The 121074-nt window shown below is 36.3% G+C and overlaps 4 protein-coding genes across 4 annotated transcripts; 3 read left to right on the top strand and 1 right to left on the bottom strand.

Moving 5' to 3' along the window:
- Positions 1–3537: 3537 nt before the first annotated feature.
- LOC132561701 (tumor necrosis factor receptor superfamily member 16-like) lies at positions 3538–27763 on the top strand. Its single transcript, XM_060226400.1, has 4 exons — positions 3538–4039; positions 25701–26015; positions 27206–27334; positions 27558–27763. The coding sequence occupies exons 1-4, from the start codon at positions 3538–3540 to the stop codon at positions 27761–27763; spliced, it is 1152 nt and encodes a 383-aa protein (XP_060082383.1).
- Positions 27764–33475: 5712 nt separating this feature from the next.
- Positions 33476–35941, top strand: LOC132561700 (mucin-2-like). Its single transcript, XM_060226399.1, has one exon. The coding sequence runs from the start codon at positions 33476–33478 to the stop codon at positions 35939–35941; it is 2466 nt and encodes an 821-aa protein (XP_060082382.1).
- Positions 35942–47997: 12056 nt separating this feature from the next.
- Positions 47998–73211, bottom strand: LOC132561699 (cytochrome P450 3A24-like). Its single transcript, XM_060226398.1, has 14 exons — positions 73141–73211; positions 68168–68264; positions 61576–61628; positions 60725–60821; positions 57262–57378; positions 56899–56987; positions 55688–55836; positions 54594–54721; positions 53970–54054; positions 52872–53029; positions 51645–51733; positions 48906–49043; positions 48441–48600; positions 47998–48087 (listed from the first exon to the last, which is right to left on the bottom strand). Exons 1-14 carry the CDS (start codon positions 73209–73211, stop codon positions 47998–48000), a joined length of 1521 nt encoding a protein of 506 aa, XP_060082381.1.
- A 15440-nt stretch (positions 73212–88651) lies between these two features.
- Positions 88652–98284, top strand: LOC132561716 (uncharacterized). Its single transcript, XM_060226417.1, has 3 exons — positions 88652–88673; positions 95331–95528; positions 98133–98284. The coding sequence occupies exons 2-3, from the start codon at positions 95333–95335 to the stop codon at positions 98282–98284; spliced, it is 348 nt and encodes a 115-aa protein (XP_060082400.1). The 5' UTR covers positions 88652–88673; positions 95331–95332.
- Positions 98285–121074: the final 22790 nt, after the last annotated feature.

Genomic DNA, 121074 nt, shown 5'->3' with positions numbered 1-121074 from the left:
AGATGTCTCAACTTTGAGAGAGGGAGAGGGACAAACATACATGTAAAGTAGATGTCTCAACTTTGAGAGAGGGAGAGGGACAAACATACATGTAAAGTAGATGTCTCAACTTTGAGAGGGGGAGAGGGACAAAAACAACCAAACATGTAAAGTAGATGTCTCAACTTTGAGAGAGGGAGGGAGACAAATAAACAGACATGTAAAGTAGATGTCTCAACTTTGAGAGGGGGAGAGAGACAAACAGACATGTAAAGTAGGTGTCTCAACTTTGAGAGGGGGAGAGAGACAAACAGACATGTAAAGTAGATGTCTCAACTTTGAGAGGGGGAAATAGACACTTGTACAAGGGACACTTTATCTACACAGGGACATGAGGGTCTACCCCTGGTTTTTACAGAGTTTTAAATGTTTATGACTTGAAGATTACACTAAAGAGAGAACGCACAGGAATCATGTGTTTCCATCATATCAGACGTATTGTAGATACAACTATAGGCGTACTATTTACCGGTCCCTGTGTGTTTTACCTTGGTGTAGACAAACCTGCGTGCGTGTCACCACGGAATCAACACACGGGAGATACGGCAGACTGACTCTCGCGACCACTTAATTATTAATACTTTAGTTGAGGTTATCTCTTTTTGAAATTCTCTTTGATCCAACGTTAATGAAATTATCGTAAACCCTGTTTAAGTGCTCTCGCTGAGAGTAGACTTTTATACAGGCCTTGTGGGACTTTTTTTATATACCCTATCGTAGTCGGTCAATACGAACTTAACGACAGTTGTCAATCAACCCAGAAAATACAAAGGAAAATTGATTTTGAATATTCAGTTTTCTTTTGGGTTATAAATAATTTAAGCTGAAGCAGAGAGGTATTTTGTAAATGTTTGCATAATTTCACGATAAACATGCTAGGAATAAATACATCCTAGTTGGTGGTGTGAGATCACTCTCTCCGCCCCCTCCCCACTCCCAGACCTCAGGACTTGAGGGGTAAGATACGGAGTAAATAGTCTCATGTACTTTACACTCAGATATTCCGTAGAAACAGTTTATCGTTGTCATGGATATAAGAGTGCTAAGGTGTTCAATAAAAAAATTATCATTTTTTCTGTGTTAGGTCTCTTATTTTCCCTAGAACGGGAAAATTGTTGTGTATCGATTGATGATTTTTTTTTTGATGACAGGAAATGAACTTGGTTGTTTCATTAAGATAACTGATGATATTGAAAACTACCCAATAGAATAAACAACAGGAATATATAAACAACCCTTTATCCGGAATATATAAACAACCCTTTACCCGGAATATGTAAACAACCCTTTATCCGGAATATGTAAACAACCCTTTATCCGGAATATGTAAACAACCCTTTACCCGGAATATGTAAACAACCCTTTATCCGGAATATGTAAACAACCCTTTACCCGGAATATGTAAACAACCCTTTATCAGGAATATGTAAACAACCCTTTACCCGGAATATGTAAACAACCCTTTACCCGGAATATGTAAACAACCCTTTATCAGGAATATGTAAACAACCCTTTACCCGGAATATGTAAACAACCCTTTATCCGGAATATGTAAACAAACCTCTACCCGGAATATGTAAACAACCCTTTATCAGGAATATGTAAACAACCCTTTTTCAGGAATATGTAAACAACCCTTTATCCGTAATATATAAACAACCCTTTACCCGGAATATGTAAACAACCTTTTATCCGGAATATGTAAACAACCCTTTATCCGGAATATGTAAACAACCCTTTATCAGGAATATGTAAACAACCCTTTATCCGGAATATGTAAACAACCCTTTACCCGGAATATGTAAACAACCCTTTATCAGGAATATGTAAACAACCCTTTATCCGGAATATGTAAACAACCCTTAATCAGGAATATGTAAACAACCCTTTACCCGGAATATGTAAACAACCCTTTATCAGGAATATGTAAACAACCCTTTATCAGGAATATGTAAAAACCCTTTATCCGTAATATATAAACAACCCTTTACCCGGAATATGTAAACAACCTTTTATCCGGAATATGTAAACAACCCTTTATCAGGAATATGTAAACAACCCTTTACCCGGAATATGTAAACAACCCTTTAACCGTAATATATAAACAATCCTTTATCCGGAATATTTAGATTTCGGTTATTATCAACTTTCTTGATTTAATCATTTTACAAGTTAATATACAAGACAGTGGGTTTTTTCCAGACAAAGTGATTAAAAAACGAAGAGTGTTGACCTTACAATATTATTTAGTCTTTAGACAAAATGTGTGACCACTATCGTCGCCAAGTCTCCCAAGTGGTCACTTCACTTTCCTATCAATATTTTGATAAACGTGTAGCAGTTTTCATCCAGATTAAAAATCATGACCAGAGCCCTTTAATCCCACTAGGAACGAAACTCTCATACCATGCTCCCTTACAGAAAATATTTTCTTGTGTTACTTCTCTGGTCAGAGGTAAAGTTATAAATAGAAAATATGTTTGGTACCGTACATCGAGTTCGTGAAATAGAAACCTCATTATTTTCTCTCTTTGTTTTCTTATTCAAAAGTCAAATAAGTAAGTAGGCCACACCTACTTCAAATATGAAATAAATTTCTATAAGATAATCTTCGTTAGGTCCGGTTAAGTTATCATAACAAATTTCCTGACAAAGAGTTTTTAATGGAAAGCAGAAGTAAGTATAATGCCACAGAGATGTTACATCTCTTTGGTCATTCAAGTTTTACATCGCACCTTTTCTGGCAGATGTGGCGAATTCGGAATTCGATATGTTTGTCGGGGAGTGTGTTAGAGTTTTCAGTCTGTTCACTGTACATTTCTCTGAAAGAGATGCTTTAAAATTCACGGAAACTTCTTCTGATTTAATTGAGATTTTTAGAAAGTTCTGAAATCCACCATCTTAATGAATACACTCTTTGTAGTCTCTGTTCTGATTTGTTGTACTTACACAGCTGTCATTTCAGGATATATATCAACGGCTATTAAATGTTTGTATTGATGACGTTATAGTTGACATAACATCATTATATAAACCATTAAGCCGACGTCGTTTAGACGCTTAGATTTATGTAACACCACAGCATCAAGGACAGCTCCATCACAACGTCAGATTTATGCATATCCCTTTAAAAGCAAGATGAATAATCTCGGAGACCTTCCTGATGGGATATTTTAAAATCTTACCCAAAAGATCGAGGTTTATACATGTGCATCTTGACGTGGAAGTAAAAAATTACCTTGTAATCAAACTCTCTGTTGTGATCTTCAGAAGAAATTCAGCTCTTGAAGCAAGATTTCTTGAAAATTGCGCAAAGCGAAGTCTACAGTTGAACGTGAAAATATTTCTAAAAGAGCGATCTTCTTTTAGTTCATGTTATTCTTAATGCCATCTTATATGCCTGGAAAGTTAGTTCACGTGCAAATTTTAGAACTTTATCATTTGCTATAAAGATGCATTTTCATTATTTTTTTTAAAATTTCTTTTCAGATTAGCCCCATGGTGACTAGTTTGAACTGTTCTTCAGAGGAGTTTGAATCAAATTCCACAGATCTATGTTGCAGTAAATGTGACCCAGGATTTGGATTAATTAATCATTGTACATTAGAAAACGCAACCCAATGCGTACCTTGTGTTCATGGCAAAACGTTTTCGTCACCATCTGCGCATGCGCAGACATGTGTTCCTTGCACTTCCTGTCAAATGAACGAACATGTGGTGACGGAGTGTAATCGAACTCACGACACAATTTGTGAATGTAATATAGACTTTTATTATGACGAGAGTAAGAAAGGATGTGAGATATGTGATTCGTGTAAAAAGGGATTCGGAGCATTGCGACCTTGTACTGGAACCCATAATTCTGTGTGTATGCGATGCGGAAATCGAACATTTTCGGATAAAACCAGTGCAATATCTATATGTAAACCATGTTCAAAATGTGTCGGCAAACAGGTGGAAACACAAGCTTGTACTCCAGAACAGGATACAGAATGTACAGGTATGTATGTTCGTGTCTAAATAGTGTACTGTAGTGAAGATGCATCTCTGTGCCTTCATATGATTATTCAGGAAACACATATCTTCACAGATTCATGATAAAGTGACAAACTCGTTCAGGAATGTATGCAATATTCATGAATTATCATCGGAAAATCAATAAGCTATTCTGATAAACGTTTTCTTATCAATAAGTCAGACACTCTCACTGACACTGATCTCATCGTTAAGGGGCTACTTAATTAAGAATCATAATTTTCTCTCCTTTCTATAAATAACCACGTTTCACACTGCTATTTTTCTCCTATCAGATAGGGTCATTTAAGGACGCCCCTTCCCCCCACCCCCCCCACCCCCCCCCCCCTCCTACCCTCTTTGTGTGTATAGGGCAGGCTGCGATATGTGAAGACATTTGGTTCTGACCGAGACGCACCACAGTCTGTACAAATAGTTACTAGTCTCCCTATATAACATAGTGCAGCGACTTGTTTGCCTATATCAGTATATGGCCTGATCTAATGCTCAGTTTGGAGCCCTCGTTACATCGGTACATGTCAGTGTATTTCAGCGTGTTAGCACTATAAAGTCGGCAGAAACCTCGTTCTATCACACGGAGACTAACATAAGCACACTTTTCTTGCTTCAATAGGGAAGATGTCCCAACATGTAACTGTTGATAAAGTTGGAAAGCAATACGTATACATATAAAAAACATTCCGTTGCTACCTTCATTCTTATGATTTTCTTTATCTCGAATTCAGTGACGGTAATTTATCCCCAAGCAACTTTTCGTTTACCCTTCTTTAGTATACCAAGTGACTGCGAAGGAGCAGGTCACGTGTACTGATATGTGTTGTATCACGAGACATCCCTAGGGTGGAGAGAAGGTCATTTTACTGAGAACGTAACTCGTATATTTTGGCAAAAAATATTCCTTAAAATAATAAAACAGCACGCGATGCAAACATGGATAAGCACGAAATCTACTGTTATGTGTGGTTATGTGGACCGCACGGGTGAGAATCTGCGTCTTATCCAAGCACCTGAGTATGTTTACATTAAAAAAACTCGAGGTTACACGAAGTTCATATATTCATTAGAGAAAAGTTAATTAAAAATATGACATCACACGTTATGTCCGAACTTTTAGGTTAAGAGTCGACGAGAAGGAAGGGAAGAACGCACGATAAAACTTACATGTTTTATTAAACGAATCGTTTGCTTTGGTGAAGAGCATATCTTTTTAATCAAAGTTTGGCAGCCATATTTTATAGCCGTTAGCAAGGTCCTAACTTAAATTAATCTTCGACTAATTCCTTCATGTTACTCCGACACAAGACTATGACAGGGACACCCTGGCTTTGATCGAGAGGTTTCGGGAATCATTACAACGCGGGCTTGTTCAACACAAAGTGTTTCATCTTTTGGTGCTCCTTGCCAACGATTTCAAATGCTGTTTATAACGGCTGGCCTCGTGATCGTATCTGCTCGCAGGCTTAATAAAAACAAAGTCAGCTTGGCGTTTGAATCACAAGTAGTATTCCGTTTTGATGAGAGTTCGACAAAGAGATTCAGTACTCCACACGCTTACATCTACGCCTTTAGTGGTGTTTGTACGTGAAATATATATATATAACACTAGGAAAGCTTTTCATGTGAACTTGAATTCACGTGTCAAGTTTTCTGATGGTTCATAGTTACTATGGCAATATATTCTTGGCACCACGTGCGCTGCTCGTTCCTGTTCTAGACGAGTATTTCAAAGAACCGACCCTTCCCTTCATTCCCGGCTCCCCTCCCCCTTTCATGCCCCCCTCCCCCATGCCCCCTCCCCCTTTCATGCCCCCCTCCCCCATGCCCCCCTCCCCCTTGCCTGGGTTAGGTGTTTTTTCGTACGTACGATCTAACACAATCACTGGCAACATAATGGTTCTCCACTTCCGACCGATGTAACATCGTTTGTAATTCTGCTTTATATTTTGTTATTGTAAGAATCCAGGAAACTTATTGAAATTAGCTTTTAATGCAATGTCGCAATGAATTCCGTCATAATTTTACTCCATATTTAGCAAAAGGTAATTCAAACAAAGTTACAATGATATGTAGAATGAAAAAAGACAAAATCCTGATGATATTTTGACTCATGCCCTTAACACACTGAAAAGATATAAATTTAGCAGACATACAGGATCTTAAAAATTTCATGATGTCGAATTAATTGTTTGTGTCATAATGGATTGATAAAAATTTAAATCGTTAATGGGAAAATGTGGATGTGTTATGAGATTTAGCGAGACATTAATGTGGAACTCTGGAACTGTCCTAATTATCTAAATATAGTATTGAAGTAGGAATCTACCAGTAAATTTTGGATTCATGTTGTGAATGAATAATTTCAAATTGACAGGAAAGATATAATGGTTCGATAAAAATGTCACATTGTCGATCATATAATTTAAACACACAAAGCCAAGGTATTATTTGGATGCAAGTATAACGCCGTACCCAGCTGCGATAAAAGACACGTGAATTACACGTGTATTTGCACTAATGTAAACCTATAATTCCTCTTTTGTGTACGGAGATTGTGACATGCTTGTTATGAAATGAAATTTCAAAATTACCATATGTTACAGTTAGTCGTAACGGCGAACATCAAAGGCTCCCGCCGAGGGTTTACTATAAAGACTTATACAAGTCGATCCTTCAAACATTAACACAGCCATATAATGCTATTTACGACATCTAAAGGAACATTTGATTAACTTAGTGACGAATGCTCTGTATTGATCAGGTCAGGGAAAAATCTAATTAATGAATTATCTCCCTTTTGTTCGAGTTCCAGAATCGTGACTGTAAGAGTGATACTCTCTCCGTTTCCTTGACTTCCGCGTCTATAACGTGTCAATGATTTATCGGCCCCTTTATCAAGCTTGTAGAATGATATCGGAACCAAGATGAAAGAAAACAGGAACTACTTCGGTGAAGAGAAACATATATATATATATATATATATAATAGGATATATAAACAATAAAACAATAAGATTAATAGTAACCCTCTTTGTGATGTTCCAAGTCATTTCTCCTTAAAGTACGCTCATATCAGTGCCGCATTCGAAATACAGTAAGGACACGGTTGGTTTCATATTTATTTTATAAAACTGAACCGTTACAGAATTTTCACAGGGCAGATTTCTATCAATTAATTAAACAAACGATTGTGTTAAATCAGTCTTTTTTTCAAATGTCCACTTTTCTGTTACATAAAAATAATTCAAACCAAAGTGACCATAGAGAAAAACTCGAAAAATATCACCAACGAAACAAAGGTATACTATGATGTTCGGATTAATATTTGAGTTTAACATGATTGTGATGTGAATGAGTTTAACGTGATATTGTTGTGAATGAGTTTAACATGATTGTGTTGTGAATGAGTTTAACGTGATCGTGTTGTGAATGAGTTTAACATGATTGTGTTGTGAATGAGTTTAACGTGATCGTGTTGTGAATGAGTTTAACATGATTGTGTTGTGAATGAGTTTAACGTGATTGTGTTGTGAATGAGTTTAACATGATTGTGTTGTGAATGAGTTTAACATGATTGTGTTGTGAATGAGTTTAACATGATTGTGATGTGAATGAGTTTAACATGATTGTGTTGTGAATGAGTTTAACATGATTGTGATGTGAATGAGTTTAACATGATTGTGTTGTGAATGAGTTTAACGTGATTGTGTTGTGAATGAGTTTAACATGATTGTGTTGTGAATGAGTTTAACATGATTGTGTTGTGAATGAGTTTAACGTGATCGTGTTGTGAATGAGTTTAACATGATTGTGATGTGAATGAGTTTAACGTGATTGTGATGTGAATGAGTTTAACGTGATTGTGTTGTGAATGAGTTTAACGTGATTGTGTTGTGAATGAGTTTAACATGATTGTGTTGTGAATGAGTTTAACGTGATCGTGTTGTGAATGAGTTTAACATGATTGTGATGTGAATGAGTTTAACGTGATTGTGATGTGAATGAGTTTAACGTGATTGTGTTGTGAATGAGTTTAACGTGATTGTGTTGTGAATGAGTTTAACATGATTGTGATGTGAATGAGTTTAACATGATTGTGATGTGAATGAGTTTAACGTGATTGTGTTGTGAATGAGTTTAACATGATTGTGATGTGAATGAGTTTAACATGATTGTGATGTGAATGAGTTTAACATGATTGTGATGTGAATGAGTTTAACGTGATTGTGTTGTGAATGAGTTTAACATCATTGTGTTGTGAATGAGTTTAACGTGATTGTGATGTGAATGAGTTTAACGTGATTGTGTTGTGAATGAGTTTAACGTGATTGTGTTGTGAATGAGTTTAACGTGATATTGTTGTGAATGAGTTTAACGTGATTGTGTTGTGAATGAGTTTAACGTGATTGTGTTGTGAATGAGTTTAACATGATTGTGATGTGAATGAGTTTAACATGATTGTGTTGTGAATGAGTTTAACATGATTGTGATGTGAATGAGTTTAACGTGATTGTGATGTGAATGAGTTTAACGTGATTGTGATGTGAATGAGTTTAACGTGATTGTGACGTGAATGAGTTTAACGTGATTGTGATGTGAATGAGTTTAACGTGATCGTGTTGTGAATGAATTTAACGTGATCGTGTTGTGAATGAGTTTAACATGATTGTGATGTGAATGAGATTAACGTGATATTGTTGTGAATGAGTTTAACGTGATATTGTTGTGAATGAGTTTAACGTGATCGTGTTGTGAATGAGTTTAACGTGATATTGTTGGTAAAGAGTTTAACGTGATATTGTTGTGAATGAGTTTAACGTGATCGTGTTGTGAATGAGTTTAACGTGATCGTGTTGTGAATTAGTTTAACGTGATCGATTTGTGATTGAGTTTAACGTGATCGATTTGGGAATGAGTTTAACGTGATCGTGTTGTGAATGAGTTTAACGTGATCGATTTGTGAATGAGTTTAACGTGATCGATTTGTGAATGAGTTTAACGTGATCGTGTTGTGAATGAGTTTAACGTGATCGTGTTGTGAATGAGTTTAACGTGATCGTGTTGTGAATGAGTTCAACGTGATCGATTTGTGAATTTATACATTCTGAAAAATTGAAGTGTAGCTATATCACCGTTATCTGACTGTAATATATAAATATCAGGTATAACGTACATATATAGCTCGTGATTTTTGGTGGTTGTTCACCGCTATCAGAAACAAAAGAGCTTTCCAAAGGGAAGTAATCGGTACGGCACTTCGGTTCTTGTGTTACAGTGATTATATATATATATATATATATATACTGTAAAGTGTCCGTCATTGATGAAACTGGGTTTGTGATCTGTTACAACCTTAACACTGAAGTACAAACTTTGACATACCAACAGGTCAGGATTTATTATATAATAATTCCTCACTGACAACTTAACTTGACCACAGAATATAAAACTCAACACGCTCGTGACAATACGCAATACCAAGGTTGTCAGAAGGTCAAAAGATGGATAGTTTGAAAAAAACTTTCCGTTCTAAGTTTTGTATTGTGTGCCGAATATTGATCAAAATAGGTTTGCTTTTCTCTTCGGCTTTCCGCGAAGGGCACAAAACCACGCCCACTACTCTAGAGATGGTACCTCGTTGTTGACCTTACACCGCCTTTTTCATTCTAAAAATAAATTCTGTCTATTACGTGAAACAAAAGTGCATATTCAATTGAATGACCTGCACGATAGGTCATTTAGTGCATATTATATTTCCATGTCGCTTTTTAAAACGGGACTAATCTCTTACCAAGGACATCTCGTACATAATACCTGAAAAACCAATTTCAACTTCAAAAGTCTTAGGAAGTCGGAACGACACTTCGCATGTTCTGACGTCCCTCGAGGGCCGGTTCAGGAGCACTTTCTACATAATACTCTTATGCGTGACCCTGGCTCAACCTCCACTCGGCTTGAAACATCAACGGAGATTTTAAAGATTTTGTTTAAAAATGATCTTCAATGATGGTTCGTTTTTGATGTTCTAATCAACGGTTAAGTATTCTATATGGGGTCCATTCATTTTTTCTGGTAATTTTTCATTTGATATATTGAAACAAAATATTTTTAACGACAAAAATGCACTGACACCTGAATATGATATTCTTACGACTCAAAGCCTACATATGATTTTTTTTATTTACATAGATAATGGTGTACAAGTATGTTTACTATTGAACTGAAGAATTCATACATACTACATTGAACAGTATAGATAAGCAGGAATAGTAGACAAATTCATCAATATTGTCATTTATGACTCATGATGTCGCGTGAGACACACAAATCGTTCAATATCGAATTATACGTGGAACATTATATGTTTGATACTTAGCCTAATTACGTATACAATTTGTGCACGTGCTTTCCACGTGTGGAGTACTCTCAAACACCTATAATACAATGTTCACGTATTTATCACTAACAAAACTTATGTCTGAGTAAACAACACATATCAACGCGTGTTACATACTTGACTGAAATAGACACATCTGAGGGAAATATTGATTTTCAGTCTCTCTAGTCACTATAAAGATTTAAGAATAATACACGTCTGTCTTGTCACATCCGTGTATATATACAACTATAGGTATACTGTCTTAAGTCATAGCCAGGAAACCAATGATACTTTCAACATTTAGTGAAAAAAAACCGCTGTAAAGTCTGCTTTTTTTGTTCTTACTAGTTTTCAATATTTAACTTTATGTTTCGGAGTGAAAAACTGATGTAGACATATACATATTGTGTCAGACGTCGAAAAGACAGAGTAGGTTAAAGAAGTTAGTTAAAATAAATAAATAAACAAAAATAACCAGGATACCAGGTACAAACTAGATAAGGCTGTAATACTGTTCCAGTCTGTAAGATAGATAAATAAAGGTACACATTTCATTGCCCTTTTGATCATAGCCGAATCAATATTCAAATTGGGGGGCATGCGTACTAATGGTTTAGTTTATGAAAGGAGTGGATGAGCTGGTTGCGTGAGTTGTATTGAGTGGTTGTGATAATTTCGTGTGAACTTTTAGTAGAGCGGAAGTGATGACGACATAATAGTGTTATCACACTGAAATATACATATACTATGGAAGACACCCACAATCATGTGATATATGTACCTATATCCGGCGAATCAGTCATTAAAGTAACACATAACAGAAGGCATATACAACCGATCGTCCATGGCTATTTTACTGTCCACCCAGCAAACAATACCCAATGATGTAAGTAATCGTCCAAGAGGAACGAAACGGACCATGACACAAGAAATAGTCCCAAAGATGTCACCTTTTTGGAAGGTACAGTCTTGAAATCCCCTAAATGTGGTAAGAGTGTGTAAAACACGCCACGTCGCATATTTAACAAACATAACCCGGGGAATTGTTTTGGTTTGACACAGCGACTCATCAACGTCTATAAAGGCTTCTTTTGAAGTGAAGAATGCTCTTTGTCTAAGTCTCTTGAACACTTATGATGTTTCGTTAGTTCTTTTGTGAATTCAAACATTCACGAGACCCAGATACAGACAGCAAATGGCAGGCATATGTTGAGAACTTAGCGCACGCTCTTCACACTACAAGTACTAGTACACGTACTTGTGAGACAGAAAGATGTTTTTTCCTCTTTGATCATGCGCAGTGCTATCAGATGGCAACCTCAACACCTGTGCAAAACGGAAACTTCGCGGGATTTCATCGATACCATATTTGTATCTGAGGAACATTGTAGTATCTGGGTAGACACTCCATGAAAGTGTACATTAAAGCACTGTTCTGCATAACCTTCTCGTTCGCATTGTTGCCGTCAAATTTATCCTATTGAAGCCCGTGTTTGTACACAATTGAGATCTGAACATGTCGTGTGCACGCTTTTGAATGATTTAGAATTGCGGATTTTTATATTCCATGATGGTAGCCGCCTGCGGCACATGTGTGCATTTTAGAGCACTCAGTATATTTGAACACGCATTGATCGATTTGCATTCAGGCAATTCCGTACACCGGCTGTGAAATGTCGGTCAGACAGATTTTGTCCAGAAGGCAGGTAGCGTATAAAAAATAATAAAGAGGAAACGAAAAAAAATAGATATTGTTGTTTGGGATTGAGATATGATACAAGATAAATTGTTATATTGTTGGAGTTTTTGGTATAAATGCAGTAATTGGATCGAGTTGAAAGTGGCTCCATGTATACCTCGTGTATAAAAAATGGCAGTTATATGTAATAAAGTGCGCAATGCATAGATACTGGCGCGATTTGTGGGCCTGCGTGTGGAGGGCGTGGCTATCTGGTGACGGGATAAACACTATTACGTACTTGGAATGTCCATTTCACTGTGTAACGTTCTTGTGGATGTGAATTATTTGAAAGACATAACAACTACAATTATCGCTCACTGTGAATAAAGACTGACTGTTGAAAACGTTGTTGGTAAAATTGTTTTATATTCGCAATCTTCATTGAGGCGTTTGCTGGTGGACGAAATTACACATTCGTGGTGGAAATAAGCAAAGAGAAATATTTATTATGTAATGATGTGATACGGCGTCAAGGGTAATTAAATCCACCGTGATGTCGAGCACGGTTTGATCCTGGATCTTCAAAGAGAATCGGTAATGTCGGCGGAAAGCCCTCACAAAGAATGATTACAGACCGAGCGAAAGAGCTCTCAATTCAAGGGAGATAATTAGAAATTCCCTCATTGTACTGCCCGTTTAGACAGATGTTATATTAAATGAAATCTCATCGTAATTGCAGTACGGCCTTTCATATACATAACTATTGCACTAAAATTCTACTTCTCGCTTCAGGAGTTGTATGTGTATATGAAGTCTAGATGAACCCATATTGTAATAAATCTTTGTTTAAAAATGGCTATTTGTGGATTTTTTTCTTTTTAAGAAATAAAATAGTTCAAACTAGTCAAATGGCCTGTCTGCAATTATTGGGTTGTGGGAAAATTTCGTATGCACATTGTATTGTATAGCTATGTGAAAATACGTGCATTTGAGGTTGTTAGTATATTTTTAACGACTATTCAAATCCCTTGAAATATAGACTTGAACAAAGCTATCCGTTTTCACACATCGACCTAAACAACGATAACCTAGGGTAAAAGGTCAGCAATACAAATGGCTAATTATATCTTAAGATGAGTGTATAATGTTCTTTATTGCAAAATAACAATTTGCTGGATTTTTTTGAAAAGATGAAATAGTGTCACTGGAATTTTGTGGAGTTTTGGGAAATGTTATTAATTTACTTTTTAAAGGGTAGAACTGAATTGCACCTGTTTATTAGTTTTGCAGGTAAGGAAACTTAAGTCGACATCAAACGCTCGAGACGTAACGAGCTGTTTCTGTCAGGTCCGTTCGGGTATGCCTGTCACGCAACGTTAGATGTACTTGTGTATTTAGTGAATATAAAAGCATCTCTGACTACAGAGAAATGTGTTTCTGTCTTCCTGCCCGACTTTTGGTTAATAATTCACGATGATACTAGTACACTTAACTCAGACATACTAAATAGCTTTCATGAGTTTGATCTTGTGGACTTCAAAACAATACTATCCTCCGTTCTCTACGAGTAAATCGAAACTGAATTGAGAAAAATACATTTTCCGAAACTCATTTAATTGATGTTTTAGTACACTGGACATTTTTGTTATTTGTGTCATTTAAAAGTGAAATAGTGTTCTCTGTTTACTATGAATTTTTGACAACGTCATCCGGATCAACATATTTATAGGTCTGTTAACGAGGCCAGGCAATCTATTGAAAGTGAATGATATTTTTTTCTTTTATGTGTTCGCGTGTCTTTTAACTGATCACACCTGAATTATCATATAAAATAAAAATAAAAACATGAATTATAATCATCCCACCACCAAATGGTTGTTCTTTATTGTTATCATTGTCCTCATGTATTTTGATTCAAATAATCCTGTTTCCGATTTCCATTTGAAAGAGCTTGACTATTCACAATAGTTAAAGGATTGGATGAGTCTGGGAAACAGCTTGTGTTAGACGCACTTACAATACCAGATCGCTTTAGTGTCTAAATATTATCTACATATGTACATACTCTAGCGAAGTAATTTGACTGAACAACGAGTCTGTAAAGACTTAAACAACTCGTCCAAAACAACACCCCTCTAAAGAATATAATAAATATTGCACACAGCTACAAAAACAGCATCCTTCCTTAAAGTTCACATTACATCTGTGGAATCACCTTCGGTGTCACGTGATGTTTCTGTAATATAATACATGTGTAATATTTAGGAATCTGTCGCCCATCCTCGGCGACTTTTTTCCATTCCTCTCTCAATTATCATAAACGTTTGACGAATTGTTTATAGTCGGTGATATCCTAATTACTTCTGGTTACGACATGTAGATTAGAAAAACCTGTCTGGGTTCAAGGTGAGGAGGGCAAACATACAGATATGAATAACAAAGACAAGTTTGGGTTGCATACTGTCAACTCATACTTTCATTGGACTCAGATTTCGTGGTTTTACAAAAGTATACGTTTTTGTTGGCAAACAGTTTTCGTGGATATGTATTAATAAATACATTTGTACTAAAGTGGATGTCAGTTTTTATCTGTTTATCATTTGATGGGCAGGTAAATTCGTGGATAAACAGTGATCAAGAATTCACCCAAATTAAAACCACCGCGAATAAATAATTTTACGGTAGATGACTGATTCCGTTCTAAATTAAAACAGGTACAACGTTGTATTTCTGTTCGACACCTGAAAATGTTTATCACGCAGTAAAAATAAAATCTATTTTGTCATCCTTCTTCTAGGAATCAGACAATTAGGTGAGCATGTTGCTGGTTCCCCTCCTCTCCTATTTAGGAACGTCTCTGACGTACATAAATGTGTCCTATTGGAAGTACAGAGCGCGAAGGGAAGGATGCCGTTATAGTCAACATTGTGAACATTTTGACTAGAAATGGTCAACATTGTGAATATTTTAACTAGAAATGGTCAACATTGTGAACATTTTAACTAGAAACAATATGAATCAGTACTCTAAGGTTAAAGAAGGAATATTTAGATCAGCAATCTTGCACGTGAAAAAAAATGAATTTTTGAAATTCCCTTATATCCCCTTCAAGGAGAGAAATTTTGAAATCACTTATCTACCCTTAACGAATGAAAGACAGAGGTCCGCATAGGATGAGATAGAATGTGACTGATCCTATCTCCTGATTCTGTGTTATCCTACTATATCTGTTTAATATATACGGAGTACCTGTGAAGGATCGTCAGCGATATGTCTCATCTGTTTGTCATGTTTAGACATTAAGTTGTTTTGAAGTATTTTTCCTGGGTGTATGTAAATAAATCATTTGACATATCATTTAGCAAATCGCAATAAAATATAGATACTATTAAAAATGTTTCTCTCTGTCTAATTGCACCGTAAACACTTTACTGCGTCAAGTAAACCATAAATATGAATTATGTAATTTTAGAAATTTTAAGATGTATTTAAAAGGCAATATAACTAGCAATATTTGAATTTAAAACCAGGTGTGATATTTACATTTAATATGCCGATACAGATGTGACACCTTTCAATTTTTCTTATCGTGACTGAAAATCTTGTCTGAATTTTCGTTATTGGAAGATAAATACAAGAAAATATGTATTGCAGTGAAATTATAATTGTGACTTGCGTCTTAAGAATGTTTTGCCGTGACGCGTCCCAGCCGCTAGAGTAGAACTACATGTATCACAATGCGACTGACGCACTGATGTTGCTATATACACGAACAGCTTTGATCTTGTTTAACAAAGCGTACAAATTGATTTTCTCCTAGCTTTCGACGGATTTCATTTAATTTGTCTCTTTTTTATGGCAACCGACTTCTATTTGATATGGACGATAGCGAATGAGAACCCGAACAGACGGTACAGTTATTGTGCAGAAGTTCGAGCATCCTCTGGTCTTTGTGTCCCGCCCCCAAATTCGTAACTGACATGTACACGCGTCTTATGATTATTAAAACAGATAACTAGTAGGTGTGTTATTAAAAAGTTTAAAAAAACCCAGTTAATTTGATTGATTTTGTCTGGCTATCAATTAGTAAATATTTATTTATTTTGTAATGGGGCCCCTGAGCAATAAATTGGCTTCTCGTGGAGAGCTGGCATGCGGCACTCACGTCTATTCCACAGTATACATCACATTTTTATATGTATATGTTCATAATGCATTATCTAGAAATATATTAATACAAAAATCGACAAATATATATATATATTTTTGATAGGTCTACTGGTTCCGAAATTACTGTCTATCGTGTTTTGTGTTTTTTTCCCATGCTCGCATTGAGCATTCCGTGTTGGAACTGATGATCTTATAAATGTTTATACTTTATTTTTACCTCATTTATAATGTCTTTATCCATCATTTGTACGTTAGTAATACATGATACTATCGATCATTTGTACGCTTGTAGCACATGCTATTAACCATCATTTGTACGTCAGTACTACATGACATTATCAATCATTTGAACGCTTGTAGCACATGCTATTAACCATCATTTGTACGTCAGTAATACATGACATTATCAATCATTTGAACGCTTGTAGCACATGCTATTAACCATCATTTGTACGTCAATAATACATGACATTATCAATCATTTAAACGCTTGTAGCACATGCTATTAACCATCATTTGTACGTCAATAATACATGACATTATCTATCATTTAAACGCTTGTAGCACATGCTATTAACCATCATTTGTACGTCAATAATACATGACATTATCAATCATTTAAACGCTTGTAGCACATGATATTAACCATCATTTGTACGTCAGTAATACATGATATTATCAATCATTTGTACGTCAGTGAAACATCATATTATCCATCAAATGTCCAAAATGTGGTAAAGTAATACATGCACGACATTATCAATCGTTGGCCGTTACACAATATATTGTTATCTTGTAATCGATATCAGTATGTCTCATCCTTACTACTTAAACACATGCCATTTTCTACCAATCGTGTTCTGATGCGGTGGCCGAGTGGCTTGCCCTCCACTTCCTGGTAGCGGGTTCGAGGCCTACGTGGGGCAGTCGTTAGGTACTGACCGCAGGTGGGTTTTTTCTCTGCAGGAGCTTTGTTTTTTCTCCACCACCTAAACCTGGCAAGTCCTTGAATATTCCTGGCTGTAAAGAGGACGTAGATCATTAACAAGACGGTTGGTTCTATTGTATGATTGTATGAGGCGACACTTTTCTCTACTGTCTTCTATCCGTGATATCGCTGACATTACCATACTTTTTAACTTTAGTTGAGTGGTCACCCAATGAGGAAGGTTTTATGTTCTGTTTCCTCGCTGAAATATTTACGTCTTTAAAACGGAGGTAATACTGCCTGTTTAATGACTGGTTTGTCAGTATATTGTGACCGGACGGGATGTGTTGCAGTGTGTCCTCGGCATAATACCTTAGTGTAGTACGACTACAAGTTATATATAGTTTTATAAAGAAGGCTTCAGTTCTTTCACCCAGCTTTATGATAGCTGTTGATAGGACGTTAAACAATTTAAATCCAAATAAAATCCTTATGTATGCCCGCATGTGTGTCGTATGATGCGGCTGCGATTTTGATCTTGAACACCTCTTTGTTATAGTGCGGAACTAATGCCGGCATTATAGTGTTATCAGACTGAAGTGTATGACCCAAGGATGATATCCCCCCATTAATATTTTACAGATTATCGTCAGTCAACATCTTATACTACTTCTCCGGGTAATATGGCGTTTGCTATTGTTACTATACCAGTTGTAAAAGTGTCATTTTTATACCGCGGTTGTGTTTTGTGAACGTGGCATTATTTCGATTAGAGAGGAGTGGGGTGTTCACCATTACTCTACTAATTTACAAAGAAACTTATAGTCCTTAATTTAAGTAAATTACTTTGCCAAGTCAACATTTCTTCGTTGTTGACAAAGTGTATGGCAGACTACAGAAATCGGAAATCATGCTACATATTTAACTGTAGATAAAAAATGTTAAGCACGAAAACATGTAAACGTAAGTTATAAAACAGGCATCGTTAGTGTAGATCATCATTACAACAAGACGTTATCAAAGTTTATAAAAATGGCCCCGGTTCTCAGATTTACAAAGAGTATCACAACCAACCCCCAACCACCACCCTAAAAAACACACACAAAAAATGAAGACAAAACAAAAAGGCGTTATCAAAGTTAAAATAACAAGATCTGTTATCGATTTTTCATATGTTTTATATCGTGTTTCGTTAGTAACAATGCTGTTACGAATTCCAGTTACCAACATTGCTCGTGAATGTTGGGTGATAATTTCAAATCGGCCAAAGTTATCATTATTGTCTATCATCAGAGTTCTTAGAGGTGAATGTTATCAAAGGCAGAATTTTTGTTTATCAAAGTGCTGCCCGAGAAATTTGTCATAAAATCCAACAGAAAACTAGGAATCTGATTTATCAGTAAGATCTGTTGTGAATGTTATAATGATGAAACGCTGTTATTCACGTTGTGTGCTGTAGGAGCGCCATTTTAACACGGAGTTTGTACCATCCGATTGCTCGTTGCCTTGGGAAGTCAGTTTCGGTACGTGGTGAATTCCACACAGTCTAACCTCTTTGACAGCTGTAGCTCGAACTGCCTGTCTCGAATATGAAAAGAACACCGCATGAGTGATATCAATAATTTCCTATTGCTTGTGGAAGTATCGTTAGAAATATTGTTCGTGGTTGTGTTATTTACAAACGTAAACCTGACTGTACCAGCAGTTTATTACCGTAACGAATATCTGGATCTAGCTTGCATCGGGTTTATACACAAGGAAAAAGGATGAAAAATATCACCATAGAAAAATGTAGGTCGGATGATAATATCACATGACAGCAGTCATCACTGGATCAATTTACTGGAATGAGAAACAGTACGTGTACAGCAAAAACGTAAACGATCTTTTGTTAAAAATGAATAGGTCCCAGGATTTACTTTTTTATATTTGTCATCTCGATTAGATAAAATATGTCAACCGGTACGTACCGGTAGCAAACACAACCGGTAGGTGGTGATTGTACCGGGGAAAGTTCGATAAAGTAGCAAACACAACCGGTAGGTAGTGATTGTACCGGGGAGAGGTTCGGTAAAGTAGCAAACACAACCGGCAGGTGGTGATTGTACCGGGAGAGGTTCGATAAAGTAGCAAACACAACCGGTAGGTGGTGATCGTACCGGGAGAGGTTCGATAAAGTAGCAAACACAACCGGTACGTGGTGATTGTACCGGGGAGAGGTTCGATTAAGTAGCAAACACAACCGGTACGTAGTGATCGTACCGGGAGAGGTTCGATTAAGTAGCAAACAACCGGTAGGTGGTGATTGTACCGGGAGAGGTTCGATTAAACAGCAAACACAACCGGTAGGTGGTGATTGTACCGGGAGAGGTTCGATTAAGTAGCAAACACAACCCCTCACCCCCACCCTCCCCCATCCCCGGATTTACGATCTATTAATCACTCGGTACATTTCGTCTTGGGTCAGAGTTCTGTTATCGGACTACGAAAGAACGAAGCCCATGAACTAGTACTGTTCTTTGCTGTTCTCTGTGGCAATGAATTTATAGTATTAACCAGGTGGAGTTTCAAACTGGTGAAGATATTTCAGGCTGATAACACTTTAGAAACGTTTTTCAGTTACCTGACAACCCGAGAACGTCGTCTTTATGACCATGGCAGGCTCCCTTATAAAAAAAAACCCTTTATAATGTCTTATTAGGTTTTGCTTATTACAAATTACTATAACTTGCCTGCCGCACACAGTCGACATCGGCCCACTATGCAAACGTTCCTCGTCGTTTCTGTATGCAAGAGTATATTGGAGTATGTTGTAAATGCCGATTTGTCTGACACAATGTATAGTCCCTCGTCCTGTGGTTTTTCTTTGATGAATTAAACTCTATGTTATAACATACTCTGTGTTAAGTGTTAATGCACCCCGCTCTTGATTTGCCTGTGTATAACGGTATTATTGCTACAAAGACTCCGCGAAAGATCCCGGACGTACGACCGTGACACACGGTCTGTATACACGCAGTAGTGTTCTAATGGTCTCACAGAAAACCACACGGTCCCGCCGATAAAAGCTAACACAGGCAAATGTTTGTATTAATCATGTATTTCAGAGAGAATATGAAGCTTTACTCACCGTTTGATTTGGGTTCATCAAACACCCACCACACGATGTGACGAGCTTTTATCAATTTTTTACATTACATTATAAGATTGTTTAATCAAAGCGCGCGAACCTGTGCGAGCGTTTACTGGCTGTGGGTTGGGTGTTTGTACATCAACTTTGATCTCCCACCAGAAACATTTTATATAGCTTTTGCGTAATTTTCGTGCGCAGTGAAGAAAACACAATTATTCCTATTATCCTCTTGTTACAAGTATTTCTCATTACATGTCACGTGATCTCAGGACCAGATCAAACATTTTGATGACTTTGAGGTGGTGTCTGCGCGCGTCGTTGAATCTCTGATGTCGTCTGCTATCTATGCAAATTAAAGCGCTTTTATGACTATGTGTATTGTATTTTAAAGCGTTTGCATGACTTTGTATCCGGTCAAATCATTTTGATAATTGCCGATCTTGCAGCGCGGCTGCTGCCTAATGTATCTATACGTGTATACTATACATATCTACAGGGTCGCTTTGATGTCGTGTATTCTATTAATATATTTTATTGGATTTTATCAATACATCGTTATGTACGGCGAGTGTATGGCAGTCATGAGTCAGTCGAGACTACTTCAAGCAATTACAGCACAAATCAAAGTCCAGTCCTGTTGAAATGATCAAAGAATGGACGCGCTGTTAATATAAACGGTGATAGCAGATAGCAGCGATCTGTCGTCAGACATGTTTACCAAACATAGGCAGACAGCTCGTGATCACGTGCCACATGATAGTAATGACCTAGTTAGCTGTTGTATTTTATTTTGTTTCGTAGATAGTCCTCATAGCATACTGTAAATCACTTCAATTTCGAGAGTACCTAATTTTGCGAACCTATCTGTTCAGACATATCCGCGAATACATAATTTTGCGACCTCTTCAAGACTCTCATATCGGTAACTGAGTCAAAATGGGTGCCATCCAGAATTATTTCCGTACAAATAATTACGACAGGTAGTCAAGTCTATGGAAAAGGTTTTATGGTCGTCACCAAGATCACATTTCTGTTTCCGTGTGTAATATGAATTAGTGTTGTCATCAGTTACCTGGTGGTTTCGTTGTTATTAACACTGTTCTCTTTTGAGAACGTTGCATTACTAACTTTGATTGACCAAGATTTACATGACAGATGCCGTTTATGAAGCATTTCCCCAATGTTTGCTGTTAGAACCTATCTCTTGTTTTAAGTTTAGATATTATTTCTTAAGTGTTACTATAAAGCATTTTTTCAATTGTTTTCTATTTTCACGTTTGTACCTAGCAATTAAAGGGGGTAGTTTTCACGGAATTTACAATACGCATTATGGTTTGTTTCTTTTTATTGTAAACTGTCGGTCTCTGTATTTATTATTTTCTTTATTTCACTGAAACCTTACCGTTAACAATGTACCACAAACAAACATACATGTCAGTGATTGATCATATCGTTATTTGAACATCAAATAGATTTAACGAGAGGATAAAACTATTTTTATTTACAACTGTGTACAGTAGAAGTGAGGTCGTCCTGTAGAATGTTTTCTATTGTAACGTATAATATATTGATGTGTGAGATATTGCACTCGACAACAATCTAGTATTTTTATATACTTGATTTTGCACGTGCATATTTTGTCGTAGTTTTAATATTTTTGCATGTACATGTATTATAGTAATGTATAACGCAGGACATTATGTACCAGCAAATCTTTCAATTCAAACGTACCAGTGAATCAGATCACAAAAGGCAGTCAGGCGTGTATTTATAGCAATATAAACTTTCTTCATCTCTCCTCTCTATACAATAAGATTCGACATAATGTATGTATCTAGGTTGAATGTTATCGTGTTATTTCAAACATTATCTTTTAACTCGTATTTAGAGGTTCAGATATAAGGAGATATGAATACTGCAGTCCTATGTTTAACCAACAGAGACCAGACATTTGGACTTCAGCTTTACCTATGATAGCTAAACAAATATTCATATCGTTGTTAGAGCTACTGATTTTCAGAAAATGATGTACAAGATTAAAAACGCTCGTTATTGTTAAGGCGACACAATTCCATACATTAATAGTGGTTTTAATATGGACCTCTCTTCTGTACCAGGGACTAGTCTTACCAGGGACTAGTTACCAGGGAGTAGTCTTACCAGGGACTAGTTACCAGGGAGTAGTCTTACCAGGGACTAGTTACCAGGGATTTGTCTTACCCGGGACTAGTTACCAGGGACTAGTCTTACCAGGGACTTGTCTTACCAGGGACTAGTTAACAGGGACTAGTCTTACCAGGCACTAGTTACCAGGGAGTAGTCTTACCAGGGACTAGTTACCAGGGACTTGTCTTACCTGGGACTAGTTAACAGGGACTTGTCTTACCAGGGACTAGTTACCAGGGATTTGTCTTACCCGGGACTAGTTAACATCGACTTGTCTTACCTGGGACTAGTTACCAGGGATTTGTCTTACCCGGGACTAGTTAACAGGGACTAGTCTTACCTGGGACTAGTTACCAGGGAGTAGTCTTACCAGGGACTAGTTAACAGGGACTTGTCTTACCTGGGACTAGTTACCAGGGAGTAGTCTTACCAGGGACTAGTTAACAGGGACTTGTCTTACCTGGGACTAGTTACCAGGGATTTGTCTTACCAGGGACTAGTTAACAGGGACTAGTTTTACCAGGGATTAGTTAACAGGGACTTGTCTTACCAGGGACTAGTTACCAGGGATTTGTCTTACCAGGGACTAGTTACCAGGGACTTGTCTTACCCGGTACTAGTTAACATCGACTTGTCTTACCTGGGACTAGTTACCAGGGATTTGTCTTACCAGGGACTAGTTACCAGGGAGTAGTCTTACCAGGGACTAGTTAACAGGGACTTGTCTTACCCGGTACTAGTTAACAGGGACTAGTCTTACCAGGGACTAGTTACCAGGGAGTAGTCTTACCAGGGACTAGTTAACAGAGCCTAGTCTTACCAGGGACTAGTCTTACCAGGGACTTGTCTTACCAGGGACTAGTTAACAGGGACTAGTCTTACCAGGGACTAGTTAACAGGGACTTGTCTTACCAGGGACTAGTTAACAGGGACTAGTCTTACCAGGGACTAGTTAACAGGGACTAGTCTTACCAGGGACTAGTTACCAGGGACTTGTCTTACCAGGGACTAGTTAACAGGGACTATTCTTACCAGGGACTAGTCTTAGCAATCGGGTGTAGATGACAAACCGTGATCAGAATCCAGCTTTTATTTATTTAAAATGTTCAAGTTTAGCTGTACATACAAATGACTCTTAAAATTTGTCATCATCATACTAGATCGTAGAAAATCACGAACGATCACTCATCAATATTCAATGCAGAGATTTACTTTCATTGTGGGTAATCATAATCCACGAACTGTTCAAATACGTGTAAATAGATTTATTGAGCTACATATGTTTTCATGAAATTAAGTACCAACGAAAACCTGTTTATGTTGATCCCCATCAAAAGAAAAAAAACAAGAAAATTTAGTCCCACACACAAAATATTGTTGTAACGAGTAATCTTAGAGGTGACAGAGCTAATAATTGATTATATCGATTTATCAGGACAGTTTTAGGAATGTTGTCTTTAGATCAGATTAAAAAGGTGCCACGTGTCACTAAAACTGGAAATGATTGAATAGGGGAGGGGGTAGGGTGGGGTGGGGTTAGTCTGGTGACTTTAAAGAGTATCCGTCTTTTGAGTGATATTCATTTTTATGGTATTTTTTCTAACATCAAGTGAAATTAATCGAACTTGATAATTTGTCTTCTGAAGTGAATTACTACACCATCGAATATCATTAACATGGCTATAATGTTTTTTATCAGAACTAAAAGTTGATCGACTTCTTTTTTTTTTTCTTAAATAGATTTAAAACCAATTCGTGATTTTCTTCGTTTTGTTTGTGGTGTTTATCGCTCCGTGAGCATTTTTAGTCAAATTCTCCTAACACATTTAGTTGCTTATTCGCTGAACAGCAAATGGGGTTGCGTCACATTTCATGCAGATAAATTAGGATAAACTATCTTGCGTAAAGACAAAACTAGGTTAGACAGGCCAGCGTCTCAGCTGTAGCCTGGTTGTGTTCTTGTGTAAACTAGGCAAGAGAGGCAAGCTGCTCAGCTTTAGCCTGGTTGTGTCCTTGTGTAAACTAGGCTAGAGAGGCCAGCTGCTCAGCTTTAGCCTGGTTGTGTCCTTGTGTAAACTAGGTTAGACAGACCAGCATCTCAGCTGCGGCCTTATTGTCCTCGTGTAAACTAGGTTATAGAGGCCAGCTTCTCAGCTGTAGCCTGGTTGTGTCCATGTGTAAGACACTCTAACATACCCATTTAAGATATTAGCATTAGTCTTTTACCTTTTTGTGTTTTACCGTTTGATGGCCCTAAGGACCTTTTATGTGTTGACGGGCCGTTAAGAATGTCATAATAATAATAATGATAACAGTAAGACATTTTATCCCAACGAATTGCGACGGGTCTCCCGTCTGTTGTTCAGTTTCTCACCTCGTATGAGACGCACAAGATACCACGATTAGGGAAGGTCGAACCACGCACCTCAGGTCTTCACCCGTGACTACGTAGACTAACACTCTAACCGACCGAGCTAACGCAGGCTCCTACATAATGGTTCTCGCTTGAGGATAACGAGAATACAAACGAGGCCAAACTCTTCCAAGACGAAATTGAATGTGTCGCTTTAAACTTTGTGATTTAATACTTATAATATTCTGCCTCTTGTCACGGTAAATGAAACACGAGGTATTCCGAATCGCCCATAAATACAATTACCTTTGGAGTGTTTCGGCTTGCTTGATTCGCTAGTCATGGTTTACAACTTAACGTAGAGGCTGGATCGATTTAGCACACGAGTTAAAAGTCATTTCTATAAATCACTAATACAGACAAAAACAGTGGGGATTATAAAGCAAGGCAACACTTAGCTGTTCTCTTAACCCTAACATGATGTGTTCATATGTGGAGCGCATTCTGCTTCAGACACGTTCACCTTTCACTATAAACCTCCTTTAGAATACTGTTAATTACTAAGGTAAATACCGGTGACCTCTAACCCCTGTAGATTCATGTGTGATAAAGTGTTCCACTTCAATCAGAATCAATTCTATTTTTGTATGAGACATTGTGTTGTAGGTTTATATATTACAAGAAAATCATATTTTTTTATTACACCATTGAGACCGAGTACATGATATTATCAAAATTAAGAAAACAAAGTAGGAAGTATGATTTTGTTTTGCATCACACGAGTTTGTATGGATGTTTTAATATATTTTCTTTGTTTCAGATGTTGTATTTGATTTATATACGACAAGACCACAATCAAATCGACGAGGCCACGAATATCCAACCAAAACAGAACAAGAATCATTTGACGTCATTCCGGTTTATTGCACAATACTTGCCTCCGTAATTGTGGGACTTCTGTTCTATGTTATGTATAAACACTACTCACGCATTCGAGACAAGAAACGACACAAAGGTCATGACCTTCACGATGACGTAGAATATTCTAAGACTTCCGGTGCAGACAGTGGGGTGTTTGAGGACACTGACCATCACGGATATAGACCGTGCAAGGAAATAGGTCATCACTGCAAATGTAAGTGTTTTATCAGACGGTTAAATAACAGTAAATAACAATCAATTGATACATTATATATCATCACTCGATATACGCCACGCGGTTATATTCTAACTTTTATAGGATGTGTCAGTTACTATATGTTTCCGAAACTAAATTATGATGTTATTTGTAGTATTGAACAATTATCTCCCTCCATCGTTGATGAGAAAACGGTCAGACTGTGAACTATAAATCTTAATGGTTTTTTACCTATTTTATATATCCACAAGTTGTTATCATTTTTGTCACTGATAGCGACTGAGTAATGAAATAATAAACATTCATTTTTCCGTTTAAAAACATATATATTACCCATAATAGTTCCTTTTTCTTTGTCATCCTGGGAGGGGTCGCGGTGGTCGAGTGGTTATGGCGTCTGACCGTCTTTATCGCGAGCCCTACACTTCAGGTCGCGGGGTAAAGACCTACATGGGGCAGTCGCCATGTACCATTTTGATATCCCAGAGTTATTGCCCTTCGTTATACGCTGTCAGTACACGTCATCAAACATCTGTCTCTGGTGATTGAAATGTTGACCGTTATCATGGACTCCGATATAGATCTATAGCACTGTGTTGCTATTTTGTTCTTCCAATGCGAATTCGAGATTTCCTCTGTCGAGAACGTAGATACTTCTATCCCAATATTTCGACTGTCTTCCTGTCAATATCTCAGCTACATAGAAGCATTGTAAATTGCACGTGCTTTTCCTTGGAAAATGTAATTTATAAAGAAATTTACTGCTAGAGAAATAATCTCTGCAAATCATTTTTGATAATATATTACAGCATTTAAAGTCGAAACTTTATTACAATAAAACAGAAGTTTGGCGGACTTTTCTGTGTCTACAGTTCTGATTGGTCAGTGCGGAAAGGATCACTGCGCATGTAATCCGGAAATTATCACATGATAACCCAGAGTATGGTATAACGATAAGCTTAACGGCCGATTGGGGCCAAGAATGCCGGGTACTGGCCACAGGTCGGTGTTTTTCTCTCCGGGAACTCCGGCTTTCCTTCATCACCCGGCACGTTCTTAAATGATGACTTTTAAAATGATGTTAACCAATTATAAAGCTGTCTCCCAGAAAGTGATGCTATTTTTAACCAAGAGTAGAAGGATAGAATTTACGATCTTGGTATAATTATTACTGTTTAACTTCGCAGACAATCAACTCACAAGAATACGGGATTTACCACAGTCAAAGAAAAAAGAAATAGAAAAACACTTATCAGTCAAACGGGCTGGAGCCGAGCGTTTGGTTGATGATTGGACAATTTTAGCTCGTGAATTAGGTAATGTATAATATGGTTTTCTTAATTTTTAATATGTATAAAGATAGGGACAGAGGGTGTTGTTGTGAAAGTAATTTCCAATGAAATTAAGAAGTGAACAAAATAAAAGAGATGAAAATCTCACATAGAATACACAAAAATATTCCAGAAAATGAAGATGTTTTAGAAGCCATGTAACACCGCTGTTACCAATTCATCAGCATTCTTGTTTTTGTTTTTCAAGGTTACACCAATAAGAAGATGGACAAAATGGCCAGTAAAAATAAAGACACTTTGTCCATCGTGCAATATCTACTAAATGATTGGTCCAAGAGTCGGACAGCCACTGTGGGCGTGTTTATAAAGGCACTTATTGACATCGGCAGACCGGATGTTGTCAAACTATTACAGAACGACGGGAAATCGGAACCTCTTGTCCAGATGGTGTGACACCGAACGTTTGTGACGTCATGTTTTATATTAATTTAAAATAGAGATTGTATTGATGTTATATATAAACGATTTACGTTAAAACGTACTCAAAATGTTAACAAATTGACTACTGTTGAGGAATACAACACTGAACTGAAGGTTTCTGTTACACATACTTCTATAAACACTTCTTTATATTGATCATACAAACCATTCGCTATCGACATAGTGTTGTTTGTGGTATTGAACACCGTCGTTTAATGCAAATGAAATATTTCTCTTCAAATCTGAGGCCTATGGTTGGTGATGTTGTTAAAGCCTACATTTTTATAAATTATTTACATTAGTTTAGACTTATTGGTCTTCAGTCATGTTACAGTATATATAATCTTCTGATGACTAATCTTTCATTTTGAAGACCATTGGTAAATCTGATTAAACGTTTCTTTTCCTTTCTTTGTTAGATACAGTTATACTGTACTCTATAGCCTAATATTGGATTGTACTGATGATATTTCGTTATTTAAGTTTCAAGGACAACATTGTCTATATTGTTGTAGTCAGTCCCACAATGTTACGGTGTAGCATTCATAGTCCCATAAAAATCTGTCTACGCTGCAAATAGTCCCAAAATAATGCGCCATTCTAAATATAGATCCAATCACATTAAACATTCTAAAAATAGGTCCAATTACATACACTATTCTAAATATAGGTCCTATACCATACACCATTCTAAATATGGATCCAATTACATACACCATTCTAAATATAGGAACTATAACATACACAATTCTAAATATAGATCCAATCACATTAACCATTCTAAAAATAGGTCCAATTACATACACCATTCTAAATATAGGTCCTATAACATACACCATTCTAAATATAGATCCAATTACATACACCATTCTAAATATAGGAACTATAACATACACAATTCTATATATAGATCCAATTACATACACCATTCTAGATATAGATCCTATAGCATACACCATTCTAAATATAGATCCAGTTACATACACCATTCTAAGTATAGGTCCTATAAGATACACTATTCTAAATATAGGTCACGATGAAGAATGGTAAAGTATCTGTATTCCTTGTGGTAAAAAATATTTGTAATCGCAAGGACAACTCCCCTACCACTGTTTTAGTCCAACGATAAATGAATATTGTAGTTAAATCTGTATGTAAATGTGTTGACCTGTTATAGAAATACTGATGTTTACAACAGTCCCACAAATCATCCCCATATTACCACTGTTAACTGACAATATTTTATCCGGTTATTAGAGGTGATACGATGTAGTCATTGGTACCAGGTATTAATTACATGTTTGGGTACCTAATGACTGTTAAATAGTCCCGTTCTCGTGAACGATTGAACACATGCAGTCATGTGACGTTGAAGAAACTGTTATATCCGATACGGTGTTGTATGATAAAATTATGTCCCTTTGATGTTTACTTATCAGTGTGAAACGTGTAACTACCGTCCGTCTCTGTATTACTGTCCAACAGAGAAAATCTCCTATTTTTGTATGCCGATAAAAGCTTTTTACTTTTTTTATTTTCTTCCCTCCTGTATATTTCTAAGGCTACAGCCTTTCCCCCTGAGTAGTGGCACAACCCCTTCATCATTAACCAAATTAAAAATTAACTTTTCGATTAAAAGTCAGTATGGATTAATGAATTGCACTATAATCGATTTCTTTTATTTGTAAAATTGTATTGATAATACCATTTTTATAGATAGATCGATCACGCTTAATGAGTTATCGGGCTAATTAAATCACTTAAACCTACTACATGTTTATATCTAAGTATGATACTGTAATGTTCGCTAAATTATGATTGAACACGATGAACTTTTAAAATAACGTACATTATTGCTGGCCTATTCATTAGAGATCTATAGAAATCTAATAATAAACACAACTTCTGTGAGTTACAGGGATAATGATAGTTCCTTATTGTAACCAGAATCTCAGTCTTGTATGAGGTTTTAATAACTGATTATAAAGTATAAATGTAGGTTATATTGACAAAATATTGAGGAGAAAAAAAACCAAAACTAGTACAAACATATATTCCGAAATTACATAGTAATAAAAAAATTAATGATAAGGACTCAGAAATCAATTAAAGTTTTGACACGAGAAGCGTTTTAATGACGATGGAAGTTCTGACACAAGAAACATTTTAATGACAATGAAAGTTTTGACACGAGAGGCTTTTTAATAATAATGAAAGTTCTGACACAAGAAGCGTTTTCATGACAATGGATCCTTTGTTTTTGTGTTACACGATAGAAAGATGTTTGTTAAATTGTTTCATAGCTTTTTTATTCATTTTATGATTGTCATGCTTGAATTGTTTTTTACGATTTAAGATGTTTGTATTTTTCTGTTTTAGTATTTGTACTATCTGAAAACTCTTTTAATCATTCCATTAAAATTTTATTCTTCAGACCAAGAGCAATGCAGAGGTTAGATAATCATATTATAATTAGTTGTCCCAAAGTTGCTCTTTAACAGTTGGTGATTTCCGAAAATAATTCAAAATGAAATCAAAGTATGGATAACTAGACAAGGAATCGGGCGAGACTAGATTCTTTACAAACAGAAATACCTTGGTAATCACGCCAATTAACAAAAGTTCCTAAAGGTATTGTATAAATATTTATCTGAGTGTTACAGTATTTGACGCACGTGCTGGAGGGTTTTACGAATACGATGTTGGGGGTGTGGTAACACTTGACTTTATTGTATTTATTATCGTGACATCAGTGTGAGTTGTACACAACATACCTATATAAGGAAATTATATAGAAGAAACCTTTTCGTGTTTTTATGATTCGAAAAATTAAATCTAATAACAGGTGTCACATATTGAACTATAAACATTCTAGAGTTATCATTTATACTATTCTCAAATTTTCAAAACGTCAGATAAAAAATCCTTGCCGTGAATGATAGATAACAAATGAAGGATTCAGAGAGTTACTAAGTCCACGTAACAGCTTTGTATTAGATGATGTGTAATGACTTGATACACACTTTATGATAAAACAAAAATACCACTTTTCAGTTTTATGAATATCCTTTTCACGTTTTATCCCGATATAAACTATTACAATTGATCTAGGTCTATCGGCGGATTTCGGTCTAAGTATCACATCCTGGGATTTCCATTATCGTCTCCTACCATTTTCCTACAGGAAGTCGCTATCTTCCTGTCTCCCTCGCTCTCTACATCCCTGTATCCCTCGCTCTCTACGTCCCTGTTTCCCTATCCCTCTACGTCCCTCTCATACCTCCCTCCCCCCACCCTCCCCCTCGTTCTCTCCCTCCTTTGCTCTCGCACTCCTTCGCTCTCTCCCTTCCCTCCCTACCTCCCTCTCCCCTCGTTCTCTCCCTCCTTCGCTCTCTCCCACCTTCCACGATTTGTTGTTTACTTTGTGAACACTCTTTCCTTAGGACATTTTTTTACCTCACAACAAGTACTTGGGGAACTCATATGTTTTGATAAGTTTACAAATGAATGATCAAATATGAGGTAAGTTTTGTGAACTGCAACAAAAACGAACTTTATTTTTTTTACTCCACATCTAAATTTTGATGAACAGATATTAATTATCTTACAAGTCTGAATAATTATGCCGACGTGTAAAAATCATACAGCAAACGGACAACTGAGAAAATAGCACGTATCTCCATGTTCAGGAATAGGAGATGCACAATAATGATAACTTTGTATGGAACGTGATAATACTTTACAATGACGATGTTACTGCTGTCTTGGTGTGATAACATCTCGGATGATCTAGTATGTTAACTCTGTATGACGTCATTTATTTATGACGTCATAATTTGAAGGTTGTTTATATGGTTTCAATTTTCGAGCGTTATCAAAACGTCGAAAGCAAAAAACGAATATTAAGTTATTGAATACAACAGATTTCTTTTTTTGGTCAATATTATAGTTTTTCTGGAAAATTGCGAAAGTAAGGACCCTTAAAATAACCTTTACGCTAGTTATAGTATCTGAACACGTGATCTCTGTAAGTGATGAATGTTCCTGGTATACATAAGTCGTTCTTATATTACCGATCACGTGATCTCTGTAAGTCTGTCCTGTTTCAGTGTGGTTGACTGAAGAACGTGAGTAAAATTAAGTCGTTAGTATTTTACCAAACTCGTGATGTATGTATGTGGTTTTTTCTGAGTGTGTGCTTGGCTCCATTATGTATCTGATACAAAGGTATATGTATATCACTGATCACGTGATCTATGTTTGTATTACCTGTGAGATGTGTTCCTCTTATTGTACTCTGTATTAAGTACAGGTAAATTATTACATCAGTCTTAATACACGATTTGTATATGATGAGATCGTTCATACATGTTTAATATTTTACTAGAACACGACAACTTGAAAAACCAACACAGTTGTCAAGAATTTATTTTATTAGAACATGTTTCATGCTGAAAACGTCGGAAATATTGGCAATCTTTATCAGGCTTAAATAATTAAAACGACCGAGCCGAAAGTTTATAAATATCGACCTATCTTTTGATGAGCGAACAGTTTGGTATAATTTTGTGATCTCTGACCAGTAAGGTTATGTACTGTGTTAATTGTATAGAAAAATGTGAAGCACGATACAAAAGTTATGTTGACAAGGACCAATATTTCGATAATGTATGGAACTTTGGTAAGAACTAAATAAGTAAGTTGAAGTCGTACACATAAATCATATTTCATTGTATGAGTTAGAGGATGTAAGGTAATTGTGTGAAGATCTTGTTTGAAGCTTTGACAAATGTGTGTGCATGTGATGCACGATGTTAAAATGTTTTATGTATAAAAGAGTTCGCCTGAGATAATCTCAATCGTCTATAACATCTTACCTTTGTTTGTTTCTTTCCATATTTCACTTTCTTTCTTGTTTTAATAAAAAAAATTAATGATAGTTATGGCTGTTGTTGTATATCATCATCATCATCAACATCATCATCATCATCATTGCAACATGCTAACAGAAACTTTATTCAAACTCAATAATTTAATGGAAAAATTTGAATAAAAGAGAGGTTTTACACGGAGACACGAAATAACACCGGGAACTTAAGACCGGGTGTTCCGGAAGAGTATTTGTTTTCTGCTTCATTGACAAAACTCGCCATGTAAACCTTTGTCAATCTAAATAGGTAATGTCACGTTCTCAAATGAGAACAAGGTGACATACAACACCACCACAATGACACCAGCAGACAAACTAACAAGCATCAAACACGTCCAGCTTCGTATCGTACAACGGAACCAGCAGGCAAACTAACGAGTATCACACACGTCCAGCTTTATATCGTACAACGGAACCAGCAGGCAAACTAACGAGCATCAAACACGTCCAGCTTCATATCGTACATCGGAACCAGCAGGCAAACTAACGAGCATCAAACACGTCCAGCTTTATATCGTTTAACGGAACCAGCAGGCATACTAACGAGCATCAAACACGTCCAGCTTCATATCGTACAATATAACGTGTTCCAATGAGTCTACAATGACGACACGATGTCTACATCATCATCTTCAGCATCTACATCGTATCGTTTTTATAATGACAATAGCAAGCTCGACGAAGCTACACAGATCATCGTATGTTGTCATGGTGATGTCCCTTTCAGCTGAGATCACAGATCATCATGTGTTGTCATGGTGATATCCATTTTTCTGGGCTGCATTTTGTTAGAAGACTCCATCAGGATAATCATTGAGGTAGTCACCAGCCAAAACAAGGAAGTTCCGCGTACAAATGTCCAGTACACACAGTCACCAGCCACACCAAGGAAGTTCCGCGTACAAATGTCTAGTACACAGTCACCAGCCACACCAAGGAAGTTCGGGGTACAAATGTCCAGTACACACAGTCACCAGCCACACCAAGGAAGTTCGGGGTACAAATGTCCAGTACACACAGTAACCAGCTACACCAAGGACATTCCGCATACAGATGTTCAGTACACACAGTCACCAGCTACACCAAGGAAGTTCCGCATACAGATGTCCAGTACACACAGTCACCAGCTACATCAAGGACATTCCGGGTACAGATGTCCAGTACACACAGTCACCAGCCACACCGAGGACATTCCGGGTACAAATGTACAGTACACACAGTCACCAGCCACACCAAGGGCATTCAGGGTACAAATGTCCAGTACACAGTCACCAGCTACATCAAGGACATTCCGGGTACAGATGTCCAGTACACACAGTCACCAGCCACACCGAGGACATTCCGGGTACAAATGTACAGTACACACAGTCACCAGCCACACCAAGGACATTTCGGGTACAAATGTCCAGAACGCAGTCACCAGCTACACCAAGGAAGTTCCGTGTACAGATGTCCAGTACACACAGTCACCAGCTACACCAAGGAAGTTCCGTGTACAAATGTCCAGTACACAGTCACCAGCTACAACAAGGACATTCCGGGTACAAATGTCCAGTACACACAGTCACCAGCTACACCAAGGAAGTTCCGCGTACAAATGTCCAGTACACACAGTCACCAGCTACACCAAGGAAGTTCCGGGTACAAATGTCCAGTACACAGTCACAAGTTACACCAAGGAAGTTCCGTGTACAAATGTCCAGAACGCAGTCACCAGCTACACCAAGGAAGTTCCGTGTACAGATGTCCAGTACACACAGTCACCAGCTACACCAAGGAAGTTCCGTGTACAAATGTCCAGTACACAGTCACCAGCTACACCAAGGACATTCCGGGTACAAATATCCAGTACACACAGTCACCAGCTACACCAAGGAAGTTCCGCGTACAAATGTCCAGTACACACAGTCACCAGCTACACCAAGGAAGGTCCGGGTACAAATGTCCAGTACACACAGTCATCAGCTACACCAAGGAAGTTCCGTGTACAGATGTCCAGTACACACAGTCACCAGCTACACCAAGGAAGTTCCGTGTACAAATGTCCAGTACACACAGTCACCAGCCACACCAAGGAAGTTCGGGGTACAAATGTCCAGTACACACAGTCACCAGCTACACCAAGGAAGTTCCGCGTACAAATGTCCAGTACACACAGTCACCAGCTACACCAAACAAGTTCCGGGTACAAATGTCCAGTACACAGTCACAAGTTACACCAAGGAAGTTCCGTGTACAAATGTCCAGTACACACAGTCATCAGCTACACCAAGGAAGTTCCGTGTACAGATGTCCAGTACACACAGTCACCAGCTACACCAAGGAAGTTCCGTGTACAAATGTCCAGTACACACAGTCACCAGCCACACCAAGGAAGTTCGGGGTACAAATGTCCAGTACACACAGTCACCAGCCACACCAGGGAAGTTCGGGGTACAAATGTCCAGTACACAGTCACCAGCTACACCAAGGACATTCCGGGTACAAATGTCCAGTACACACAGTCACCAGCTACACCAAGGAAGTTCCGCGTACAAATGTCCAGTACACACAGTCACCAGCTACACCAAGGAAGTTCCGGGTACAAATTTCCAGTACACAGTCACCAGCTACACCAAGGAAGTTCTGTGTACAGATGTCCAGTACACACAGTCATCAGCTACACCAAGGACATTCCGGGTACAAATGTCCAGTACACACAGTCACCAGCTACACCAAGGAAGTTCCGTGTACAGATGTCCAGTACACACAGTCACCAGCTACACCAAGGAAGTTCCGGGTACAGATGTCCAGTACACACAGTCACCAGCTTCACCAAGGAAGTTCCGGGTACAAATGTCCAGTACACAGTCACCAGCTACACCAAGGAAGTTTCGTGTACAGATGTCCAGTACGCACAGTCATCAGCTACACCAAGGAAGTTCCGTGTACAGATGTCCAGTACACACAGTCACCAGCTACACCAAGGAAGTTCCGGGTACAGATGTCCAGTACACACAGTCACCAGCTACACCAAGGACATTCCGGGTACAGATGTCCAGTACACACAGTCACCAGCTACACCAAGGAAGTTCCGCGTACAAATGTCCAGTACACACAGTCACCAGCTACACCAAAGAAGTTCGGGGTACAAATGTCCAGTATTAAATATACACGTAGAGAAGTTGGCTATTGTTGATATAATCACAAATTGTTTGCTAAATCATTCTAACAACCAATAACAATGTTGACCGGAAAAAAATGTTAAATGTGTTTGAAGGCATAACAGTACAAAAAGCTATGTCATACTGAGAGTATTTTATTATCTGTTTGATACAGTTGTATAAATATCACTTTACATACACACGTTGTCCTTATATGGATATTTAATTAGTTTATCAATTTGTCACGTATACAGATCTATAGATTAGGTACGTTACACTATTTATACTAAAACTTAATATTCGAGACTCTCGTTACTGTTAAGTATAGCGGAGTTAGCTACATCACAGTTAAAAGGTTTAGTTAATTAAAGAATTTAACACTGAGGCGCTGGTGTGATGACATTTACATCCATGTGCAACAGTTCTAGTGTTGAGTTTATTGAGTTTGAGATTCAACACCTCACCTCCTCACCTATCTTATTCGTAACCATAGGAACATAAGGCCCTATATCATTTACGTACCAAATATATATTATGCATCCAGAAACAGTATATAGTTGAATTAACACAAGTAAAACGCACTATTTCCCTCGTATTTGATAATCTGGTAGCTTAAAGTCTACAACAATGGTCCTGTATTATATGTTTAATGTTCAGAATTTTCTCAAGAAACGTTGATTCTCCGTCGAGAAAGCTTCACATAATTTACTGAAACTTCCTTTGTGTAATTTTTATTTATAATAAAAGTTTGATTATTTATAATAACTGTACGGCACGATAACGTAAGTAGGGAAGCGTATTTCGACATACGCACTCAAAATTTCGGATTACTAACTTGAAATATCGACTAACTAACTCAAAATTTCGGATTACTAACTTGAAATTTCGGATTACTAACTTGAAATTTCGGATTACTAACTTGAAATTTCTACTAACTAACTCAAAATTTCGGATTACTAACTTGAAATTTCGGATTACTAACTTGAAATTTCTACTAACTAACTCAAAATTTCGGATTACTAACTTGAAATTTCGGATTACTAACTTGAAATTTCGACTTACTATCTCGAAATTTCGGATTACTAACTTGAAATTTCTACTAACTAACTCAAAATTTCGGATTACTAACTTGAAATTTCGGATTACTAACTTGAAATTTCGACTTACTATCTCGAAATTTCGGATTACTAACTTGAAATTTCGGATTACTAACTTGAAATTTCGACTTACTATCTCGAAATTTCGAGTAAAAGTAAAACAAAACGTGGCCGAAATACGTACGTAAGTGATGAAATGTTACATATCAAGTAACATACAGTGTGACCGATACATGTATCACAACAGTGAATTACGTTATGTAGGTATAATATACATTGTGACCGATACATGTATCACAACAGTGAATTACGTTATGTAGGTATAACATACAGTGTGACCGATACATGTATCACAACAGTGAATTACGTTATGTAGGTATAATATACATTGTGACTGATACATGTATCACAACAGTGAATTACGTTATGTAGGTATAATATACAGTGTGACCGATACATGTATCACAACAGTGAATTACGTTATGTAGGTATACTATACATTGTGACCGACACATGTATCACAACAGTGAATTACGTTATGTAGGTATAATATACATTGTGACCGATACATGTATCACAACAGTGAATTACGTTATGTAGGTATAATATACATTGTGACCGATACATGTATCACAACAGTGAATTACGTTATGTAGGTATAATATACATTGTGACCGATACATGTATCACAACAGTGAATTACGTTATGTAGGTATAATATACATTGTGACTGATACATGTATCACAACAGTGAATTACGTTATGTAGGTATAATATACATTGTGACTGATACGTGTATCACAACAGTGAATTACGATCGTTATGTAGGTATAATATACATATGAGATATACATTTAGCACGTGAAGTCACTTGTTGAAGACTGGTTTTATTAGTAGACACACTCTTTGATGACTACCCAAGCACACACGTGGTAGCAATTTACTCTGAGGGAGCCCCACCATGTGTCTACACGCCCATTTGCCTTACTCGGCCGCGACACAAACTACACTTTGTCTGTTACATTGTGTATATAGGTCTGTAGGTAGTAATTACGGTATGGTACTTACTGTATGTGCAGTTCATCCGGACTAAGGCGTTGTCATCTTTAAACAGTATAACATGCATACAAACATATCATATGTCATGAAATGACTGCGAGATGACCGAAGAAAATCTCAAATTTCTGATTTGTACTAAAAACACTATTTTTACAAATATGACCCAAACATTAAGAGCAAAACAGCTGATCTGTAAGGTTGTCCTATAAAGGTTGTGTGCAGAACGTTAAAATTTTCGCTGTTTTGATAAAAATCTTATACAAACATGATGTAACTTAACCAGTTTATTCTTTTCACTGTTCATTTTATTTTCACAATATTTATTACTATAACCATGTCTATTTTCAGCGATTGAAATTTATCATAGAAAATGTCGAAAAATGAATTTCTATCAAGCAGCCTCTACAAAGTAACAGTTCATCATACTGGACCTCTATCCGACCAACAGCTCCTATTTACAATCTGTCGACCCTTTGTCATCCCAACCGCCCTTCTATCCAACCAACCGCCCCTCTATACACTCTGTCGACCCTTAGTCCTCACAACCGCCCCTCTATACACTCTGTCGACCCTTAGTCCTCACAACCGCCCCTCTGTACACTCTGTCGACCTTTGTCCTCACAACCGCCCCTCTATACACTCTGTCGACCCTTAGTCCTCACAACCGCCCCTCTATACACTCTGTCGACCCTTAGTCCTCACAACCGCCCCTCTATACACTCTGTCGACCCTTAGTCCTCACAACCGCCCCTCTATACACTCTGCCAACCCTTAGTCCTCACAACCGCCCCTCTGTACACTCTGTCGACCTTTGTCCTCACAACCGCCCCTCTATACACTCTGTCGACCCTTAGTCCTCACAACCGCCCCTCTATACACTCTGTCGACCCTTAGTCCTCACAACCGCCTATCTATACACTCTGCCGACCCTTAGTCCTCACAACCGCCCCTCTATACACTCTGTCGACCCTTAGTCCTCACAACCGCCCCTCTATACACTCTGTCGACCCTTAGTCCTCACAACCGCCCCTCTATACACTCTGTCGACCCTTAGTCCTCACAACCGCCCCTCTATACACTCTGTCGACCCTTAGTCCTCACAACCGCCCCTCTATACACTCTGTCGACCCTTAGTCCTCACAACCGCCAATCTATACACTCTGACGACCCTTAGTCCTCACAACCCCCCTCTATACACTCTGTCGACCCTTAGTCCTCACAACCGCCCCTCTATACACTCTGTCGACCCTTAGTCCTCACAACCGCCCCTCTATACACTCTGTCGACCCTTAGTCCTCACAACCGCCCCTCTATACACTCTGCCAACCCTTAGTCCTCACAACCGCCCCTCTGTACACTCTGTCGACCCTTAGTCCTCACAACCGCCCCTCTATACAATCTGTCGACCCTTAGTCCTCACAACCGCCCCTCTATACACTCTGTCGACCCTTAGTCCTCACAACCGCCCCTCTATACACTCTGTCGACCCTTAGTCCTCACAACCGCCCCTCTATACACTCTGTCGACCCTTAGTCCTCACAACCGCCCCTCTATACAATCTGTCGACCCTTAGTCCTCACAACCGCCCCTCTATACACTCTGTCGACCCTTAGTCCTCACAACCGCCTATCTATACACTCTGCCGACCCTTAGTCCTCACAACCGCCCCTCTATACACTCTGTCCCTTAGACCCTTATACACTCTGTCCTCACAACCGCCCCTCTATACACTCTGTCGATCTGTCGACCCTTAGTCCTCACAACCGCCCCTCTATACACTCTGTCGACCCTTAGTCCTCACAACCACCCATCTATACACTCTGCCAACCCTTAGTCCTCACAACCGCCCCTCTGTACACTCTGTCGACCTTTGTCCTCACAACCGCCTCTATATACACTATGTCGACCCTTTGTCCTCCCAACCGCCCTCTATCCTTCCAACCGCCCCTCTATACACTCTGTCGAACCTATGCCCTCCCAACCACCCCTTTATACACGCTGTTGACCTTTGTCCTCACAACCGCCTCTATATACACTCTGTCGAACCTATGTCCTCACAACCGCCCCTCTATAGACTCTGTCGACCCTTTGTCCTCACAACCGCCCCTCTATACACTCTGTCGAACCTATGTCCTCCCAACCACCCCTTTATACACGCTGTTGACCTTTGTCCTCACCACCACCTCTATATACATTCTGTCGACCCATTGTCCTCACAACCGCCCCTCTATACACTTTGTCGACCCATTGTCCTCACAACCGCCCTCTATCCTTCCACAACCGCCTCTATATACACTCTGTCGAACCTATGTCCTCACAACCGCCCCTCTATACACTTTGTCGACCCTTTGTCCCCACAACCGCCCCTCCTCTATAGACTCTGTCGACCCTTTGTCCTCACAACCGCCTCTATATACACTCTGTCGAATCTATGTCCTCCCAACCACCCCTCTATAGACTCTGTCGACCCTTTGTCCTCACAACCGCCCCTCTATACACTTGTCAACCGCCCTCTATACACTCTGTCGAACCTCTATCCTCCCAACCGCCTGTATACACTCTGTCGACCCTTAGTCCTCACAACCGCCCCTCTATACACTCTGTCGAACCTATTTCCTCACAACCGCCCCTCTATACAGTCTGTCGACCCTTTGTCCCACAACTACCCTCTTTATACACTCTGTCGATCCTTTGTCCTTTCATCAGCCCTCTATCCTTCCAATCGCCCCTCTATACACTCTGTCGACCCTTAGTCCTCACAACCGCGCCTCTATACACTCTGTCGACCCTTTGTCCTCTCATCAGACCTCTATCCTTCCAACCGCCCCTGTATACACTCTGTCGACCCTTTGTCCTCCCAACCGCCCTCTATCCTTCCAACCGCCCCTCTATACACTCTGTCGAACCTATGTTCTCCCAACTACCCCTCTATACACTCTGTTGACCCTTTGTCCTCACAACCGCACCTCTATACACTCTGTCGACCCTTTGTCCTCTATCCTTCCAACCGCCCCTCTATACACTCTGTCGAACCTATATTCTCCCAACTATCCCTCTATACACTCTGTCGACCCTTTGTCCTCACAATCGCCCCTCTATACACTCTTTTGACCCTTTGTCCTCACAACCGCCCCTCTATACACTGTGTCGACCCTTAGTCCTCACAACCACCCCTCTATACACTCTGTCGACCCTTTGTCCTCACAATCGCGCCTCTATACATTCTGTCGAACCTTCCAATCGCCCCTGTATACTCTCTGTCAACCCTTTGTCCTCACAACCGCCTCACTCTGTCTCCCCTATACACTCTGTCAACCCTTTGTCCCCACAACCGCCCCTTTACCTCACAACCGCCCCTCTATACACTCTGTCGAACCTATGTCCTCCCAACCACCCCTCTATAGACTCTCTCGACCCTTTGTCATCAAAACCGCCCCTCTATACAATCTGTCCTCACAACCGCCCCTCTATACACTTTGTCGACCCATTGTCCTCACAACCGCCTATCTATACACTCTGTCGACCCTTTGTCCTCACAATCGCCCCTCTATACACTCTGTCGACCCTTTGTCCTCACAACCGCCCCTCTATACACTCTGTCGAATTATCCATCCACACCGCCCCTCTATACACTCTCACCGTCGACCCTTTATCCTCACACCGCCCTCTATACACTCTGTCCCTTCTCAACCGCCCCTCTATCCTCTCACAACCCTTAGCCCACAACCGCCCCTCTATACACTCTGTCGACCCTTATCCTCTAACCGCCCCTCTATACACTCTCTCCATCTCAACCGCCCCCCTACACTCTGTCGACCCTCCTCTCAACCGCCCCTCTATACATTCTGTCGACCCTTAGTCCTCACAACCGCCCCTCTATACACTCTGTCGACCCTTTGTCCATCACAACCGCCCCTCTATACACTCTGTCCCCTTAGTCCTCACAACCGCCCCTCTATACACTCTCACCGACCCTTATCCATCTCACCGCCCCTCTATACACTCTGTCGACCCTTAGTCCTCTCCGCCCCTCTATACACTCTGCCGCCCTTATCCTCTCAACCGCCCCTCTATACCTCTCACCGCCCCTTATCCATCTCAACCGCCCCTCCCACCGCTCTATCTCATACACTCTGTCACCCTCTATGTCCCCCCAACCACCCCTCTATCCATCTCACCGCCCCTCTTGTCCCCCATCGCCCCTCTATCTCACCGTCCTCACCCGCCCCTCTATGCCATCTCACCGCCCCTCTATCCATCTCACCGTCCCCCGCCCATCTCACCGTCCCCCTATCCATCTCACCGTCCTCTATCCTCTCACCCCCCTCTATCCTCTATACACCTGCCCCTCACCCCCCTATCCATCTCACCGCCCCTCTATCCTCTCACCGCCCTCTATCCATCTCACCGCCCCTCTATCCATCTCACCGCCCCTCTTTTTATATCAGTGGCCCTCTATCCATCTCACCGCCCCTCTATCTATCACCTCACCGTCCCCTATCCATCTCACCGCCCCTCTATACACTCACCGCCCTTATGTCATCTCACCGCCCCTCTATCCATCTCACGCCCCCTATCCATCTCACCGTCCCTATCTATCCATCTCACCGTCCCTCTATGCCTTCTATCGCCCCCTATCCATCTCACCGCTCCCCTCTATCCATCCATCTCACCGTCCCCTCTATCCATCTCACCGCCCCTCTATCAGTGGCCCTCTATCTCTCACCGCCCCTCTATCCATCTCACCGTCCCCTATCCGTCTCACCGCCCCTCTCATGCCCCCTATCGCCCCCTATCCATCTCACCGTCCCTCTATCCATCTCACCGCCCCTCTATCCATCTTACCGCCCCCTATCCATCTCACCGCCCCTCTATCCATCTCACCGCCCCTTATCTATCTCACCGCCCCTCTATCCATCTCACCGTCCCTCTATGCCTTCTATCGCCCCCTATCCATCTCACCGTCCCCCTATCCATCTCACCGCCCCTCTATGCCTTCTATCGCCCCCTATCCATCTCACCGTCCCCCTATCCATCTCACCGCCCTCTATCTATCTCACCGCCCCTCTATGCCCTCCCATCTCACCGTCCCCCTATCCATCTCACCGCCCCTCTATGCCTCTCACCGCCCCCTATCCATCGCTCTATCCGCCCCGCTATCCATCTCACCGTCCCCTATCTCTCACCGTCCCCTCTATCCATCTCACCGCCCCTCTATGCCCCTCTATCCCCTCACCGTCCCTATCCATCTCACCGTCCCCTATATCCATCTCTCACCGTCCCTCTATCCATCTCACCGCCCCTCTATCTATATCACCGTCCCTCTATCCATCTCACCGTCCCTCTATCCATCTCAACGCCCCTCTATGCCCTCTATCGCCCTCTATCCATCTCACCGCCCCTCTATCCATCTCACCGCCCCCTATCCATCTCACCGTCCCCCTATCTATCTCACCGCCCCTCTATGCTCTCTATCGCCCCCTATCCATCTCACCGTCCCCCTATCTATCTCACCGCCCCTCTATGCTCTCTATCGCCCCCTATCCATCTCACCGTCCCCCTATCCATCTCACCGCTTCTCTATCCATCTCACCGCTCCTTTATCCATCTCACCGTCTCCATCTCACCGTCCCTCTATCCATCTCACCGTCCCCCTATACATCTCACCGCCCCTCTATGCCCTCTATCGCCCCCTATCCATCTCACCGCTCCTTTATCCATCTCACCGTCCCTCTATCCATCTCACCGTCCCCCTATCCATCTCTCCCATCTCACCGCCCCCTATCCATCTCACCGCTCCCTCCCCCTATCCATCTCACCGTCCCCTCTATCCCCTCTCTCACCGTCCCTCTATCTATCCATCTCACCGTCCCCCTATCCATCTCACCGCCCCTCTATGCCCTCTATCGCCCCCTATCCATCTCACCGTCCCCCTATCTATCTCACCGCCCCTCTATGCTCTCTATCGCCCCCTATCCATCTCACCGCTTCTCTATCCATCTCACCGCTCCTTTATCCATCTCACCGTCCCCCTATCCATCTCACCGCCCCTCTATGCCTTCTATCTCACCGCCCTCTATCTATCTCACGGCCCCTCTATCTATTTCACCGCCCCTCTATGCCCTCTATCGCCCCTTATCCATCTCACCGTCCCCCTATCCACCTCACCGTCCCTCTATCCATCTCACCGTCCCCCTATCAATCTCACCGTACCTCTATCCTTCTCACCGCCCCTCTATGCCTTCTATCGCCCCCTATCCATCTCACCGTCCCCCTATCCATCTCACCGCCCTCTATCTATCTCACCGCCCCTCTATCTATTTCACCGCCCCTCTATCGCCCCCTATCCATCTCACCGTCCCCCTATCCATCTCACCGCCCCTCTATCTATTTCACCGCCCCTCTATGCCCTATCACCGTCCCCCTATCCATCTCACCGTCCCTCTATCCATCTCACCGTCCCTCTATCTATCCATCTCACCGTCCCCCTATCCATCTCACCGTCCCTCTATCCATCTCACCGCCCCTCTATCCATCTCACCGTCCCTCTATCCATCTCACCGCCCCTCTATCTATATCACCGCCCCTCTATCCATCTCACCGCCCCTCTATCATCTCACCGTCCCTCTATCCATCTCAACGCCCCTCTATGCCCTCTATCGCCCTCTATCCATCTCACCGTCCCTCTATCCATCTCACCGTCCCTCTATCCATCTCACCGTCCCTCTATCCATCTCACCGCCCCTCTATCCATCTCTCCGTCCCCCTATCCATCTCACCGTCCCTCTATCCATCTGTCCCTCTATCCATCTGAACGTCCCTCTATCCATCTCACCGTCCCTCTATCCATCTCACCGTCCCTCTATCCATCTCACCGCCCCTCTATCCATCTCACCGCCCCTCTATCCATCTGAACGTCCCCCTATCCATCTCACCGTCCCTCTATCCATCTCACCGCCCCTCTATCTATATCAGTGGCCCTCTAACCATCTCACCGCCCCTCTATCTATATCAGTGGCCCTCTAACCATCTCACCGCCCCTCTATCTATATCAGTGCCCCTCTATCCATCTCACCGTCCCCCTATCCATCTCACCGTCCCTCTATCCATCTCACCGCCCCTCTATCTATATCAGTGCCCCTCTAACCATCTCACCGCCCCTCTATCCATCTCACCGCCCCTCTCAACTTACATTACGTTCTTTACATTATAAGAGCCTGTTGTTTTAATAGATGTACATGCGACGTGTGATTTTATGGACAACACAGTACAATGTAGTCCAAGGGAGGGAACTCGCGCTCTTGGCATCACTCTTCCTGGGGCATGATGGGAGAGTTTGTATAATGAGTTTTATAAACGTGCTCATTGAGTTAAAAAAAAAAGATGTTTGAAATATTTCTTAGATTACTAATTACATAATCTGCTGAATTAATAACCTTTCGCTGTCTTTATCTTAAACGTTGCTTTAACGTCTTTTCTTTATTCAAAACGATATGATTGACATGTGCCCGGCAACACAACAATGTTACTAGAGATGTATGTGATGAGGTTGTTATGACAACTGATTGAGGACTGTTCTGGTCTGGATTACATGGACTGTGTCGTCTATGAAGCAGAGTCATTATTCCTTACGGAACATCTGATCAATTTGTTAACTTTTTTAATATCTTATTTTGGAAGAAGCATGTTTAAGGAAGAATATTGGTGAATTGAAAGGGAAATTTTTGTGAAGAAATTTGGTTTAAATATGAAAAAATTTCAATTAGTGTGACTCATTATCGAAACCAAAATGCCGTTCGAATAGCTCCGTATCATGGTCGCTACATGATTGTTGATATTGTGGTTCTGTTGTTTGAAAATAAGAATTTCTGAAATACCACGCTCTACTCTGCACAGGTTTATTGAAACATAACAAATACTAGTGATTATAAACATCTATATTGAATACTAAAGAACTAAACTTCCAGTGTAACATTTGATACAATAAAGTAAGTATACAATTTTAAATACATTATTAAAACGGATGATTGATCAACAATACCAATCTGAGGTTGATTGTGACATTTAGGAATAAACACTGCATCATCAAGATGCTCACTTGATTGTCTAATGATTAATAGATACATCATTGATACATAGACACAACGAAAACTCTAAAATCGGCTATCATCATTAATACAAACACACCTAAGATGTTTACATTGAAATATTATTTCTTCACTGAATGTATTTCCACCATGTCAAGATCCAAGATAAACTTATTTCTAAATTGTACAAAAACATGTAAGTGAAATGCATCTTTCGATACAAAATTAAGATTGGATCCAGAAGAGTCAAATGATGAATTAAACTACATCACACCGCTGTTTCGTCTTTCTAGGACTCATCAGTGACGCTACATCACACCTCTGTTTCGTCTTTCTAGGACTCATCAGTGACGCTACATCATAGCGCTGTTTCGTCCTTCTATAACTTGTCAGTGACGCTACATCATACAGCTGTTTCGTTCTTCTAGAACTTGTCAGCGACGCTACATCATACATGTTTCGTCCTTCTAGGACTGATAAATGCTAAGAATATAAACTATGGACACTTGGACGTGATTAAGGTACGTAAAAAGAAGATCGAAAAGTAGAAGGGTGAACGAGTCCCATAATTTTCATACATAAATTATTTTGGTCCTTTTCCATATTTATTGTACGACATTTTCTGTGGCTTTTACAATTTCATTGCGTTCTTTAAAAAATGAAGAATGGAGGTCATTTACCTCGACCGTATCTTTATATTGAATACGTGCTAGTTATTCTTGATTTTAATTTTGAGAAATGACTGTTACTGGAATAAGATTAAGTAAGTAGGTTTTTCTCATTATAATGGTTCATTTCATTTCAAACTTTATTTTTACATCGAAATGTCATATCTGTGTTTATACAGGTATTGAAATGGCACTTATGGTAGTTATAAATGACACAAGTTTACACGTAAATCATTCAAATGTCTTACATACAAAATGTATAACTTAAGGGTTCATTGGGGATATTTTAATTGACAATAAATGATAATATGTTGTGTAATAAATAATTCTTGATAGTTACAGGTTTGTTAATGTTGACAATCAATATTTCGTTATGGTCGTATTTCTGAAAGTGTTATTCAAAATAAATACAGGAACTAAAATCCAGCATTGGAAGTGTATAATATGTTATATGTAATAGTGTTTAAACTCATCAGAGATAGATATAAGAAAAACCATTCCTCCAAATCTCACCACTATACAATACAACACAGCGCGTGATCAGATACGTTACTACAGGTAAAGACGTAAACGACTACACAAAATGGTAACAACATCAGCAATATTTATCTTAATACTGTATCAGTTATCTCGTCTATGTATAATATAAACAGTATTTTGGCGAGGGTGGGGAGAAAAGAAAGTGACGAGCCCCTGGCAAGCCGCTTTGTCTTTCTGTATTGAGCCAAAATGAAGCTAATACTTTAAGACACTAACCAAGTATTCTATTTATCCTGCAACTTTGTTTGAGAATCCGATCATCAAAACTTCACGTTTTTCTGTTCAATCTTTGTTTATTGGACGTTGACGTTACGCTGAAGTTTGCTCGATGAAAGACGCCAAAATAATTGCTTCGCGCAGAATTCAACGGATATGTAAACGACTTAATGAATTTGGATAAAACACTTGTTCGTTACAACATATATAATCGCTTCCTTCAATAGTAATTTATACTGTTAAATGTTTTTTTCAAGTAAATTCAGAATACATTTCTGTCGAATTCACGTACGTGCTAAAATACAGTTTTTTCCGTCACTGCCGAATACAGCAAAAATATATGTGGCAGGTGTATTCCGACAATGGCAGAGCCAGTTACAGGATAAATCATGTGTTTCTATATATCTTTCATAAGACATAATCATTTGCACAATGAACAAGCACCGGAGATTTCGTGTTCATCCTTTTCAGTGTTCCCATGATGTCCGTTGTTTAACCTTTAGCCGGATGGGATTTTTAGGTACCGTAAGTCCAATATCCTTTAGAACAATCGGAATCTAAATAAATAAATAAAGTATCTTATTATTTATCATGGTTTTATAAAAGCACCAAGTCAGACTTGGATTTTGTTACACCATTGTGATATTTTTCAATTGGATTTCTGTTTTCTTTTTCATTTAAAGGCATTTAAAAATTGTATCAGGTACGACGCTTACTCTTCTGGAACATATGGTCTTATTCTTCTTGTATCTGTTTCAGGAATTGCCGTGTAAATATTTATTTTGTTCGTACTTCGTAGAGTTATGGAGCTTGGATTATAATAGTGTTGACATGTTCGTGTGTTCTTTTCCCTTTTTTTTTTTTTTTATATATTTCCAAATTTATTACTTATGTTATATAAGAAACAAACCTCAGTGTCGATGGACTGCACAAACTTAACTTTCCGGAGAACATGTGTCACAGCTATCTTTGCTTCCATCAAGGCAAGGCGCATCCCAATACACATTCTAGGACCATGTCCGAATGGCAGAAAATTGATGATATTCTGGTTCGGCTTAAAGTCAACAAACCTACACAAACACACACATACAATGCTTAATCTGAGTAATCATACTGGGAAATATTGGTTCAGAGACCTTAAATCAAATGATACCGTCTCGGTTTACTTTCGTCATCCATATTGCCATTGTCAAGATGGTACATTGTAGGCCGCACTTCGCGAGCCACAATGTGCCGGATAGCGTTGTATTAAGGCTAAGTACGTTTGACAGATGAAAAAGTTAAAAACTTTCCCCGTTAAGCTTTAAGTGATACTTTTGACTTTCTTCTGACATTTTCCTTGAAAGAGTGTTGTAAGCCAGTGATTGACACCAACCTTTCTGGTTTGAAGAGTGTGGGTTCTGGGTATATCTCTGGATCCTGATGTAGAGCTCTGATTGGGATAGTTACAGCTGATCCCTGTGGAATAGTCACACCGTTTATTTCAATAGTCTTACCAGCCTCACGATTTATTCTGAAATACAAACATTCACCGGAAATTGATATTTGTGTCTTACCTGATTATTAGTAGAATTTTTCTATTTTGAAAAAAAAAATTGTAAAGACAAAATACTACCAACATGTCAACAGAATCCTAATCCGACCTAAAATTCAATGAAAGTATGGCAAGATATAAACAAATTAAATATTTACACAGACATTCATGAAAATAGTACCAGGAGAATAAGACCAGGTGTTCAGCAAGAGTAACCATCTTCGATTTATAGATATACTTAACATGATGTGATATCAGAACTCAAATCCTATAACTCGTATAGAATTATCAGAAAGATTAGATGATTATCCAGAAATCGTACTCCGAACTAAACAGTATAACCTTAGTTCAAACGCAGCATCAATGGAAACAGGGCAAATATGAACAAAAGATTAACACGGAGAAAGTCCAGGGCGATGAAGACCAGATCCTTATAACATACTCCAGGCTAGGATACTGACTGAACCAGTCAATTAATATATATATCATGTGTTTATGTCACAAGGCTAGGATACTGACTGAACTAGTCAATTAATATATATTATATATATCATGTGTTTATGTCACAAGGCTAGGATACTGACTGAACTAGTCAATTAATATATATTATATATATCATGTGTTTATGTCACAAGGCTAGGATACTGACTGAACTAGTCAATTAATATATATTATATATATCATGTGTTTATGTCACAAGGCTAGGATACTGACTGAACTAGTCAATTAATATATATTATATATATCATGTGTTTATGTCACAAGGCTGTGATACTGACTGAACCAGTCAATTAATATATATATATCATGTGTTTATGTCACAAGGCTGTGATACTGACTGAACCAGTCAATTAATATATATATCATGTGTTTATGTCACAAGGCTGTGATACTGACTGAACCAGTCAATTAATATATATATATCATATGTTTATGTCATAAGGCTGTGATACTGACTGAATCAGTCAATTAATATATATATTATGTGTTTATGTCACAAGGCTGTGATACTGACTGAACCAGTCAATTAATATATATATATCATGTGTTTATGTCACAAGGCTAGGATACTGACTGAACTAGTCAATTAATATATATCATGTGTTTATGTCACAAGGCTGTGATACTGACTGAACCAGTCAATTAATATATATATATCATGTGTTTATGTCACAAGGCTGTGATACTGACTGAACCAGTCAATTAATATATATATATCATGTGTTTATGTCACAAGGCTGTGATACTGACTGAACCAGTCAATTAATATATATATCATGTGTTTATGTCACAAGGCTAGGATACTGACTGAACCAGTCAATTAATATATATATATCATATGTTTATGTCATAAGGCTGTGATACTGACTGAATCAGTCAATTAATATATATATTATGTGTTTATGTCACAAGGCTGTGATACTGACTGAACCAGTCAATTAATATATATATCATGTGTTTATGTCACAAGGCTAGGATACTGACTGAACTAGTCAATTAATATATATTATATATATCATGTGTTTATGTCACAAGGCTGTGATACTGACTGAACCAGTCAATTTATATATATATCATGTGTTTATGTCACAAGGCTGTGATACTGACTGAACCAGTCAATTAATATATATATATTATGTGTTTATGTCACAAGGCTGTGATACTGACTGAACCAGTCAATTAATATATATATTATGTGTTTATGTCACAAGGCTGTGATAATGACTGAACCAGTCAATTAATATATATATCATGTGTTTATGTCACAAGGCTAGGATACTGACTGAACCAGTCAATTAATATATATTATATATATCATGTGTTTATGTCACAAGGCTGTGATACTGACTGAACCAGTCAATTAATATATATATATCATGTGTTTATGTCACAAGGCTGTGATACTGACTGAACCAGTCAATTAATATATATATCATGTGTTTATGTCACAAGGCTGTGATACTGACTGAACCAGTCAATTAATATATATATCATGTGTTTATGTCATAAGGCTGTGATACTGACTGAATCAGTCAATTAATATATATATCATGTGTTTATGTCACAAGGCTGTGATAATGACTGAACCAGTCAATTAATATATATATCATGTGTTTATGTCACAAGGCTAGGATACTGACTGAACCAGTCAATTAATATATATTATATATATCATGTGTTTATGTCACAAGGCTGTGATACTGACTGAACCAGTCAATTAATATATATATCATGTGTTTATGTCACAAGGCTGTGATACTGAATGAAACAGTCAATTAATATATATTATGTGTTTATATGACAAGGCAAGGATACTGACTGAAATAGTTAATTAATATATATATCATGTGTTAACAAAATCAAGATAAGAAGAATTCCTAGTATGGTCGTGGTGACCACTGCAGCAGGTTTTTATTAGACCGGAAGTTCAAAGAAACAGATTACGTGATACTATTGACAATCAACATCTAGTACAACACAATACAACAACAACCAACAAGGTCCGTGTAGGGCAGTTCCTACCACAATAGTATACATAGTACATTTTTGTGGTAAAACAGTAGTAAATGAAGACCTTACCTTGCCAGAGCAGGATACAGACGAAGTGTTTCATATAAAACAAGTTCCATGTATTTCAGTTTACCAATGTTTTCATACGTAGGCTCCTCCTGTAGAAATAGAAGGTAGAATATCTAAGGTCAGCGATAAAGGGCGACAACTGGCAAATTATCACCATTCCCAAACAATGTCACATCTACCGTAAGGATTGTCATTTTCAAAGACAAAAGGCACACAAGTGAATCGGAAGGAAAACTGATACCTTAGTATCACAGAGATGTCCTAAACAGCTGTATGATACAATTCAACTTATTGTTATGCTCTGCTTTATCTAACATTAAATTTGTATTGTATCTCTTGTGTGTCAGGTATACTCTCTTAGAGATTTCAGGTGATATCTGAAATACAAATTTTACTGTTTTGCTGTTATTTTTTACACTCTTTTTAACGCATTTGCATATTGTAACGTGTTTAAATATTATGACAAATAATCATGGCTTCTAGTTATAGACGTACCTACAAGTTGAATTCTTTATTTAACTCTACCGTTTCTAACCCTAAATTAGTACCGAAAGGCGCTATTATCTGTCATTTGTACTGTCTTGTAAATTATACATAAATGAAAACCATTGTTTTCGCGAAGTATCAATCTTTAATGTTCCCACCGTTTGTCAAATTGTGCATCATCAAGGCAATAGTAGTCTGTACAATTAGGATTTTTAAAGATCTACATTCTTAAATTACCACCACGTCTTTTGAGGACTGTGTCATAATTAACCTTTGTAAAGAGATTGAAGATGAAAATAGTTGTTTTAGGATATTATTTTTGCTGTTCAGTTTTGGTAGCTGCATGTAAACACTATTTGATATATGTTTTAAATACTAATTTTGGATGACTGAAAATGGCGCGAAAGAGCTGTCTGTGACGTCATGTCATATCACAAGAAATGTTATGCGTAGTGATATGATATAAAATAATCCTTCATTAAATTATTAAGGTGTTATTTTTTTGTTCTCGAATCTTATCGAAGTAATTAATTACAAGCTTTAAGAAATATAGTTTTGTTTTGTGCTGATATGGAAGAAAACCATTTTTGCTAACTGGATGAATGCGCGTAGTAGCATGAAACTGCAAAAAAAAAAAAAAAAAAAAAGACACAAAAAAACAAGAAATACGCGCCTTCTTTCAGTTTACAAATAGGTTTTTTGACAGAAACTTTAAAGGTATCAATGATGGAGTTGTCTTACGTCTCCTAATTGCTCGACGATCTCCTCATATATCTTGTCCTGTACTTCCGGATTGCACATCATCTCGTAGGCGCTGAAACTAAGCAGACTAGCTGTTGTCTCATATCCCGCGAGGAATAACAGAAACGACTGTCCAATGACTTCATCTGTCGTGAGAACTGAAACATCGACAGACAACATTGTTACATCATCCATCATCGACAGACAATATTGTTACATCATCCATCATCGACAGACAACAGCTACATTCTTACATCATCCATCATCGACAGACAATATTGTTACATCATCCATCATCGACAGACAACAGCTACATTGTTACATCATCCAACATCGACAGACAACATTGTTACATCATCCATCATCGACAGACATGACTGTTACGTCATCCATCATCGACAGACAACAGCTACATTGTTACATCATCCATCATCGACAGACAACATTGTTACGTCATCCATCATCGACAGACAACATTGTTACGTCATCCATCATCGACAGACAACATTGTTACGTCATCCATCATCGACAGACAACATTGTTACGTCATCCATCATCGACAGACAACATTGTTACGTCATCCATCATCGACAGACAACATTGTGACGTCATCCATCATCGACAGACAACATTGTGACGTCATCCATCATCGACAGACAACATTGTTACGTCATCCATCATCGACAGACAACATTGTGACGTCATCCATCATCGACAGACAACATTGTTACGTCATCCATCATCGACAGACAACAGATACATTGTTATATCATCCATCTGAATGCAGCATCAAATCACTTGTACCAAAAAGGAATATTTTTCTATCTCTTTTTCACTGCAAATCATCTACCTGCATGGAAATAATATATTTCCAGCAACGTTTAAACATCTTCTTTCCAAATAGGAAGTCAAATGCAAAAACAGGCATTTAATCCAAGGATCACATGTTGGAACCGTCAGGACACCTCCATTTTCATATAGGTCAGCGTGTCTCCAATCAAGATGTGGAGAGTCTTGTAGACAATCATTTATGTAAACTTTCTACTATTTTATTTAGTATGATATAAAGTAACACATTCCACAAGTGAATGTTCTTACCTTTTCTTTCAGCCTTTTCATTGGCATTCGCATCCGATGTCTCCAATGACGCATTTAACATCAGTTGTAAAAAGTCTGTTCGGTCCTGGAAAATAAATATATATAATTGAAGGCTGATTTTAATCTTCTGTTTCAGCGAATGATAAAAAATCTTCGATATAATTAAATGATATCTAATTAGATTCGAAACTGGCATTTTGAATATTACCATGTGCATGAGTATAAGTTAGGGTCATTAGACTAGTCTAGCTATGAGATGATTATACATGAAAGAACTCAATCAAACCCTTTACAAAATTCTTCCTTTATAAAGCAGGACATGATTTATCACAACTACTTAATAACACAAGAAATGTTCTCGCTAAGACAAACATCAAACCTTGGTATTTGACAGGACAATAAATGTTACACAGCTTTAACTATATTTGTTATAACAATCATTAAGTGTTATTCAATCGTATGTTTTTTGACAGTCTTGTTTACAGCGCCATGGCGATATATTGTAATCTAAGGAACGACAACTCTAGGAGAGATTATATGGTGAAAGTGGAAGTACACAAACAACACACCAGTTGATGGCTCCTGGCTTTATGTAAGTTATGGAAGTAGGAATGTAATACATACTGAGGGGTTTCTTCTCCGCTCCTCTATCATCATCCGTACCTCTCTGTTAAAGAATTCCATAGAGTCACGTGGGTAGAAACATATCTTTAAATACTTTAGTAGGTTTATCATCCAATCTCCAAATATGGCTGTGTAGAAAATTAAATGTTGAAAATTAGACTTAGAATTCGTATTAATCAGAGAAGAATGTACAAAAGGACAACGAGTCTGAACACCGACGTTACAGTTCATTGATTAAGGTATATACGTGTAATCAAATAAGTCAATGACCTTGTTAATCATGAGAATGTAAGTTATTCTTCAAGAAGAAGTCAATTGTATTTAGGGGGTCTAATATAGCATTATAAAGGTCAACAAAGGTCACAGATCTATTGGTCATCAATGCATGGCATAACTTTCAATTCTAGGAAAAATGTAAAGTTGGTCATCTTTTTATGGATATAACAGGTTTTCATTGCATATATTCTAAAATGACATAGCTGTGTCAAAGTTCAATATATAGGTCATCAAAGGTCACACGTTTTAATCAATATAGGTCACCCAAGGTCACAGGTCAAATAAGTCGTCAATTTCAATCAATACTTGATGCTACCCATATGTATTGATTGATCATATTGTAGATTCGTTTTAATTGTCAATCTATAAATATATAACCTCTATATGTGTTATGAAAGTTTCAAATCAAACTTGTCTAACATCAGTAAAGCTGACAAGACTAACTGCACTGATTTGTTAGTTTCTATTCTAAAAGTGACCAAATATGTAAAGCAAAAAGTTATAAATAAAAAATTATTTCCCTTGTTGAGCCACTTATAGCAAATGTCGCTGTTACACACAGAACAATGTTAATGGATTTCAGAATTACCCCTGTTATGGCCTCCAAGAGCATGACGGCTGACGACGATACATATGAATTGTAATGTATACAAATGATGAAAGTTCAGTGTCATTAAATTAAGATCGAAGTAGAATGGTTCATTGGAATCTTACATAACTATTTCATCTTTCTCATACTTCTGTGCAGTAAAACCGGACAACTTATAAATAATCCTATGATTGTTTGACTTTCTTTATGATGTAAAGAATCATCTTACCACTTAAAAACACAGGAATAGGAACTGACGCGTTATTGAATATCTTTCTCATATGGCTAATTAGTTTATTGTCGGAATTTTTCTGAGAATCCACATCCAGTCCAAAGGCAGTCATTGAAATGACATCTATTGTAAACGCTCCGTAATAGCTGAAAAACATAAAAGCAGGTCAATATTTCCGTGAGGACGATTAATATAGAACAATCCTGCTAGCGACATTTTAATTCATTCCAATGATGGAAATGTTCAGAATATACACAATTACATGACGATCTAAATTTTTTGATATTTTAAATAATAGTATAAAGCCAAAGCATTTAATGTTAAACTCTCTCTGTGAACTAAAACACGTTAATTACTTGTTTTAACACTAATTTATAAACTACTTCTAACATTTTAATGTCTTTTGACTAAAACACGTTAATTACTTGTTTTAACACTAATTTATAAACTACTTCTAACATTTTAATGTCTTTTGACTAAAACTCGTAAATCACTTGTTTTAACACTAATTTATAAACTACTTCTAACATTTTAATGTCTTTTGACTAAAACTCGTAAATCACTTGTTTTAACAATAATTAATAAACTACTTCTAACATTTTAATGTCTTTTGACTAAAACTCGTAAATCACTTGTTTTAACAATAATTAATAAACTACTTCTAACATTTTAATGTCTTTTGACTTAAACTCGTAAATTACTTGTTTTAAAACCCCTACAGTATATAAATCAGTAATGTTTAGAAGTTTTATTTTAATGTCACTGATACGTGAAACCAATAAAACAATATGATGACCACTACACGTTGTATTTGCTTTCTCAAATTCCAAAACATATCAGGTTTGTTAATTCTGCACACGCATATAAAATATAATCATATGATAGGGGATGATTAAGGAACAATAAGTGATGAAACAATAAGATTACCGACGTGGATATCAAAGTAAATCAACAAAGAACACACCAACATGGTATATAATAAACCCCAATTAAACGTAGGCTAAATATGAACCAGAGAAAGATTGAAAGAAAGATTTACTCGGAAACTCCGGAAGAAGTACAACGGGAATAAGACCGTGTGCTCCGGAAGAGTAGCCGTCCTCTTCATCTCATCGCAGAAACATTATGTCTCAAATGAGAACAGAAAAAAAAACAAAAAAAAAACAACGGAACCAGCAGGTGTACAACTGATATTCCACATCACTTACTCTTTTATGGCGATACTTTCGTCTTTTTCGGTACAACGCATTAAGTTTTCTGCCAGGTGTCTAGCACATCTATTTATGTCGTCACTCATCTGGGAAGGAAAGATAACTCTGACAGACTTAAAAACAGTGTAATATTTACTAACATTTTGGTGAAATACGTTTTTTTATTTCTTTTTCTCGTACTAATTTCGAACAAGGAGACATCCTGGGTAATATTACATTTAAGTATTTTCATTTACTATTCCTTTCTCGACGTCGTTTTTATAAAATACATACACACATGTCTATCATATTGCTAAAGTGGTCTATATTTACATAACTGTTCGGTAGGAGCGACATCGCAGGTTTAATTAGTTGTCTTACCATTCGGAGCTTTGCGGAGCTAAATGTCGGATTCATGATAGATCGAACCCGCTTCCAGTCAGTGTCCCTCAGGAAGAAAATACCTTTATCGAGTGGACAAGGTGACGTATCTAACATCTGGAGGTAATTGATTAAGTGATTATTAAAAACATATATCAACAGCAAATACATTGTTGGAACAGGTCTACAGAATCAAATAAGAAAATTTGAATTCTTTTCATATGATGGTCCTAGATCTTCAGTAGATTAATACAAGTTTTAATGCATGAAAATAATAGTGTATGTCCTTTAAACGTCTTTTTCCATAATTAATTTTGAACCAACAATAAACAGACAAATAAATGCATGTATGTGCTTTAAACACCACCCCCACACTTTCACACTCGGTCACGTTCTCAATACATCCAACCAAGTCATGGATTTTTTCCGGGACGAGGTGAGAACTTGAACTCCGTATCAAGAACGCGCGAGATTCCGATAAGGACGTGGTATAGTCATCACGGACGTAAAGCGAGGACGTGGTCAGATCAGAACACAGTAAGAGCCCAATAATTACGTAATAATGACGTTACTGATGCTGTAATGACGTAAAGAAAAAACCTAACAGGGACTTCAAAGACGTAGTAGAAATGTAGTTCTCGATACGACCTCCCCGTGATCTTACATCTCTATACGACCTTCCTGTGTTTATATAATGACCATGGTACACCCGTGCCACGTTGTAGAAGATCACATTATGTCGTCAGTACGTTCAGGCGGCCCTTACCACGTGAATGACTCAGCTGGTTTTCACTGGGTCTATGTAATGTTCAGAGAACAGACAGTAAAATATTGGACTAAAGTCGCTACAACTACTAGGGAAAAGGGCAATACAGAATCGAGAAAATTACTTCGTCGCCTTGTTTTGATTCAAGGACAGCAGGTTCTTAAAGACGCAATAGTTGCACATTTGACCTTGCTCTGCCCCTTCCAGCACAGCCTGCTTTGAACGTGTTCGTTTTCGCGCCACATTTTCCAATGTTGGCAAGACCTCTGTCATTAGAATGGTTGAATTAAAGCAGGATTCATAGAGAAAGTTCGAACGCAGGTAGAGCGTGATAGGTTCGTAGGGTATGCGTAGAAAAGTATTTCACATCAAAGTAAGAACATATTTGACATAGTGCACATATGACAGCGCGAGTAGTAAGGAATTAAAAGGAACGTGTTAGACGCAGTAAGAACCTGTCGGGGACGTGTTGGACACAGCAAGAACCTGTCAGGGACGTATTAGACGTAGTAAGAACCTGTCGGGGACGTGTTAGACACAGTAAGAACCTTTCAAGGACGTGTTAGACACAGTAAGAACCTGTCAGTGACGTGTTAGACGTAGTAAGAATCTGTCAGGGACGTGTTAGACGTAGTAAGAACCTGTCTGGGACGTGTTAGACACAGTAAGAACCAGTCAGGGACATGTTAGACGCAGTAAGAATCTGTCAGGGACGTGTTATACACAGTAAGAACCTGTCAGGGACGTGTTAGACACCGTAAGAACCTGTCAGGGACGTGTTAGACGTAGTGAGAACATGTCAGGGACGTGTTAGACACAGTAAGAACCTGTCAGGGACGTGTTAGACACAGTAAGAACCTGTCAGTGACGTGTAAGACGTAGTAAGAATCTGTCAGGGACGTGTTAGACACAATTAGAACCTGTCAGGGACGTGTTAGACGTAGTAAGAACCTGTCTGGGACGTGTTAGACACAGTAAGAACCAGTCAGGGACATGTTAGACGCAGTAAGAATCTGTCAGGGACGTGTTAGACGTAGTAAAAACCTGTCAGGGACGTGTTAGACAAAGTAAGAACCTTTCAGGGACGTGTAAGACGTAGTAAGAACCTTTCAAGGACGTGTTAGACACAGTAAGAACCTGTCAGGGATGTGTTAGACACAGTAAGAACCTGTCAGTGACGTGTTAGACACAGTAAGAACCAGTCAGGGACATGTTAGACGCAGTAAGAATCTGTCAGGGACGTGTTAAACACAGTAAGAACCTGTCAGTGACGTGTTAGACGTAGTAAGAATCTGTCAGGGACGTGTTAGACACAATTAGAACCTGTCAGGGACGTGTTAGACGTAGTAAGAACCTGTCACGGATGTGTTAGACACAGTAAGAACCTGTCAGTGACGTGTTAGACGTAGTAAGAATCTGTCAGGGACGTGTTAGACACAATTAGAACCTGTCAGGGACGTGTTAGACGTAGTAAGAACCTTTCAGGGACGTGTTAGACACAGTAAGAACCTGTCAGGGACGTGTTAGACACAGTAAGAACCAGTCAGGGACATGTTAGACGTAGTAAGAACCTTTCAAGGACGTGTTAGACACAGTAAGAACCTGTCAGTGACGTGTTAGACGTAGTAAGAATCTGTCAGGGACGTGTTAGACACAATTAGAACCAGTCAGGGACGTGTTAGACGTAGTAAGAACATTTCAGGGACGTGTTAGACACAGTAAGAACCTGTCAGGGACGTGTAAGACACAGTAAGAACCTGTCAGGGACGAGTTAGACGCAGTAAAAACCTGTCAGGGACGTGTTAGACACAGTAAGAACCTTTCAGGGACGTGTTAGACGTAGTAAGAACCTGTCTGGGACGTGTTAGACACAGTAAGAATCTGTCTGGGACGTGTTAGACACAATTAGAACCTGTCAGGGACGTGTTAGACGTAGTAAAAACCTGTCAGGGACGTGTTAGACACAGTAAGAACCTTTCAGGGACGTGTTAGACGTAGTAAGAACCTTTCAAGGACGTGTTAGACACAGTAAGAACCTGTCAGTGACGTGTTAGACGTAGTAAGAATCTGTCAGGGACGTGTTAGACACAATTAGAACCTGTCAGGGACGTGTTAGACGTAGTAAGAACCTTTCAGGGACGTGTTAGACACAGTAAGAACCTGTCAGGGACGTGTAAGACACAGTAAGAACCTGTCAGGGACGAGTTAGACGCAGTAAAAACCTGTCAGGGACGTGTTAAACACAGTAAGAACCTATCAGGGACGAGTTAGACACAGTGAGAACCTGTCAGGGACGTGTTAGACACCGTAAGAACCTGTCAGGGACGTGTTAGACGTACACAGTAAGAACCTGTCAGTGTTAGACGTAGTAAGAATCTGTCAGGGAAGACACAATTAGAACCTGTCAGGGACGTGTCCGTAAGAACCTGTCAGGGACGTGTTAGACGTAGTGAGAACATGTCAGGGACGTGTTAGACACAGTAAGAACCTGTCAGGGACGTGTTAGACACAGTAAGAACCTGTCAGGGACGTGTTAGACACAGTAAGAACCTGTCGGGGACGTGTTAGACACAGTAAGAACCTGTCGGGGACCTAACAAGAACGTTATACGGACGAGAAATTTCAGTTTGGATTATTTGATTATTGTTCCGTGTTTTGTATCTCTAATTGACTTCACCTGTTTAACAGTGTACTTACTTTTCTGTTACAGAAATTAGAGAAATCCTTGATCAGGACCGCTTTGAGTATATCCTGGTCTTTAACTGTGATACTCTGCATACATCCAAAATACCATCTGTGTACAAATATCAAAAACATGTTAACTGATGAAAAAAAGGAATCAAATAAATAGATAAAAGTAAGAAAAAAAGGAAATAAAGCGAAAGGAATTGTTTTCAATCATGATAATATCCAACTACATTTTAATATGTATACAGCGACGCTTCACATGGTCGTGCCGAATCTCCAGTCAAATGTTAAATCAGGATTTATGCAAATATTGACATTTAAAGCTAATACTTATTGTTGACGTCATTTTTGTGTTAAATCTTTCTGTTGAGAAGTGGTGATGAAAATGATTGTTTTTGTTACCTTTGATTTAATTTACTAGGGAAAATGTTGTTTAAAATGAAAACATGGCGTCCTGCTCGGTCAGATTTTGTTTGAATATTTTAAAGTTTAAGTGAGAGAAAGAAAAACATTCTTTATTATTTGTGTACAATCCTTCCTAGGGACAAGAAAATGTAGTAAAATCGTTGTCAGAGCCAAAAACTTTACAGATTTTTGTGACACTCGAGTAGAATATCCTACAGACACACATATAAAATAATCTTATAGTATAAACAAAAAAAATATCCCAGAAAATATCTATAAACATAAGAAAATGTCAGAATTCCATATTAATTAATATCTCTCGGCAGAATTAATACATATATTATGATCGTGTGGATTGGCTTGCTTAACTACAGTATAACCTCTTGGTGCAATATCTGATGCATCCAAAAACAGTGAATATTTGGTATTGTTAATAAGTGATATATTCCACTTACACAAATACGTTGCCATATTCTTTGAGCCACTTTTCTTCCAAAGCAGTGGTCCCCTGAAACAATACGATTAATCAACAATTAACGACTATTCTGGTTCATTCGTATATTATAGATAACATAAACAATAGGTTTTTATAGCAAACATCATGAATCAATTTTCTGTGTAGCGTAAAGAGCCATTTGAATCACTTAAGATACAGTATAGTGGTCCCTATCGGCTGCCAAGCTCATCGCTATATCATCTGATCGTATGAAAGAAGGGACGTAACTCTGGGAGATCAGAATGGACGAATATGAGCATCATATATGGCATGTCTGTCTATAGTCATGTGATTGATTGTAAAATAACCCCTTTAAATATCATATCAAGTAATTAGCGATTAATTACGTACATAATTACAAGAATACGCGTATCTAATAGTTACGACTGACATGATAGCTGGTGGATTGACGCACGCGCATTGGTAAGGTGGTTAGACGACCACAGTTTCGCACATTGACCGATTACAGACTGCACAGGTATATGGGGAGTATGATGTCTCTCGTGTCGGTGTTTTATGTCTTGAACCCTTTAGGTATTCGCTGGGAGTTTGTTAAATTCAGTTAATTTTGATATTTAGCGTCCAATCAACAGTTATGGTCATTTAAGGATGGCCTCCCCTTAGATATCAGGGAAGTACATACAGTGGTAGTGCATGTTTGTAGAGGCTGCGATGTCTTCGTTAAAGTCTCCTTGAGATTAAACGGACCTGTAACCGGCTTTTTATTGTTATTATAGTGAAGTATACTACTGAAGACCCCGTTATACTGACAACGTACTTCACATTTGTTACAGCTACCAGTCTGACTGCCTGATATGTCTAGTCAAATTATCCTGAAGATTTGATAAGGCATGAAATGATAAATGATACGGCAAGCATTTACAACTTTCGTACATACTGAGGTGCTCAAGTGTTGAACGTTTAGCAGTGAATGGTAACGCCATCTCGGCAGGCTTTGCAACTTAACCTAAGCATTCCTCTTTCAATACTCACCTAAACATCAATAGTCAAGCGATTAAAATAGATTCTAATTCTCTCTCCATTAATCTTCAAATAGCAAACGTTAGACAATGTTAATGATTATAGAGACCAAACGTTAGAAAGTGTTAATGATTATAGAGACCAAAAGTTAGACAGTGTTAATGTTTATAGAGACCAAACGTTAGACAATGTTAATGTTTATAGAAACCAAACGTTAGACAATGTTAATGATTATAGAGACCAAACGTTAGACAATGTTAATGTTTATAGAGACTAAACGTTAGACAATGTTTATAGAGACCAAATGTTAGACAGTGTTAATGTTTACAGAGACCAAACGTTAGACAATGTTAATGTTTATAGAGACCAAATGTTAGACAGTGTTAATGTTTATAGAGACCAAATGTTAGACAGTGTTAATGTTTATAGAGACCAAATGTTAGACAATGTTAATGATTATAGAGACCAAATGTTAGACAGTGTTAATGTTTATAGAGACCAAATGTTAGACAGTGTTAATGTTTATAGAGACCAAACGTTAGACAATGTTAATGTTTATAGAGACCAAACGTTAGACAATGTTATAGAGACCAAGCGTTAGACAATGTTATAGAGACCAAACGTTAGACAACGTTAATGTTTATAGAGACCAAACGTTAGACAATGTTAATGATTATAGAGACCAAACGTTAGACAATGTTATATAGACCAAACGTTAGACAATGTTATAGAGACCAAATGTTAGACAGTGTTAATGTTTATAGAGACCAAACGTTAGACAATGTTATAGAGACCAAACGTTAGACAATAAACGTTAATGATTATGAGATAGAGACCAAATGTTAGACAATGTTAATGATTATATAGACCAAACGTTAGACAATGTTAATGATTATATAGACCAAACGTTAGACAGTGTTAATGTTTATAGAGACCAAACGTTAGACAATGTTATAGAGACCAAACGTTAGACAATGTTAATGTTTATAGAGACCAAACGTTAGACAATGTTAATGTTTATAGAGACCAAACGTTAGACAATGTTAATGTTTATAGAGACCAAACGTTAGACAATGTTAATGATTATATAGACCAAACGTTAGACAATGTTAATGTTTATAGAGACCAAACGTTAGACAATGTTATAGAGACCAAACGTTAGACAATGTTAATGTTTATAGAGACCAAATGTTAGACAGTGTTAATGTTTATAGAGACCAAACGTTAGACAATGTTAATGTTTATAGAGACCAAATGTTAGACAATGTTAATGTTTATAGAGACCAAATGTTAGACAGTGTTAATGTTTATAGAGACCAAACGTTAGACAATGTTAATGATTATAGAGACCAAATGTTAGACAATGTTAATGATTATAGAGACCAAACGTTAGACAATGTTAATGTTTATAGAGACCAAACGTTAGACAATGTTAATGTTTATAGAGACCAAACGTTAGACAATGTTATAGAGACCAAACGTTAGACAATGTTATAGAGACCAAACGTTAGACAGTGTTAATGTTTATAGAGACCAAACGTTAGACAATGTTATAGAGACCAAATGTTAGACAATGTTATAGAGACCAAACGTTAGACAATGTTAATGATTATAGAGACCAAACGTTAGACAATGTTAATGATTATAGAGACCAAACGTTAGACAATGTTAATGTTTATAGAGACCAAACGTTAGACAATGTTTATAGAGACCAAACGTTAGACAATGTTAATGTTTATAGAGACCAAATGTTAGACAATGTTAATGTTTATAGAGACCAAACGTTAGACAGTGTTAATGTTTATAGAGACCAAACGTTAGACAATGTTAATGTTTATAGAGACCAAACGTTAGACAATGTTAATGATTATAGAGACCAAATGTTAGACAGTGTTAATGTTTATAGAGACCAAACGTTAGACAATGTTAATTATTATAGAGACCAAATGTTAGACAATGTTAATGTTTATAGAGACCAAATGTTAGACAATGTTAATGATTATAGAGACCAAACGTTAGACAGTGTTAATGTTTATAGAGACCAAACGTTAGACAATGTTAATGATTATAGAGACCAAACGTTATAGAATGTTAATGTTTATAGAGACCAAACTTTAGACAATGTTATACAGACCAAACGTTAGACAATGTTATAGAGACCAAACGTTAGACAGTGTTAATGTTTATAGAGACCAAACGTTATAGAATGTTAATGTTTATAGAGACCAAACTTTAGACAATGTTATATAGACCAAACGTTAGACAATGTTATAGAGACCAAATGTTAGACAGTGTTAATGATTATAGAGACCAAACGTTAGACAATGTTAATGATTATAGAGACCAAACGTTAGACAATGTTAATGATTATAGAGACCAAATGTTAGACAATGTTAATGATTATATAGACCAAACGTTAGACAATGTTAATGATTATAGAGACCAAATGTTAGACAATGTTAATGATTATAGAGACCAAACGTTAGACAGTTTATAGAGACCAAACGTTAGACAATGTTAATGTTTATAGAGACCAAATGTTAGACAATGTTATATAGACCAAACGTTAGACAATGTTATAGAGACCAAATGTTAGACAGTGTTAATGTTTACAGAGACCAAATGTTAGACAATGTTTATAGAGACCAAACGTTAGACAATGTTAATGATTATAGAGACCAAATGTTAGACAGTGTTAATGATTATAGAGACCAAATGTTAGACAGTGTTAATGTTTATAGAGACCAAACGTTTGACAATGTTAATGATTATAGAGACCAAACGTTAGACAATGTTAATGATTATAGAGACCAAATGTTAGACAGTGTTAATGTTTATAGAGACCAAACGTTAGACAATGTTTATAGAGACCAAATGTTAGACAATGTTAATGTTTATAGAGACCAAATGTTAGACAATGTTAATGATTATAGAGACCAAACGTTAGACAATGTTAATGATTATAGAGACCAAACGTTAGACAATGTTAATGTTTATACAGACCAAGCGTTAGACAATGTTAATGATTATAGAGACCAAACGTTAGACAATGTTAATGATTATAGAGACCAAACGTTAGACAACGTTAATGTTTATAGAGACCAAACGTTAGACAATGTTAATGATTATAGAGACCAAACGTTAGACAATGTTAATGATTATAGAGACCGAACGTTAGACAACGTTAATGTTTATAGAGACCAAACGTTAGACAATGTTAATGATTATAGAGACCAAACGTTAGACAACGTTAATGTTTATAGAGACCAAACGTTAGACAATGTTATATAGACCAAACGTTAGACAATGTTATATAGACCAAACGTTAGACAATGTTAATGTTTATAGAGACCAAACGTTAGACAATGTTAATGATTATAGAGACCAAATGTTAGACAGTGTTAATGTTTATAGAGACCAAACGTTAGACAATGTTAATGATTATAGAGACCAAACGTTAGACAACGTTAATGTTTATAGAGACCAAACGTTAGACAATGTTATAGAGACCAAACGTTAGACAATGTTAATGATTATAGAGACCAAACGTTAGACAATGTTAATGTTTATAGAGACCAAACATTAGACAATGTTAATGTTTATAGAGACCAAACGTTAGACAATGTTAATGTTTATAGAGACCAAACATTAGACAATGTTAATGTTTATAGAGACCAAATGTTAGACAGTGTTAATGTTTATAGAGACCAAACGTTAGACAATGTTAATGTTTATAGAGACCAAACATTAGACAATGTTAATGTTTATAGAGACCAAATGTTAGACAGTGTTAATGTTTATAGAGACCAAACGTTAGACAGTGTTAATGTTTATAGAGACCAAACGTTAGACAGTGTTAATGTTTATAGAGACCAAATGTTAGACAGTGTTAATGTTTATAGAGACCAAACGTTAGACAGTGTTAATGTTTATAGAGACCAAACGTTAGACAATGTTAATGTTTATAGAGACTAAACGTTAGACAATGTTACAGAGACCAAATGTTAGACAGTGTTAATGTTTATAGAGACCAAATGTTAGACAGTGTTAATGTTTATAGAGACCAAATGTTAGACAGTGTTAATGTTTATAGAGACCAAACATTAGACAATGTTAATGTTTATAGAGACCAAACGTTAGACAATGTTAATGTTTATAGAGACCAAATGTTAGACAATGTTTATAGAGACCAAACGTTATAGAATGTTAATGTTTATAGAGACCAAACGTTAGACAATGTTATATAGACCAAACGTTAGACAATGTTAATGTTTATAGAGACCAAACGTTAGATAATGTTAATGTTTATAGAGACCAAATGTTAGACAATGTTATATAGACCAAACGTTAGACAATGTTAATGTTTACTGGTAGAAAGATGCAGAAAAGATGAAACTGTTTTCAGTAGAATATAATGTAGGTACATTTATGACGACTAGTCTTGTTGGAAAATCTACCTTTTTTGTCGTATAAAAAGATCTAGGACATATCAACACATGTTTTGGCTAATTCACTTGCTGTTTGTCAAAATATCCCATAATACTAATTTATCAGTGTCAAGCGGTCGACAGCTAATTTTAAAATTTTATAAGAAATATGTCGACAGTTTTAAAATGTTTCCTGCTGTATAATCAGCTATTAATTTACAAAAAGAATAATAAACCTAGGCTTTATATTACTTAAAATTCCTAGTCTTCACCACCAACGTTTCAATATGGACAAAGTCCAGCTGTGTTATGGTTTACCATATATTGACCTGTTTATAGTATCCACGCTTTACATTGCTTGTGTTCTAGGTACAGGTGTCTTGACAGATGGTCAATGTCTAAGTTCTATGTGAACATGTTTATATATACCTGTCATATCAAACTCTCCGTTTTAGCATCTCAACATTTTTTTATCAGACATGTATATAACGTAATATTGCATCTAGATTCCGCACAGGTGTGTTTACATGTAAACAACGGTTATAAAAAAATTAGGATGTAAACAAACATCGTGCATTTACAGCCGTTCTAGTCGTTACAGACTCAGGCAAATCTAATCGCCGTATGTGAATTTCGATAAATACACGTTTTCTGGCAATGTGTAAATGGTTTATATTAACGATCATGGTAGAGTATCATGCTGCACGTTGTCAGTATTATGTGACCGGAAGTGATGTCATGTAGTGTGCGTTCGACAGAATATTTCAGTGAGGTAACACTATAAACTTGGCATCAGTTTCGTACTTTTACAAAATGGCTTACTGGTATTTATCTCAGATTCATAAAAACACGAACACACATTACACACGCCCACCTCCCATATATAGGAACGCTGTCTATAATGAACACAGACAATGACAGGTTTCTTTATGGTTTCAGTTTAAAAATTTGCATGTCAGTAAACTTGTGGAAAACTTCATTGTACAGTTGAATACACTACCGATGTCTGTGTCGCATTTATTTCGGCTTTTATCCGTGATTTCCATAGCAATAATTAACCAATACTTTATCTCTACAGCCATGTTTTATTTCGATGTTTATACAGACATTTGACCTTGAACATTTGACTTTTAACATACTTACCGTCTTTATAAGTTCCAACATATTTCCGAGAACTGGTAATGCTGCTGGGCCGTGAAGTCCGTATCTCCGAAGTAACATGGCTTTTCTCTTGTGATATCTGTAAAATCCAAAGAAAAGTGTGTATATCCCTATTTCTCAGAGATATAAGTCGAAATTCTAACTCCCGTTCCTCTGACTGGTTCTTTTTTGTTGGTTTCGTGTCTGATTAAAAACTTATGAATAGTATTTATACCATTAGTTAAAGGTTAACATTTTTTAAAGTCAAATCACGTGTTCAAAAAGCAGATTTTTCTTCAAAAACAAGGAAATTCTAAGCCCTGTGAAATAAAGAAAATTGATATATTAATCAGTAATAAATCTTAAATTGCAGACAAGGAGTCAATAGAATGCCGATATTTAGAGACTGAATTCTATAAAACTTTGAATCTTTGTTATTCACGTGTTCCCACAATGGACAAAGAGAGTATGAAATACACGTAAATAACACATATCAATACAAGCTTGGAATACGAGACAATAGAGATAAATAACAGATAAACTGCTCATACTGTATAGACGTTCGTGGTCAGACACCAAGGACAGGCAAATATAGTAAACAAAATTCATCAGAACAAATTTAACGACAATTTTAGGGTGTCAACATATAAACAGCAAAACTATACAAAGTGATAACGCGATACGCCTTTTAATTTGAATCTCATGTCGACTTGTCTCGGTATAAATGTTAGCACCATTAAAAGGATATCATTTACGACACGATGTATGAAGTCTCACTATATGTTTCACCAATTATAACATTCATTTGTTTACATTGCTAACACGATAGTGCATTTAAATACATATAAAACATATATATGTGTAATGTGAAAATAATAGCATATGCACAAACATGAAAGATTCAGCCTTCAGAGTTATTGTCAAACGTTGTAAATATGTACTGTAAATATGTCCTGAAAATATGTACTGTTAATATATAATATAAATTTGTTCTGTAAATATCTACAGTAAAACTGTACTGTTAAAATATACCGTAAATATGTACTCTAAATATGTACAGAAAATATGTACTGTAAATATGTACAGAAAATATGTACAGAAAATATGTACTGTAAATATGTACAGAAAATATGTACAGTAAATATGTACTGTAAATATGTACTGTAAATATGTACTGTAAAATGTACTGTAAATATGTACAGAAAATATGTACTGTAAATATGTACAGAAAATATGTACAGTAAATATGTACAGTAAATATGTACTGTAAAATGTGCTATAAATATGTACAGAAAATATGTACTGTAAATATGTACTGTAAAATGTACTGTAAATATGTACAGAAAATATGTACAGTAAATATGTACTGTAAAATGTACTGTAAATATGTACTGTAAATATGTACAGAAAATATGTACTGTAAATATGTACAGAAAATATGTACTGTAAATATTTACTGTAAATATATAGTGTAAATATGTACTGTAAATATGTACAGAAAATATGTACAGTAAATATGTACTGTAAAATGTACTGTAAATATGTAATGTAAATATGTACAGAAAATATGTACTGTAAATATGTACAGAAAATATGTACTGTAAATATTTACTGTAAATATATAGTGTAAATATGTACTGTAAATATGTACTGTAAAAATGTACTGTAAATATGTACTGTAAATATATACTGTAAATATGAACAGTGAATATGTAATGTAAATATATTGAAATGCCCCCCATCTCCATACCTATCGTTTTATACCACCCTGGCTATTGTGGGTACTAAAGCAAACAGGTGAATGTTCTTTAATGAAATTTTTGTGACACATCTAAGTTTTCAATCCCTGAAACCTACCGACATAAGGCAGGGAATCACCAACAAAATGTGTGCTACAGTATACCGTATCAGGTATGTAAAACAGCGTATAACATCGCACTCTAGAAGTCGTCTGTGTGAGGTTTCGCTGTGAAGCCGGTGAATATATTATCAACATAATAGCAATTGGAGCATGACAAGTATCTAGAGTGTGTCAGAATTCAGCACACATGTACATCATAATAAAACAATATTTATATTTTCAGCTATGAAGAAACGTTATGTAAACATTTAAACGGAATAAAAACCAGGACAGTGAAAGCGCCTTAATAGTAACTCCTGATTGTGGGATTACATTAACCTTTACAGTTCACGACCAAAATCCCAGTTGACATTTGTCAATGGTCTGTTTTCAATTTGAAGCTAAATATGATTATATTTTCCACATTATACAATTCTCTCATCCGCCCAGGATGACAGGAGTGAATGTTCTAATATTTGTTTTGAGTTGGTTATCTCATCATATAAATTAAATCTGATACCAATCCATCAATATATTGATATAAAATACATACAAAACACTGGCTCGTATTTTGAAGTATGATGTCACAAAATCTGAAAAGTTCATGAAATTTAGTATTTCACATGAAGCGTTTACTGTAACCTGTTTTGACTATACTGCCCAGCGACCCTATTAAAATTTATAAAACATATACTGGCAAGCGACCCTGTTAAAATATATAAAACGTATACTGGGCAGCTCCTTCTGTAGCAGAGTAGCAGTACACAGTTTCTTGGTGTGACCTTGGGTGGTATTTTGTTCATTAGATTTCCCATTATAAAGATTTTAATTAAAAGTTTAAATAAAATTCTTGCCAAAATCAGTCTTGTCATGTTTAAGTGGATCCTGTGAGATTTCATATTTGTGTCTACACACCAAAAACTAGCTTAGCAGGAAGTGAAATTTTCATAGTGTTTACACGTGTTGATGTTGTGAAAGCGTTTCGAGTTTGAATTCGCTGAAATGTAAGTAGTGTGTTACCATGACAGTGATTTTAAGACAGGTGTTCGGAAATAAATGACTTGGAAAAAGTTGTAGTGTTAGCTTGCAATTAGCAGTATTTTTGCATTTTTAACATGATTTGAGTTGGTAACCATGGCAATCACGTCAGAAATTAGATGAAATTTTTTATTTACACAATTTGTTATTTCTATGCTATTACTGTAATTGTTAAGTAGTTTATAAATATATATACATGTAATGATGCATTTTTCATAACCAATCTGCTATACCTGTATATCTCAAACATGATCAATAATTTCTGGAAAGAATATAAATGAAGTGGTTCCTGCTACCTAAGCTAAATGGTATATACAACAGATCGTATGTAACAAGATGATAAAGATACTTCCTTTGTTATTCATGATTACATACTGTGTATTGCCAAGAGCACGTGCGACACATTCTGATAATTGACGACTATTAAAACCTGATATCAATATGCAAAATTATAACCAAAATTCCGGAATAACGGTAAACATTTTTCAGAGTTACATGTGGTGTATTCCAGTTAACATGAAAAAGGGTCGTTTGTACAGTTTGGAATAAATAACTGCTAATAATGAATGTTTTCAGGAGTAATGTCCCCAAACAGAAGCGGGGAGGGGTGTGATATCACTTTCTATCACACATACAAAATGCGGTATTAGTAATATATAGTAATATATTTATATAAAATGTTTACTACCGATAACACCGTGTTTGTATGTGTGATCAGCCTGAAATCCCCACATGTTGATCTCAGCCGGAGTGATATCACACCACCTGAAGTGATATCACACTACCTTCAAAAGTGAAATCACAACCCTTCTCATTTTTAAAAAAAAAATATTTTGCCGTTTTCGCTTGTTTGTCGCTGTTTGATTTGAACATATTCATTTTTGGCATGAAGAAATGTGTCCATTTATTTCTAACGAAAACTAATTTAGGATCCCACATCGAAATTCCGGATGGTGCCATTTCCGGATTGGTTTCCCTTATTAGTGATATATGTGCAACTGCATCGCGTCTAGAACTAATGATAGCGATGCAATGATTATTTATTGGAATTTCTTACATGTTAAATTTTACTAGGGCACCTCAATTCTTATTGGTTTTATAAACATAATTGTGTTGTTATATCTAGGAATATCAGTAAAAAGTTGTTACAATATAGATTATATTCAAAAGATTATTAATTTTGTGTGATTTGTTTAAAATTTGTAAAAACATATGATAAAAATGATATGATATGACTCCACTGGAGTCCTTGTACATTTTTATCCCTATTTTGACCTAGTTTCGTCGAATTTCACGTGGCGAGCAGTTACATATGAAAAATAAACACAATGAAAATACCGACATGTCAGAAGAATTGTAATTTAAAATCAAATTCGATTTGATCAAAATACGGATAAAAATTTCAAGGAGTAAAAAACCGAAATGGTCATATAATGATCTTTAAATATTACACTACATCGGAAGTATTTCAACAATACCAACAACAACAAAAACAACAGCAACAACAACAACGACGACGACGACAACAACATTCTTGTGTCGTTTTCCTGATTTTCCTGTCTTTTTAAACTTAAATCTTACAACCAAACTCACAAGTCGGTAAATGAATGAACGAATGTGTGAATCTCATGAATGAAGAACGAACGAATGAATTAAGATACAAACACTGACTTAAAAACATTAAATTGACAATTCACCAAATATTCGCCCATTCATAGTGTATATTGATCTGGTCGTACACACTACAGCCGAGCTTGCCGGTCTATAAATAGCAAACGTACATAATACACAGGCACATATGTAGACAGAGCGAGGTCATTCTGACATACAGACAGCCGGACCTGTGTAAGCTTGAATTCAGCTTAACGGTCATGCCATGCCGATTTGCGAACTGAAGGTTTTTCAATAAATTAAGATACTTATTAACCTCATATCACAGACTTGCTTTAAAAACATCAAAGAAATAAATCTGATAAAATCACTCATATAGAAAGAAGATATTATAAAACCAAATTCGGGTAAAGTTTTTAAAATTCCGATTAAGTAGAAAGGAGATCGACCATCGTTTTAACATTGTTTACAGGTTTAATACACTTACATAAGACCCGTAATGATCACTGTACAAGCCAAAGCGACAGTAGTCATCCATCCGGAGTCATTCGTCTCCATGGCTTCACTGTGGTTGTGGAGTCAACGCAATAGATACTTAGCAATCAGCCCTCGAAGTGAGATGCATATATATATATACATAGATGTTTGAACCATTAGAGATCACGTGGTTTGGGTATGTGTACAACCCCTTACAATGCCGTAGAAATACATTACGAGGTCATTGACACCGACCGTGTTTTGTGACAAAAGCCAATCGGCTCCGACTTTGATATTAAAGTCACGTGTGCTTAACAGAATATCATTACAATTGGCTTTTTAGACTAAAACCCAGAAAGTTTTAACATAGAAACACGGAATGGATTTATTTCCACACGCTTATATGCATCATATGGGTAGACTGAAAAGATTGTGATCTAAATCACTAGTCCTTTCATTCTTGAATTTCCTATGCTAAACAACAATGTCGCTACCTTTATGTCGTCATTGATATCATTACGTCATATTACAGAAAGCATCGTGGATATCATTACGTCATATTACATGTAGCATCATGGACATCATTACGTCATATTACACACAGCATCATGGATACCATTACGTCATATTACATACAGCATCATGGATACCATTACGACATATTACATATAGCATCTCGGACATCATTACGTCATATTACATATATCCTCGTGGAAACCATTACGTCATATTACATATAGCATCTTGGATCTCATTACATATTATTATTAATATTACCATATTACAGAAAACATCACGTATAACATTACGTCATATTACATATAGCATCGTGGATATCAATACGTCATATTATATATAGCATCGTGAATATCATTACGTCATATTACATATAGTATGAATGTAGTAAGAAAGGATTGTCACATGTATATATATATATATATATATATAAGGAAAATATCAACAGCTCAGTGTCCGGTTCAATATATGAGAATAATAATCAGAAACACGATGTGCATTTAAGTGTAAATCATGAGCGCTTTCATGTATTAATCTTCAGACGCTTTACATCAGGACTGTCAGGCCTTACACTTAAATGCACATCGTGTTTCTGATTATTATATATATATATGAATTCCGCAGATATATAATCTTCCTATATATGCAACAACAGAAATTTATAGGTGTGACATGTAGATGGACATCGTGTTACCGACTTCTAAACAAATGTATCACTTTACATCTTCGAAGAAATCTACATCTTTATCATTACTTAAATATTTATACAAGGTAACTGAATCGTGCTCTCACACATTATAAGAGAGAAGAACACTTCAGAGATGAGGCAATGCTGAAAAGTAACAGTAACAAAGCAAAGCTTGATGTGATTTTCCCCGAATATTTGTAAGTTCAGAGAGATTGAACGACTTAAGGGGTCTAGACGTGCTTTGTAGCAAGAAAGTATATGTTACATTAAGTTTGTATATCAACACACACAAGTGAATGTCACTTTAAAATTAAGTAATGTAAATCAAAACGATTAATAAAATATTTTTCTTCGCCAGAGAAACACACGACTTCGGATAGACTAGTAGTACGCCGGAGTACACAGTGAGAAAACAGATCACGATTTACACCATCGTTTTCCCTTTTATTTAGTTCATCGTCAACGATCGCCGTAAATAATATATATATATATAAATGATGCATTGGTCGTCATATTGAACACAACATGACAATACTCCGTTACTGAATGAGGTTTTATTGTGACAGTAAAATTTACCCGTTTCATCTACCCCGCATATCTCCATGCCATGCCTTTCGACATCAAACAATGAAATATTCAGCACTGCAGATCAAAATTTGGCCATGACATGGTTCCACACCTGACGTGACGTTTCGTTTGTGTTGGTTGGTTCGTACGATACACAAATAGACCATAGGATAAACCCTTTACTTCAATCTTTCCCTGCAACTTAACCAACAGGACCAACTTTCCACCAGACTACATGACTTCACTTTCCCTGCTGTAAATATTATCCATTTCTGCATTCCAACATCCCAGCCTATGGTGCTTACATGTTGCAGCTGGTTATAGATTCAAGGGCTGTTTCCCAATGTCACTACTTCAGTGAGATATTTTGAACAGTCAAATTACCTACTTGCATTGACCAAGTTTGAAATGCCGTGTGTCGCCAAGGAAGCAGAAGACGCATACTCTTCCAGAACACCTGGTTTTATTCTCCTTTAACTTTCTGTATCTTGGCTTAGTTTCATCGAATTTGATTTTGAATTACAATTCTTGAGACAAGTCTGTATTTCCATTGTGTTTATTTTTATATACGTTTAAAGTAGTGGAGAAGTTAACATAACGGGACCAGTAGGCGTCTTGATATTGCATTTATGTTTGATATAAATGGCACTGCTTTGAAGAAAGTGTTGTTTTTGTATCAGCTGAATAAGTATCTTAAATGATTTAAAATTAAGCATGTTTGTTTACTAATCTCAGCCTTCCTTCTCAGAAAAAATGATGTCTGTGTCTGGGCATACTTAACCTTCATAAGTAAATAAATGTTCCTGGCGACTTCAAGGTAAGCCGCATGACGCCTCTACGTGAGTTTATAATGAAAACTAAAAATAAACTATTCAAGACGTTGTAATCGATAGCACACAGCGATGTATTGCATGTCTTTCAGTTATGTAACTTTTTTAATTTTTTAAAAATATATCACTCGTATGACCGTCAGGTACATATGTAATTTTTATATCTGTGTTCCGTGTCACTTATGAGTCTGAGAATTTAAGGTTACCACAAACATGGGAAACTTGATTTTATCTACAATTTTTTTTTCCCTTCTTGTTGTCTTCCTTAAAACTGCTGGCTTAGTTGAGAGTTCGGTCCTATCGGTAAGGTAAGAAGGCTTGGGTCTCCTGTCCGAGATATACCCAAGTGTACGAGAGTAACATAACTTCTGTCTGTTTAAAACTCAACGGAATGTTACATGTAGTTTAACGCTTGTCAGTCTGAAATAACCGTTTGGATGTCACGCGAGCAGTGTCCTCCAGTGGTGTACATGTAGTCTTGTAAAGATCGCTTCACTATCGCACATCGTAGCCTCCAACAAACTCACACTCACCACGCTTACACGAGAGACGTCCTTAATAGTCCTGACATCATTGATGAAATAGGAAACAGAGCAGGTATAAATCTATAGACTCTTTAAATAATAATAAAAAAAAAACAAACAAACAAAACAAAAATGTTCAGCTCTGCTGCAGGTCTTTGAAACTTTTAACTTTTAAAAATAATTCAATTCATTTTTCCCATCCAGCTGTGTGAGGGAAACTGGAAATTTATCAGAACAGTATAGTCCAAGTGTCATAACTCTGGTAAAAAAGGGACAACAATATCTGTCACGCAATGAGCACGGTTTGTCCACGCCTTGCCATGGAGCGTTCAAATCTGTTCGTATCAAATTATTTATTTTGCTTCAAATGCTAAGAAATAAATTACTTAGCATTAATACATAAATCAAAATAAAAAATCCATGTTCAAAGCAAATGAGTTATAAGCAACAATTACAGATGAAAAAAACAATTTTCAGCAAATACAAACGAATTTAGTTTTGAATAACTCAGAAAACAGCAAAGCAGTATCCGTTTGGAAATAATGGAAAAGAAATGAACTATTAATAATTACTAATGACATATATAACAGTAACAATCGATACATTTAAAATTCATTATCATTTAGGTATACAATATGTGTTTACCCAAATTATCGATAAAGGGCCGGTTTCCAAAACTGTTGGTGGTGCATTGCCCATGCCGTTGTGGTCACAAATCTATAGATTATAAAGATTTAGGTCACTTGGTTTGTTTTTTTATGGCTCCTCAAAGTTGTACCTTTCAGAAGCTGTCTAAGTGTTGATAAAATGTACATGTTATGTAAAATATTAATGAAAATCTAATCAAATGATAGTCACCGTAAAGAATACATTCATGGCATGATTGTGACAAAAAATCATGTTTCCATCGCGCCATTTGGCTGTTTTATGGAAGAAACAATCTCAAAAATGCCATTTTCGATGATAACATTTTAGACACAAAAACTGTGTTTTTTAGAGAATACACTCTTTTACGGGCGTTGGATGCAAACCAATTTTTATCCTATTAAATAGTACGTAATATGCTATTGATGAGAGGAAAAATCATCAAAATGTAAGTGGTGGAACATTTTCAAATGTTGGGTTGAATTAGCCTATGGTTGAATGGCCGATTTTCGACTTTCTTTAGATAATTAAAAAAACGAGAGTATTTGCTCGGTATGTTGAGAATATGTACACAGATATGAAAAAAAGTGAGAGAAACACTTTTTCATAAAAAAATCCAAGATGGCTACTTCACAAGTCCCCGTGGTTGAAGACATTGGCTGACAAATAGACAGAACAACAAACAAAACGTGTTCCTTATGATTTTGGTTGGTTTTCGCATTTACGGGAGTGTTCATAGCTACGGGCGATTGTATAATACCTATATTTATAAGTTTGGTTAGTCACATGGTAACGGGGATCTTTCATATCGAGCCCCAAACATACTTTTGTCGGAATTTCTTTACCTGTGGTTGTAATGGTCGAGGGTTTTCCAGCGTCCTGTAATACCCAAGGTAGTACAAGATACTGGAGATGTGCGCACACATTCCCATCGTTCTCTCTCCAACTGGGCACTGGCAGTAGTAGTCCTTTATTGGGGCCTCAAAATCGGGTGAAACGGTGAACCGTATCCAAACGTTATATTTCGTTTGGCTTTTGTGTCAAGAATGTATTTGACATCGGAGAAGGTCTGGGGAGTGCTGGTAAAGCCACACCTCATAGTCTCCGTCATCACTTAAATGTTCGGCGATGTAACCAGGAGCCAGAGATATCTGATACGTTCCACACGTAATGGTTCTGAAGTAATCAAGATCGAGACGGGGAAACAGTACGGAAGATGCATCCATCTTGACAAACTCGGACCTTGCCCGTCTAGATAGATCCGGATCTATCTTGACTCTCTGAGCTAAACCATTCGGTGTTGTCAAACGGTCCTTCATACGTTCAGCCATTAGCCTATCTTTGTCATCTCTCTCTGGAGATCTCTGGTAGATCGGTCCTCTAATACCATTCAGACAGGCTGTGACGGTTCGAAGCAAAGCCTCAATGACATTGATAAAGCTGTTAGACACCAATTGCGTTCGAAAGAACGTCCAGTGTTTCAGACGACCATGATAGGATTCCACAATCCACCTCGATTTGGTGATAGTTCTGTCAAGATTTGCTTGGACGTCAGAATGTTGACTTTGACCGGGTTTCAGGTATGACGGCATGCTAGCATTGAGGCCAGAGGCTTCGAGAACTGGTAGGACATCTCTAAAACCTCGGTCAACGACAACGTTGTCGTCTGGTTGTAGCCAAGTAACTAGCTTGTCCATGACTTTTTTTGTAATTGTAGTATCATTTTCGCTGCCAGTGAATGGTCCTACGGTGTCCAGAATGTAGCCACCTGGTAAGGCGATGCTCATGAATTTGACATAGTTTCTCTTCTTCTGGCCACAGTAGGACATTCTCTGGAGCTTGTGGTCGGAGCTTTTCTGGATATAAATATAGGTGCCATCTAATATGGCAGTGGCTTTATCTCCAAAAATTGCTTCTGAAAAGACAGTATTGTGCCCGAGCAATTGTTCTCTTGTCAAGTGATCCGGACCTAGAAATTGTGGGACTATCGATGTGTCTAATGCCTGTACTATGAAGTGGAAAGTTTTGGACACACTTGGCTTGGAAATTCCAAAAAGAGAACACTGACTCCAGGAAATGTCGGTTTTCAGTTTTACCCAGAACAGTAATAGAGCATCGTGTGTAGTCTTGGTATATATACCAGATGAAAGATATAGGGAACAGTGCGAGTGGATTTCGAGGAACTGATCTTTGGACCAACCTGTCCAGGCCATGCATGCCGAGTCATCAAGAGAAGAAAAGCTTATTGTAAAACGCAGACTGGTTCTGTGAAAGGACGTGCGACACCTCTAGGAGGTCATTAATGATTTCGGACGATTTTGATGGTAACTGAGATTCCAAGGAACCTCTACCATCAAGGACAACCTCTGTAGACGGATCTAAGTCGTTACCAATAAGGTGAATGGAGCAGACGCGGGATGAGGTGGGACACCACAGTTTGTGTGAATAGATCAGGTGATGACTTGCACGTTTTGGTAAGACTGATGATTTTGTTCCATTTTTTGGAAAGGTAACAAGACAGAGACAGCATTTTTTGTGTGAAGATGATCCATTCAAAAGATCATGAAGGGTCAGCAACGGCAGGATATGGGACGGGGAGTCGTCTTCTTCCTCTTTTTCCTGGTTCTGCTCGGGTTCAGGTTCAGGTTGATTTTTGTTCCGAAGATACTTCATGTAGCACTTCTGGCAAATAAATGCTTGTTCCTTTGCTGACATCAATCCTTGTTGCACCAGCGTATCTAGGAGCCATTTATATTGTGGACTATTTACATTGCGTGCACGTTTGTTCTTATTGCCACTACGTTTCTTGAAGTATACTTGACACTCTTCTCCAACACATTTACCCTCCATCTTGAAACAATAACGATTGGTTTATGAAGCGTCGATACAAATAGCAAGCCACCGATGATTGCTGTAAACAGCTAATACTTAGTAGTTTGGTACAATTATGCGAAAATGTGTGATAAATAACGAACAACTAATTACACAAAATAACAAGACAATATAATAAATCACATTCAATACCTCCAAGAAGCGCAGAATTGATTGATTACTTAAAACAAAATAAAGTATTTCATATGGATAATCTATCTATTCGATGTGGCGTGGTCGGCAGGCACAAAGAAAGTGAGACAAGTCAGGGTCCCAACCCTGACAGAGCCACAACGCTTTGGAGATGGGACAATAAAACAAGGAAATTGAGACAAGAATAGCTAGCGTCGAGTGAATGATTTCGTAAACGTATAGACAAAGACAAGAAGATACGGATAAATATACAAGGCCACACGATCAGAAAATTCAGAAGAGGACAGCTTGAGATAGAACAGTATTCATGTATCAGGGTGTCCTCAGTGTAAATTTTTATATCGATACTATTTATTTAGTCGTTACACATCATAAAACTGTCATGAAAATATCCGCTCTGATATTCAATATAAAAGTTTGTATATAATAAGCTATATAATAAGGTTTCAGACAAGGTTGTTACTCATTTCCCCTTTTCTTTCAATTTACAACCACATTCAGGCGGCGATATGAGAACGTTCCACCACATGGAATTAGCTGATTTTTGGTACACATATGAAACAAGTAAAGCTCTATCCGATTTTCTGATGGCAATTTGCATCCAAAACTATATAACGGGAGAAAATTGCAAATTTTTGGCATTTTTCTTCATAATTGTGTCTCTGCAAGTGCATTTTCATCCGAGAATATATTTTTTTAAATGTTTTATGAATAAACACGATGTTTTGGAAATATTTATCAAACGAAATTTATACTATGTTGCGAATTACAATTTCGAGATAACCTTCTTTTATTTACGAACTTATGTCTTTGATGCTGAAATTGACAACTTTATAAAAATACATTTTCACTGAAATTATGAAATCTGGGTGTCGGAAAGGTGTAAAATTATTTTTCGGAAAAGAAAAAAAACAGTAGTTGAGCTAGATAAGAAATTATACGGGGGCAGGCTCCTATGGAGAATTAACATTACTGGAAACAGGCCCTTTCTGAATTATCAATATTCGGTAAATAACCGTTTCCCCCACCCCTCTCCCCTCCAGAAAAAAAAACCCAAAACGAAAAAAACCCAAACGAAGAAAAAAAAATACCGGTGAAAGCAAAGACATATTCAAATGAACCAAAGGACGACTAAAGTTAATGCTTGATTTTTTTCTTTCTGTTATAATCTGTTATAACATCATAAGTCATATGTACTGTTACGTAAGTGTCGGTGACCCAGTCCTACATGTAGAACTTTAATACATCCACGCCGTGTGTCAGAAGAGACCAATTAACATAGCTTCATTGTCTTCCTGTTTTCTCTCTCAACACTAAACTCCCCATTAATGTATTATCGCGCATTATGGGGAGGTTTTGACACCCAAATAACAAACCACAATAGAAAAGCGTTTTTTTTTTGTTATGCTCATAAAGGATGCACGGTCGGAAATATTGGGTTAACAAAATCATAATCGTTATCTAAAATAGACGAACAAGCTCAGAATAGATATTTACCGACATTAACCTCGCTGTCAGTCAGTCAAAACACACACTATGCAGTCATCACACGTTGTCGATAAATATGTCTACTACTGTAAATCTACGAACATATGTAGAATAATGTCATGTGTGTCTAGACCGTTCGTCAATATAACTGAGAATTATGTGTTAAGAAAAATACTTCCTGGATAATTATGCCCCGGATCGAAAGATATATTGTTTTCGTGCTGTCTGTTAGTTTGTCTGTTGCCAAATGTAACCTTGCCATAACTATTGCACCTTAAGAAGTAGGGCTTTCCTATTTGACATGTTTGATCCTAGTGACAAGACCTTTCCGATCGTGATTTTCATTTTGTTGCAGCCGGGGGGCATTGTGTTTCACAAACACATCTCGCTTTGTCTTGTCGTTATGGAATCGTTGTTCATGTGTAATGTACGGAATAAAATAATAATTAATTTAGACCACAACTAAGTGGGTAATGATGAAGGCTTATTTAATGGTCGACCAAAGAGTTTTCACTACTTATCCTCAAGGTCACAGTCGATAGTCGATAAATATGATAATACTTAATGATAATAATAAATATCATTATAAATTCTTTATTTATAGAGGATAAATGACTTAGTACATGTAAAACAAGTTATAAACTAATTTTCAGTAACGTCCTCAATAATCAAATGATTCATTCATTCATTCATTCATTCATTCATTCATTCATTCATTCATTCTTTCATTCATCCATCCATCCTTCAGTATGCTAATCTCTCATTCATTCATTCAATTATTCATTCATTCATTCATTCATTCTTTCATTCATCAAACCTTCAGTAAGCTAATATTTCATTCATTCATTCATTCATTCATTCATTCATTCATCCTTCAGTAAGCTAATATCTCATTCATTTATCCTTCAGTAAGCTAATCGCTCATTCATTCATTCATTCATTCATTCATACATCCTTTAGTAAGCTAATCTTTCATTCATTCATTCATTCATTCATTCATTCATTCATTCATACATCCTTTAGTAAGCTAATCTTTCATTCATTCATTCATTCATTCATTCATTCATTCATTCATTCATCCTTTAGTAAGCTAATCTTTCATTCATTCATGTATTCATTCATTCATGTATTCATTCATTCATTCATTCATTCATTCATTCATTCATTCATTCATTCATTCATTCATGTATTCATTCATTCATCCTTTAGTAAGCTAATCTTTCATTCATTCATGTATTCATTCATTCATTCATGTATTCATTCATTCATTCATTCATTCATTTAGTAAGCTAATCTTTCTTTCATTCATTCATTCATTCATTCATCCTTCAGTAAGCTAATCATTCATTCATTCATTCATTCATTCATTCTACATCCTTTAGTAATCTAATCTCTTCATTCATTCATGTCATCCGTCATTCATTCATTCATTCATTCATTCATTCATTCATTCATTCATTCATCCATTCATTCATTCATTCATTCATTCTTTCATTCATTCATTCATTCATTCATTCATTCATTCATTCATTCATTCATTCATTCATTCATTCATTCATTCATTCATTAGTAAGCTAATCTTTCATTCATTCATTCATTCATTCATTCATTCATTCTTTAGTAATCTAATCTCTCATTCATTCATTCATTCATTCATCCTTCAGCAAGCTAATCTCTCATTCATTCATTCATTCATTCATTCATTCATCCTTTAGAAAGCTAATCTCTCATTCATTCATTTATTTATTCATTCATTCATTCATTTATTCATTCATTTAGCTAATCTCTAATTCATTTATTTATTCATTCGTTCGTTTGTTCGTTAGTTCGTCAATCAATCAATGCATTCATAAATATATATATATATATATATAAATGAGTCGAGTCATTTATTTTGTATATCAATAACAAATACACTTTGATAAATTTATTTACATGGAAATGAATTTAAAAAGAACGTATGAACATTGTTCTGTATCAACGACTCCAGTGAGGGTCGGCATTCTGGCAATACCTTATAGAGTTTACCAGGAAATGACAGGTATAACAGATTTTTATTAATTATTTCATCTCATTTTTCTCAACAATTTTACTTTTCGGCATATTTGTGATGGTCACTATATGGAATCTCTTTAGACTTGTGTTTGTAAACCTACCAATGCCACCAGTCCCTCTCGAGAAGTCTTTATTTATTAAGTGATTGTCAAGCTGAATCGTTAACTAAATTAGACTTCATTTCCAAGCATAAATCAACGTAGTATTCTATGTACAACGGAGATTTCACAGATTAGATTGATTAATACGTAAGATATTTACATGTTTACATTGTGGTTAATCAAGCACTATACATACAGTATTCTACACATTAGTGAGGTGTGACGTAGAAATAGTACAGATTCCACGGATTGGATGAATTGCAGATGGATCTTTTCCGTGGATATTTTGACCCGTGGTTAAGAGTTCGGCTGGACAGCACGAAGTTTGCCGAGAGTAAGAGTTCGGCAGAAAAGCACGAAGTTTGCCGAATGTAAGAGTTCGGCAGGAAAGCACGAAGTTTACCGAGTGTAAGAGTTCGGCAGAACAGCACAAAGTTTGCCGAGGTAAGAGTTCGGATGAACAGCACGAAGTTTGTCGAGTGTAAGAGTACGACAGAACAGCACGAAGTTTGCCGAATGTAAGATTTCGGCTGGACAGCACGAAGTTTGCCGAGCGTAAGAGTTCGAATGGACAGCATGAAGCTTGCCAAGTGTAAAATTTTGTTTGTACAGAAAGAAGCTTGCTGAATGTGAGAGTTCAACTGGACAGCATGAAGTTTGCCGAGTGTAATTATTATGCTATCATGAATATCTAATGAAAATGATGATGTCACGCGATTGTTGGTAGCGTCATAGCGCAAGCCAACTGTCTTTCCCTACCCTATTTGAAATAGATTCATCTCATCCCTAGAAAAACACTGTTTTGTCTATATCAACCTTACTGACTGTTTGGTCCCCAATCACTGAGTAATTAAGCCTTTGTCCCCAAACATTGAGTAATTAAACCTATGTCACCAATCATTAAGTAATTAAACCTATGTCCCCAATCATTGAGTAATTAAACCTATGTCCCCAATCATTGAGTAATTAAACCTATGTCACCAATCATTGATTAATTAAACCTATGTCCCCAAACATTGATTAATTAAACCTATGTCCCCAAACATTGAGTTATTATACCTATGTCCCTAATCATTGAGTTATTAAACCTATGTCCCCAATCATTGAGTTATTAAACCTATGAGTTATTAAACCTATGTCCCCAATCATTGAGTTATTAAACCTATGTCCCCAATCATTAAGTTATTAAACCTATGTCCCCAATCATTAAGTAATTAAACCTATGTCCCCAATCATTAAGTTATTAAACCTATGTCCCCAATCATTGTGTCCCCAATCATTGAGTAATTGAATCTATGTCCCCAATCATTGAGTAATTAAACCTATGTCCCCATCATTGAGTTATTAAACCTATGTCCCCAATCATTAAGTAATTAAACCTATGTCCCCAATCATTAAGTAATTAAACCTATGTCCCCAATCATTAAGTAATTAAACCTATGTCCCCAATCATTGAGTAATTAAACCTATGTCCCCAATCATTGATTAATTAAACCTATGTCCCCAATTAATTAAACCTATGTCCCCAATCATTGAGTAATTAAACCTATGTCCCCAATCATTGAGTAATTAAACCTATGTCCCCAATCATTGAGTAATTAAACCTATGTCCCCAATCATTGAGTTATTAAACCTATGTCACCCATCATTAAGTAATTAAACCTATGTCCCCAATCATTGAGTAATTAAACCTATGTCACCAATCATTGAGTAATTAAACCTATGTCCCCAATCATTGAGTTATTAAACCTATTTCACCAATCATTGATTAATTAAACCTATGTCCCCAAACATTGAGTTTTTAAACCTATATCCCCAATCATTGAGTTATTAAACCTATGTCCCCAATCATTAAGTAATTAAACCTATGTCCCCAATCATTGAGTAATTAAACCTATGTCCCCAATCATTGAGTAATTAAACCTATGTCACCAATCATTGATTAATTAAACCTATGTCCCCAAACATTGAGTTATTAAACCTATGTCCTTAATCAACCTTGAGTAATTAAACCTATGTCCCCAATCATTGAGTTATTAAACCTATGAGTTATTAAACCTATGTCCCCAATCATTGAGTAATTAAACCTATGTCCCCAATCATTGAGTAATTAAACCTATGTCCCCAATCATTGAGTAATTAAACCTATGTCCCCAATCATTGATTAATTAAACCTATGTCCCCAATCATTGAGTTATTAAACCTATGTCCCCAATCATTAAGTAATTAAGTAATTAAACCTATGTCCCCAATCATTAAGTAATTAAACTATGTCCCTAATCATTGTGTGATTAAACCTATGTCCCCAATCACTGAGTAATTAAGCCTTTGTCCCCAAACATTGAGTAATTAAACCTATGTCCCAAGTCATTAAGTAATTAAACCTATGTTGCCAATCATTAAGTAATTAAACCTATGTCCCCAATCATTGAGTAATTAAACCTGTCCCCAATCATTGAGTAATTGAATCTATGTCCCCAATCATTGAGTAATTAAACCTATTTCACCAATCATTGATTAATTAAGTTATTGAGTTTTTAAACCTATATCCCCAATCATTGAGTTATTAAACCTATGTCCCCAATCATTAAGTAATTAAACCTATGTCCCCAATCATTGAGTAATTAAACCTATGTCCCCAATCATTGAGTAATTAAACCTATGTCACCAATCATTGATTAATTAAACCTATGTCCCCAAACATTGAGTTATTAAACCTATGTCCTTAATCATTGAGTTATTAAACCTATGTCCCCAATCATTGAGTTATTAAACCTATGAGTTATTAAACCTATGTCCCCAATCATTGAGTAATTAAACCTATGTCCCCAATCATTGAGTAATTAAACCTATGTCCCCAATCATTGAGTAATTAAACCTATGTCACCAATTATTAAGTAATTAAACCTATGTCCCCAATCATTGATTAATTAAACCTATGTCCCCAATTATTAAGTAATTAAACCTATGTCCCCAATCATTGATTAATTAAACCTATGTCCCCAATTATTAAGTAATTAAACCTATGTCCCCAATCATTAAGTAATTAAACTATGTCCCTAATCATTGTGTGATTAAACCTATGTCCCCAATCATTGATTAATTAAACCTATGTCCCCAATCATTGAGTAATTAAACCTATGTCCCCAATCATTAAGTAATTAAACCTATGTCCCCAATCATTGAGTAATTATACCTATGTCCCCAATCATTGATTAATTAAACCTATGTCCCCAATTATTAAGTAATTAAACCTATGTCCCCAATCATTAAGTAATTAAACTATGTCCCTAATCATTGTGTGATTAAACCTATGTCCCCAATCATTGAGTAATTATACCTATGTCCCCAATCATTGAGTAATTAAACCTATATCACCAATCATTAAGTAATTAAACCTATGTCCCCAATCATTGAGTTATTAAACCTATGCTCCTGTGCGCGTGCAAAAGTTTATTCTATCGATTCCGCGCGTCTTATGTCCTACATTTGCCACACGGAAAGACTTGAGATTCATTAAATAATTTGTAAAAAGTTAATAAAATTCATACAAATTTTATCATATCTGTATGTACATTATGATTAACCAATGAAATGTGGCGTTACATTGCTGGAACGAGAATGTTTGATACCTAGTTTTGATAATTAAATAAAGCATTTCCAAAGTGACGTTTATCATGAGTCAGAAGTCATGATTTGACTTTTTATTGGGAACACAAATGATCAAATTATTGCCTCTCTGAAATTGTAAACCAGTATGGTGTTAAATGGTAGGGATGTACCTGTCATGGCGTTGTAATTTATCACTGGATCCAACGCCTCTTGTCCACACATTTATTAGTTTAGTATGCTTTAAGTTTATACAATAAATGTCATAAACTTGGAGAAGGACATAAACTGACAGGTTGTAGATTATTTGATGGCTGCTTCCTGTTACATTATTGTCTTTTAATTACAAAAACAGAATTGAAATCAGCATTGCTCCGTACAGCTTTGAGAAGGCAACATCTTGCAGTTCTCATTGATCAGGTAGGTGTTCAATGGAATCAAATGACTATTCGTTATCTACGGTTTATAAGTATGATTATGTACTTATATCTCTTTATTATGTATCAATGGTTTGTTAAAAAATGTCTACAAAACGCATTTTACGGGGACGTAAATAATTATAATGAAAAGAAAAAAAGCTAAATTGCCGTTCTAGTTAAACGGGACATGCTTATGACGTCATAAATAACATGAATTAAACATTTTTCATTTTTCATTGGATTCGTGTGTCACTTTGCTGTGCATATTATAATAGATGAGAAATTGCGTATTTTGTTACAATGTGATTTCAAATATATACGTTATTTTCATTTCATATGATGTTTTATCAAACGAGTCTTAGATTTTCGTTTTATTTTTGCAAGCCTTGGTGAGCATTATCATAAATAAGATATTGTGTGTCGGTTTAACAGGTTATTTAAAATATATACGTTATTTTTATGAATAGTGCTCTAGGCTATGTTTCATTTATGAAATATCCGGAAAAAACACATATTTGGTGAATTCACTTTACAACAAGCGGATTAGGTGATTTCTGTTTATTAATAAGTATTAATGTTATGTGTAAAATAGACTTTATAAAAGTTTACATGAACGCAAGAGAATATTATCTCTCTCATATAAACGTGTCCCGATTGATTTCCGGCGAAATCTGTTATATGTTATATTTAATGAAGCTTACATACAAATGTTTATGTGTTTCACAGAAGACTGTATAATACTAATATCAATTACCATGTTCACAATATGCGATTTACTAGTTTTTACTATTATTGTGGATGTTCGCAATTTTCCATGAAAATGATCATTGTATTAGCGCTGCTCATGATTGTTCGAGTCATATTATAAAAATTATAAATCAGAGAAAATTACCTATTATTTTCAATCATCAAGTTTTTCAATGTTGACCTTGTCCTGACTTTGTGTTTACAATGTTAATAATTCAAGTGACAGTTTTATTTACGTTTGATTTTTCAGGGCAGTCCATTAAACTATCGAGATGGTTCACTCGGTTATTGTCAACATTGCGTTCATGTGTGCTCTATTTGGGTTTGTGTGTAAGTATCTTAATAAGTATGTCTTGCATCGCTCCTTATTTGATTAAATGTTTCTTCGTTGTTAAACAAAGACACCACCAGCAATGATTTGTAATATATTTGTTATCTGATAAAGATAGCATTATAGCACGTGCTTATCTCAATTACATATAGTTAATTATTAATTAGCTTTTTACTGTAACATTTTCGTGGGTTTAAAATTCTGAGTTTTTAAAAATCTTTCACTGGCGCTTACTTTTGCTGATAAACAGTACTCTGTCTTGAAATCCACTTTGTTTTTATCAATTCGTGATATACAATCAATTCTTGGACATTTTGTTTCATGATAAAGAGCACCAAAGACATCAACGAGAATGAGACGTTTGCAAAAACAGATAACTTTATAATATTAAGATAAGAATGATGGGTCCCATTTTTTACACATGAATATGTCGGACAGTTTATATTTAAACAATAAGCTTACTATCATGGACACACGATTTTTAGGAGTCGTCCAGAATACCAATACTCATTAAAACTACGAAACACCTGTCTGGATATAAGTGAACTCATCAATATGACCTTATTAATGTTCTTGATTTTCAATTCAGAACATTCAAGATTACGGTTTTTCATAAATTGAACACGCACTTAAATGGGAGCAAATTAATTGCATTTATTGCTTTGACAAAGTAAAAAATGTAATTTCATTGTAGGGCAGAGTGTCAGTTTGGTGATGGGTAATTTAATGCATTATGAGTGTAGGTTACAAAGATAAACGGAATTCCCTTTATTCTAAATTATAGCGTTTAAAGATTCGTCATACCAAACATGTTTTATCAGACTTTGTCGTACAATCGTATATCACTTAAAATAACATTTAATAACAGTTTAACAGTACTTTATTTGGTGAAATAACTATCAAAATAAAGTTTAATCCATTGTTGTCAATGTCTTATCGAAACAAAAAAAAAACGCAACATTTTGTCTGCAATGCAACACCACATGACGTTACTTAGTCGCTGTACGAGATGTGGTCAGCGTCACATCCCGCACAAATGTTAGAAGCCCCAATAGCTCGTTTGTATCATGTTGGTAACAATCACTGCAGCACACCTCCTTGTCATCGAATCCAATCTGGGCGTCTGGATCTTGTTGTTCCACTCTGATTCTGACGTCTCCTGCAATTCACTGATGGCAACCTACTCGGAATTCGTCTTTCGAGCTCACCCCACATATGTTCTATAGGAGCCATATCTCACGAAAGGGCTTGTTAATCCACTACTGGGATGTCATTTGTACGCAGGAAGTGTTAGGATATCCTTACTCATGTTGCTTCCCCTTGTCTTGTCGTAGGAACCACTTGATCAACGTAACTTACTGTTCCATGTTCAGGCCCACCATATCGGAAAGTTTGAAATGCACGCTGGGTGCGTGTTCTATACACAATCACGCCTCAAATCAGAAGCATTGTCCAACCTATTCTCTTCAAGGCATTATATCCTCCTTGAGTTCGCTAAACACGTGAAATATTCATCACCCTGTTTGTCGTAACATCGACTTTGATAAGTGAATACAAAGCCAGTCCCCACAAAATACGATGTCGGTTATTGTTTCAGGAATGTAGACGTCTTTGTCTGTGTCGCAATGTCAACACTTGTCCACAGGCCAGGACATCTGTTCTGCGACGACGACACTGGGCGATGTTGGAACTGATCTTAGGACATCCAGACATCTTCCTTGTTGTCATCGTGGCTGCAAAATATGTAACGTCAATGGCATGTTCCGGTACTGACGTAATTCGTTGACGCCCACAACAACGTCAGTCTTTTTAGAAACCACTAACTCGAAAAAAATGATAACTAACCGATAGATTACCACGACATGACAGCCGTAGTCTCACACAACGTGTTCTTGTTTGCGGTCTGCTTGCAACTGTAAAATTCTGCGTTCACGGTCTTTCTTACCCTTTGTGCATTAGGTTTAAATATCACTTCAAAATATGTTATGTACTTGTGTATTAGATAGAGTTTGGCTGCTAACGTGTAAAATGGACTTAACATGACCCAGCGACCGACCGAGTGATTAAATATGTAATGTACAGAAGTAAGTAGACCTAAACTTTAAAACTGATAACCATATATTTAGGAATTAATCATGATTTTTTTAAAATTTCATAGTCTTTCTGCAGTTTTGTATATATAACAACAGCTGAAACATATCTGTTTTCCTGATTGGAAATTTCACCGACAAATTTACTAAAGAACACGTTTCAAATATTTTCGAATATACATTTAATTAGAAGGCTTAAACAGGTGTTTTTGTTGATGATTAACACTGATAATTCGTAGGTCAAGATTACTTCTTATGAGTAACCATGTCGGAAAAACGGCGATCATTCTGCTCCAGCGATCCAGCCCTCTGAGTCAAACCAGTAGATGTTTTATTGACTTCTTGACCCACATTGGATTTCCACGATCAATATTTTGCTGCGTTCGATATTATCAGATATCATACCTAGTGTTCCTAACAGCATCAGCAGTCTACGTTAACAAACAGGTGCTTTAATGTTTCGGAATAAATTAACTAAATATAGATATACATTAATATTAGAATTGTCATAAAAAACCATGCGATAGCTTCCAGTAAAATACACCCATTTTACTCTTCTTTTCCGTGAATGACCAAGAATTTTAATCATAAAAAACATTTACGGTATTCCTAAAACTGTTTCAAACCAATCTCAAACGTTTGTTTCATGTTCGTTTTATAAAGAACACTTGTTCGAGTTCATCAAGTTGTGATTGCTTTATAATCATTTATCTTGTATTTCAGATCAAACTGTTATCGTTTTTTTATATATGAGATATGTTAAAATATCTGATTGCATTGAAGATATCAAATTTAAATTTCAAAAAATATAAAATAGAAATAACATCAAACAAAATAATTTTGATTTTAACACATGATTTACATAAACGTTTTTAATGAAGATACGAAAATGAATTTTAAATGACAAAGAAGCAAATAAAGGCCAGAAAATCTCTAGAAATACGTCCTTCAGCGAAATGTTAACGTTTAAAGAAAATAGCCATTGACAATAAACATATTGTATACAAACTGTTTTACATATGATCGTAAGAAGTGTTGTATAATCCCCGCCATAACATTACGACAAGTTCGTGTAAAGTCATGAGGAGTTATTCTATATATACTAAGACAATGGAATGATTGAACAAGATAAAAAAGAACAAGAATATACCTTCATATGAATATTATAATTCAAACGCAACTTCAATAAAACTAGAGGGAAAAAATCCCAAGAAAATACAATTATAATCATTATCCGAACTCAAAACAACTTGTGCAAAATATGAACAAAATTTATTATATTATGCATTTTACGCATCAAAACAATTACCCTAGAGTAACATACAACAATAAGAAATAAAGGTGATAAAATATAATGAATTTATTCGTGTAGTGAAATGTTTGAACTACTGTATTAAAAGTCAGCCATTTATTTTCAATGTGATATGTCACGAATATATATATATATATATATATTATTTCAATAGTTTAAGTTTAGACCAATTGTGACCAGCTGAAGTGTTACTACAGCCACTTAAACACATTTATGTAATAAAACATTTATGATACATCGTAATGAGGCATGAGAAATTTATTCATAGATATGGGGCAACGTCTTCAAATATTTTCTATAATTCGTATAAAATGACCATATGCTCCAGGCACTGAATTTATCAACCTTGCAATGTTCTATTGCTATGCAAGAGCCATCTTTCAGATGACGTGTTGTCGGAAAAGTATTGCATAATCAGGCATATATTTGATCTCGTTTATGAAAAAATAATAGTTCACAGAAAGCACACTGACGAATGCTTGTTTCAATAATTCATTCATGCATCACTTACATCGATTGTATTTGTTCACAACAGATCAGTTCATTTCTGATTCATTTAAGAATAATCTGGTAATATTTGCATCACATCGATGACACGAATATATAATTCAAAGATAACAACAATGTTGTCTTCAATCGTATATCTTACTGTCATCGTGTTCATTATGTAAGACACAGCCGGTCATCACGATCTTCATAAATTTAGAAAAAAGACAGACAGGAGTGATTAATTACAAGCCAGTTCAGTATGCAAATGGAATCCATGTCTGTACTATAGTCGTGATGACGATGTCAGCAGAATTTGAACTTTGATAAGATCTTACTAATTTAATGCCTGTGTCATCCAATTATTCACCGAACGTAGTTGATTGTATGAGAACCAACTGCGATAAATACATTCCTACATTCCAGTGATCCAATGCGAACAATGGGCAAAACACGTTTTGTCCAACCTTCGATAATGCTGGTGATAGACCTAAGTCCACCACACTCGCTGTAATCTGCACACCTCGTTTTAATTCGTTCAAATTGTCGTATGTTTATGATTATACTTCTTGAAATTGAAAATCATAAGGATACAAGATGGGTCTCTGAAACACTATGCCCCCACACGCGACAAAATTCTGAAGTGGGACATTCAAACTGTACTGTGTAAGTCATGTGCTAATTTCATGCACACATCGTGAAACACTTATGTCTTCATTGTGGTAATCATCTTGTTTACTTTCAAATGTAAGTCAAAGGTCACGGTCAACTTCACATTGTCAATCGTTTTGGTACCACCAGTAAGGCCTCATCACAAAGAACGCACATGTATAAAAACCCTGCCTATTACGGTGCAATAGTTATGGGCAAGGTTTAAGTTGAAAAAAGTCAAACAGCACAAAACTAATATGTCTCCGATCTTTCGAGCTGGGAGGACAAAAACGTTTTTAATGTTACTTTCGATATATCTGTTTTTTTCTCGTTTACCATCACACGATTATGATCCAGAGCATTTCCGAAGAGTTCTATCTAAGCCTACTGTATCTCATTATTGATTTGTATAGAAAATTGCTATTCACTCGTGCTATCCACAAAACCATTTTGTTTCTTTGATCTGGATATTTTCAATGCACTGGAGGGTTCATAGTATAGTTATAGTATCTCCAAACAGTGACAGGATACACATGCTATATGTGTTTGTCCAGTTTATAAATATACCACAGCGCAGACGTACTAACCCAAGTTTCAAGAACTTTCCTTAACTTTTGAAAATCTTGATTACTATCGGAAAGCATTACCTAAGTTCAGGAACATTTAGCTTTTAGGAAATTTCTTAGCTTATGAAATGCTTTCTCCAGGTAAATTTTAACTTTAGGAATGAATGTTTCTTTCATAAATACAAGCGACAATATTAAAACGTTTCGTTTTCTAAAAACACAAAAGCAACTGTAAATATAAAATTACCATTATACTACGATAAAATATATAATATGATTCAAATTCACTTGGGTACCATCTTGGACAGTTAATGGTAACTATATATTGAAAACGATATTTCATATTGTTACCTGATTTGCTCTATGTAGGTGTGTAATTTACCTATCAAGGTCCATTAAGGTACAGTTTCCATGTTTATCAAATTATAAATTACAATGTATATCTTTAAAGCTTACATTCGTACTTGTATAAAACAAATACCTGTCAATAATGAACATTGCTGCCGTTTAGGTCACACTTTTCTGTTCCCTCGAGTGGTCCTCAAAGACAGGGATTTTTTTACTGCCTTTAAATATTACATGATGTTTTGTTCTGACAATGCATCTGAAGTGTCAAAGATTGAATCTATGTATCAATGTATGTTTATTTTGCACGAAGTGAAAAATCCAAATGTATTGCAACACTTATTGCACTCTAAAACGGACATTGATATAACTGAAACAGACAGAAAAACCTGTATATTTTATGTCATGTTAACTTTACTCAAAACCTTTGTATAAATAAAAAGTAGGAAAGGAGAACTAAAATGACATAAATAACACTAAATCTGTTCTCTCTTTGTAAGGTTTCGATGCTATGTGGTTCAAAATGGGGGCTTACTAAAATTTAATGCTTTACTGCCTAGATAGATAAGGAAGCACTATGTATACTATCAAGCTGAACAACTCACAGTAATTTTTGGAGGGATAAAAACGGACCATATCAATTTCAAAGGTATTCTTTCCATCATGATTTTTTTTTATTTCACTGTTAATTGTCAATTTCAAGGTAGCAGCGTACAACAAACTGCACTACTGTGTGACAAACAAAATGATATACATACATACGTGAAGTGATATAATAATCCTGAAATAGTTTAATCGGTTCCCTAACAATTGTTGAATGAGTCGATCTCCTGTTTAATTTTTAATAAACAACAATTTAAGGAAATTAAAATATATATTGTAACTCATTATTAGTCGAAAACATCATTTAATTAAAAAAAAAAATCTTCCCCTTTTGATGGCGCAGTTAGATATGTTTGTATTTATAAATATTGTTTGTCTTCAAAAAGTAATTTTGGTAGGAAAAGAAAATGAAGTAAAAGAGAAATGTTGTTCAGTCACATCAAAAGTTCTTTTGCAAGGAGGCAGAGTTCCGTTTAAAGACATCGAGTCACCTTTTTATTTTCCATCATTTCTCAATTCTCTGATATGTCTCAATATTCAGACCACTTTATGATGTGTTATATTATATCGTAGTAGAGTTTTACGTTTTATTTTTCAATTCAGATATGCAAATGAACAAATATGGTGACTGCATCGAATTTTGTGGAGGTTTACCCCAGGAAGCCTCGGGACTCGTGGCAGTCTGTATACCGTCGTACAGGAGGAATTGCAGCAACTGTATGTTCTTCGATAACTTGTGTCCAGAAGTGAAGGAATGCAGCACAGAGATAACAGCTGATGGACGATGCCGTGTCTGTCCAGGTAGCCTTAACTATTGTAATCATTGTAGGAGAAGAGGACAAAAAATAGTTAAAATATTATCAGCACGAAACATAAATATGTCTTTCTTAGGTATCAACAGCAGGTAAAAGATTGAATTATCAGTAAGAAATATTTTATTTCTTAGCCCTTCAAGTTAGGTTTACATAAATAACTGAATAAAAGGGTAAGGACAGGAACACTTATCCTTAAAACATTGATACAAATCGTAAATTATATAACAACAAAATGCAAAATGTTGGACGCTATCCCAACAAAGTCGATTCAGCTTCTGTTTGTTCTAGCGTTTGTCCGTCCGATGATATGAACAATTAATTACTTCTGTTTCTTATACTTTGATATTCTATTCTTTACATATTTATCCACCAGAAATAATGTTTCCATCAGCATAAAGATGTGTATATGATACTGATCTAAGAACCCAAATAAATTAATAATGAAAACATGAATCTCTATTTTAGGGAGACTTGTATGCAAATAAAACACGGCGAAAAATGCTTGGGGCTATGTAATGGTGTGAATTTGGTGTTTTATTTGATGGCGTCTAGGCGTAATGAAAGTAGAACAGGTGTATCATATCATTTGTTTTACAATGTTGTAATTACCCACATACATTGATAGTTAACGACTTCATTATGACAAGCTTTGACATATATTGACAAGTGACTATGTTATAATCACCTACGGTTTATAAAGTATGGACAGAACTTTTATGTGTTTTGGTGATAAAACATTTATGTGCTTTAGTGAAAAAACTTTCATGTGTTTTGTGACAGAACTTTTACATGTTTTGTGACAGAACGTTCATGTGTTTTGTGACAGAACGTTCATGTGTTTTGTGACAGAACTTTCATGTGTTTTTGTGACAGACCTTGTATGTGTTTTTGTGACAGAACTTTAATGTTTTGTTGTGACAGAAGTTTCATGTGTTTTGTGACAGAACGTTCATGTGTTTTGTGACAGAACTTTCATTTGACAGAACTTTAATGTTTTGTGACAGAACTGTTATGTGGTTTTGTGACAGAAGTTCCATGTGTTTTGTGACAGAACTTTCATGTGTTTTTGTGACAGACCTTGTATGTGTTTTTGGGACAGAACTTTAATGTTTTATGACAGAACTTTTTTATGTTTTGTCTGAAGAATATCAATACATCACATCATTTCGTTTTTGAAGAAATTTAGACGAAAATATCAATGGGCTTGCATCACTCGGCTAGTATTCATTAGCCATTAAAAATACAATTAATGTTCATAATAAATATATTTCCACGTGCACCATTATCATTCAACGTTGGGACATCTAACCAATTTTGACCAGTTTCTACAAGAAACTTAAAAGGTTCTAACACTCAGCTCTATACACTTACAGTTATTACCTGGATTACAGGGAAAATTTTCTTTTTTGTTTCTTTTTCCCCTCTTTTTCCTCGATATTTGTTTGGCCTCGACCTGGAAACACGTTTACAACAGATGTTCTGCTTTTCGGACTTTTAGTTAACCGGAAAAAGTATTGTAGACATTTTAGTAAATTTTAACTCTGTGATTTTGAATATGGTTCAGGATCATATTTTGCAAACCTTTTCGGGCTTCGTTACAGAGACGTAAATGTCAAATATTGTACTTCAAGTGTCAAAGTAATCTTGTTGACGCAATTGTTTTCAAGTTTGAAATCTGAGAGACTTACCTGCCATTCTCATCCTCCGTAGCCTTTTGGTTCATCAGAAGAAGTCGTTTTAATGTTTTCACAAATATGACACCCGTGATCTTGCAAGTGGATCAAGGTTATTTTTTTCAAACTTTGTTTGGCATTATCCAATGAACCTGTTACTCAAATATCATTACTTTAGTAATTCTGCTTATTGACAAGAAGTCGTTTAAATGGACGCCGGACGGAGAGACCAGGTGAGCTAAAATGACAGCTGCAACCTTTCAGCATGTTTTTCAATATCTCGGTAAAGATCTACAAACATATCTCAAGAAAGGAATCCTCATCCGTTTCGTTCGGAAAATGTCGGCATGTCAAAAGAATTACAATCAAAATTCAAATTTGATGAAACTAAGGCAAAGTCTGAACATAGGAGATTTTAATGGACCCCCTGCCTCCCCCCCCCCCGAACAAGGCGATGGAGAATACAGCGAGGTGTTTTAGAAAGCTAATTATTTTCTCGTTCATCGATAACACCCCCAATTCCAAATTTTACATGGCTCGACAAATTACTTGTTTAAGATCTGTTTTAGAGTCAATTTAGTTTCATTGACACATCAAAATGTTAAAAAGTGATTCATAATATTAATACGGCGAACTTTACAGTCTATCAGTTCCTGCCATTGGATCAACATTTTTCTGACATAATTAGAACTTAAATTAAAAATCATTTACAGTTAATCTATATTCAATAACTTTCAAACAAATTTATAAACAAAAAGGTCGTTTATCTGTAAAAGCATGCACCTCTATGTATGCGTTTTTGTTGTGAACTTTCAAACTACAACAATTAATGACGTACCCTGCATCTCTTGTCATACGCTTTATATCGCTATGGCTTTATATTTCTTTTGTTAAAAGATGTTCAATTATCTTTTTAGGTGAGGTATGTGCTTACGACAAGAAAGGCTACTTCCCGGGAGAAGAATTGAACTCTTTGGATGAAAAAAACAAATGCTTATGCAACAAGGATGGGAGTATAACCTGCAGTCATACGGAACCGGTGCTTATGTCTGAACTATGCAACTTATAATCAAGGTTGTTTCTAAATTTCGAAACACCAGTCAACAGAAAAAGACCATGTCAATACTTTATTTTTTGAGACTGTTCTCATTTGTTTTGTATCACACTGATAAACTTATCATAGTAACATGACCATCAATTGAATTTCCATTAAAAAATCTCGCGAATTTAATTATCCTGCGGGGTTATAAGTTGGTATGTGTTTTGATGTGTTTCTACTTGTTGTAAGATTCGGTAATAATTTGGAATTCGTCATTTACTATTAAATCATCGTTAAAGTTTAAGATCATATTTCTCCACACGAAAATTTAAACTGAAAACATTGACGCATAACTGTCATGCACTTCCTCATTCAATGATGTAATATAGATTGCATTTCATCAATCAATGTTATTGTGCTGGCGAGCATGTCAAATATAGCGAGTAATATGTTGTTATCTGGCTTAGTCATATCGTTTATAACGAGCCTGAATGCCGTATCACGATTATCAGTTATGTCGTAGCAAGCAACAGCTTATCACCCAGTCGATGTAACTTACCAAGTGCGAGAAAATGGATATTACAAATGAATAATAGAAAAGAAGACATATGATGACAAGAAAAGTTTTATCAAAATATTACACTGTTTATAATGTAATAGCAATCATTGCATATTTCTTTGTTCTTATACAAGTGTGAAATGTAATATATCCTAGCGGAGCAGTGATGGGCTCAATATTGTCATGGTTACGCCTGTGGTTTAGGTGTCATATGCAATGCGACGTCATCCTAAAAGTAAATAGAATGACAACATCGCCGATTTTGATATGGTATCAGTCTACATGGTTTGCAAAAAAAATCATATATAAACAAAAACTTACATTCGTTTCCATATCACATGACTTTGTGAAAAATAATTCTCATATGAACAGGAATGAATGTAAGAACATTTATATCATGAACGTAGAAATGAAAAAATACCTGTATCTCAAGACCTATTTTTAGGCACAAATTTTCAAATTTTACACTTGATCACATTTTATTAATCACCTCATAAAGTCATTCAGTAAAAATCATTTCATCCGAATTTCTAAAAGTGTAAAGATTAAACAACAGAATTCTTCAAAACGTTATCATATACTCTATCCAATTGAACTGAAGAAGTCATCAACTAAAAGCTTGCAAAATAAACAACACACATGTTCAACAAAACAACAACAACAACAACAACAACAACAACAACAACAACAACAACAACAACAACAACAACAACAACAACAACAACAACAACAACAACAACAACAACGCAGATGTCGACATGCCAACAGATTTTTACTTAAAACCTAGCTTAGATGAAACTAGTGTTAAATATAAACAAAACAAAGATTTACTGAAAATATATGAGAATATTACTCCTCTGCTGCTTCGATGATATCTACTTTATGAATCTTTATCTATCAAAATCAGTAATACCAAATTGACCCCAAGTTTTATTTTCAATTCTCAATAGATGTGAAAGGTTGGAGTGGATGAACAGAAGTTAACACTGGCCTTTATAATTTAAAATGGATTGGTTGCACAACTTTTTATATATATTCATGTACTCATGTTTCACATTCACTCAGCGAACTAAAAGTCAGTTGGGAATGATGCTTTTACTTGACGACCCATTACACTTGTCACTTTGCTTCTCCTTTTCTTATATCAAATTCTACAATGATAGAATTGATTATGTTGCCCTTCTGAAAATTCTATTCCTCTCATTACAATTTGATTCGACGGTCTATGACGATAACAAGATATTTATTTTTTGAAATCAACAAACTAAAGAAACAATTGAAAAAACTAGAGAAAGGTCAAAGTCATTAGTGTTTACTTGTTTTGTCAATGTAACATAGGTTATACACAGACAAACAACACGGGTTTAAACGTTATAAAATCTACCTACAGTGTAGCTCCTGCAGCGGTGCCGGCTTTTCTACCACCTGCCGTCAAGAGAATTAAGCAAAATTATCAGCAAATCTTACTACAAAATATTGACACAAAATAACAATATGAAGGTCATAATTTAATACCATTTTAGTTATTTGTCTAAAACACAAACACAAAACAAAAATCGGAAGTAAGATTATAACTAAATTGCGTCTGTGATTCTAAAGTATAAACAGAACTAGACCTAGAACTTGCACCACATCTACATACTTCATATCAAATCGGTTTATTTTGAATTTGTTTTTCTCTGGAAAATATTTTAGGTAAATAGATACATCATACAAGGACTTATTTCATATTAAAAAGGAGAGAAAGAGATAAAGATTAAGTATATTGACGAAGTAAATATGACATTTAGTGGCATTCTGACTGATTGCTTACTCTTGAGTTAGGGACAGCAAACAACTCCTAATACACATATGAACATACTGTGAATCTCTTGCCCGAACTATTATTTCTTTTCCACATTGTTCTGCAGATTTGGAATCCTTCCTTATATCAAGAAAACAAATATGACATGAACGGTATATAGATTAAAAAGGTCGTGAAAGCAATTGGCACTAAAACAATACGGGGTTCTCGGCTTCAACTGCGATCTAGACACACAACGATCACAAGTACCATCTTTCACACTTTCAATCTCTGAAAGAAACAAATTTTTAAAAATATTCAAGTACTTTTACTGAATTTGAATTTTCGTAAGGTTCTGTTCATATGTCCGGATTTTCTTTGTTTTTTTTTTGTCTTTCTCACTTTTATATAAGGTTATTTCAACAGGCGTTGGCTATTATTAATCCTATCGTAAACTATCAGTACACTTCATATGAAAAAGGAATGATTGATTATAGATTAATGAGGGTTAGGATATCGGAATTAATTCATTCTAATTCGTCTATTAAGATGCAGGAATTTTTGATAATAAGCCATTAATATCAGTTTCGATTTATCATTATATTTATATATAAGTATATAGATTAGCAATGGCTTCCCACTTACTGGTGTTTGTGTCACATTCATGTATATCATTCATCAACAGCAACAGACCGAAAGATATATATATATAATTTTACAATGTCAAGGTTCATCAAGGTTCATTATATACATTAATTATACCAATACATAATACATGAGTTTTTAGTGAATTTTTATTCATTCTTCACGTCCTCCAAACGAGATATAAAAAATAAAAAACAAAAACAAAACGAAACAAAATTCAAATAAATAAATACAAGGAAAATATCAGTCCGTTGAATGAAAAAGAAATGATGAAAAGAAACAAATATATATATATACAAAAATGTTTCTTCATTATCAGTTGATTGTGTGGCGTTCACGTGCCGGTTCACGTTCGATGTCTTGCCCTCTGCTGAGATGTAATCATGTGATGTGGCTCTTGCAAATCGTCATCATCCAAAAGATTTAAATGTCTACGATACCACACTAATCCAGTACATCTATTATCTATTATCTCTGATAAAGAAGGTGACGTCACTCTGTGTGACGTAATGACAATTAGGTCGGTTATATATTTTCCACATTATTTTAACGTGTTTGTTCCTCCGTTTGGGGTTTGTGTGTCAATAGTTTTGAGACAAATCGCACACATGCTAAATACGGCGGAACTTTTACAGTAGTCCATGTGGATGTATATAGTGATGGACACGTCTGAATCTGTCAAAGTCATGACGGTTATTCATTCATTCAATCCATAGTTTACTTTGCTAGGTTTTAATGGTGTGGTTTAGAGTTAATATCCATGATAACTTGGATGGGAATTCCGTTCGTGTAGTGACATAAACAACAGATCCATTGGGTTGTATTTCTGTAAAAGATCATAAAGATCAGGTACAAACCTTTTTGTTGAGATACATATCGTTACTGAGGAATTTGTATCCACGTATTAAAAAAAAACTTTCTTTGTAAGAAGTTTACTTGTGAGTTTTATAAGACGTTGAAAATTGCGTGTATCAATTTCGGCACTTATACATGATAAAACGAACATGATTTTTGTAATATCAGAACGAGTGCGGGTAAGGAAATCTAGAATGTTCTTAGCCACGATATGATGGAATCGGGAGAGATTGTCACTATTATGTGGTTAAGTATTATACCATGTTTCATATCTGTATAATATAGACGGTAGCACAACCTTTCTGTACAGGTTAAGATGTGTGAGGGGGTTTATTTTACAGTTATTATCCCCAATAAAGTTTGATATGAATATCCCAGGATGTTCATGAGTGTCATATGTGTCTCGCTCTATTTCGTCTCCAGTGAAAACTATTGCTATCGAAACGTCCACCAAACAACCTAGAACAGTTTTAATAGTACTAAATTAATATTTCCATCGTATAGATTAGCCGAGGCAAATGCCAAGCAGGTATTGTAAAGAACGGCGAGATAGCATTAATATTGTAATATCGTAGTCAAGTGTAGTGTTGTCACAATGTAATCTATTTAAAGGCACTTAAAAGTTAGATACAGTCAACTCGTTCAGTAGATCCTGACCGAAGATAAGGTAGTATAACGTAGACAAAATTGCCCCTTGTCGCAATCCACGTTTCAGATCAATCCAACGAGATTTAGTCCCGTTACACATTAGAGTTCGTCTAAGTCCTGAAGATATGTTTTAATGATGGTAAGTATTTTCCCATTGATTCCATTTGATTTCAGTTTCAGTAGAAATCCTCTGTGCCTCTAAGTATCGAATGTTTTCTTTATGTCGAGAACAGCACCACAAACTTTGTTATTCTGAGCGATGTTGGGGTATAGCGTTTCATGCTATAAGAAAGATTCTGTTTGGCATCCATCAAGATGTTCAAAGACCAGTTTCTGTTCATTAGAAAAGGATGTCTGATATTCCACCAGCCAAGCAGTGAGTCATGTAAGTAACACTGTCATATACTTTATAGCCATCTGTAACAAGGATATTGGTCTGTAATTATTAGGATCTGACCTGGGTTTCTTGTTGTTTAATAAACAATTTGAAAATGGATTTACTTTGATGAGTGTTTGAAACGTACAAATATTTCTGGTTTTAAAGTATTTGTTATGATTTTGTTCAATCTTATTCTGCAATCTTTTGGTGCATCTGTGATCGATTGTGATTCATGCATAACCACGTATATCATGCATAACGGGCTTATACCCGTTGTTCAAAGTCTGCTTAAAGGTATACAGTCGTAAATAAAAAAATAAAATGTGTATTAAATAGAATTAGGAACATTCTTTATTATTTTACAGTTGTAGATATTTAGTGATAGATCAGTCGGATATATTCTTAGTGTTAAATTTGACTTAAAATCTCTTGTTTTTTCATTGACAACAATTTTTCAATAGCCAATGGTTATCTCTCACATATCTTTGAGTAACTCAGGCATGACCTTTGACCTCGGGTTAACCACACCTTTCCAACAAATCTCAGTTCATTCAAACTAGTAGCGTGGATCGTGAATCTAGATATCATATTTACATTTTAACTTTTAAAATTACGTAACGCACCAATAAACCTAATGAAGCATCATAGCTATTGATAGCACGTGCCTATAAAAACTATCACACTTACTGCAATGTCGGTCATTCTCGAGGGCACGATTTTCGAGGATGGATAAAATCGCCAAAATAGATACATTGAAAAACAAAAAAATAAATAGACAAAAATGGTCTGGTTCATGACATCGTGTTATCTAAAAGGTTTTCTTAAAACCACGCAAAGTTTGACAATATGCGTATTGTGTAAACTTATTTTGTAGACAGAATTACTTCAGGAACTGTCGTCGAGATCGAGGCGCATTTCAGACAAGTTGGCAAGAAGGTAATTTATAGTGTAATAATATTTTTTGCTTCATCATCATCATCATCATCATCATCATCATCATCATCATCATCATTGTCATCATCATTATCTTCATCATCATCATCATCATCATCATCATCATCATCATCATCATCATTGTCATCATCATTATCATCATCATCATCATCATCATCATCATCATCATCATCATCATCATCATCATCATCATCATCATCATCGTCATCATCATCATCAATACACATCATCATCATCATCATCATCATCATCATCATCATCATCATCATCCTTTTCGACATAATTGTTTGGTATATAATTGTTGACATCCTATTAAAGATTAAAACGTAGTTACAAACAAATATGTAGGTAACACAAGATAAGAAAAACAATGGACCATTTTTTATGATTTACGGATACAAAGGACATTAAATAAAATGTAACTGTGTCATCATCATCATCATCATCATCATCATCATCATCATCATCATCATCATCCTTTTCGACATAATTGTTTGGTATATAATTGTTGACATCCTATTAAAGATTAAAACGTAGTTACAAACAAATCTGTAGGTAACACAAGATAAGAAAAACAATGGACCATTTTTTTATGATTTACGGATACAAAGGACATTAAATAAAATGTAACTGTGTCATCAAAAGGGGACACGATACATAATATTTGTCATGATTTATGTCTTAGTTCATAAATATTATCGATGTTATAGTATAAGTAGGATCGAGGATAATACCATGACGTCCACAAGTACCGGCGTGTTTGATTGTCCAGGAGCGATACACGATCAGGTAAGGTACTGAGTATAGCGACCACAATAGCTTATCAGGGGTTCTTATATAAGTAAGTTATACATGATATCTCATGTAATATTACAGTTTTAACACTTTACGGCTAAAATTTTGTTTAAATCCGAAAGCTGTAGAATCACAATTACAACTTTGTATGTAATCTACCAGGGTTTAAAGATAAGGTGTCGGAATTTAGGAAGTAAGCTACCAGGGTTTAAAGATAGGGTGTCGAAATTTAGTAGTAAGCTACCAGGGTTTAAAGAAAAAGGTGTCGGAATTTAGAAAGTAAGCTACCAGGGTTTAAAGATAGGGTGTCGGAATTTAGAAAGTAAGCTACCAGGGTTTAAAGATAAGGTGTCGGAATTTAGTAGTAAGCTACCAGGGTTTAAAGAAAAAGGTGTCGGAATTTAGTAGTAAGCTTCCAGGGTTTAAAGATTAGGTGTCGGAATTTAGAAAGTAAGCTACCAGGGTTTAAAGATTAGGTGTCGGAATTTAGTAGTAAGCTACCAGGGTTTAAAGATTAGGTGTCGGAATTTAGAAAGTAAGCTACCAGGGTTTAAAGATTAGGTGTCGGAATTTAGTAGTAAGCTACCAGGGTTTAAAGATTTGGTGTCGGAATTTAGTAGTAAGCTTCCAGGGTTTAAAGATTAGGTGTCGGAATTTAGAAAGTAAGCTACCAGGGTTTAAAGAGAAGGTGTCGGAACTTAGTAGTAAGCTACCAGGGTTTAAAGAAAAAGGTGTCGAAATTTAGAAAGTAAGCTACCAGGGTTTAAAGATTAGGTGTCGGAATTTAGTAGTAAGCTACCAGGGTTTAAAGATAAGGTGTCGGAATTTAGAAAGTAAGCTACCAGGGTTTAAAGATAGGGTGTCGGAATTTAGCAAGTAAGCTACTAGGGTTTACAGATAGGGTGAAAATAAAGAAGAATCTTGTAATTGGGAGCAGTGATGTTATGGAGAGGTTTTTAAGAATTCTGAAGTTAAAATGTTGGAGTCTTACAGAAGATTGTACACAATATACATAGCGAATAGCACATTTAACCAAATTTTGTCTCAAACAATGAATTAGATCAGATAAAAACGATAATGAAACGTATATACATAAAAGTCCTTTAAATAGCATCTTATTAAGTTGTTGATATGATAAAGAAAAGCTGTAACAATTATGTCGGAAAGCTGAATGAATTGTGTAGGAAAGTTGTAGGAATTATATAGGAAAGCTTTAGGAATTATATAGGAAGTGTGCCTGAGGAAAATCCAACGTATCTGATAATATCTGGATTGTAACAGGTAAATTCCATGTCGTTTTTAGAGTATATTTATCTCATTCATGTCGTGTTTTCATTCTCTCTAAAGTACTAATTTTGTTTTCAAACACTTGGTAACTGATCTAAACAAATCAGGCTACAAGGTCGTGGATATTTTTTTACTATGGAATAAATATCTATCTTCAATCACGTGATCACATCAGCATAAAGGTGGGATAATTCACGGCTGTATTTAGTTTGAGGGAGTTTTTTTTTCTTTTTCTTTTTTTCAAAAATTAACACACTGACATTTTTACATCTGACACAAAACATTATTATGTGTCATTTTAACCATTGCATCAAACTATTTGTGGAGTCATTTTCTTTTATACTATAAATGTGTTTTATCCTAAAAGTAAAAATGTTAATAGCTGGCGCCCTACTGCTGGCAAACAAGCTTGTAAAACAATAAAATCATGCAAATATCATCTTTATACTTGATTTTGCATTACGCCATACATAAATGACAAAACTCATTCAGAACATTTCAGATACAAAATGACAACTGTTGTATGATCCAGGCTATGATGTTATTATGATATTGGCAGGTGTAACGACCAGTAGAACATCATGCCGTCATCTCTATATATGGTTATAATGTGGATCTGTGCCGTGGCTGTTCCAGGTTAGTAACTTAATGTTCATTAGTTTTGATAAATCAGTCAAATTCGAATTTTCTATCATATTTCTGTTGTATCGGGATGGATGACAGATCGTGGGGATCTTAAACGTAGAATATCATAAGATCAGTTCTTCGTATGATATAACTAGATTCTTCAAAACAAAACGTTACTTTTTCTGGAATAAAATAAAGGGTGGCTTAAGGAATTCACTATAAACAGTCAACTTTTCGCTTTGTATCACTTAATGAAACATTTTCAGAATGGTGGTAGTTTGAAAATCAGACAATGTGAATAAATATCTAAATTGATAAATAATTCTGACAACTATTCTTTTCAGTGGCCTTGGCACAACCCACACAGTATGGTGATTGTATAAAGTTCTCTGCGACAGATATAGTCCCTAAAGTAACTGATGTGGAGATGATATGTGTGAAGGATACATTCAACTGTTCTTATTGTATGTTCTACCCCAAAAGTTGTTCAGAACCGTCGGCTTGTGGCCACTTCCCTCCAATTCCTACACCTGATGGACGTTGTTTGGTGTGTCCGGGTAAGTTATACCAATATACAGTGTTATTTTCTATTGAAAATCTACGTGTTTATACTGTCTTGTAGGTGTAGGAAGGCAGATAGTGTATGATCTAGTATCAGTTTCGGTGTACACCTGTATTTACTTGCTACTTTGAATATAACTATGGGTGTACACCTATATTTACTTGCTACTTTGAATATAACTATGGGTGTACACCTATATTAACTTGCTACTCTACTTTGAAGATAACTATGGGTGTACACCTATATTTAATTTGCTACTTTGAATATAACTATGGGTGTACACCTATATTTAATTTGCTACTTTGAATATAACTATTGGTGTACACCTAACGGGTTATTGCTCTCTAGTTCCAGTCAGTACTTACATATAATGGGGGTGTTTTAAAATTACTAGATAGAAAGTTTCATACATTGTAAATAGTTATATGACGGCCCTTGTTAGACGAGACTTTAGAAAATATTGTGAACAATTCTATCTTTATATTGAAAATCCAAATCATTAAATAGTCTATTAATGATTGAGCTGTTTCTTAAATTATATATATATATATTGTTTTGTGTTGCTTTTAAAATGTTTGCCGATCTAATAAAACACATGTTATCTCATCAATATGCAATTTTAACGTAATAGTTTTAATCGGTAAAGGTTCATTCCGTGGCGTTAACAGTTTTGTATTTTCATTTGACATTTATACAAAACACTGTCACGTGATCGTTACATCAAAACCCAATAATATCTCCATTTATCTTCATGCCATTCATAATATGTAGTACGCTATATTATATATGTATCATATTATATAGAATATATTCATGTACTTGCCTTATTTTTTAGAAATCGTTTGATGTTGAAAATGCTGAAGTTTATTAAACCATTAAAATCAATGCGACATCCTAGCTGATTTCGACCAATATTGTGATTAGTGATAAAAAGGACTGACACGTCCGTGTGATCAGATCATTAGGTGTTGCTGTGTCTAAATCCTCTGTGGTATCTAAAGGTGCTACTATCATCCAGTTGTGTACCTTTATCAATTCATATGTAAAGGTGTCAATACCCTGTTTATAAAGTTAACATCTTGTTTCAAACCCGCACCATTTTGATCGTGCTACTTCTCGACCTCCATTCAGAATTACCATGCTGCTGCCGAAGAAAAGGCTCGTTAAGTTGATAAATAAATAACAAAAATCAAACAGTTTCAAGCAGTAATTTTGAATATGCTGTACTTAGCACGATGGAACATTTTAATTATCATTCTGACATAGAGACCTGCAGCTCCAATAAGTGGGCGGAACTTTTCAGTTATCAACGGTTGTAAGATGTGATATAATTGGCTAGGAGAAAATGAGAACAAATTAAAACATTCGGATTTGTGATTTTTGATTTCTCGACATTGCTTTATTCACGTCACTTAGAATTAAGAAATTCTATAAACTAATAGAGATAACGATTTTTGTCGCTTTTAGATCATCTAACCCTAAGGACCCTATAGGAAAATAGAACAGACTATATATAATCCTTCTTTTTCTGTAAAAATGTCAGGATTCGGAAATATCTTTAAGAGAATCACTTTTACATAAACTGTGGGTCTCGGCCTCCTTTTGTGGGAGGTTCTAGATCCAATATGTCTGATACTTTGAGAGCAAATATAGAAGCGCAGGGCACCAATAGGCAGAATAAAGGCGAAACTTTAAAATCTTTCTTTAGACGGAATGAAGGGATAATGACCAAAGTTATATTTAAGGAATTGTTCGGTTTAGCGAATTCAATTTTGTATATACAAGGGTCTGACTATCCTGGGGAATTATTTAAGATTCTTCCCGTTCTGTTTGAATCAAGCAATTGTAACCGAAACAAACAAGGTGAGCGATACAGGTCGCATGGGCCTCTTGCTACACTCGAGTTCGTTCCGTATCAAAACCAGTATTCGTTATAAAATTTCCAGCAGATGTATCTGATCCCTAAATATCATCGAATAACATGAAAATCCTGCTATCAATATTAACTTTATTTTCATGTTTTATATATTAGGTGAGGAATGTGTCTATAACGGAAATGCTTACCATGTCGGCGAGGATTTCCCCTGTCTCGACGACGTCAACGTCTGCATTTGTAACGCTGATGGGAGGGTATCACACGGGAAAAACCCACTGCCTCCACCTCACATCTTTTGTTCTGTATGACAGTGGTGAACGATTTCTCCATGTAGAATTTGATGAAATAAAACAAAAACAGTGTGTATTTATTTTTTCTCATACTTATCTTTATTTTTATTACAATGAAAAACAAATATTTTCGTAAGATCAAAGTTCTTGGTTTTTCCAAACACTACATTTTGGCATTTTATTTCGTGCATAACAAGAACTCACAAAATTCACGACTGTTAAAATCCATGTCAATTTTGTTTTACGCTTCATTTCGTGGATGTATGAAGTCGTGAATTAAGAATATCCACGAAATCGAGGAAAAAATGCTATTGATTTTCAATAGTTATCACTAGTCATTATTTGTGCGACAAGTTAATACCTCTATTTTAAATTTTGGTTTTAGAACTGTATGGAATCAGAAAATAAAATCACAAGGTAAATGCTTTAAATAACAGGAAAGAACCAACGAAACTAATTTATCATTAAGATATGCAAGGTAGATAACTCTTCTACACATACTCAAAATTAAAATTGTCAAGGAAACACTGCCGAAAACGTAACTTCTAAGTATACAGAGTTTAGTAGACGTACACTCAGTAATATAGACTTCGATATTTCACCGGTTAAAAGTGTCAGAGAAATGTCAGACGACCGGTGCAAACGAACAGTCTCATACGTCTGTACCAGGTCCAAGAAGCTGAACAGTGCCTTTACTGAATCACTGTTCTTACTGTCACACCTATATGGCATTAACATTATTTTTGTAAGCCCGACGAATAATGTTGGGCGTTGTCAAAAACCTAAGTTTGTTATTACTATTTCTGATGCTACACTGGACAACTAAGTTAATATCACAATTACAATATTAAAAAATTACTTTTTAAAATTCTATTTATAATAAACAAATAATTTATTTATCATATTTTTATTATTTGACAATTTTTACACTCAATATACAAAATAAACAGTATAAAAATAATAATTAGTAAAAACATTTCAATACTAACATGCATAATTAATAAATCTGATAAAAAAATTAAATATAGACAAGGGAAATAACTCTTCATGACAATTTTTTTATTGATTTTACCCCCATGGTTTAGCGTTACAACTTCTACTTTCTTTACACTCTCACTTTTGTTATTTTGAAAATTTTGAATACAGATGATAACAAAAAGTACCTTAGAGCCATAAGTTCTAAATAAAAAGAGTTAATTGATTTTTTTTTTTTTGATGCAGAGGTACAATACTACCAACAATCACATTTAAACCGTGTCCTTATTTAAACATTACTTCCGGGTCCCATGGTTGAGTTAAATCTATCCTAAGTCTGTGACAAACAGACCAATAAATAAGTTGAGGTGAACCAGGAGTCTGTAATGTATCAGCTAGGGCTAATAAGATAGCAGAGTGAGGATCTATAAATAACGTTATATTTTCTAATCGACATTGAAATCCCCCTCCACCGCACTTCCACCTCGTCAACTCATCTTTTTTCCATTAATGTGATTTATGAGATTTATCACAGTGAAGTTTCTGTTATCATTTGACATCATGAATATTCATGTACTATATTTGATTGTGTTAAATCAGGGACCTAGACTATCTGACAGTTTCTTTTTGTATGTGCAATTGTATTCTATTTTTAAAAACCAAAATAATGCGTTTTAATGAGAGTGTACGACGAATATTTTTTTCCAATTTCGGTGGAATAGCTCCTTGAAAAAGCAGTAAACTTGCAAATACAACGGGTTTTATGTTGATCCGATTTATAGTACAAAGTCACTCTCGGTGAATTTTCATAACCAGGGGCAAAGATCAGTGACAACGTGTTACACTCGACCGTCGATCGTCGTGGCTGGTGTGTTGATGTTATGCATCATCTTTTAAACAGCCAACCGTTCAAGCTTGTTGAAGTGTAGAAACATTGGCAAAATGCCAATATACACCATGTCAGTACGATACAAGTGCTTTTAAAAACTTTAACTTTAAATTTTTTTAAATAAGATTGATATAAAATCTCAAAAGTCTACAGTGTGTGTTTAAATTTGTAGTTTATAATTGAATAAAATTGAGGAAATATTGTATACTCGTTAATCTAAATAATATAACAACAAATTTTATTACAAATAAAAATTGGCAAGGGAAATAACTCTTTAGCATTTTTTGGCACTTAAAAAGCTATGTAAAAGATCATGAATCAGCGAAGAGTCACGAAATAAAATATTCCATTAACCATTCATTATGCTTGAAAACTTAAATAGAATAAATTAAATTATTAATTTAAACCCCATCATTAATAAATATTGCTGATATAGACGGTGCCAGTGGTTATGCATTAATTTGTTCATCATCGCATCAGCTGTAGTAGTCAATAATGTTCACAGAGTTTAACACGTTCAGAAAGCACGACATTTCCCGACAATTTCCAGCCTTTCCCAAATAGGGATTAGAATTTTTTTATACAGATTCAGAAGTGTATTTCTCCCTGACATTTATTAAGATGTATTGAAAGGAGGCATCAAGTACAGTCTACTGGTGAACGCATTCTATTATATAGACAGGACTTACAGGGTTATTAGACACGACGTCATCACATATAAGCTGCTAAAGATTGTACCACGGACTTATATTTAAACCGTCTGTTATTCTTGAAAAGACAAAAATCAATCTGTATGTTATGCTTTTAAATAAACTGTGGTATCTGATAGTGGACGGCGTCAGTAAAACTATGTATAACAAAGTATCATATTCATTTATCTTGTTCAGTCACGCGTGAAGCGTGAAACAAGAGGTCAAAGCAAGAGTTGAAACATGGGTGGCAAATTAAAACGTTTCGTCTAATTACATAGTAATACATGTGAAATTACAAAATTACTTTTCTCTAGAAAACAAATATATGTTACTTATACAGACAGTTAGAACCGGATGCAGTGCTTGGAGTAAATAAAGTTGTTATAACTTTTAATAAAGGTAAACAATAACGACAGATCGCTTATTAGTAAGTTCAACTTTCTAACGATCTATAAACTTTTAAAATTAAACACTTATTGAAATGTAAAACAGTCATTTCATTTTAATGAAACATCATTATTTGTGATGATAATCTTGAATGTATATGTTTCGAAGTCGTAGTATTTATACATTGTTACAGTTATACAGATGATGGTGTCCATCACAGAGCGTGGAGTAAATAAAATTGTTGTAATTTGTAATATGTCAGAACACGGAAGTCCTAGATATGATGTTTCTTCAGGGTATTACAATGAGTAGTCATGGATACGACACAACATGTAGATACGCTTTTATCATAATGACAAGAACTTCTATCGAATGGATCTCATCTTATTGTTTTCTAATTCTAAAATATGGGAAAACCTCTAAAAACAAACAAAAACTAAAGACGAGGAACAGAAGATGAAAGAAACGATGGGAGAAAAAGAAGATGGAAGAGAAGACGAAAAAAAACTAACAACATTAGAGCTGCCTTTAATCTGGTTCCGATTTTTTTGGCAATCCATTTATCCGTAATGTACACTTTGACTGTTATGAAATTAAGTCGATAATACAAAAATCTGAGCCATACAAGACGGAAACGATTACATATCATATTTCGATTGTAACAGTAAGGGGTAAGGGTGGGGGTGGGACTAAGAGAAGAAAAGAGGTTCGTTGTTTACAGAGCTTCAAATACGTGTGTTAACTATGTATTCTTGTATAGAGTAAAACTATTTATTATACTACTATTTAAACGGTATGTTCTCAGATTAAACAAACGTATTTAGTAAACACATCGATCCTAAATTTATATATCGCTCAATGTTATGTTGTCAAAATGCTTGTAGAATTTATACATATTTTTAATCATTATCACGATGTAACACTCTAGTACATATTCATAATGTAGGTTAATGTACATGATAATGTTTATTAAACACTGAGTAACAAACATTCTGAGGACCACCCTGACGATTTGGAGTCAGAAAACAGACAGATATAATATCATAACTTTTCATTTTATGTATAATCCAGAGATGTTCATCAAAGTGCGCTTATTTCTACGCTATCGACATTGGAAAACAAACACATTTTTCATGAGATCAAAGTCATGGCCGGGGACAAGCCATCTTTGTTCTTGTTAAACGGGCACTTCATTCCACATGGTTCCCTTCTTACTCTCGCTTTTGGCCTTTGATAGACTGTTTCCTTCTAGGACGAAGGATTGGTAGGTTTGTTTCCTGGCCGAGACATACCATGTTCCAGATTATTTTAAATGGTGGCTATTTGGTAGTGCAGCCAGGGGCGTAGCAAGCCCAGCAGAAATGTGTAAGCCCAGACAAGGGGTCTGAATTTCATGATTTCAAAGATGTTTTGAATCGTTTTCTGAGACAGTTTTTTTTTATTTATTTAACAACAAACTTCAACCCCTCATATTTATTTTCAACCTTAGTTTTTGAAATTTTGTCCGACATACTCTATGCACGGATTTTTTATATGTAAGCCCGGGCTTTTTCGTTCTATGGAAGGTACGCCCCTGGCAGCGACTGGTTTGTCTTTGTATAATGCGACCAGGTGTGGTGTCCTGCTGAGGGCTTATGAAAGCAAACTTCTGTGTGGGAACGCTTAAGGCTGTCCTTAAATAATATTGACTGTTATTAAGCTAGAATAATTTGTTTAACGTTATCGAGTTAATTCACAGAAAGGGAACATATTTAAAGCAAACGTGAGTATTCTCTTTGGTATGTCTTATGGCAACAAAACCGTAACCATAACAAAACCGTTTGAATTGTTGCTTGATGGGAACTGGTTATGGTCGTCGAATGGTGTCAGTTGCAAGTCATGATGTTTTTTGTTCAAGGAGAGTCTATTCTCTTACCTTGGACAGGTAAACCACGCTTTTTGCCTGCGTGTGAGATGTTTCACCCTAGGTTTCAGACATTACCCTAGGGTTGAGACAAGCTACATGTGTTCTTTGCTTGTTCTAAAACAATTTACGAGACGTCACTGATGTGACCCGGATGTAATTACATAGGGTCACACACATACACTAGTTCTTCTGTAACTGAAATCATCCTAAGTTACTGAATCATCAAACTTAAATGTCTGGAGCGTCTGAGGCGATATCCACGTGTCTTTGTTACAGACGCTATCCACGTGTCTTTGTTACATACGCTATCCACGTGTCTTTGTTACATACGCTATCCACGTGTCTTTGTTATATACGCTATCCACGTGTCTTTGTTACATACGCTATCCACGTGTCTTTGTTACATACGCTATCCACGTGTCTTTGTTACATACATACACTATCCGTGTGTCTTTGTTACGCTATCCGTGTGTCTTTGTTATATACGCTATCCACGTGTCTTTGTTACAGACGCTATCCGTGTGTCTTTGTTATATACGCTATCCACGTGTCTTTGTTACAGACGCTATCCGTGTGTCTTTGTTATATACGCTATCCACGTGTCTTTGTTACATACGCTATCCACGTGTCTTTGTTACAGACGCTATCCACGTGTATTTGTTACATACACTATCTACGTGTCTTTGTTACATACACTATCCACGTGTCTTTGTTACATACACTATCCACGTGACTTTGTTACATACACTATCCGTGTGTCTTTGTTACAGACGCTATCCACATGTCTTTGTTACAGACGCTATCCACGTGTCTTTGTTATATACGCTATCCATGTGTCTTTGTTACATACGCTATCCACGTGTCTTTGTTACATACGCTATCCACGTGTCTTTGTTACATACGCTATCTACGTGTCTTTGTTACATACGCTATCCACGTGTCTTTGTTACATACGCTATCCACGTGTCTTTGTTACATACGCTATCCACGTGTCTTTGTTACATACGCTATCCGTGTGTCTTTGTGATAAAAGCTATACACGTGTCTTTGTTACATACGCTATCCACGTGTCTTTGTTACATACGCTGTCCACGTGTCTTTGTTACATACGCTGTCCACGTGTCTTTGTTACAGACGCTATCTACGTGTCTTTGTTACATACGCTATCCACGTGTCTTTGTTACATATGCTGTCCACGTGTCTTTGTTACATAGGCTTTCCACGTGTCTTTGTTACATACGCTATCCACGTGTCTTTGTTACAGACGCTATCCACGTGTCTTTGTTACATACGCTATCCACGTGTCTTTGTTACATACGCTATCCACGTGTCTTTGTTACCGACGCTATCCACGTGTCTTTTGTTACATACACTATCCACGTGTCTTTTGTTACATACGCTATCCACGTGTCTTTGTTACATACGCTATCCACGTGTCTTTGTTACATACGCTATCCACGTGTCTTTGTTACATACGCTATCCACGTGTCTTTGTTACATACGCTATCCACGTGTCTTTTGTTACATACGCTATCCACGTGTCTTTGTTACAGACGCTATTCACGTGTCTTTGTTACAGACGCTATCCACGTGTCTTTGTTACAGACGCTATCCACGTGTCTTTGTTACAGACGCTATCCACGTGTCTTTGTTACAGACGCTATCCACGTGTCTTTGTTACATACGCTATCCACGTGTCTTTGTTACATACGCTATCCACGTGTCTTTGTTACATACGCTATCCACGTGTCTTTGTTACATACGCTATCCACGTGTCTTTGTTACATACACTATCCACGTGTCTTTGTTACATACGCTATCCACCTGTCTTTGTTAACACACAACATACTCCGTCGTGCACTCGGAAAAGAAAACCTTATCCATCGTAAAGCGGATGAAGTATTCTATTGCTCCTTTACCTTGACAGAGGAATCCACGCTTTTTACCGGAATGAGATTTCCTTTTCTACCCCATCGGACAGAAATATCCACACTTCCAGTGATCTCTATCTTACCTTGTCGAGGCAGCCTGCATGCACAAGAAGTGACATTTCGGGTTTATGTAATTGTTAATGACGTCATTTTAATGACGTGTCGAGGTCAGTTGGGGTCAATGATGTCATTAACAATTGTCATTCGGGCCTCAAATGCAAATTACCATACTGATGGTTATAATACAACATGTGTGTTTATTTGCTTATTTATTTTAAAGAGGAAAACAAAGAGTAGAAAAAGGATTATTCCCTACCTGCAATGTTGGACAGATCACTTTCTACACTCGGAGGAGATTCCTGACAGTCTAACCCTCGGCAAAGCCTCAGGTTAGATAATCAAAAATCTCTTCTCCTGGTTGAGAATTCTTTGTCCTACCCTCCAGCAAGGGAAATATCCTATTTGTTCCACCTTAGGGTTGAGACGGGGAGCTTCCCTTGTCAGGACAATTATATGACGTAACAATAACAGTTCACTGCCGTCACATCACGTCACGTCACGTATTGAATTCCATTAACGATGCGAAGAATTAGGACAACAAAAACACATAAAAGTACCTAGTAAAAGAAAGAAGGGCAAGATGAAAATGATCATTCACCCCCTTATTGGTGATCTCAACCTTAAAATATGTTTAAGACGCAAACACGAGTCATGTCGAGTGTTTGCTAACTTGATAATCTAATTTTAGATTTGTATTAAGATGTGTTCTCCACTTGACTGTGTATTTGTTGTACAGACTTAAACGATTTATGTATTTAAACAATGAAAGCAACATTATCATATACATCCTGTCAAGCTTTAATTTTGTTGTATAATTAGACAGAAGGTGACTTTGTCATCTACCAAAGGTTTATCCATAATTCTTATTTACATAGGTCATTGTATGTTAGAATATATTGATTATACAGTCTAGCCTACATATCTGTAGAATTAATTGATTTCTAAACACAAGGCTACATAGAAACCATTGTTACAGAGCTGATGCTGTAACATTTCTGATTTTCGTCATTGCGGTCTTCCATTTTGTTACATTTTCACCGGCATTTAATGAACCGTCTGACAAGGAGTATATGATAATAATACTGCCTCAATACACCCAGAAAATACCAACATCAGAACATAATAATAATAATGAAAAAAAAAAAAAAAAAAAAAAAAAAACAAGGCGATTCCCTAAAAAATTCAAGTAAAAAATAACGAAGATTGGTATCAAAATCAGTGGAAGTGGGTGTTGTGATGAAAAACTGCAGCACACACGTTATGTATTTTTGTAACGAAGAAACACTTTTAAAGAAATTAGGAGAATAAGACCAGCTATTACGGAAGGATAAACGTCTTCTGCTTCATCGACAATCAATAGGGGCAAAATTAGTCTCAAATGAGGACACGGTGAATAATCACCATGTATACCAACATCTACATTTTCTAGCATCATATCACAAAGGTAACATAATAACTGTAAAACATTGATTTATCAGACTGTAACTGTCGAACCTGCGATGTGAGTTTGTCAGTTGACGACATCTTGAACGAAAGTTATTCTATTGTCAACAGGCCAAATCAACTACGAAATGTTAACATCAGTGGTTAGGGGTACAGAGTAGTTACTATATAAACAAATGGGACATGTTAGCACCAGGTGTTAGGGGTACAGGGTAGTTACTATATAGACAAATGGGACATGTTAACACCAGTGGTTAGGGGTACAGGGTAGTTACTATATAGACAAATGGGACATGTTAATACCAGTGGTTAGGGGTACAGGGTAGTTACTATATAGACAAATGAGACATGTTAACATCAGTGGTTAGGGGTACAGGGTAGTTACTATATAGACAAATGGGACATGTTAACACCAGTGGTTAGGGGTACAGGGTCGTTACTATATAGACAAATGGGACATGTTAGCACCAGTGGTTAGGGGTACAGAGTAGTTACTATATAGACAAATGGGACATATTAATACCAGTGGTTAGGGGTACAGGGTAGTTACTATATAGACAAACGGGACATGTTAACACCAGTGGTTAGAGGTACAGGGTAGTTACTATATAGACAAATGGGACATGTTAGCACCAGTGGTTAGGTACAGGGTAGTTACTATATAGACAAATGGGACATGTTAACACCAGTGGTTAGGGGTACAGAGTAGTTACTATATAGACAAATGGGACATGTTAACACCAGTGGTTAGGGGTACAGGGTAGTTACTATATAGACAAATGGGACATGTTAATACCAGTGGTTAGGGGTACAGAGTAGTTACTATATAGACAAATGGGTCATTTTAACACCAGTGGTTAGGGGTACAGGGTAGTTACTATATAGACAAATGGGACATGTTAACACCAGTGGTAAGGGGTACAGAGTAGTTACTATATAGACAAATGGGACATGTTAACACCAGTGGTAAGGGGTACAGAGTAGTTACTATATAGACAAATGGGACATGTTAACATCAGTGGTTAGGGGTACAGGGTAGTTACTATATAGACAAATGGGACATGTTAGCACCAGTGGTTAGGTACAGGGTAGTTACTATATAGACAAATGGGACATGTTAACACCAGTGGTTAGGGGTACAGGGTAGTTACTATATAGACAAATGGGACATGTTAGCACCAGTGGTTAGGTACAGGGTAGTTACTATATAGACAAATGGGACATGTTAACACCAGTGGTTCGGGGTACAGGGTAGTTGCTATATAGACAAATGGAACATGTTAACAACAGTGGTTAGGTACAGGGTAGTTACTATATAGACAAATGGGACATGTTAAACAGTGGTTAGGGGTACAGGGTAGTTACTATATAGACAAATGGGACATGTTAACACCAGTGGTTAGGGTTACAGGGTAGTTACTATATAGACAAATGGGTCATATCATATTAACAACAGTGGTTAGGGGTACAGGGTAGTTACTATATAGACAAAAGGGGACATGTTAACACCAGTGGTTAGGGTTACAGGGTAGTTACTATATAGACAAATGGGTCATATCATATTAACAACAGTGGTTAGGGGTACAGGGTAGTTACTATATAGACAAAAGGGGACATGTTAACACCAGTGGTTAGAGGTACAGGGTAGTTACTATATAGACAAATGGGTCATATCATATTAACAACAGTGGTTAGGTACAGGGTAGTTACTATATAGACAAATGGGACATGTTAACACCAGGTGTTAGGGGTACAGGGTAGTTACTATATAGACAAATGGGCCATGTAAATACCAGAATATCACAGCAGCATGTCGCGTCCGTATTTTTACAGCGATATGTCGCGTTCGGAATATCACAGCATTATGTAGCGTTCGGAATAGTATAGCAGTATGTCGCGTTCGGAATATCACAACAGTATGTCACGTTCAGAGTATCACAGCAGTATGTCGCGTTCGGAATATCACAGCAGTATGTTGAGTTCGTAATATCACAGCAGTATGTCGCGTTCGGAATATTACAGCAGTATGTAGTGTCTGGAATATCACAACAGTGTGTCGCGTGCGGAATTCCACAGCAGTATGTCGAGTTCGAAATGTCAAAGCTGTATGTCGTGTCCGGAATTGCAATGTAATCTATCGCAGTAATTTTGTTTAAACAAGTTGTGTATGTAGTAATCTGCAATTTGCAAATACACATTCAAATATTATTATCTACCTACGTAAGATGTCGTTTACTTTATATATCTAAACAATAGAATCATTTGTTCTATTTTGACATAAGTTCATACTCATCAAAGATGATGTATAAATATAGAAATTATACACCAGACACAATAATTTTTAGCACGTTTTGTCTTTGATATAGGGACTTGTCTCAGATTTCTAACACTATGCTACATAATACACAAAGTATATGGACTTGTGGCAGAAAAAAAAGAAAAAGATCATATAAAGAATATTTATCAAAGGATTTCTACTGCGACAGATGGATGTTTTGTTCAGTTTTTCCCAATTTGTTAAATAGAATTTGACCTACAGAGACCAGGATTTTATTGTACTAACCGTAATATGTCAATTAAGTAGTCTGGCATGAATCAAATCTAACAAGATTTTAAATAATGTGACATAATGCTAGTTATATGCATACTAGGGACTTTAATTTTTTGTCTCCAGCTGTGAATGAATTACGAATTAACATTGAGTCATAGATATGCTGATAGCATAAATCAGAATGGCTGTGGCTTTATTGACCCCCTAGAAGTATAAAATCACTTCTGAAGAAAAGGGATGCGTATTGGGTTGTCAAGTCTTCTACAAGGTACGTCCTTTATTTTTATTATTTTGGTAATTTTACAAATTCAATGTTTTTCATTTAAAGTAAATGTGTGGATATTTTAAACTATTTATCATTGAGTGATTGATACTGTTTAAAAATACTTTTAATAATGTTGAGCTAAATTAAGGACAAAAACACACGATTTATCAGAACTTAGAAATTACGTAGAACATGGGATTTGGCAATGATTCTACGTCGTAATAAATATATAGTGATGAATCACACAAGATTACCAACGAAAATCAAAATACATCTTTTCTTATGAATTTTAATTTCTGTTATTTGTTGTGCCGCATTTTTTATGTCTCATTTTTGTTTCGAAATGCTCATATTAAGTCATTTTATTAATATTATTCTCTTTGTTAATTAATATTATTTGAAATTGTGTCACTACCTCTTCGTACGTCATTCATATAAGTATCTTTATAAACAATTATATC

This window comes from Ylistrum balloti, unplaced genomic scaffold, assembly GCF_031769215.1.
Source record: "Ylistrum balloti isolate Yb309-2 unplaced genomic scaffold, AGI_CSIRO_Ybal_v1 Utg371268, whole genome shotgun sequence".
Classification (NCBI taxonomy): domain Eukaryota; kingdom Metazoa; phylum Mollusca; class Bivalvia; order Pectinida; family Pectinidae; genus Ylistrum; species Ylistrum balloti.
Note: the sequence above shows the minus strand (reverse complement) of the source record. Positions and strands in the feature narration are given on the sequence as shown.

Excerpts from the sequence above, each read along its gene's own strand:
- LOC132561701 (XM_060226400.1), top strand. The coding sequence starts at position 3,538 with ATGGTGACTAGTTTGAACTGTTCTTCAGAGGAGTTTGAATCAAATTCC. Across the intron at positions 26,016-27,205 it reads AATAGGTCATCACTGCAAAT|ACAATCAACTCACAAGAATA; the intron begins GTAAGTGTTTTA and ends TTAACTTCGCAG. Across the intron at positions 27,335-27,557 it reads AATTTTAGCTCGTGAATTAG|GTTACACCAATAAGAAGATG; the intron begins GTAATGTATAAT and ends TTGTTTTTCAAG.
- LOC132561700 (XM_060226399.1), top strand. The coding sequence starts at position 33,476 with ATGGTGATATCCATTTTTCTGGGCTGCATTTTGTTAGAAGACTCCATC.
- LOC132561699 (XM_060226398.1), bottom strand. The coding sequence starts at position 73,211 with ATGGAGACGAATGACTCCGGATGGATGACTACTGTCGCTTTGGCTTGT. Across the intron at positions 54,722-55,687 it reads TATTCCTGTGTTTTTAAGTG|CCATATTTGGAGATTGGATG; the intron begins GTAAGATGATTC and ends TTTTCTACACAG. Across the intron at positions 49,044-51,644 it reads CTGTATCCTGCTCTGGCAAG|AATAAATCGTGAGGCTGGTA; the intron begins GTAAGGTCTTCA and ends TTTGTATTTCAG.
- LOC132561716 (XM_060226417.1), top strand. The coding sequence starts at position 95,333 with ATGCAAATGAACAAATATGGTGACTGCATCGAATTTTGTGGAGGTTTA. Across the intron at positions 95,529-98,132 it reads ACGATGCCGTGTCTGTCCAG|GTGAGGTATGTGCTTACGAC; the intron begins GTAGCCTTAACT and ends TTATCTTTTTAG.